The 128957-nt window shown below is 47.0% G+C and overlaps 2 protein-coding genes and 1 non-coding gene across 3 annotated transcripts in view; all 3 read right to left on the minus strand.

The window, feature by feature from the left end:
- Positions 1–37815: 37815 nt before the first annotated feature.
- Positions 37816–83090, minus strand: LOC122542118 (ras-related protein R-Ras2-like). Its single transcript, XM_043679506.2, has 6 exons — positions 82891–83090; positions 47108–47195; positions 45369–45471; positions 43170–43278; positions 42880–42998; positions 37816–41728 (listed from the first exon to the last, which is right to left on the minus strand). The coding sequence occupies exons 1-6, from the start codon at positions 82987–82989 to the stop codon at positions 41644–41646; spliced, it is 603 nt and encodes a 200-aa protein (XP_043535441.1). The 5' UTR covers positions 82990–83090; the 3' UTR covers positions 37816–41643.
- A 14135-nt stretch (positions 83091–97225) lies between these two features.
- trnak-cuu (transfer RNA lysine (anticodon CUU)) lies at positions 97226–97298 on the minus strand. The gene has a single exon. It is a non-coding gene; the product is annotated as a tRNA-Lys (tRNA).
- Positions 97299–115903: 18605 nt separating this feature from the next.
- Positions 115904–128957, minus strand: part of LOC122542119 (ATP-sensitive inward rectifier potassium channel 11-like) — a 13469-nt gene continuing 415 nt past the window's right edge. The window contains exon 2 of the mRNA XM_043679507.2: positions 115904–120557. Coding sequence (XP_043535442.1) covers positions 119302–120546 — 1245 coding nt within the window. The 5' untranslated portion in view covers positions 120547–120557 and the 3' untranslated portion in view covers positions 115904–119301. The remainder of the gene's footprint in view (positions 120558–128957) is intronic.

The following is a 128957-nucleotide window of genomic DNA, read 5'->3' on the forward strand; positions in this document are numbered from 1 at the left end:
TGATCTTTGTCCTTTATTAATCTTGCTATGGTCAGCCTCTCAGTTTAATTTTGTGCTCTATCCGTTCTGTCTCCACCTCCTCCTCTTGCTGCCTGCTTCTTTTGTCCTCATTGCCCCCTGACTGTTCGAGCTGCCTGTTTTAACCCTTTCCTCTCCGCTGTCTTGTGGCAGGTTGCTCCAGTTCCACAAGCAGAAACGTTCCTGTAACGTGGCCACCTGTGTGATACACCGCCTGGCTGACTTTCTGAGCCGTTCTGGGGCTCTCAGCAGCATCTTCATTCCCACTGACGTCGGACCGAAGGCTTTCGGGAGAAAGCGGCGAGAGATCCTCATGTAGGAAGCTCCGTGACCTTATACAGGTATGGCACACCCTGAATGAGACAGAGGGCATGGTAAGGAGGGGGGTAAGACTCCTGCACCAGTACCTCATGCCAGCCACCACCCTGTGTGAGACTCAGCAGTGACTGTCAGCATAGAATTGTGGGGGGGGGGGGGCGCGCAGTGGGGGGGCGGGGGGGGGTCACTGAAATACAGTTCAGGCTGTTTCATTCCAGCTTCTCAAATGTCAATATCTAGATAGTCACATCTGGGCTGTAATACCAGATGGTAACATCTGGGGGATAACATCTGGGCTCCAATGTCAGATTATAACACACAGTGTGTAACATCTGGACTGTAATGTCAGATTGTAGCACCGTGTGTAACATCTGGAATATAATATTAGATTATAACACCCAGTGTGTAACATCTAGACTGTAATGTCAGATTATAACATACAGTGTGTAACATCTGGACTGTAACGTCAGATTGTAACATCTAGTCTGTAACAAAGTCCCATCACACCCTGGTAATGATCTCCTCTAAACTCTTCCATCAGGGAGAAGATACAGAAGCTTGAACACACGCACCAACAGGTTCAGGAACAGCTTCTTCCCTGCTGTTATCAGACTGATGAATGGACTCTCTAACTTCAAATAATGTTGATCTTGCTAATGTTGATCCTGCCTAGTGCACACCCTGTGCGATGTAATTTGTATGTCTCTGTCCATTGTTCACTCAATGATCTGTCTGTCCTTGTTTACTATGAGTTGCCTGTACAAACAAAGCTTCTCACTGTACTTAGGTACACATGACAATAAACCAAATCAAATCAAATCAAATCTGGACTATAATGTTAGATTATTACACCCGGTGTGTAGCACCTAGATTAAAATGTTGAATTATAACATCCGGTGTCTGGACTGTAATGTCAGGATTCTGACATATAGATTTTAACAGCTGTACGATAAAGCCTGAATTGTGTCACTGAGATTAAAACTTCTGGATGATTGCATAAGCACTGACAATCAACAGCTGCTTAATAGTTGGGTTTATCCAACACACTTTCTGTGATATCACACAGTCAGTGTATGATGACTAACATTAAAGGAGCTCTGCCAATCCATAATCCTCAATAAAAGCAACTTCGTTTTGACACGTGGATCCTGGTTAATCTGATTCAGAAGTTGTATGTTACACTATTGAGATCAAATATGATGTTAGATAAGAAACTATAACAGCAAGTGCTGAAGAAACTCAGTAAGTCAGGCAGAGAGAAACAGAGTTCACCTTTAGAGTCTGATGTTTTCTCTCCACAGGTGCTGCCTGACCTGCTGAGTTCTTGAACTGTCAATGATTCAAAATCCATAATAATCTGTTTTTTCTCCCTCCTGCTCAGCTCCATTTGAAACCCACTGGTCAAACTTTCCAACTGGGATGATACCTGGAATTAAGTGACTCTGCTAGAAACACAACCCACCTGATCATTATTTCTCCCAATCCCAACATCACTGGATTTCTGTCATGTGACCAAGATTTTGAACAGAAGGGGCCATAAGTTATCTCATTCGGTGCAATATCACTCACTGTCACTATACAGCTCTCAGTTATAACACTCTGTCTGTCACACACACAGCCTCACTGTGAGACTCTCCATTATAACACTCTCTGTCATATTGTTCCTCACTGTGAGACTCTCAGATTTAACACTCTGTCTGTCACACACACACCCTCACTGTGAGACTCTCCATTATAACACTCTCTGTCATATTGTCCCTCACTGTGAGACTGTCAGATTTAACACTCTGTCTGTTACCCTGACCCTCGCTGTGAGACTGTCCATTATAACATTCCCTGTCCCTGTCACACTGACTCAGTTGTAGTGCTCTCTGTTACACTGATTCTCAGTTTATGACCTTCCATTATAACAATCGCCCCGTTATACCCCACCTTGAGACCCCCAGTTATAAACACTCTATGTTACCTCCCCACCCTCAGTCTGACCCTCTCAGTTCAATTGTCTCTCATTAATTGAGAGAGATGCCCTCAGTCCTTTGTGAACTGCGGCTAATTACTTTCTTTTACCACTTCTCTATCACATGGCCCACCCTTAGTGTAAGACTCTCAGTTATCTCTCTCTCTCTCTTTCTCAATTACCCACCACTTGCTCTCTCTTTCTCTCTCAGTTACCCGCCACCTCTCCCTCTGTATCTCTCTCTCTCTCTCAGTTACCCGCCACCTCTCTCTATCTCTCTCTCTCTCTCAGTTACCCGCCACCTCTCTCTATCTCTCTCTCTCTCTCAGTTACCCACCACCTCTCTCTATCTCTCTCTCTCTCTCAGTTACCCGCCACCTCTCCCTCTGTATCTCTCTCTCTCAGTTACCCGCCACCTCTCTCTATCTCTCTCTCTCAGTTACCCGCCACCTCTCTCTATCTCTCTCTCTCTCTCAGTTACCCACCACCTCTCTCTATCTCTCTCTCTCTCTCTCTCAGTTACCCGCCACCTCTCTCTCTGTATCTCTCTCTCTCTCAGTTACCCGCCACCTCTCTCTATCTCTCTCTCTCTCAGTTACCCGCCACCTCTCTCTATCTCTCTCTCTCTCAGTTACCCGCCACCTCTCTCTATCTCTCTCTCTCAGTTACCCACCACCTCTCTCTATCTCTCTCTCTCTCAGTTACCCGCCACCTCTTTCTATCTCTCTCTCAGTTACCCGCCACCTCTCTCTATCTCTCTCTCTCTCAGTTACACCCACCTCTCTCTCTCTCTATCTCTCTCTCTCTCTGTTACCTGCCACCTCTTTGTATCTCTCTCTCTCTCAGTTACCTGCCACCTCTCTCTCTATCTCTTTCTCTCTCAGTTACCCACCACCCTCACAATTAGACCTTCAGTGACTTTTCATTCTTTCCTGGTGAGTATTTATTATCCAGCCTTAATTTCCCAAGAAGGTGGGAACAGCCTTTATTCTGGACCCATGTGAGAGGTTTTATAAACATTGGTTTTCAGGAAAGAAAGGAAGATTTGTGAAGTCCATCCTCCTATGCTGCTGCTTATCATCTATCCAAGGTTTTGTGTGTGAAAATGCTTAAATGACTCATCAATGTGTGTTCCATGTGAAAATCAAAGCAGTAAAGAGACATTAATAAATATTTTCAACCATTATAGTGCCTGCTCTGGTCTGTTTATTGAACCTGACACATTCAGGCAGACTGGGGTTGGATGAGAGAGAATTGCACTCTGATAGCACCTTTTGCAAAGTACTTCACAATTGATGAAGTTCATTAAAGTGTGTCAGCAAGGGTGCCAATTGGGGGCAAAGTCAATTCTGGTTGGCTGAGGTGTTTACCAAATTGATTCCTGGGATGGCAGGACTGACAAATGAGGAGAAAGGGAATCATTTTGGATTGTCTTTGGTTTAGAAGAATGGGGAGGGGGAGGGAGAGGGGAGCGGTTCTCATGGAATCCTACAGAACTGGCTCAAAGGTAGAAAACAGAAGGTGGTGGTGGAGGGTTGTTTTTCAGACTCGAGGCCTGTGACCAGTGGAGTGCCACAAGGATCGGTGCAGGGCCCTCTACTTTTCGTCATTTATATAAATGATTTGGATGCGAGCATAAGAGGTACAGTTAGTGAGTTTGCAGATGACACCAAAATTGGAGGTGTAGTGGACAGCGAAGACGGTTACCTCAGATTACAACAGGATCTGGACCAGATGGGCCAATGGGCTGAGGAGTGGCAGATGGAGTTTAATTCAGATAAATGTGAGGTGCTCATTTTGGGAAAGCAAATCTTAGCAGGACTTATACACTTAATGGTAAGGTCCTGGGGAGTGTTGCTGAACAAAGAGACCTTGGAGTGCAGGTTCATAGCTCCTTGAAAATGGAATTGCAGGTAGATAGGATAGTGAAGAAGGCGTTTGGTATGCTTTCCTTTATTGGTCAGAGTATTGAGTACAGGAGTTGGGAGGTCATGTTGCAGCTGTACAGGACATTGGTTAGGACACTGTTAGAATATTGCATGCAATTCTGGTCTCCTTTTCTTTTCCTTGGGGTCGGGTAGTGCAGAACTAGAGGGCATAGGTTTAGGGTGAGAGGGGAAAGATATGAAAGAGACCTAAGGGGCAATGTTTTCACACAGAGGGTGGTACGTGTATGGAATGAGCTGCCAGAGGAAGTGGTAGAGGCTGGTACAATTGCAACATTTAAGAGGCATTTGTATGGGTATATGAATAGGAAGCGTTTGGAGGGATATGGACCGGGTGCTGGCAGGTGGGACTAGATTGGGTTAGGATATCTGGTCAGCATGGACGGGTTGGACTGAAGGGTCTGTTTCCGTACTGTACATCTCTGTGACTCTATGACTAGACAGGATAGACACAGGAAGAATGCTTCCTGGTTCTATTCTAGCTCTATTTCCGATAACAGGGGAGTCCAGAAACGGGGTCACACTTAAGGATAAGGAGTTATGACTGAGATGAGGAGAAATGTCTTCACCCAGAGAGTGGGAGCCTGTGGAATTCTCTGCCACAGAAAGTGGTTGAGGCTAAAATATTTAATGTTTTCAAGAAATAGTTAGATATAGCTAAAGGGATCAAAGAGTATGGGGGAGGCCAGGATTGAGCTTAATGCTCAGCTCTGATCATACTGAATGGGACAGCAGGGTCGATGGGCCAAATGGTCTACTCCTGCTCCTCCTGTCCATGTTTGCCATGGAGAAAGCAACTGATACATCACTAAAAGCTCCTCACTCCCCAGCACCTTCATATTTCTGTTGCTTTTCTTATTCAGTGATGGGATGAGGGTGTCTCTGACTAGACCAACATTTATTGCCCATCCATAAGTAACCAGGGGGCAGTTGAGAGTCAACCCCATTGCTGTTGGTCTGGCGTCACATGTAGGCCAGACCAGGTAAGGACAGTAGTCTCCTTCCCTAAAAGGCATTAGTGAACCAGATGGGGTTTTCCAACAATCCTCAATGGCTAATCATCATTCGACCTTAATTCCAGTTTTTTTTTAACTGAATTCAAATCCCTCCATCCGTGGTGTTAAGATTTGAAGCCGCGTCCCCAGACCATTCCCTGGGTCTCTGGATCAATAGTTCCAGTGAGAATAACAGTAGGTTATCACCGCCCCATGTTGTGAATCTTTAAAAGTTTGGCATTCTTGCATGTGTCCTGACGAGAACAAGAGAAATAAACCTGGGCAACACATCAATCTTTTCAGCAAGATCCCAGTTCACTGGCACCAAACAATGGAATAAAGTAAGCAATGAGGAAGAAAGATGATTGACAGGAGCACTTTCAGAGGTGCAGGGGTTGAGTTAATTTGGAGGTTTAAAACGGTTCTGAATCCACAACTGTTTACAACAACAACTTATATCTCCGTAACACCTTTAAAGTGATCAAATGTCTCCAAGGTGCATTGTAGAAGCGATTATAAAACAAAGCAAGACATTATGAGCTACAAGAGGTATGTCATTGATGGGGCTTTAAGGAGTGCAGTAGAGAAAGGAAGCTCACAGGAAACATGGAACAGAATTCCAGCGTCTAGGCACTAGGGAAATGAAGGCATGGGTGTTAATGCTGGAACAATTTAAATTAGGGAGCCAGAATTCATTGGAATCTCAGGTGTCAGAGTCAAGGATATCATAAAACAGCTGCAGAGTTTCCAAAAGTTGGATGGTGAACAGCAAAGGTCATGATCCATTTTGGAACCAATGACACAGGAAGAAAGTGAGGTAACATCCCGTGAGCAGACTTTAGTGAGGTCATTGGGAAATTGAAAAGCAGGACTTCAAAAGCAATAACGTCCAGCTTAATTCCTATGCCACACCATAGTGAGTAGGGGAATAAAAGGATAGGGCAGGTGAACACATGACTGGAGACACAGTGCAAAAGAGAGAGCTTTAGCTTCCTGAGGCACTAGGAATCTTGGACAGGTTACATCTGAATAGGAATGGGACCACCGTTCCCACTGGGAAGGTTACTAATGCAGCTGGGGTGGATTGTAACTGGATTGGCGGAGGAACGGGATCCTGACAAGTTGCTCGGGCGAAGAGAAAGGGAGATGGCATTGGAATTGCAAAACGTTAATAAGTGAGTGTCGAAGGCAGCAGAAACATAGTGTAGCCACGAAAGTAGAAAGTTTAGCGACACTAAATAGAATATATTTGAATGCAAGTTGCCTGAGGAATAAGATAGATAATATGAGGGCACATGGCATGCAGTTATGGTGAGGGGGGAAGTTCAAAGGAGATGTGAGGGGCAAGTGTTTTACACAGAGAGTGGTAGGAGTGTGGAATGTGCAGCCAGGGGTGGGAGTGGAGGCAGATACAATAGGGGCGTTTAAGAGACCTTTAGATGAGCACATGGATATGCAAGGAATGGACGGAGATGGACCAAGGGCAGGCAGAAAAGATTAATTTAATTTGGTGTCACGTTCGGCACAATATCAAGGGCGAAAGGGCCCATTCCTGCGCTGTACAATTCTATGTTCTATGTTCAATATCAAAGCTATGACTGAGACTTGACAGAAAGATGGGCAGCTCAATATTTTGGGTTATTGGGCGTTCTGAGATATGACATCGGGGTGGGGGATAGTTGCAATATTGATCTAGTAATTAATTGTAGCAGTGAGGAGAAATGTTATAGAGTTATTGAGTCATACACCATGGAAACAGGCCCTTCGGTCCAACTAGTCCGTGCTGACCATAATCCCAAACTAAACTAGTCCCACCTGCCTGCTCCTGGCCCATATCCCTCCAAACCCTTTCCTATTCATGTACTTATCCAAATGTTTTTTAAACATTGCAACTGTACCCATATTCACCCAGGAAGTTTGTTCCTCACACAGACCACCCTCTGTGTAAAAACATTGCCCCTCGTGTCGTTTTTAAATCTCTCTCCTCTCACCATAAAAAAGTACCCCCAAGTCTTGAAATCCCCCACCCTAGGGAAAAGACAACTTCCATTAACTCTATCTATGCCCCTCCTTCCTTTATAAACAACTATAAGGTCATGCTTCAGCCTCCTACACTCCAATGAGAAAAGTCCCAACCCAGCTGTGGATGGCTGGGTGGCTCAGTAGTTAGCACTGCTGCCTCACAGCGTCAGGGACCCGGGTTCAATTCCAGCCTTGGGTGACTGTGTGGAGTTTGCACATTCTCCCTGTGTCTGTGTGGGTTTCCTCCGGGTGCTCCGGTTTCCTCCCACAGTCCAAAGATGTGCAGGTCAGGTGAATTGGCCATAGTGCAAGGTGCTTTAGTCAGAGGGAAATGGATCTGGGTGGGTTACTCTTCGGAGGATTGGTGTGGACTTGTTGGGTCAAAATGGCCTGTTTCCACACAGTAGGGAATCTAATCTATCCAGCATTTCTTTACAACTCAATCCCTCCATTCCCAGCAACATCCTGGGAAATCTCTTCAGAAACCTCTCCAGCTTAATAATATCCTTCCTATCTTGGGACGATCATCAAATGACTAAACAGAAAAGGGATAATCATGTTGCTGTAATGTGTATTATAAGGCCCCAAAAGAACAGTCAGGGAGAGGGAGACAGAGAGCATCTAAAACAGAATCACATTTCAGAGAGGTGGGAGATTACTAAAGCAGTAATCGTAGGGGATTTTACCGACCCCAATATTAACAATGATGATTATGATGTGCAAGATGGAGAGGGAAAACATCCTATACCACATCCAGGAGAATATTTTAGTAAGCATGCAGCATGCCCAACCAGGGAGGGGGGGGATGGTATTGTGGATCTACTGTTTGGAAATGAGCCTGGGCAGGTGGAAAGCCATAAGGTGTGGAACGGAAGTAGGCCATTCGGCCCATTGACTCTGCTGCACCATTCAATGGGTTCATCTCTGGTCAAATAATCCTCAACATGATTTTCCTACCGTTTTCTCATAACTCTCGACTGTCCTTACTGATTAAACATAGACAAGCAGGAGGCTGGAAGAACACAGGAAGCCACTTCTCTGTAGCTCCCCTTACACCCACCCCCCAGTCCAGAAGAAGGGTTATACCTGAAACATTGACTTCTCCACCTCCTGATGCTGCCTGGCTTGCTGTGTTCTTCCAGCCTCCTGCCTGTCAGTCCTGATTCAATGGCCCAGTTATCACATTTATTTTGGACTGCAGTCTTGTGTTAAACTCCAAGTGTCTGTACACATAGTCCATGTATCTGAGGAGGACAGAGTACGTAGAAGGTCTCAGGTGTACAGAGAACAAAGGGGTTGACTGCCAATTCCTCCCATTGACCAACCAGGTCGTACCCTCTACCTGTCTTCACCTATCCCCACCTCACCACACTGCCCCCACCACCCCCTTTATCAGCAGCTCCCCCCACCCCACCCCAGTCCTGAAAGAGGGTGACATCCGAAAAAGTTGATTTCTGCACCTCCTGATGCTGCCTGGCTTGCTGTGTTCTTCCAGCCTCCTGCCTGTCTGCTATGGATTCCAGCATTTGCAGGTTTTTTTCTGTCTGTTACTGATTAAAACCCTATCACAGCTGTGATTGTAGTCAATGGCCCAGTCTTGTTTACCCTCACTAGCAGCATTTCTGGTTGAATTCCATTCGCATTGCTCTGCTCAGCTGATCACCTGTTTACATTCTCCTGCAGCTTATGGCTACCATCTTCACTATTTACTACATTTGGCGGCACGGTGGCTCAGTGCTTCACAGCACCAGGGTCCCAGGTCCAATTCTATCCTCAGGTCAGGTGAATTAGCGTGGCCAATTCACCTGACCTGCACATCTTTGGACTGTGGGAGGAAACCGGAGCACCTGGAGGAAACCCACGCAGACACGGGGAGAACATGCAAACTCCACACAGTCAGTCGCCTGAGGCGGGAATCGAACCCAGGTCTCTGGCGCTGTGAGGCAGCAGTGCTAACCACTGTGCCACTGTGCCGCCCACAGCACCTCCTGCTCTCAACCTGATTCAGATCCAATGTTGTCAAACAAGACCCTCCCTTAACTAACTCTGGGGAAGGGTCACTCGATCTGAAACATTAACTCTGATTTCTCTCCACAGATGCTGCCAGACCTGCTGAGCTTTTCCAGCAATTTCTATTTTTGTCCCTGCCCTAGGAGAGTTTGATAGGGGACAGTGTAGAGGGACTAAGCAAAAGTGAGGACTGCAGATGCTGGAAACCAGAGTCTAGATCAGAGTGGTGCTGGAAAAGCACAGCAGGTCAGACAGGATCCAAAGAGCAGGAAAATCAGCGTTTCGGGCAAAAGCCCTTCATCAGGAATACTGCTCCTTGGATGCTGTCTGACCTGCTGTGCTTTTCCAGAACCACTCTGATCTAGACAGTATAGAGGAGTTTTACTCTGTATCCAACCCCATGCTGTCCCTTTCCTGAGACGGTTTGATGGGGGACAGTATAGAGGCAACTTTACTCTGTGTCTAATCCATCCCTGTCCTGAGAGTGTTTGATGTGGGATAATGTAGGGGGAGTTTTATTCTGTATCTAACCCCATGTTGTACCTTTCCTGAGAGTGTTTGATGGGAGGCAGTGTAGAGTGAGCTTTACTCTGTGTCTAACCCTGTGCTGGAAGTGTTTAATGGGGGACAGTGTAGAGAAAGCTTTACTCTTTATCTAACCCCATGCTGTCCCTGTGCAGGAGTGTTTAATGGTGACTCTAAGTTGGAACATCTTCGTTTCTAAGCAGTTAGATCCCTTTCGGTGCTGGGCACAAAACTTGTGGAAAACACCAGCAGAGCTGAACTCTCGACTATGGAACATTCCTGCTTTCTGTCATCAACGGAACAACTTGGAAATGTTTGATCCGTGGTAAAGGTGTTGAACAGCTATTAAAACAACCCAGAGAGCAGCTTAAAATATACCTGCGTGTGACCAGAAATAGAGTCTTTCTAAATCTGTCACACTCATCAGGCAGCCCTCGGGCAACCAGTACAAACAATGAGAGAACAATCAACTCTATTCAAAGGCCCATTTGCTCTATCAATAATTTGGGTTTGCAGTTTAAATTGCAGCTGATCTGAGGTGAGTGGGTGAGGAGCCCTCACCTGGCAGGTTCAGAACCTTAGATGCAATAACATCCGAGAGAGAATGAAAAAAAAATAAAAAATACAGAATATTAAAGCAATCCGTGTTGGGTGAGATTACTAGCAGATAGAGTCAAAGAGTCACACAGCACGGAAACCCTTCAGCACAACTCATCCATGCTGACCAGTTCCTAAACTGAATTTGTGTCATTTGCCTGTAGCAAGGGAGAGCGCACTGACCCCACTGTGTCTGTATCACTGACCCTGGGGAGAGCGCACTGACCCCACTGTGTGTATATCACTGACCCTGGGGAGAGCGCACTGACCCCACTGTGTCTGTATCACTGACCCTGGGGAGAGCGCACTGACCCCACTGTGTGTATATCACTGACCCTGGGGAGAGCACACTGACCCCACTGTGTCTGTATCACTGACCCTGGGGAGAGCACACTGACCCCACTGTGTCTGCATCACTGACCCTGGGGAGCGCATACTGACCCCACTGTGTCTGCATCACTGACCCTGGGGAGAGCAGACTGACCCCACTGTGTCTGTATCACTGACCCTGGGGAGAGCAGACTGACCCCACTGTGTGTATATCACTGACCCTGGGGAGACCAGACTGACCCCACTGTGTGTGTATCACTGAAGCCTGGGAGAACAGACTGACCCCACTGTGTGTATATCACTGACCCTGGGGAGCGCACACTGACCCCACTGTGTCTGAATCACTGACCCTGGGGAGAACAGACTGACCCCACTGTGTCTGCATCACTGATCCTGGGGAGAGCAGACTGACCTCACTGTGTCTGTATCACTGACCCTGGGGAGAGCAGACTGACCCCACTGTGTGTGTATCACTGACCCTGGGGAGAGCAGACTGACCCCACTGTGTCTGCATCACTGACCCCTGGGAGAACAGACTGACCCCACTGTGTGTATATCACTGACCATGGGGAGCGCACACTGACCCCACTGTGTATGTATCCCTGACCCTTGGGAGAGCAGACTGACCCCACTGTGTCTGTATCACTGACCCTGGGGAGAGCAGACTGACCCCACTGTGTGTGCATCACTGACCCTGGGGAGAGCAGACTGACCCCACTATGTGTGCATCACTGACCCTGGGGAGAGCAGACTGACCTCACTGTGTATGGATCCCTGACCCTTGGGAGAGCAGATTAACCCCACTGTGTCTGTATCACTGACCCTGGGGAGAGCAGACTGACCCCACTGTGTCTGTATCACTGACCCTGGGGAGAGCAGACTGACCCCACTGTGTCTGCATCACTGACCCTGGGGAGAGCAGACTGACCCCACTGTGTCTGCATCACTGATCCTGGGGAGAGCAGACTGACCCCACTGTGTCTGTATCACTGACCCTGGGGAGAGCAGACTGACCCCACTGTGTGTATATCACTGACCCTGGGGAGCGCACACTGACCCCACTGTGTCTGTATCACTGACCCTGGGGAGAACAGACTGACCCCACTGTGTGTGTATCACTGACCCTGGGGAGAGCAGACTGACCCCACTGTGTCTGCATCACTGACCCCTGGGGAGAGCAGACTGACCCCACCGTGTGTAAATCACTGACCATGGGGAGCGCACACTGACCCCACTGTGTATGTATCCCTGACCCTGGGGAGAGCAGACTGACCCCACTGTGTGTGTATCACTGACCCTGGGGAGAGCAGACTGACCCCACTGTGTGTGTATCACTGACCCTGGGGAGAGCAGACTGACCTCACTGTGTATGGATCCCTGACCCTTGGGAGAGCAGACTTACCCCACTGTGTGTGTATCACTGACCCTGGGGAGAGCAGACTGACCCCACTGTGTGTGTATCACTGACCCTGGGGAGAGCAGACTGACCTCACTGTGTATGGATCCCTGACCCTTGGGAGAGCAGACTAACCCCACTGTGTCTGTATCACTGACCCTGGGGAGAGCAGACTGACCTCACTGTGTGTGTATCACTGACCCTTGGGGAGAGCAGACTGACCCCACTGTGTCTGTATCACTGACCCTGGGGAGAGCAGACTGACCCCACTGTGTCTGCATCACTGACACTGGGGAGAGCAGACTGACCCCACTGTGCCTGTATCACTGACCCTGCGGAGAGCAGACTGACCCCACTGTGTGTATTTCACTGACCCTGGGGAGACCAGACTGACCCCACTGTGTGTGTATCACTGACGCCTGGGAGAACAGACTGACCCCACTGTGTGTATATCACTGACCCTGGGGAGCGCACACTGACCCCACTGTGTCTGTATCACTGACCCTGGGGAGAACAGACTGACCCCACTGTGTCTGCATCACTGGTCCTGGGGAGAGCAGACTGAACCCACTGTGTCTGTATCACTGACCCTGGGGACGCACACTGACCCTGGGGAGCGCACACTGACCCCACTGTGTCTGTATCACTGACCTTGGGGAGAACAGACTGACCCCACTGTGTGTGTATCACTGACCCTGGGGAGAGCAGACTGACCCCACTGTGTCTGCATCACTGACCCCTGGGGAGAGCAGATTGACCCCACTGTGTGTGTATATCACTGACCATGGGGAGCGCACACTGACCCCACTGTGTCTGTATCACTGACCCTTGGGAGAGCAGACTGACCCCACTGTGTGTGTATCACTGACCCTGGGGAGAGCAAACTGACCCCACTGTGTGTGTATCACTGATCCTGGGGAGAGCAGACTGACCCCACTATGTGTGTATCACAGAACCTGGGGAGAGCAGACTGACCTCACTGTGTATGGATCCCTGACATTTGGGAGAGCAGACTTACCCCACTGTGTCTGTATCACTGACCCTGGGGAGAGCAGACTGACCCCACTGTGTGTGTATCACTGACCCTGGGGAGAACAGACTGACCCCACTGTGTCTGTATCACTGACCCTTGGGAGAACAGACTGACCCCACTGTGTGTGTATCACTGACCCTGGGGAGAGCAGACTGACCTCACTGTGTCTGTATCACTGACCCTGGGGAGAGCAGACTGACCCCACTGTGTGTGTATCACTGACCCTTGGGAGAGCAGACTAACCCCACTGTGTCTGTATCACTGACCCTGGGGAGAGCAGACTGACCCCACTGTGTGTGTATATCACTGACCCTGGGGAGAACAGACTGACCCCACTGTGTCTGTATCACTGACCCTTGGGAGAACAGACTGACCCCACTGTGTGTGCATCACTGACCCTGGGGAGAGCAGACTGACCCCACTGTGTCTGTATCACTGACCCTGGGGAGAGCAGACTGACCCCACTGTGTGTGTATCACTGACCCTTGGGGAGAGCAGACTGACCCCACTGTGTGTGTATCACTGACCCTGGGGAGAGCAGACTGACCCCACTGTGTCTGCATCACTGACCCTGGGGAGAGCAGACTGACCCCACTGTGCCTGTATCACTGACCCTGCGGAGAACAGACTGACCCCACTGTGTGTATTTCACTGACCCTGGGGAGACCAGACTGACCCCACTGTGTCTGTATCACTGACCCTGGGGAGAGCAAACTGACCTCACTGTGTGTGTATCACTGACCCTGGGGAGAGCAGACTGACCCCACTGTGTCTGTATCACTGACCCTGGGGAGAACAGACTGACCCCACTGTGTCTGCATCACTGGTCCTGGGGAGAGCAGACTGAACCCACTGTGTCTGTATCACTGACCCTGGGGAGAGCAGACTGACCCCACTGTGTCTGTATCACTGACCCTGGGGAGAGCAGACTGACCCCACTGTGTCTGTATCACTGGTCCTGGGGAGAGCAGACTGAACCCACTGTGTCTGTATCACTGACCCTGGGGAGCGCACACTGACCCTGGGGAGCGCACACTGACCCCACTGTGTCTGTATCACTGACCCTGGGGAGAACAGACTGACCCCACTGTGTGTGTATCACTGACCCTGGGGAGAGCAGACTGACCCCACTGTGTCTGCATCACTGATCCCTGGGGAGAGCAGACTGAACCCACTGTGTGTGTATATCACTGACCATGGGGAGCGCACACTGACCCCACTGTGTATGTATCACTGACCCTGGGGAGAGCAGACTGACCCCATTGTGTCTGTATCACTGACCCTTGGGAGAGCAGACCGACCCCACTGTGTGTATATCACTGACCATGGGGAGCGCACACTGACCCCACTGTGTATGTATCCCTGACCCTTGGGAGAGCAGACTGACCCCATTGTGTCTGTATCACTGACCCTTGGGAGAGCAGACTGACCCCACTGTGTGTGTATCACTGACCCTGGGGAGAGCAAACTGACCCCACTGTGTGTGTATCACTGACCCTGGGGAGAGCAGACTGACCCCACTGTGTGTGTATCACTGACCCTGGGGAGAGCAGACTGACCTCACTGTGTATGGATCCCTGACCCTTGGGAGAGCAGACTAACCCCACTGTGTCTGTATCACTGACCCTGGGGAGAGCAGACTGACCCCACTGTGTGTGTATATCACTGACCCTGGGGAGAACAGACTGACCCCACTGTGTCTGTATCACTGACCCTTGGGAGAACAGACTGACCCCACTGTGTGTGCATCACTGACCCTGGGGAGAGCAGACTGACCCCACTGTGTCTGTATCACTGACCCTGGGGAGAACAGACCGACCCCACTGTGTCTGTATCACTGACCCTGGGGAGAACAAACTGACCTCACTGTGTGTGTATCACTGACCCTGGGGAGAACAGACTGACCCCACTCTGTCTGTATCACTGACCCCGGGGAGAACAGACTCACCCCACTCTGTCTGTATCACTGACCCTGGGGAGAACAGACTGACCCCACTGTGTCTGCATCACTGACCCTGGGGAGAGCAGACTGACCCCACTGTGTCTGTATCACTGACCCTGCGGAGAGCAGACTGACCCCACTGTGTGTATATCACTGACCCTGGGGAGACCAGACTGACCCCACTATGTGTGTATCACTGAAGCCTGGGAGAACAGACTGACCCCACTGTGTGTATATCACTGACCCTGGGGAGCGCACACTGACCCCACTGTGTCTGTATCACTGACCCTGGGGAGAACAGACTGACCTCACTGTGTCTGCATCAATGATCCTGGGGAGAGCAGACTGAACCCACTGTGTCTGTATCACTGACCCTGGGGAGAGCAGACTGAACCCACTGTGTCAGTATCACTGACCCTGGGGAGCGCACACTGACCCCACTGTGTCTGTATCACTGACCCTGGGGAGAACAGACTGACCCCACTGTGTGTGTATCACTGACCCTGGGGAGAGCAAACTGACCTCACCGTGTGTGTATCACTGACCCTGGGGAGAGCAGACTGACCCCACTATGTGTGTATCACTGACCCTGGGGAGAGCAGACTGACCTCACTGTGTATGGATCCCTGACATTTGGGAGAGCAGACTTACCCCACTGTGTCTGTATCACTGACCCTGGGGAGAGCAGACTGACCCCACTGTGTGTGTATCACTGACCCTGGGGAGAGCAGACTGACCTCACTGTGTATGGATCCCTGACCCTTGGGAGAGCAGACTAACCCCACTGTGTCTGTATCACTGACCCTGGGGAGAGCAGACTGACCCCACTGTGTGTGTATCACTGACCCTGGGGAGAACAGACTGACCCCACTGTGTGTGCATCACTGACCCTGGGGAGAGCAGACTGACTCCACTGTGTCTGTATCACTGACCCTGGGGAGAACGACCGACCCCACTGTGTCTGTATCACTGACCCTGGGGAGAGCAAACTGACCTCACTGTGTGTGTATCACTGACCCTGGGGAGAACAGACTGACCCCACTCTGTCTGTATCACTGACCCCGGGGAGTGCTCACTGACCCCACTGTGTGTGCATCACTGACCTTGGGGAGGGCACACTGACCCCACTGTGTGTGTATCACTGACCCCAGGGTGAGCAGACTGACCTCACTGTGTGTGTATCACTGACCCTGGGGAGCGCAGATTGACCCCACTGTGTGGGTATCACTGACCCTGGGGACAGCAGACTGACCCCACTGTGTGTGTATCACTGACCCTGGGAGAGCCGACTGACCCCACTGTGTGTGTATCACTGACCCTGGGAGAGCCGACTGACCCCACTGTGTGTGTATCACTGACCCCTGGGGGAACAGACTGACCCCACTGTGTGTGTATCACTGACCCCTGGGGGAACAGACTGACCCCACTGTGTGTGTGTATATCACTGACCCTGGGGAGGGCACACTGACCCCACTGTGTGAGTATCACTGACCCTGGGGAGTGCAGACTGACACCGCTGTGTGTGTATTACTGACCCCGGGGAGAACAGACTGACCCCACTGACTACCCTGTGTGTGAAACACCTGCCCCTTAAGTCCCTTTTAAATCTTTCCCCTCTCAGCTTAAACTGATGCACTCTAGTTCTGCACTCCCCTACTCTGGGAAAAGATTTTGGCTGTCCCCCCAATCCATGCTTAATTGTATAAACCTCTATAAGGTCACTCCCTCAGCCTCTGACGCTCCATGGAAAAACATCCCCATCAGCCTGTCCTTATAACTCCAAACCGCCCCCCCCCCCCTGTCCCAGTAACATTGTTTTAAATCTTTTCTGCACCATTTCCAGTTTAATAACATCCTTCTGATAGTGGGCGACCAGAATTGTAGACAGTGTTCTGAAAGTGGTCTCACCAATGCCCTGTACAACTGCAACGTAACGTCCCAACTCCGAGAGTCAATGCTCTGACCAATAAAAGCAAGCATACCAAACACTGTCTTCACCACCCTGTCTGGACATGACGCCATTTTCAATGTACTCTGTAACAGGGAGCGCTAGAAACACAGAATGGCTTGTGGGATACACCACGGACACAAACAGACGGGGATCCAAATAAGGGATTAGACCAGGCTGTGTCCAAATCCTTGGAATTCCCTCCCTGAGGGCATTGTGGGTCTACTTACACCATGTGGACTGCAAAGGTTCAAGAAGGCAATTCTCAAGGGGCAATCAGAGACAAGCATTGGCCATGCCCTGTCAGTAAGTAAAATCTTTTTAAAAACATGTATAAAAAGTCTGCATTTCAGTGCTTTCTACTTGCTGTCTTAATACTCACTCACTTAACACCTAGCTGCATGCTCATTTTACCCTTGCCTGGCCTTGCTGTGGCAATTAGTGCAGTCACACTCCCCAGGCAGCTCCGCCTAATGGTCAGCTGCCCTCAGTCTGGGGCAGGGGGTGGGGCGTGCTGGCAGTGTGCTACATTAATCTCACACCTTCCTCCACCTGCCTGCAGCAAAAACACTCCGTGTGTGGCAAATCCCAAGTCCACGGCGGGGGGTTTTCCTGTCAGTCAGGTGTTTCCATCACAGCATGTCAAAGATGGCCTCCAATACCAGTCCAGGGAATTGGCCATGGCTTGGGGGGGGTGCTGTCTGCAGGGGCTCTGTGCCTCTACATCCCAGGGCAAGGGTGGGTTACAGTCAGTGCCGGGGGAGAGGGTTAACATGGTTAGGAAGATAGGAACAGGAGAAGGTCCTTCAGCCCATCCAGCCAGTCCATCCAGAGTGGGAGAAAGTGAGGACTGCAGATCAGAGTTGAGACTGTGGTGCTGGAAAAGCACAGCAGGTCAGGCAGCATCCGAGGAGCAGGAGAATCGATACTTTGGGCTAAAGCTCTTTGTCAGGACATTCCTGATGAAGGGCTTATACCCAAAATGTCGATTTTTCCCTTTCCTCTGAGTGCTCTGGTTTCCTCCCAGAGTCCAAAGATATACAGGTTAGAAGGATTGGCCATGGGGAAATTGCCCATAGTGTCCAGGGATGTACAGGCTAGGTAGATTAGCCATGGGAAATATGGGGTGGGTTTGGGTGGATGCTCTTTGGAGGGTCAGTGTGGAACTTGATTGATTGAATGTCCTGCTTCAACACCAGAGATTTGAACACATCAATGACTTTTACCCACACCATCCTCACAATCCTGTACAGTCCTAGTGATCAGAAACCTAACCATCTCCAGCATCAGCATCAATCAGCACCTGTGTGGTAGACCATTCCAAAGGTTCACAACTCTCTGATTGAAACAATTTCTCCACATTCCAGACCTAAGTAATATCCTCCCTATTTTTAAATTTCTCCCTCTGATTGTAGACTCCCAAACCAGGGGAAATAACTTACTTCCATCTACGTGGTGGCTCAGTGATTAGCACTGCTGCCTCACAGCACCAGGGACCTGGGTTCGATTCCCCCATTGGGTGACTATCTGTGTGGAGTTTGCAGATTCTCCCCGTGTCTGTGTGGGTTTCCTCCCACAATCTGAAGATGTGTAGGCCAGATGAATTGGCCATGCTAAATTGCCCATCATGTTAGGTGTATTAGTCAGGGCTAAGTATAGGGTAGGGGGGTGGGTTACGCTTTGGAGGGTTGGTATGGACTTGTTGGGCCAAAGGGCCTGTTTCCATCTAATTAGCTACACTGTCTGTCCTTTAAGCATTTTGTAGGGTTCAATTAGCTCATTCTTCAAACCTCAGGAGAATATAGACTCAATCTCGCTTTCCTGGACAGTCTGGCCATCCTAGGGACAAGTCTGGGGAACCGTCATTGCATTATCTTGATGGCGATAAGATCGTTCCGAAGACAAGGAGATCAAATCTCCACACAGTGCGATCATCCAAGCTCCTATACAATTGAAACAGGATTTCATTACTGCAGTCCCGAGATTCGGGAGAGGGTTCAGAAAAGCTGAAGCAGGATGTTGTCAGGAATGGAAGGTTTGAGTTATCAAAATAAACTGGAAAACCTGTGACTCTTTCAACCTTCCAGCATAGGCGGCTGAGGGGTGACCTTATAGAGGTTTATAAAATCATGAGGGGCATAAAATCTTTTCCCAGGTGGTGGAGTTTAAACCGAGGGTGAGAGGAGTTTTCAGGTGAGAGGAGAAAAATTTAAGTGGCCTTGGAGAGACCATTCCCTCCGCGACTCCCTTGTCAGGTCCACGCTTCCCTCCCCCCACCACCGCCACCAGATTTAAAAAGGGGCAATTTTTTTTTACACAGAGAGTGGTTCATGTGTGGAATGAACTGCCAGAGAAAGTGATGGACGCAGGTGCAGTCACAATATTTAAAAGATATTTAGTTAAGTGCGTGAATAAGAAATGCTTAGGGTGAAATAGGCCAAGCACAGGCAGGTGGGACTAGTTTAGTTTGGGATTATGGTTGGCATGGACTGGTTGGGCCAAAGGGTCTGTTTCTGTGCTGTATGACAATGATTCTGTGATAGCTAACATTCCATAACCTTCCTTATAGCTTGCTGCAGCTGCATGTTAATATTCAGTTACTTGTTCACAAGGATACTTAAGGCTTTCTGCAAATCTACACTTTCCACCCTTACCATTTAAGAAATACTGGGCACATTATTTTTTTATTTATTTTTGGGGTGTGGGCATCTCTGGCTGGGCCCAGCATTTATTGCCCGTCCCTAGTTGCCCCTTGAGAAGATGGGGGTGAGCTGCCTTCTTGAACTGCTGCAGTCCATGTGCTGTGGGTAGACCCACAATATCCTTAGGGAGAGAATTCCAGGATTCTGACCCAGTGACAGTGAAGGAATGGTGATATATTCCCAAGTCAGGATGGTGAGTGACTCAGAGGGGAGCTTGCAGGGGGTGGTGTTCCTATTAATCTGCTGCCCTTGTCCTTCTAGATGGAAGTGGTCGTGGGTTTGGAAGGTGCTGTCTGAGGATCTTGGGTGAATTTCTGCAGTGCATCTTGTAGATGGTACACACTGCTGTTACTGAGTGTCAGTGTGGAGGGAGTGGGTGTTTGTGGGTGTGGTGCCAATCAAGGGGGGGGCTGCTTTGTCCTGGATGGTGTCAAGCTTCTTGAGTGTTGTTGGAGCTGCCCCCATCCAGGCTAGTGGGGGGTATTCCATCACACTCCTGACTTGTGCCATGTAGATGGTGGACAGGCTTTGGGGAATCAGGAGGTGGGTTACTCACCACAGCATTCCCAGGCTCTAACCTGCTCTTGCAGTCCCTGTGTTTATGTGGTGAGTCCAGTTTCTGGGTCAATGGTAACGCTCAATATTTTGATGCTGGGGGATTCAGTGATGGTAATACCATTGAATGCCAAGGGACAGTGGTTAGATAGTCTCTTATTGATGATGGTCATAACCTGGCATTTGTGTGGCATGAATGTTACTTACCATCTGTCCATCTAAACTTGAATATTGTCATGATCCTGGGTATTGGAACATGAATTTCTTCAGTATCTGAAAAGTCGCCCCTAAGAGTTAGATCCAACATGATGGCCTTCCTTAATTAACTTGCATTTAACAGGGGTTAAACTGATCTGTTACTGCCATAGAATCATAGAATTATACAGGACAGAAAAGACCGTTGAGCCCATCAAATCTTCACTGATTAAAACTACCCAAAATCTACACTAATCCCACTCCATAAATGGACATTAGGCTTGAAATTTATCGTCTGTAAAAAACAATTCATTTAAAATATATATATATATATATATATATACAATGATGAAAAAACAAGCAAACAGGTTATTAGCTGGTCTTTGAAGAGATGTTTGTAAGTGGAATGTTCAGTGTTTCTGTTCACCTTCCTGCGGAACCTTCCCGGAGTAATTAACTGGTCTGTGATGATCCCTAGCTGTCATCACACACTGACACTCATTAAACATTCAGCCACATGCCCATCACAGGGAGTTACAGATCTCTCAATGCCCTCCACTCCTTCACTGACAGCAGGTTTATCAATCAGGTTAAAATTAGCTCCGTCAATATTTGGATTGCTGGCGTAAGAGCCTTTGAGAGGCAATTTTGAGCCACTTGTTTTTAAATGGTGTCAGAACTGCCTTATTTGGCGGTAGTCTTGTGACTGGGTCAGGAGGTCATGGGTTCAAGATACCCTTCTGGAGAATTTATATATAAAATCCAAGGAAGGGTTAAGGGAGGTTTTCCCTCGTGAGATGTTAAATTGGAAACTTTTCTGTCTTGTCATGAGGATACAAAAGACCTCAAGGTCAATGTCCTGGGCATTTGTTTCCACTCCAGTAAGTAACACCATAAGGCCATATGAAATCGGAACAAGAGTAGGCCATTCAGCCCCTCGAGCCTGCTCCACCATTCAATAGCATCATGGGTGATCCGACACTCCTCATGTCCACCTTCCTGCCCTTTCCCAGTAACCCTTGATTCCCCGACTGACCAAGAATCTATCGCTCTCAGTCTTAAATATCCACTAGAACTCTGCTCGCCCACAGCCCTCTGCGGCAATGAGTTCCACAGATTCCCCACCCTGTAGCTGAAAAAATTTCTCCTCATCTCAGTTCGAAAGGGTCGCCCCATTCACTCTGAGGCTGTGCCCTCAGGTCCTGGTCTCTCCTCTTAGTGAAAACATCTTCTCCATGTCCACTCTATTCGAGCCTCTCAGTAGTCTCTAAATCTCAGTCAGATCCCCCTTCATCCTTCTAAACTCCATTGAGTACAGACCCAAAATCCCCAAAGCTCCTCATACGACAAGTCCTTCCTCCCCAGGATCATTCATATAAACACCAACACATCCTTCCTTAGATACAGGGCTCAAAACTGCTCACAATATTCCAAATGTGGTCTGACCAGAGCCTTACACAGCCTCAGCAATACATCCCTGCTCTGGTATTCCAGCCCTCTTGAAATAAATGCTAACATTGCATTTGCCTTCCTAACTGTCAACTGAACCTGCACATTAACCTGAAGAGAATCCTGAACTAGGATTCCCAACTCCTTTTGTGCTTCTGATTTCCAAAGCCTTTCCCTGTCTAGAAAATAGTTTATGCCTCTATCCTTCCTGTCAAAGTGTACAACCTCACACTTTCCCACATTGTATTCCATCTTCCACTTCTTTGCCCACTCTCCCAGCCTGTCCAAGACCTTCTGCAGCTTCCCCGTATCCTCAAAAGTACCTGTCCATCCACCTATCTTTGTGTCATCTGCCAACATAGCAACAATGTCCTCAGTTCCTTCATTCAGCTCGTTAATGTATAACGTGAATACCTATGGTCCCAACACGGACCCCTTACGGAACCCTACTAGTCACTGGCTGCCATTTTGAAAAAGACCCCTTTATCCCCACTCTCTGCCTTCTGCCAGTCGGCCAATCCTCAATCCATGCCAGTACCATACCCCTAACACCATGGGCTCTTATCTTATTAGCAGCTTCCTGTGCGTCACCTTGTCAAACACCTACTGGAAATCTAAATAGATCCTGTCCATTGGCTCTCCTTAATCTAAATTGCTCATTACCTCCTCAAAGAATTCTAACAGAATTGTCAGGCATGACCACCCCTGATGAGGCCATGCTGACTCAGCCCTACATTACCATGGACTTCCAAATACTCCACAGTCTTATCCTTAATAATGGACTCTAAAATCTTACCATTGACCCAGGTCAGGCTAACTGCTCCCAACCTGTTTAACAAGTTGCTCATGAGACAATCCCTCCAAAGTGCGGAACATCCCAGTGAACCTTCTTTGAACTGTCTCCAATAAAACAATATGTTTTCTTAAATAAGGGACCAAAACTGCTCACAGAAATCAAGTCGTGGTCTCACCAGCACCTTGTAGAGTTGCAGTAAGACGTCCCTACTCTGAAGAGAATACCGCAGACGCTGGAAATCTGAAACAAACTCAGAGACTGCTGGAGAAACTCAGGGGGTCTGGCAACATTTGCAGAGAGAGAAACAGAGTTAACATTTCGAACCTGATACAAATCTGATGGAACTGTTCATGGAGCACTATTCAGTTCTGAAGAAGAAATACTTGGACTTAAAATGTTAACTCGGTTTCTCTCCCCCCAAGACTGGCTGAGTTTCTCCAGCATTTGTACGAAAGCACGGCAATGCCTCTATGTCCTCAGGAGGCTATGGGAAGTTTGGCGTGTCCACAATCACTCTTACTAATTTTTATAGATGTACCATTGAAAGCATCCTTTTGGGATGCATCACGACTTGCTCTGCCCAGGACAGTAAGAAATTACAGAAAGTTGTGAACACAGCCCAGTCCATCACACAAAACCAATCTTCCATCCATTGACTCCATCTACACCTCCCACTGACCCGGGAAGTCAGCCAACATCATCACTTACCCCTCGCACCCTGTCAGGAGGAAGATACAAAAGTTTAAAAACGTGTTCCAACAGACTCAAGATCAGCTTCTTCCCTGCTGTTACCAAACTAGTGAACAGACTTCTCATATATTAGAGTTGATCTCTCTCTGCACCTTCTCTGCAGCTGTAACACTACATTCTGTAATCTGTTCTCTTACCCTGCTGTCCTTATGTTGGCTATGATTTGTCCTGTTAGCACACAAAACAGTACTTTTCACTGTATTTTGGTTCATGTGACAATAATAAATCAAATCAAGTCCTGTGTTTGTGCCAGTCGAGAGTGATACAGCACGGAAACAGACCCTTCAGTCCAACCAGTCCATGCCGAACATAATCCCAAACTAAACTAGTCCCACCTGCCTGCTCTGACAGTTACCCTCTGGTGAAGACCGATCAGAATTGGTCATTATCTCACTGCTGCTGGTGGAACCTTTGTGTCTGTTTTAGATGTCACAATAGAGCTAAACTTCACTATCAGTTTGTTTGAAATGCTTTGGTACAGCTTGAAGAGGCAAAGGACAAGTAGGGATGAGTGCTGTTTCTTCGTGGGAGGGTCTCTGCTTAGTTTCTTCCCTGGGACACATCCTGAAACCTGCAGTCTCTCAGTAAAAGGGTCCGTAACTTATGGATCACAGTGCGAGAGGGTGTTGTTCAGACATTAATGACCTTGCTCACTTCGGCCAACAGTAAGGATAGGCTGCCCTCTGCTGGCTAGGGGAATACTACAGCTGCTGCCGCATTCCAACCCATTCATTCGCCCATCTACCGACACCCCAAACTCACAACCTTGTTTCAAAGGATCCCTACACTGTTGTAGCAGGCCATTCAGCTCATCAAGTCCACACTGCCCCTTGCAAACTTGCACTTCCATGGTCAATCCACCCAACTTGCACATCTGCCTCACAGCGCCAGAGACCTGGGTTCAATTCCCGCCTCAGGTAACAGTCTGTGTGGAGTTTGCACATTCTCCCAGTGTCTGTGTGGGCTTCCTCCGGGTGCTCCAGTTTCCTCCCACAGTCCAAAGATGTGCAGGTCAGGTGAATTGGCCGTGCTAAATTGTTAGGTGTAGGGGAATGGGTCTGGGTGGGTTGCTCTTCGGAGGGTCAGTGTGGACTTGTTGGGCTGAAGGGCCTGTTTCCACATTGTAAATAATCTAATCTAATCCCTACTCTTTGGACTGTGGGAGGAAACCCACGCAGAGACTCCACACAGACAGTCACCCAGGGGTCCCTGGTACTGTGAGGCAGCACTGTTAACCGCTGAGCCACCATCCTACCTTTGACCAGTAGCACCTTGTCAATTTCACAAAAACGGGACAATTGAAGGTGAATAATTATCTCTTTTATCCTGAAAGCAAATTCCTAGTAGCTTGACATTTGCCTCTGTAGTCAGTGTGCCAATGTCCGAGGGAGAGGTGGAGATAATGTATATATTCAACTTCCCAGGGTATTTCTCCCCCATTAGCAAGACCCTGAACATCATCCTCCCTCAGGCTCCCACTGCCTCCTCCATTCTCAAACCCACACAGTGTTGCAAAGCTGTGGTGAATTGCTTTCTCTTTCTCTCACCTCTCGGAGTTGTTTCCCATGTTAACTGGCTCTACACCAACAATATTTAGCTGAGAGTGCGATAGATAGATGGAGGTGGGGGTAATGGTGGTAGGTCGGAGAGGAGGGTGGAACGGATAGGTGGGAAGGAAGATGGACAGGTAGGACGGGTCATGAGGGTGGTGCCACGTTGGAAGGTTGGAACTGGGTTAAGGTGGGGGGAGGAGAAATCGGAAAACTGGTGAAATCCACATTGATCCCATGTGGTTGGAAGGTCCCGAGGCAGAAGATGAGGTGTTCTTCCTCCAGGCATCGGGTGGTTAGGGTTTGGCGATGGATGCGGCCCAGGACCTGCATGTCCTTTGTGGAGTGGGAGGGGGAGTTAGTGTTCAGCCACAGGGCGGTGGGGTTGGTTGGTGCAGGTGACCTAGAGATGTTCTCTGAAATGATGCACAAGGTGGTGTCCTACCTCCCCAATGTAGAGGAGACCACATCGAGAGCAACGGATAGAGAAGATGATGTATGTGGAAGTGCAGGTAAAACTCTCACAGACGTGGAAGGATCCTTTGGGGCCTTGGATGGAGGTGAGGGGGGAGGTGTGGGTGCAGGTTTTGCACTTCTTGCAACGGCAGGGAAAGATACCAGGCAGGGAGCATGGATTGGTGGTGGGGGTGCGTGGACCTAACAAGGGAGTCGCAGAGGGAATGGTCTCTCCGAGACCACTTAAACTCCCTCTCCCACTCCACTAAGGACATGCAAGTCCTGGGCCTCCCCCATTACCAAACCCTAACCACACGATGCCTGGAGGACGAACGCCTCATATTCCGCCTTGGGACCCTCCAACGACAAAGGATCAACATCGATTTCAACAGATTCCTCATCTCTCCTCCCCCCCACCTTATCCCAGTCCTAACCTTCCAACTCAGCACCGCCCTCATGACCTGTCCTACCTGTCCATCATCCTTCCCACCTATCCGTTCCACCCTCCTCTCTGACCTATCACCATAACCCCCCACCCCCCTCACACCTATTGCAGTCTCAGCTACCTTCCCCCCAGCCCCACCCCCCCTCCCATTTATCTCCCCGTCCCCTCAGCTCACAAGTCTCATTCCTGATGAAGGGCTTATGCTCGAAACGTCGATTCTCCTACTCCTCAGATGCTGCCTGACCTGCTGTGCTTTTCCAGCGCCACTCTCTTCGGTTCCTGTCAATCAGCCAATTACATGTCTGCGTTGCTATCGTCCTCCCCACTCCTTGAGCAGTCAAACCTCAGCTTGCGGGCAAAATGGCTGGAATATTCATGAGTTCAAGAGGAGTGCTCACTCAAGGAAGTATGAGGTTTTTTTGTGAAACAGTGTGAGACACTGCACCTTGGCAAAGTGGCATTCAGTGCATGCAGGATGTTGAGAAACTTGACCCATCTTGCAGAAGGGAGATGGTCGAATTGTGGTAATTGTGGCCCCTTGACTGAGAATCAAGTGTTGTGACCATGGTTCAAATCCCACCTCCACAGCCAGCGGATTTTAAATTCTGGGAATGAATCTGGAAAATAAAGCTATTTGATTTATTGGTTTATAAATTGACATAAAACTGGTCTCAGTAAGAGATCGTATTATCCAGATTAGACAGGCAGTATCTAATCCCCATATGGCTCACTAATGTGCTTTAAGGATGGCAGATCTCCTTCTCTCTCAGTCTGAGTGTGACCCCATAGTAACATGATTGACTCTTAACTGCCCTCTGAGGCTGACCAGTCAGTCATTCACCTCAAAAACAACTGGGGATAGGCAACGCCCACAACCCAATCCATGAAATAATTCAAATAAATCTTCAGTGACAACTTCAGACTGGTCCAATATCCATGGGAACTAAAGCAGGCCAGCATGGATTCCATCCTATTCCCTGGATCCATGGCTCCCTGATGCAGACCTTCTCCAGGACCTTACAGCTCAGGCAACAGGGAAAAGCAGCAATCCATCAGGAACCTTACAGCCGCATGGGGAATGGCCGAATCGGCAAGACTGTGCCAACAATGCGGAGAAATAGACAGCGTTACATGACCTTACCAAGCACAAAGGGAGTTGGGAGCCCTTGTTTCAGATTCTCTTCAGGTTATTATGGAGATTCAGCTGGCAGTTAGGAAGGCAAATGCATTCATTTCAAGATGACTAGAATACAAGAGCTGAGGCTGCATAAGGCTCTGATCAGACCGCATTTGGAATATTGTGAGCGGTTTTGGGCCCCGTATCTAAGGAAGGATGTCCTGCTGTGAGAACGGTCTAGAGGAGGCTTTTACAAGAATAACTCATGGGTGAAGGGCTTGTCATATAAGGAATGGTTGAATACCCTGGGTCTGTACTCAATGGAGTTTAGAAGGACGAGGGAGGGATCTGATTGAAACTTACAGAATACTGAGAGGCCTGGACAGAGTGGCCGTGGAGAAGATGTTCCTACTTTTAGGAGACACTGGGATCTGAGGGCACAGCCTCGGGGTGAAGGGACGACCCTTTCGAACTGAAATGAGGAGGAGTTTCTTCAGCCAGAGGGTGGGGAATCTGTGGAACTCATTGCCACAGGGGACTGTGGAGGGCAAGTCATTGACTGAGATGGACATGTTCTTGATTAATAAGGAGAATCAAGGGTTACTGGGAGAAGGCAGGAGAATGGGATTGAGAAACATATCAGCCATGATCTAATGGCAGAGTAGAAGCGGAGCACCAAATGGTCTAATTCTGCTGCTATATGTTACGGTTTATTTCAGGTAGGTTTCCTCATCCCAAATCCACACATAACTTCAGTTTGTCTCCAAGGAGCAACAGGTAATGATCTACTTTGAAGATCTGACAATGGTGACCCATCACTTACATGCGAGATCACCAGCAGCATCTTTGTTAACTTCTGATCCACTGGCTCTCTTTCACACAGCAGAGAGCTCGATCAGTGGTTTGTTCTGTCGGACCCTGAAACTGACATGTTGGAATAATGTCCCTCAATCGTCTTCAATAGAGAGGAACCTCCTCTGGGACAGTCTGGCGTCAACCATCCAACAGGGCAAGTGTCACAAGGTGAAGCCTCCATCATGGCCCCAGGAAAGCTGGTCTGGTTTAGAACCTCACCATGCAGCAGGCCACTCAGCCCTTTGTGAAGCATCTATCCAATTCCATATTACAGTTGAATCAACTTGCATCAGACCATTCCAGATCACAACAATTCACTTGATAAAAACAATTCTGATCCTTTTCACTTTTAACTGGTGGCTCAGTGGTTAGCACTGCTGCCTCACAATGCCAGGGACCTGGGTTCAATTCCAGACTAGGGTGACTGTCTGTGTGGAGTTTGCATGTTCTCCCTGTGTCTGTGTTGGTTTCCTCCGGGTGCTCCAGTTTCCTCCCACAGTCCAAAGATGTGCAGGTTAGGTGAATTGGCCGTGCTAAATTGGCCGTGCTAAATTGTTAGGTGTAGGGGAATGGTCTGGGTGGGTTGCTCTTCGGAGGGTCGGTGTGGACTGGTTGGGCTGAATGGCCTGTTTCCCATACTGTAGGGAATCTAATCTAATCTAAAAGCCAAATTATCTGAATTCTTGAGTGCTCTGGTTACTGATCCTCCCCATAAATGAGAACAGTTGATCAGATCACAATCCCTTGCAATATCAAATTCCTCCAATAAATCTACCGTTCACCCTTCCTGCCCGAAGCCAGTGGTTTTCATAAACATGAAGCAATGGTAGTCTAAAAATAGTATGCAACTCTAAAGCCAAGACCCACGGGGAAGGTGATGACCTGGCGGGTGGTATCGGCAATCAAGACACCCAGGTTAAGGTTCTAGGGACGCAGGTCCAAATCCCACCACGGCAGATGATGGAATTTAAATTCAGTTCCAGATTAAGAGTCTAATGACGACTAAGGAACCATTATTGGATGACAAGAGATATTGAGGCTTTGACCAGAAAAAAACGTGTGGCTCAGGTACAGGCAGATGGGACCAAGGGAATCCCAGGAGCTATACAGGGTATACAGGAGTTAAGAAAGAAATCAGGAGGACAAAAAGGGGGTACGAGATAGATTCAGGTGAAGAAGATTCAGGTGAATCTGAATATGTTCTTTAAGTATATTAAAGGAGAAAGATTAATTAGAGAGAGAATAGGGGTCCTCAAAGACCAAAGTGGACACGTATGTGTAGAACTGCAGGAGATGGGCGAGGTCCTCAATGAATATTTCTACTCTGTGTTTACCGTGGAGAAAGACACGAACTCTTGGGAACTTGAGGAAGTTAGTGATCATATATTGGTGACAGTCCAAATCACAGTCGGAGAGGTGTCAGATGTGTTAGAATGTATGAAGGTGGATATATCCAAGAACACTGCAAGAGGCTAGAGAAGAAATTGCAGGGACCCTGGCTGATATTTTTGCATCATCATTAGCCAAGGGTAAGGTGCCAGAAGACTGGAGGGGAGTGAATGTTGTGCCTTTATTCAAGAGGGACTGCAAAGAAAATCCGGGGAACTGTAGGCCAGTAAGATGAACATCTGTGGTGAGTAAATTACTTGAGAAGGTTCTGAGAGATAAGATAGACATACATAGAACATAGAAGAATACAGCGCAGTACAGGCCCTTTGGCCCTCGATGTTGCGCCGATCCAAGCCCACCTAACCTATACTAACCCACTATCCTCCATATACCTATCCAATGCCCGCTTAAATGCCCATAAAGAGGGAGAGTCCACCACTGCTACTGGCAGGGCATTCCATGAACTTACGACTCGCTGAGTGAAGAACCTACCCCTAACTTCAGTCCTATATCTACCCCCCCTTAATTTAAAGCTATGCCCCCTTGTAATACCCGACTCCATACGCGGGAAAAGGTTCACACTGTCAACCCTATCTAACCCCCTAATCATCTTGTACACCTCAATCAAGTCACCCCTAAACCTTCTTTTCTCTAATGAAAACAGCCCCAAGTGTCTCAGTCTTTCCTCATACGATCTTCCTTCCATACCAGGCAACATCCTGGTAAACCTCCTCTGCACCCGTTCCAGTGCCTCCACGTCCTTCCTATAGTATGGCGACCAAAACTGCACACAATATTCCAGATGCGGCCGCACCAGAGTCTTATACAACTGCATCATGACCTCAGGACTCCGGAACTCAATTCCTCTACCAATAAAAGCCAGTACGCCATATGCCTTCCTCACCGCACTATTTACCTGGGTGGCAACTTTCAGAGATCTGTGTACATGGACACCAAGATCCCTCTGCTCATCCACACTACCAAGTATCCGACCATTAGCCCAGTACCCCATCTTTTTATTACTCTTACCAAAGTGAATCACCTCACACTTAGCTACATTGAATTCCATTTGCCACCTTTCTGCCCAGCTCTGCAGCTTCTCTATATCCTGCTGTAACCTGCCACATCCTTCCTCACTGTCAACAACTCCTCCGACTTTCGTATCATCCGCAAACTTGCTCACCCAACCTTCTAACCCCTCTTCCAGGTCATTTATAAAAATGACAAACAGCAATGGTCCCAAAACAGATCCTTGCGGAACACCGCTAGTGACGGCACTCCATGAAGAAACTTTGCCATCAACTACTACCCTCTGTCTTCTTCCATCCAGCCAATTCCTAATCCAAACCTCCAACTCACCCTCAATGCCATATCTCCGTATTTTCTGCAGTAGCCTACCATGGGGAACCTTATCAAACGCCTTACTAAAATCCATATATATCACATCTACCGCTTTCCCCTCATCAACCTCCTTCGTCACCTTTTCAAAGAATTCAATAAGGTTTGTGAGGCACGACCTGCCCTTCACAAAACCATGCTGACTATCCTTGATCACATTATTCCTATCCAGATGTGCATAAATCCTATCCCTTACAATTCTCTCTAAGACTTTGCCCACAACAGAAGTGAGACTCTCCGGCCTATAGTTACTAGGGTTATCCCTACTCCCCTTTTTGAACAAGGGAACCACATTTGCTATCCTCCAGTCTTCTGGCACTACTCCTGTAGACAAAGAGGACATAAAAATCAAGGCCAATGGCTCTGCAATCTCCTCCCTTGCTTCCCAGAGAATCCTAGGATAAATGCCATCAGGCCCAGGGGACTAATCTATTTTCACCTTTTCCAGGATTTCCCACACCTCTTCTCTACATACCTCAAAGCCATCCATTCTACTTATTTGTGTCTCAGTATTCACATCAACGACAATGCCCTGTTCCTGAGTAAATACTGAAGAAAAGTATTCATTCAGTGTCTCCCCAATCTCTTCCGCCTCCACACGCAACTTCCCACTACTATCCTTGACTGGACCTATTCCTACCCTAGTCATTCTTTTATTCCTAACATACCTATAGAAAGCCTTAGGGTTTTCCCTAATCCTACCGACTAAGGACCTTTCATGTCCCCTCCTTGCTGCTCTTAGCTCTCTCTTCAGGTCCTTCCTGGCTACCCTATAACTCTCAATCGCCCCAATTGAACCTTCACGTCTCATCTTAAGATAGGCCACCCTCTTACATTTAACAAGGGATTCCAATTCCTTATTAAACCACGGCTCCCTCGCACGACCCTTTCCTCCCTGCCTGACAGGTACATAATTATCAAGGACACTCAATAGTTGCTCCTTGAACAAGCTCCACATATCATTTACACTCTTGCCTTGGAGTCTACTTTTCCAAGCCACACATCCTAAGTCATGCCTCACCGCATCATAATTTCCCTGACCCCAGCTATAACTCTTGCCCTGTAGTACACACTTATCCCTCTCCATCACGAGAGTAAAAATCACCGAATTATGGTCACTATCCCCAAAGTGCTCACCTACCTCTAATTCTAACACCTGGCCTGGTTCGTTACCCAGAACCAAATCCAGTATGGCCTCACCTCTTGTTGGCCTGTCTACATATTGTGTCAGGAAACTCTCCTGCACACATTGAACAAACACTGACCCATCTAACGAACTTGAGCTATAGCTTTCCCAATCAATATCAGGAAAGTTAAAGTCCCCCATAACAACCACCCTATTACTGTCACTCATCTCCTGAATCACCTTCCCTATCCTTTCTTCAATGATTCTAGGACTATTAGGAGGCCTGTAAAAGACTCCTAACAGGGTGACCTCACCTTTCCTATTTCTAACCTCAGCCCAAACTACCTCAGATGGCAAGTCCTCATCCATCGTCCTTTCCACCACTGTAATACTATCTTTGACAAGCAATGCCACACCTCCCCCTCTTTTACCCACACCTCTGACCCTACTAAAACATTTAAATCCTGGAACCTGCAACAGCCAATCCTGTTCCTGTTCTAGCCATGTCTCTGTAATAGCCACAACATCGAAGTCCCAGGTACCAACCCACGCTGCAAGTTCACCTACCTTATTTCGTATACTTCTTGCATTGAAGTATACACACTTCAAGCCACTTTCCTGTTTACAGGCACCCTCCTTGGAAATTGATGCCATGTTCCTAACCTCCCTACACTCCAGGCCCTGCACCCTGAAGCTACAATCTGGGTTCCCATGCCCCTGCAGAGTTAGTTTAAACCCCCCCCAAGAGCACTAGCAAACCTCCCCCCAAGGATACTGGTGCCCCTCAGGTTCAGGTGTAGACCATCCTGTTTATAGAGGTCCCACCGTCCCCAGAAAGAACCCCAGTTATCCAAAAACCGGAATCCCTCCCTCCTGCACCATCCCTGTAGCCACGCATTTAAGTGTTCTCTTTCCCTATTCCTCGAATCTCTATCACGTGGCACGGGTAACAAACCAGAGACAACAACTCTGTTCGTTCTAACTCTGAGCTTCCAACCTAGCTCCCTGAAAGCCTGTCTAACATCCTCGGCACTCCTCCTACCTATGTCGTTGGTGCCAATATGGACCACGACTTCGGGCTGCTCCCCCTCCCCCTCCAGGACCCGGAAAACACGATCAGAGACATCACGTACCCTTGCACCTGGGAGGCAACATACCAAACGTGAGTCTCTCTCGTTCCCACAAAACCGCCTATCTGTGCCCCGAACTATCGAGTCCCCAATTACTACTGCTCTGCTCTTCTTCACCCTTCCCTTCTGAGTAACGGGGGCAGGCTCCGTGCCAGATACATTTGGAAAGACAAGGTTTGATTAGGAGTAGTCAGCATGGCTTGGTGCGTGGGAGATCATGCCTCACAAAGTTGTTAGAGTTCTTTGATGAAATGACCAGGAAGGTTGATGAGGGCAAGGCAGTATTTGTAGTCTAAATGGATTTCATTAAGGCCTTTGATAAGGTTCCACATGGTGGGCTGCTCTGGAAGGTTAGATCACATGGAATCCAGGGCCAGCTGGCAAATTGGCTCCACAATTGGCTTGATGGTAGGAGGCAGAGGGTAATAGTGGAAGGATGCTTGTCAGACTGGAGGCCTGTGACTAGTGGAGTGCCTCAGGGGTGGCTGCTGGGCCCATTGCTGTTTGTTCAAATATCAATGATTTGGATGAGACTATACAAGGCATAATTAGCAAGTTTGCAGATGACACTAAAATAGGCAGTATCCTGGACAGTGAGGAAGGTTATCAGAAATTGCAGCAGGACCTTGATCAGCTGGGGAAGTGGGCCGAGAAATGGCAAATGGAGTTTAACATCGATAAGTGTGAGGTCTTGTGTTCTGGAAAGTCAAATCAATGTAGGAGTTTCATGGTGAATGGTGGGGCCTTAAGGAGTGGAGTGGAACAGAGAGACCTTGGAGTTCAGATGCACATTTCTCTGAAGGTGTGGTCCCAGGTAGACAGGGCAGAGAAGGCAGCATTTAGCACACTGGCCTTCATCAGTCAGGGCATTGAGTATAGAATCTGAGAAGTTATGCTGCAGTTAGAACGTAGAACATAGAACATTACAGCGCAGAACAGGCCCTTTGGCCCTCAATATTGCGCCGATCTGTGGAACCAATCTGAAGCCCATCTAACCTATTCCATTCTCATCCACATGACTATCCAATGACCATTTAAATGCCCTTAAAGTTGGCAAGTCTACAACTGTTCCATGCTCTTACTACTCTGAGTAAAGAAACTACCTCTGACATCTGTCCTATATCTATCATCCCTCAATTTAAAGCTATGTCTCCTCATGCTAGCCATCACCATCCGAGGAAAAAGGCTCTTACTGTCCACCCTATCTAACACTTTGATTATCTTCTATGTCTCAGCTAAGTCACCTCTCAACCACCTTCTCTCTAATGAAAACATCAAGTCCCTCAGCCTTTCCTCGTAAGACCTCCCATGCATACCAGGCAACATCCTAGGAAATCTCCTCTGAACCCTTTCCAAAGCTTCCACATCCTTCCTATAATGTGGTGACCAGAACTGTACGCAATACTCCAAGTGCGGCCACACCAGAGTTTTGTACAGCTGCAGCATGATCTCATGGTTCCGAAACTCAATCCCTCTACCAATAAAAGCTGATACACCATATGCCTTCTTAACAACTCTATCAACCTGGGTGGCAACTTTCAAGGATCTATGTACGTGGACACCGAGATCTCTCTGCTCATCTATACTACCAAGAATCTTACCATTAGCCCAGTACTCTGCATTCCTGTTGCTCCTTCCAAAGGAATCCCTCACACTTTTCCACATTAAACTCCATTTGCCACCTCCCAGCCCAGCTCTGTAGCTTATCCATATCCCTCTGTAACTTACAACATCCTTTTGCACTATCCACAACTCTACTAACCTTAGTGTCATCCGCAAATTTACAAACCCATCCTTCTACACCCTCATCCAGATCATTTATAAAAATGACAAAAAACAGTGGACCCAAAACAGATCCTTCCAGTACCCTACAAGTAACTGAATTCCAGGACGAATATTTCCCATCAACCAAAACCCTCTGTCTTCTTTCAGCTAGCCAATTTCTGATCTAAACCGCTAAATCACCCTCAATCCCATGCCTCCATATTTTCTGCAATAGCCTACCGTGAGTCACATTATCAAATGCCTTACTGACATCCATATACACCACATCAACCACTTTACCCTCATCCACCTGTTTGGTCACCTTCTCAAAGAACTCAGTAAGGTTTGTGAGGCATGACCTACTCTTCACAAAATTGTGTTGACTATTTCTAATCAACTTATTCCTTTCTAGAGTATTATAAATCCTATCTCTTATAACCCTTTCCAACACTTTTGCCATAATCGAAGTAAGGCTCACTGGTCTATAATTTCCAGGGCTGCCTCTCCTCTTCTTGAACAAGGAAACATTTGCTATCCTTCATTCTTCTTACACTTTTCCTGTAGATAATGACAACATAAGGATCAAAGCCAAAGGCTCTGCAATCTCCTCCCACCTTCCCAGAGAATCTTAGGATAAATCCCATCTGGCCCTGGGGACTTATCTTTATGGTTTCCAGAATTGCTAACACCTTGTGAACCCCAATCCAATCTGGTCTAGTAGCCTGTATCACAGTATTCTCCTCAACCACATTGTCTGTTTCTAGTGTGAATTCTGATGAAAAATATTCATTTAGCACTTCCCCATCTCCTCGGACTCCACGCACAACTTCCCACTATCCTCGATTCACCCTAAATCTTATTCTACTCATTCTTTTATTCCTGATATACCTACAGAAAGCTTTAGGGTTTTCCTTGATCCTATCAGTCAATGATTTCTCATGTCCCCTCCTGGCTCTTCTTTTCTCTCTCTCTTTAGGTCTTTCCTGGCTAACTTGTAACTCCCAAGCACCCTAAGCCTTCACATCTCATCCTAACATAAGCCTTTTTCTTCCTCTTGACAAGAGATTCAACTTCCTTAGTAAACCACGGTTCCCACCCTCGACAACTTCCTCCCTGGCTGACCAGTACATACTTAGTAACTGTACCTGGTCCTTGAATAAACTCCACATTTCAATTGTGACCATCCTCTACAGTTTCCTTCCCCAGCCTATGCATCCTAAATCTTGCCAAATCGCATCATAATTGCCTTTCCCCCAGCTATAACTCCTGTTCTGTGCTATATACCTTTCCATCACTAAATTAAACATAATTGAGTTGTGATGTACTGGATTTTGTGTTCGGTTTTGGTCACTTTGCTATTGGAAGAATGTTATTAAACTGGAAAAAGTGAAGAAGAAATTTCCAGGGATATTGCCAGGATTCAATGGTCTGAGTTATAGGAAGGGGTTGGACAAGCTAGGACTTTTTTTTAATATACGTGTAGGAGACTGAGGGAAGATCTTGTAGAAAAGTGTACACGATCATGACAGGCATGGATAGGGGGAGTGGACTGCATCTTTTTCCCAGGGTTGGGGAAATCGAGGACTAAATAGTTTAAGGTTAGAGGGGAAAGAATAAACGGGAACCTGAGGGGCAACATTTTTACACAGAGGGTGGTACGCATATGGAATAAGCTGCTAGCAGAAATGGTTGAGGAGAGTCCATTAACAACAGTTAAAAGGCATTTGGACAAATACATGGATAGGACAGGTTTAGAAGGATATAGGCCAATTGCAGGGATAGTGTGGATGGATAGTTTGGTTGGCATGGACCAGTTTGGGCCAAAGGGCCGGTCTATGTGCTGTCGGACTCTATAACCCATCTGATTCCCTAATGCCCTGGCTTCAGGGAAGGAAATTTGGCCTACATGTGACTCCAGGCCCACATCGACGTGGTTGAATGCCTTCTGAAACAGCCGAGCAAGCTGCTCAGTTATAACTTTCAGTTCAAGTCACAAATGGTTGGCATAGCTCACCATTACCTTTTCCAGGAGATGGGCATGACTTAGCCAGCGATGCCTACATTCGGCAAGTGAATATTTCAAAAAAGTGAAAATGGAACAGACTGCTGAGAGCTCTCCCTGTCTCCAACACTGCATTATTGTTACACAATTACAGCATCCACACAACCTAAACGACCCTAAGCAGCAATGAGACAGTTTTATAAAGACCATTTAAATGTCCCCAATCATGCTGCTTAATACTGAAGCAAACATTTGTCTCTCTAATCCACTCAGGTCCTTCAAACAATTGGACTGTAGCATTAATTTTATAATTTTTACACTTTTGCTTTGGCTGAACAATTCACCGATATTTGGTTTTAAAAAAGGTGCTAAATGCTCACATTTAGAATTGGAAAAGCAGCAAAATATAGCCAGGGTCTTTTACCCGGGGTGGGGGGGGGGGGGGGGGGGGGGGGGAGTCCAAAACTGGAGGGCATAGGTTTAAGGTGAGGAGGGCAAAATTTAAAAGGGACCCAAGGGGACAACTATTTCACTCAGAAGATGGTGTGTGTATGGAATGAGCTGCCAGAGGAAGTGGTGGAGGCTGGTACAATTACAGCATTTAAAAGGCAACTAGATGGGTATGTGAATAGGAAAGGTTTAGAGGGATACGGGCCAAGTGCTGGCAAATGGGACTAGATTAGGTTAGGATATCTGGTCAGCACAGACAAGTTGGGCCGAAAGGTCGGTTTCCGTGCTATGCAGCTCAGAGTGAAACTCCGATGGGTTTTATTTTGCAAATGTGGAGTGGAAGCTGCTGGTGTGGAATCAGTGGATGGTCTCTGGGCTTCTTAAACCCTAGTGTTACTTCAGGTAACTTCACCAGACTCCCTCATCCTACATCGGCAAACCTCTGAGGTGACCCGACATCCATCTTAAAAAGCAAGGAGCTAAAGCGACAGCAAAAGGAAAGGTGCAGTCAGACTGAGGTGACGAGTCAGCCCAAAGAGATTGCAACTCACTAATCCCTAAAATTAATACACTCGAAAGATGAACTTCAATGTCAACCAGAGATGTCAGTTAGCCATCCCTACACAGTTGCATGAAACCAGACAGGAAGTTTATTAAAAATGTACTTTTAATTATTCTGATTGACATTTACAGTGAGGGGGATACACCCCAGCCAGTAAAACACATTGTACCTCTAACTGTACATTAAAAGCCAGTATCTAACAATCGTTAAAGGCAAATTATTCAAATTATACAGACAGCAGCCAACGCCATTTACAGTCACTGTGCATGAGTACACTGCTGTAGGAACAGACAGACAGTGGAGTTGTATCTCCAAGGTGAGGGTGTTCCTGGGTGTGGAGTGACTTACAGAAGACTGTTTCTCCCCATCACACAGATGGAGACATTCCCTCTTGTCACCTTCCTCTCTTGTACATGAGCAAGCCTGGGTTAATCTCAGAGCTGGAGACTGGCAGATTCTCGCCCCTCAAGCCTTCACAATTCTTCTGCCACCTCCTACCACTGGAGTGGCCTCACCTTTGAGCAGAAAACAACCATTGTTGTCCTGCAGGAGGAGACCAGGGCGCTGGTTTTTAAAGGGGAGGGGGTGGGGTGAAAGGGGGGGGCAAGGGGAGAGGTTGGAGGTTGGGCGTGTGCGAGTAGTTGGTAAGGCTATGATGAACCCACTTCTAATTTCTTGCATTGGGAAAAATGAACCAGTAGTTCTTCACTATTCCTAAAATTCCAAAATTTTGTTCTTTAAAAGACAAACAAAAATCCCCTCCCACTTGACGCCAAATGATCCCAGTTATCAACGGGCTTTTGCCCGAAATGTCGATTTTGCTGCTCCTTGGATGCTGCCTGAACTGCTGTGCTCTTCCAGCGCCACTAATCCAGAATCCATTTATCAACTGCCAGCTCAAGTGAGGAGTGATACGTCACCCATGACAGCGATAGCTCTCCATACAACTACCAGAAGTATCATAGTCTCTAGGGCACGGGACTGAACATCGTTCCAGACACACAGAGGCCCAGATAGAGACAGACACACATAAAAGCAGAGACCCAGATACAGACACACACACACAAAAGCAGAGACCCAGACAGAGAGAGACACACACACACTGAGAACCAGATAGATAGACAGACGCACACACAAGCTGAGACCCAAACAAATACACACACTCACCCAGATAAACACACACACAGACAGAGACAAGACAAATATGTACACAGACCGATAAACATACACACAGACAAAGACACACACAAGCCAAGATTCAGACACACATACAGAGACAGAGACACATGAACTGACACAATCTCTCTGGAGGTGATGGTTTCCCTGGCTGTCTAGTGGAGAGTGAGCAGATGGCAGCCTTTCTACAAAGGAGCATTAAGTGACCAATTGATTGCCGTGCTGCCAAGAGACTGTGCAGAGATTGTCACAGAACCCCCCACTCCACAGAGGGTCTCAACCCAGACTTGTCAAATAGAGAGAGACAAAGAAAGTCTTCCTCACGGAAGACGGGAAAAGTGTGTTTATGTTTAATCTCTCTCACCATGCAGCAACACTCTCACCCTGAGGGACACTGCAGCTGCACAGCCCCCGACCATCAAACACATCCAAACAGGTGTGTGTGTGTGTGTGTGTGTGTGTGTGTGTGTGTGTGTGTGTGTGTGTGTGGGGGGGGGGGGGGGGGTGAATAGTGTATACTATGCACGGACACCTCGAGCTCACATAGACTGCACTCCTCCTTCTATTTACAAATCTATGGATAACAGGGTTAGACAACACCTCAAATCGGAGCAAATTCAGGGGAGTATGGCCCCAGGGACTGAAATACAGCCAATGCTCAGAGGCCCCGTCATTCACCTTAAAAGAAGCTGTTACAAAAACATTCTGAGAATGTCAGGAATTTGAACTGGGATACTCCTCAATCTCCATGCTGCTGACTGACTGATTCCACTGCCTCTGTCTGGATTGTTTCCCCTAGCAGAGAGAAACATGAAGGAAAACTGCTCACTTTTGGCCAAGCAGAGATCACAGCTGATTCCAAACAGGCTGGAGGTCAAAATTCAGGTAAACTGCATTGGGGCAGACAGGTGAGGGGCAAGGAGGTGGGGGCAGACGGCTGGAGACAGGGACTTGGGGGGTGGTTGGGAGAAGGGAGGTGTGAGGAGGGGGTGTTTGGTTGGGAGTTGGGGTAGGGGAGATACAGAGGGTGAATATTGGAAAGCGAGTGCAGGAAAGCTGACACATGAACACACCCAGTGGGTGTACAGGACACTGCCACTGGTTGGGTGAGGGGTGAGGGGATAGACATGACTGACAACTTGTCTCTCCAATCAGGGAGAAACATCACGTTGCTGCACGCCACGAGGACAAACCACAGCCGGGAGCTCGGGAAAAAGTAACCCCGGCCAGTTTGGACCAACTCCCGTGGTCCTGACCTCAAACGTGCATCCCCCTCCCCGTGCATCCCCCCCACCCCAGCTGGGAAAACCAGGTTGACAGACACATGGCTCACAGGACATGGGAAAGCTCAGGCAATTCCTCAACTCCAATTCCCTACCCGGATAACCAAACCAAAGGCCACTTAAGGATGGCACGGTGGCTCAGTGGTTAGCACTGCTGCCTCACAGCACCAGGGACCCAGGTTTAATGCCACCCTTGGGGAACTGTCTGTGCGGAGTTTGCACATTCTCCCCGTGTCTGCGTGGGTTTCCTCTGGGTGCTCTGGTTTCCTCCCACAGTCCAAACATGTGCAGGTTAGGGTGAATTGGCCTTGGGAAATTGCCACATGGTGCCCAGGGATGTGTAAGTTAGGTGGATTAACCGTGGGAAATGCAGAGTTACAGAGATGGGGTGGGATGTTCTTCAGAGGGTCGGTGTGGACTTGATGGGCTGAATGGCCTACTTCCACATTGTAGGGATTCAATGCTTCTATGTACACGTCCACTGTGATCCCCCTCTTTAGATAGAAGATCGCACGCACACACACACGCACGCACACACACGCACGCACACACCTGGTGCCTGTAAAGTCTTAAAAAGAAACAGAAGAGGAAAATGCTGATTGCAGAGACTGGAATACTTTCAGACACCCATGTGGTACAATGGGCACAGAGTAAAGCTCTCTCACTGCTCTGTGCCAGTATCATGCCACAACCTCATGGCAGCCCCAGTGCCCCCACTTTACACATGGTAGCTCCTAGGGTGACCCAGAGGTCAGGTCGTGATTCAGAAACCGTTTTGCACCCTGGGTCAGTATTGATTAGGAACTGATCTGGAATCAGTCTCTGATTGGTCTTTCACCATCAGTTCCTGGCACAATCCATCCCCCACCAAAGTCCAGCCCATCCAGTGACCATGGCCCTTCCAGGAAGAGAATGAAAGATTGGGACACCCCCACCCCCCCCACCGTACCCGAAGACAAATTAGAAACGCGATGAACATGTACACCCGTAGTGTCAATTCCAGTGGGACATCAACCCCAGCAGGCACCTCCTCCCTCTACCCCAATCCTCCACACCCTCAACACAGTTGGTGCTTAAATGTCTACCCTCTCCTGCCTGGATGGTACCCATTCCTCACCAGGGCTCTGCAGCGTTGCACCACAAAAAGAAAAGGAAAATCAAACAGGCATTTTCCCTCCCCTACCACCCACCCCCCCCACCCAGAGATAGAAATTCGTGAAAGGTTTAAGGAAGACAATAAACTAACTCCAGCAACAAGTTCTTCAGTTCCTTGACGGAGCGGCAGCCATCTGACGAGGTGGTGGTGAAGGTGCGGATGGCAAAGTCTTCATGGTGGTTCCACAGTGGTCAGGAAAGGAGAGGGGCAAGTGAAGTCAGTTATGTTGTGGAGGGAGGGAGGGAGGGGACCAGATTCAGAGGGAACCCAACTCCCGGCGAAGACAGAGGAGGGGGAACGTCACAGGAGAGTACAGGGACAGCCGTTGGACTCTTTCGAGGGCTTGGGTTGTGGGCTAGGTGGACCCTCCAACTCCTGAAATTTCCTGTTGGGAAGGATACAGAAAGGAGTTAACATACTCAACTGACATCATCATCAAACTCGGAGGGTGGGGGGGGGGGGTGTCGCCAGAGAGACTAGAGAAAGCATGTGAGGCAATGACTCTGTGCTATTATGCTAATCCAAAGACTCAGGTAAGTTCTGAGGTCCCAGGTTCAAATCCCACCACAGCAGATGGTGGAGTTTGAGTTCAATTAAAAATAAAATCTGGAATTAAGAGTCTAAAGATGACTGTGAAACTATTGCCTTGGGGTGGCATGGTGGCTCAGTGGTTAGCACTGCTGCCTCAGTGCCAGGGATTCCAGCTTTGGGCAGCTGCCTGTGTGGAGATTGCACATTCTCCCTGTGTCTGCGAGGGTTTTCTCCGGATGCACCGGTTTCCTCCCACAATTCAAAGATGTGCAGGTTAGGTTAATTGGCCATGCTAAGTTGACCATAGTGTTCCAGGATGTGCAGGTTAGGGGCATTAGGCAAGGGTAAATAAAGGATAATAGGGAAATAGGTCTGGGTGGGTTACTCTTCAGAGGATCGGTGTGGACTTGTTGGGCCAAAAGGCCTGTATCCACACTGTCGGGATTCTCTATGAAGAGGAAAAGTCCCATCTGGGGCTCTAATATCCTTTAGGGAAGAAAACTGCCATCCTTACCTGGTCTGGCCAACACGTGACTCCAGACCCAGAGCAGAGCAATGTAGTCGACTCTGGAGTGCCCCCTGGGCAATAAATGTTGTACAACTCGATGGCACCCTTGGCCCAGGCCAAACCAGCAAAACAGACCATCCCACATTCAATCTTGGCAGCAGAAACAGCACCCAAGGTGTTTTTAGCTGTAGTGGGGACAAAATTCTGGAAGCGGGGGCAAGGGATTCAAAACCCCAGCAACAGCTGAAAGCTAAAACTAAAAATCCTGGTCCCGCCCGTTCATGCTGCTTCTATTGTTGTTTCTTCTGCACTGCAATGACTATAAAATGGACTCCCTTGGCCAAGGTTTTGGTCAACTCTCCCAATGTCTCAGATTTGGTACACATCGGAGGCTGTTTGATGACACTAAAGGCACTAATGCAACTTCATGATAGATGCCACACATCTAACCGAGCGAGAGTATAGCTTGTTCCTGAGTGAGTGCCGAAGGAGCTCACCGTATGGCCCGCACCAGGCTGTGAAACGCGTTGTCTACATTCAATCGGATTTTTGCAGAGGCCTCCAGGTAGGTTACCTTCAGCTGCCTTGCAAGACTCTCAGCCTCCTCTTTCGTGACCTATCATCCGAGCACAGGACAGAGGGTTATCCACTAATCCACTCCTCGCCTCGCTCCCCTGACCCCAATTTCACCTCGACCCCTTCTCTCCCACCACCCGCTCCACCTCACTCCCCTCCACCCGCCCCCCCATCTTCGCCTCAACCACACCCCCCCTCCGCCCCCACCCACCTGTCGCTGATGCTCAAGGTCAGCTTTGTTCCCGATGAGAATCATGGGAAATTCATCCCGATCCTTGACGCGGAGAATCTGACGGTGAAACTTACTGATTTCATCAAAACTGGGGGGAGAAAAGAGGAAGAGTTTTAGTTTTGAATCTCATTCTGGAAAAGTATGAGCACCACTGAAGGGTGGGCAGTGACCACTGACTGGGCACCGACCAACTGGGCACCAATCAGGCACTGATGGGTGAGATCGCTCAACAAGCCCAACCCTCTCCCTGTCTAACATCACACACAGGCATGAGGCTGGGGTATTCCCTAGACCCCAGGGAGAGGGGAACAAGGGCTGTCAACTCTTCAGAACAAAGTCTACAGTCTAGAGGACTTTGGAGATTCACTTCCTGGACAGCTCCTAATCAGCAAAACCCTTGGGAGAAACATCAGCTGATCATTAAGGGAAAAAAAAAACAACTTTGTATTTCCCCCTCTCCTTTGTTACCAGCCCTAATATTGATTGATTATTGAGAGTGTGGTGCTGCAAGCGCACAGCAGGTCAGGCAGCATTCAAGGAGCAGGAGAGTTGACTTTTCAGGCATAAGCCCTTCATCAGGAAAAGGGCTTATGCCCGAAACGTAGACTCTCCTGCTCCTCAGATGCTGCCTGACCTGCTGTGCTTTTCCAGCACCACACTCTCAACTCAGATTCCCCAGCATCTGCAGTCCTCACTTTCCCTCCTGATGGATTTATTGTCGCATGTATAGAAGTACAGGAACAGCTTTGTTTATGAGCAGTACAGGGAGACCATAGTAAGCAAGTTTTGAGAAGATTTGTAGAGATTCCTTGAGAGAACCCAAGGAAACTCAAACATATAAACTGAAAGCAGGCTACACCACCAGTGCTTTATCTGGAGGCTCACTGAAGATGTTACCGAGTATGGTGACGAAATGTCTGAAATAGAACCTTCCAGCTCAGCGAGCAAACCTACATCCAGATCATAGTAAGCAAGGATGCACAGATAGATCAGAGAAACTTAGATATTGTACAGGGTGTTACACTGCACGGAGTGCTACACTAGGCAAGAGCGATGTAAGCAAGGCCAGCATTATTTAAGGCTCGAGAGTCCATTAATCAGTCTAATGGAAGCTGAGAGAAAGCTGTTCCTTACCCCGCTGGTGCGGTTTCTGTACCTTCTGACTGACTGACCATTGAGAGTTAGCAAAAGGCCTCTTGACTGAATCAAGAACTATTCCATTGGATGTATCTTGACAATGAGTAGGAGATGGCAAGCGAATGGATGGCCAGTAGCAAGGGGATGGGGCAGGGCAATTGGAGGCTTGCAGTCATGTGATGACACCTCCAGGAATGCTGTTGGCCAGATTTGGAAACCTATATCGGAAGTTCCAACTGGTTTTATGACATCGAAAGCACAGGCTGTGGCCATTTTGTCAGTGAGCAGTCAACCCAACACCTAGTATTTTTGTTCAGCCAATTCAGTTCCTCATCCTTGGGTTCTCGTCTAACACCATTTCGGAGCTATTTTTGAAGTCAAACTCCTGCACCTTTTCACACAGTGTATCAGGCCCAGACATCTCCAGCAAAAATACAGGAAGCTCCAAAACCATCTCCCTCTGCCCAATAAAACCAGCAGGAGGCTGGGCAAATGGACAAATGTTATGGGTACAGTCCAGTAAGCAACATAATGACCAGCCAGGACTTTGTCAAATCCTCCTTGTAGTGCTGTTACAAAGAGGGCTTGAGTTATAAGGAGCGGTTGGGACCCTTTTTTCCCCCTGGAGCATAGGTGGCTGAGGGGTGACCTTATTGAGGTTTATAGGGGATCATCCCTATAATCATGAGGGGGTGGATAAGGTGAATATCAAAGGTCTTTTCCCCAAAAGGTGGGGGAGTCCAAAACTAGAGGGCACAGGTTTAAGGTGAGAGGGGAAAGATTTAAAAAGGGACCCGAGGGGTAACGTTTTCACACAGAAAATGGCTTGTATGTGGAATGGACTGCCAGAGGAAGTGGCTGATGCAGATACAGTTCCAACATTTGAGATATTTGGACAGGTACATGGATAGGAAAGGTTTAGAGGGATATGGGCCAAACACAGGCAAGTAGGACTGGTTCAGTTTGGGCAAACCTGGTCAGCATGGACAAGTTGGACCGAAGGGTCTGTTTCTGTGCTATAGGGCGCTATGAATACCTTACCTTCCCCGATCATTGATGGCAAAGACAAGGAGAAAGCCTTCACCCGAACGCATATACTGTTCCCTCATTGCTCCAAATTCTTCTTGGCCAGCCGTGTCCAAAACTTAAAGATAAAAAGAGAGCGAGCAGGAAGGAGAGGGAGGGAGGGAGGGAGAGAGGGGGATGAGGACAGACATTAGTAATTAATGAGGTGAGCATAGAGAGATACTTTCTCATTAGAAAACTATTTAATACATGTAAGTCTGCAGGGTCCTTTTCACAAGTTTGCACAGCGTGTGCCAGCACAGGCAAGTTTCAGTCAGAGTTCCTATGGTAACCAACTAAGGAAGTTACCCCATACTGACAGAATTAAAATTCTTTCATGGTTAAGCTATGCACTGTGTGAGGAGGCACTAGGACCACACCAGAATCTCCCCGATGACTAACAGCCTGTTGCTCCGTGGGGCCTATTGTCAAGTTTGAGCCTGACCCTCCGTTCGGTCCTAACCCTGGCTCTTCCCCACCCTGCTGCCGCCTTTAATCCTTTCCCCCACACTCTCTCGGCCTCCCAAACGTCAGCTGGAGGGGGGGGTGTAGGGGCCAGAGAGAGGGGGGGGGGGGGGGCGGAAAAGAAAGGGGGGGGAAGAGAGAGAGAGAGAGAGAGAGAGAGAGAGAGAGAGAGAGAGAGAGAGAGAGAGAGAGAGAGAGAGAGAGAGAGAGAGAGAGAGAGAGAGAGAGAGAGAGAATGAATGAGTGTAAGTGGGATGGAAAAGGGTCAAGAGACAGAAAAAAAGAGAGAATTAGATTTCTGTTTTAAAAGGAGGGAAGGTCGAGTTCCCTGTCATTCTTTTTTTTTCCAGCTGAGGATAGTTAACTGTTGGAGGAATACAGACCCTGCGGGCCCAGGGGCACTCTGGTGTCCCCTGTGAGTGGTCATCCATCTCAAACAAGCCTAGACAGGAACATGCTCATGGATTAGCAGGAAAGACTGGCTGCGAGCAAAAGATCTCCTTCAGAATCCACCTCGGATTCAGGCTTTTGGAGAATTATGTATCTTTAAAAGGAAAGAAATCTAGTTTATGGTCGAAATACGCCCCTGACATTTATACCAGGACCACAAGACCACTTTCCTTCCATTGGCAAAGATGAAATTGATTAACTAAGTGCGCTGTGAAGTTTCAGAATGTGTTCAAATCCCTCCAAGGCCACAGCCCTCCCTAACGCTAACCTTAGCATTCCTCCAATTTTGCCCCCTTTCCCATCATGCACTTCCTTTGTCCCATCAGATGTAGAGACCCCAAAATCCGGAATTTCCTCCTAAACCCTCTCCATGCCTCACTGTCCACACCACCCTCCCATGTGTGTAGCCTGCCCGTTTGATCAAGCTTAAAACAGGCCATTCCCCCTCAGTTGGCCCAACGTAGGGTGACACCAACAGCACAGGTTCAATTCCTTCCAGACCAGGAGACCCGGGTTTAGATCCCAATTGCTCCAGAGGCGTGTCATACCAACTCTGAACAGAGTAGAAAAATATTTATCACAAGCGATAACCTTCTGGCGCCAAACTCTATTTTGTGACACTCCCCCGAAAGGCCTGGGGGATGTTTTGCAATCAATGCCAACTTTTATTGGCATGGGTCTAGCAAGCCCCCAACATCAAATGATACTTGAGCAGTTTGAGACGGGCAGTCAGCTGGAGAGGGCTACCTTCTCCGCGCAGACTGAGAAAGGGATGCTGCTTCACAATACGGGTGACTTACTGTCCAGTCTCGCTGCCCGGTCATCAATGACACATTGCTTGGTGTAGGAATCCTCAATGGTTGGGTCATAATCGGATACAAAATAAGACTGAAATCAAAGAGAGCAAGAGATCCATAGTTAAGCAATAAATGAATAAAGCCGTATTAACAAAAGATAAATAAAGCTTGTAACAAGAGAGAAAAATCTCAAAGATACTAAATTCTATCCACACCCTTTGGGACTTCCTGGAAGAAGGGTTACAATCGAAACGACGACTTCTCCCCCTCCTGATGCTGCCTGGCTTGCTGTGTTCTTCCAGCCTCCTGCTGGTCTACCTTGGATTCCAGCAACTGCAGTTTTTTTCTCTCATAGAAATTTACAAAGTAAATTCAAGAGTAAGCCATTCGGCCCTTCTCATCTGCACCACCATTGCACGATCAGCAATGATCATATTGAATCTCAGTATCCCATTCCTGCCTTTCACCCCATAGCCCTTGATCACTTTAGCTGTAAGGGCCATGCCCCGCTCCCTCATGAATATATCTAATGAACTGTCCCCAACGGCTTCCTATGGGAGAGAAATCCACGGGTTCACAACTCTGAGTGAGTAAATTCTTCCTCATCTCACTCCTGAAATGGCTTACCCCTTATTCTTAGACTGTAACCCCTTGTTCTGGACTTCCCCAACATCGGGAACACTCTTCCCACATCTAGCCTGTCCAGTCTTATCAGGACTTTGCATGTTCCCCTGAGAAACCCCCTCCCTCATTCTTCAAAAACAGACAACGAGTAGAATTCCACAAAAGTGATAGCGACTTTCAAAGGTCAGTGCTGCGTTAAAAATGAAATACGAGAGATTGAAGACACAGAGGTACTCAAAATTGCAAGAGGAAAAGAATCTGGAAGAAAATGGCCAGGTGTTCAGCCATTTGATCAGAGTGGGAAAACGACAGAGATCTCTTCACGGGGGCAAAGTGGAGGGACAGCCAAACAGGGGCAGGGTGTCGCTGTGATCTAGTCAAGGCAGATGATGGACGTGGTGGTTGCAGACACATGACCGTTAGTGTTGTGGGGGGGGGGGGGGGGGTGCCAACTGGGCAAGACAAATATGTGCAGGTCAGGTGGATTGGCTAAATTGCCCCTGGTATTCAGAGATGTTTGGTTGGGTGCATTAGTCAGGGGTAAATGTCAAGTAATAGGGTTGGGGAATGGGTCTGGGTGGGATATTCTTTGAAAGTTTGGTGCGGGCAGGTTGATGGCCTGCTTCTGCACTGTAGAAATTCTATGATGAAAACAAAGTTCTCTTTCTATGATAAAAACAATGAGATATCATCTGAAAGCAACAGATGAGGAATTAAACCCATTTCTTTCTTATTGCACCTTTAAGGGAATCAATCAATCACTTACCCTGGAACACTCAGCTCAACACTGACACACCAATATTGTGCCACGCTAACAGGCATTCCAAATGTTAAAAGAGATTAATTCTTGCTCCAATGATTCTGCTGTCCCAGACAAGATCTCATTAATGCTGATCTCTCTTAAACACAATTATTTTTTGAGATAGTTTCAATCAACTTGTTCTGATGTATTTTGACAAACATCTGAAGCAGGTGGGACTTGAACCAGAGGCAGGGACATTACCACAAGAGCCCTCCACAATCATTTTTATAATCTATTCTTTCATAGGATTTGAGGATTGCTGGTTGGGCCAGCATTTATTCCCCCTCTCTGACAGCCCAGAGGGGAGTTAAGAGGCAACCATGTCACTCTGGGTCTGGAGTCACATGTGGGCCAGACCAGATAAAAGACGGCAGATTTCCTTTCCTAATGAACATTTCACCATCTGCCATAGTGAGATTCAAACCTTTTTAATTCACTCAGGACATGGATTTCACAGGCTGGACCAGAATGTATTGCCCATCCCTAGCTGCCCTTGAGAAAGTAGGGGTGAGCTGCCATCTTGAACCACTGCAGTCCATGTGCTGTGGGTTGATCCACAATGCCCTTAGGGAGGGAATTCCAGGATTTTGACCCAGTGACAGTGAAGGAACGGCGATATATTTCCAAGTCAGGGTGGGGAGTGGCTCAGAGAGTAACTTGCTGGGGGTGGTGTTCCAGTGTATCTGCTGCTCTTGTCCTTCCAGATGGAAGCACACATTGGTTTGGAAGGTGCTGTCTGAGGAGTCTTGGACAATTGATGTCCCCAGAATACTGTAGGTTATTATTCAGTGACATCACCACTACAGCACCACCTCCCCTGAACAGCCCAGGGAGGTCAGTTAAGAGCCAGTCACATTGCAGCTGCTGGGGTGGGATTCGAACCAGTGGCCACCAGAACGTTTGCCTGGCCCTTTGGATTACGAGCCCATTGACGCTGCCATTGCAGTAAAATACACAAGAGGCTGCAGGATAACAAGGGCCTTATAATTTTACCATAGCTTCAGAGCTCAGGTTGTCCCAGAGAGCTTTACAACCTCCAATGAACTATGCGTGAACATAAGAACGTAAGAGATAGGAGGAGAAGGCCATTTGGTCCATCGAGCCTCCTCCTCCATTCAATAAGATCATGGCTGATTGGTATCGTGGACTCAGCTCCACTTGCCTGCCTGGTCACCATAACCCTCAATTCCTTTGCTGTTCAAAAAGAAAATCGATCTTTTCCGTAACAACAGTCAACAAGTTGGTCTCAACTGCTTCACTGGGCAGGGAATTCCACAGATTCCCAACCCTCGGTGAAGAATTTCCTCCACAACTCAGTCTGCTACCCCCTCATTTTCAGGCTATCCCCCCTAGTCCTAGTTTCACCCGACAGTGGAAACAATCTATTCCCTTCAGAATTTTATACACTCGAAGGTTCTTCTAAATTCTAAAGAGTATAGCCCCAATCTACTCAGTCTCTCCTCATTAGGCAACCCTGTCAACTGTGGGGCAGGGGAGTATACAGTGCACAGTGAGATCCCACAAACAACACCATGAGAAGGGCTGGTTATCTATTTATTCAATAAAAGATGAAGGAACTTTTGCCCGTTTCTCACCACAGATGCTATCAGACCTTCCAAGTTTTTCCAGCATCTTCACTTATATTTGAGATTTACACAATATTTAATGTTGTGTTTTCAAAAAGTGCCTTGTGTGGATAGATAAAATGCACCAGGGAGGAGAACAGGGTTTGGTGCCCTGTGCTGTTTACCCAAAATGCAGCACCTCTGACAGTGCAGCACTCCATCAGGACCGCACCAGAAAACCAGGCCGAGAATGTGTGCCGCAGCATGGAGCTCAAACTCCTGACCTTTGGGACTCCGAGGGGGCAGGGTTGACCCCTGAATCTGCAGCTGATGTGCAGTTTGTAAGTGACACATCTCTCACTAGCCCACGCAGAAACCCGTGTACAAATGAGACCAACTGAGAGCAAGGCTTTCGTAAGTGTTTAATGACAGCTAAATGAGCAGGCATTCCTGACACAGCCTTGCTGTTAACTAAGTGACTATTAATAATACTGTGAGAACCTAAATATCACTTTCACATTTTCCAATCACAGCCCTTTTTTGCTGACTCATTTCCTGGTGGTGGCTCAATGCCAGGGTGGGGGAAGTGGGAGGCTATTTCCCTTCATGGGCAGTAAGCTGATGCCCAGTGTCGTCCCCAAACAACTTATCCTCCCACATTTCAGCATGGATCAGGACTATCGTCACCGCCCATCCCAGCAACAATTAACAATAAGATCCTAACACTTAGGAACCTGCTCCAAGAAAAGGGAAAGCTGTTTCCATTATCCAAATGGCATGGAGCGAGAGGCAGAGCTTTTCAACAGGAGCTAGGCCCCTCATCATATCATGACAATGCCAGCTATAAAGCATCCATCTATTCTAAGCCCGTTTTCCAGCATTTGGCCCATAGCCTTGTATGCTACAGTTATTTCATGATTTGGAGGTGCCAGTGTTGGACTGGGATGTACAAAGTTAAAAATCACAACACCAGGTTATAGTCAAACAGGTATATTTGGAAGCACTAACTTTCAGAGCGCTGCTCCTTCATCAGATGGTTGTGGAGCAGGATCACAAGACACAGAACTTAGAGCAAAAGATCAGTGTCATGCAACTGAAACAATAACCTTTTGTGTCTTATGATCCTGCTCCACATCTACATGACGAAGGAGCAAAGCTCCGAAAGCTAGTGCTTCCAAATAAACCTGTTGGACTATAACCTGGTGTTGAAATAATTGTTAAAAATCACACAAGTGTTTATCAAAAAATGGTTCTTAGGATGTCTTGAGGGTTCCCACTTCTATCAGTTTTTCACCTCTGGGTGAATTAATTTCTCCACAAATCCTACTGATTACCCAGAGACTGTACCCACTGGTTACTGACTCCTCTGCAAAGTGGAACATTTCTCCCTGTCTATGCAGAAGTGTGCACGCCCCAGACTCTAAGGGACAATAGTCTATCTAGTTTCACTTCATCGCAGAGTCACTCCGGACCAGGCTAAAAACTGGTGCTGCCACTAAGGCAATCTTTTTCATAGAATCCTTACAGTTTGGAAACAGGCCATTTGGCCCAACACCGACTCTCTGCAGAGTAACCCACCAATTCCCATTCCCCCTACCCTATATATACACCCCATTCCTGATGAAGGGCTTATGCTTGAAACATCAACTCTCCTGCTCCTCGGATGCTGCCTGATCTGCTGTGCTTTTCCAGCGCCACATTCTCGACTCTGATCTCCAGCATCTGCAGTCCTCACGTTCTCCTATATTTACCCCTGACTAATGCACCTAACCTACACATCCCTGAATACGATGGGCAATTTAGCGCCGCCAATCCACGTAATATGCATGTCTTTGGACCGTGGGAGGAAACTGGAGCACCCGGAGGAAACCCACACAGACACGGGGAGAATGTGCAAACTGCACACAGCCAGTCGCCAGAGGCTGGAATCGAACCTGGGTACCTGGCGCGGTGAGGCAGCAGTGCTAACCACTGAGCCACCAGTGAACTCAGGAACCCTTCAGAGGGCATGGCGTTATTTTCTTAGTTGGATGCACTGCAGACCGGACCAAGTAAGGATGATAGATTTCCTTCCTTACCTCTGGGTCTTGAGCCAGGTAGGTTTTTAACAAAGGTTCATGGTTACCATTACTGAGATAAGTTTTAGGATTTGGAGCTGAGCTCACCCTGGTGGATAGGCTTTAGGGAGGCAGGAAAGGAGTTATTCTCTGCAGGATTCCCAGCCGCTGGCCTACTCTTGCAGCCCCAGTGGGTCCAGTCTAGTTTCTGGTCAATGGTAACCTCCCTGTTGTTGATAATAGGGGATTCAGTGATGGTAATGTGTAAGAGGCGCATGGTACATTAATTTTTTTTGTTTAAGAGCTTGAACTTAAAACCAGTGGCACGTAGGTATCGATCTATCTTTGTGAAGAAATTTAATAAATAACTGGATGAATTGTCTTGGAACCATGATTTTAAACCAGTACATGGCCCCTGGAGTGTTAATGCAAGTTTGTTTACATTGTGGGGATTGACAACAGGACAGGGAAAACATTGACAGACAGAGCTTGCTTTCAGGTTTAGAATAATCAAGGATTGATTCTTAACTTTGAAAGAAGAGTAGTTGGAAAGAAATGTGACTGAAGACAGATATTGGTATAATCTCTCTTAAGAAGTAAATCACTCCGAGCAATGGAGGGAATAGTTTACCTCAGGGAGTGGTTTAGTTTGTGAACCTTTCATATCAGAGGTTTTTGAATAACCGATGCAGATTTCTAACTAAAGCCGAGTGTGTGTAAGAATTTAGTTGTGTTAGGATTCAAGAGACAGGTGAGCTGTCAGGGCAGGAACACAGGAGGGAACAGTTAAGTTAAACCTACAAAGTTTAATTGGGAAGGGAAATTTCTCTGGGTGTTGACTAACTGAGAGAGTGACGGCTTTAGAGTGTAGATGTGTATTTTCTGATCTTTCAAAATGTGCTATATTTAAATAACTTGATGAGCTTTATTTTATTTTTATTTCTTTTGTGCAACCAACTTCTGCTTCATGTTAAAACCCAAATCTGCAGCATGGCTTGCTTATCTGTCAGTGAGAAACAGCCAGGTTAGATTGAAAAAAAAATTATCCATCCCCTGGCATGGCTCAGTGGTTAGCACTGCTGCCTCACTGCACCAGGAACCAGAGCTCAACTCCAGCCTCAGGGGTGGAGCTTGCACATTCTGTGTCTACATGGGTTTCCTCTCTCATTCCAAAGATGTGCAGGTTTGGTGGACTGGCCATGGGAATTGCAGGGTTATAGCGAAAGGGTAGAGGATTGGGTCTAGATGGGAAACTCTTTCGTAGGGTTAGTGTGGGGCCAAATGGCCTGCTTCCACACTGTGGGGATTCGAATTCTGGTTCGAAGCCAGATTTCATTCTGGGATCTGGCTTGTCCAGTATTAACATTACCTGGGATCAGAACAGTAAGGCCATGGATCATCAAGGGGTGATGGTTAGATTCTGTCTTGTTGGAGATGATTTGGCTCTGCCTGGGACAAATGTGATCTACTACTTATTACTCAAGGCCTGGATATTGTCCAAATCTTTCTGCATTTGAACATTGACTGCTTCAGTATCTGAGGAGTCATGATTGGAGCTGAACTTTGCATAGTGAACATCCCGACTTCTGACCTTGTGACAGAGGGAAGGTCATTGATGAAGCAGCTGATGATGGTTGGGCCTAGGACACTCCCCTGAGGAAATCCTGCAGAGGTGTCCTGGAGATGAGGTGTCTGACCTCCATCAACCTCAACTTTTTTCCGATGTGCCAGGTATGTCTCCAATCAGCAGACTATTTTCCTCTCAATACCCACTGCCTCCAGTTTTGCTAGGGCTCCTTGAAGCCACAATTGGTCAATACAGCCTTGATGTCAAGGGTGGTCACTCTCACCCCACCTACGGAATTCTGTTTTGTCCATGCCCGAACCAAAGCTGTAATGACGTCAGGAGCTGAAGGACCTTGGCAGAACCTAAACTGACCATCAGTGACTTCACTTGCTTGATTTTCTGTGAACCTCTGGACATCAAGAGATTACATACAGCACTATACAAATGCAAGCCATAGAATTATAGAGATGCATAGCATGGAAACAGACCCTTCAGTCCAACCCGTCCATGCCAACCAGATATCCCAACCCAATCTAGTCCCACCTGCTAACACCTGGCCCATATCCCTCCAAACCCTTCCTATTCATGTACCCATTCAGATGCCTTTTAAAATGTTACATTGTACCAGCCTCCACCACTTCCCCTGGAGGTTCATTCCGTACACACACCACCCGCTGTGTGAAAAAGTTACCCCTTAGGTCTCTTTTTATATCTCTCCCTTCTCACAAGTGTCTATCAAATAATTTACTGCATATAAACGATTCAAATCATTGGAGACAAACAACTTGTATTTATATAGCACATGACAATAAAGGGTTTTCATAACAGGACATTAATCTAACAGTATTTGACATTAGGCTGAAGCAGGAAAGATAAGTGAGTGTTTGGTCAAAAAAATAGGTTGCAAACAGCATCTTAGAATCATAGAATCCCCACAGTGTGGAAGCAGGCCATTTGGTCTAATGAGTCCACACTGCCCCACCAAAGAGCATCTCACCCAGACTCACCCTACCTATGCTATTCTTGTAACCCGCATTTCCCATTGCCAATCCACCTAGCCTACACAGCTTTGCACCATGGGAGGAAATCCACGCAGACACGGGGAGAATGTGCAAACTCCACACAGAGTCGCCCGAGGGTGGAATCGAACCCAGGTCCCTGCTGCTGTGAGGCAGCAGCGCCCCCTTTCTTCAAAAAGGGAAAGCTGGTGAGAATTCCAAAATCAGAATTCTGAAGTTTCAGCTTCTGGGCAGTGAATAGTTTGGAGTGGAATTGTCACAGTGGAAACAGGAAGAGACTGGGAGATGCACAGGAGGGGTGAATCGGAGGTCTAGCAATCTCAGGGACTGTAGGGGCTGGAGATTGTTCAGTTTTTCTTTCTTGGTCCTGTGGAACTTCAGCCATAAACCTTGAAACATGAAAAATAGGAACAGGAAAAGGGCCATTCAGCCCATCAAGCCTGCGCCACCATTCAATGGCTGATCATCCAATTCAGCACCTTGTCCATTTTCTCCCCATACTCTTTGATATGTTTAAAATCTAAAAAATTCTATTGAACTCCTTCCTGAAAACTTTCAATGTATTGACCTCAAGAATGCTCAAAAATTTTAAGGGTTACTGGTAAATCAGCTGGTATCATGGGGAGGGCTGAGAGGTTTAGAAAATCATGAGGAACATGGATAGGGTTAACAAACAAAGTCTCTTCCCTGGGGTGGGGGAGTCCAGAACTAGAGGGCATCGGTTCAGGGTGAGAGGGGTAGAGATATAAAAGAGACTTAAGGGGCAACATTTTCACATAAAGGTTGGTGCGTGTATGGAATGAGCTGCCAGAGGAAGTGGTGGAGGCTGGTACAATTACAACATTTAAAAAGCACCTGGATGGGGATATGATTAGGAAGGGTTTTGAGGGATACGCTCCAAGTGCTGGCAATTGGGACTAGATTAGTTTTAGGATATCTGGCTGGCATGGACGAATTGGACTGAAGGGTCTGTTTCCATGCTGTACATCTTGGTGTGTGGATGGCTGGAGTTTGGGACGTTTCTCCCCCCCCCAAAGAAAAAAAACCAAACCTGGGTTTCTTTCTCAGTTTTCCTGAGTCCATGAAAAGAGGGTACAATTTATTTCACAGAAATTCGATAAAATGTGCATTTGCTACAAGTCAGAGTTTCTGTTTCCTGTTAAGATTCATTGGTTGCTCCTGATCTGAGGTTTATAGTTGGCTTTAGTACACACTGACACACGCTGTTTCACAACAGGACAGGGTGGGGAGTTTACAGAAAAGCACCTTTTCCTGCCTGCGTCGTATAGCAAGCCCCAACAGGTTAGACTCCAAAGTCCTTGCAAACAGGCCCAGTCTGTGCCTACAGGGCCTTTATTAGACAAAGCACAGTAAAGAACAGAGAGAGCTAAAATACGCGCAGCCAGCTCAGTAACACGCCAACCCTACCAAACATTAGCAGCCATGTTTCAACGGGCAGCACGCTCAACATTTTTAAGAATACATTCACAGGATGAAAACATCGCTGACTAGGTCAGCATTTCCTGCCCATTCCTAATGGCCCCGAGGAGAAAGTGAGCCCTGCAGATGCTGGAGAGTCAGAGTCGAGATTAGAGTGTTGTTGGAAAAGCACAGCAGGTCAGGCAGCATCTGAGGAGCAGGAAAAATCAATGTTTCGAACATAAGCCCTTTATCAGGAATGTTTTCCCAATGCCACACTTTAAACTGCCCTCTAGGCAATTAGTGTCAAAGAGTCAACCACTTTATGGTGGGTCTGGAGTCACATGTAGTCCAGACCAGGTGAGGGTGACAGTTTCTTTCACAAAGGTCCTTTAGTGAATCAGATGGGATTTTCCAACACTCAGCAATGGATTCACAGTCAGCTAGAGACTCTTAATTCCACATTTTTATTAAATTCAAACTCCATCTCCCATAGTAGGATTCAAACCCAAGCCCTCATTAGCTGAGTCTCTGGATTAATAGCCTATTGGTGTGATCACTGGACTATGACCTCCCTGAGGTGGATTCTGGGTTCATCATAACAACAAAAGAAACAGGAGCAGGAATAGGCCATTTGGCCCGTCGAGCCTGCTCCAGCATTCAATAAGATCATGGCTGATCATTTCAGGGACTCAGCTCCACTTACCCACCTGCTCACAACCCTTAATTCCTTTATTATTACTCTCCCTGTCTTAAAAACATTCAACAAGTTGGTCTCAACTGCTTCACTGGGCAGGGAATTCCACAGATTCACAACCCCTTGGATGAAGTCCCACTCCATCACCCAGGCTGACAACACGGCCCTGTACCGAGAGAGAGTGTGATTCTGTCAAACGCAGAGTTAAACACAGGTCCTGTCCACCCCCTCAGACAAACAACCCCGCATCATGTTTCAAAACAGGTAAGGGACAAAAACTGCAGATGCTGGAATCCAAAAGTAGACAGGCAGGAAGCTGGGAGAACACGGCAAACCAGGCAGCATCAGGAAGTGGAGAAGTCAATGTTTCGGGTGTAACCTTTCTTCAAGTCCCAGAAGAAGGGTTATATCTGAAACGGTGACCTCTCCACCTCCTGATGCTGCCTGGCTTGCTGTGTTGTCCCAGCCTCCCGCTGGTCTACCTTGGATTCAAAACAGAGCACCCAGCACCCCCAAGCCAATCCTTGTGCCTCAAGACACCATCACGCCTCTCAATTGCTCGCCTCACTTTCTGTGGGATCTTGCTGTGTACAAATTGCCCTTTCCTTTCATTGAGCCAGTGACCTCACTGCAAAAAAGTACATCATTGGCTGCAAAGCATTATGGGAAGCCCAGAGGATGGAAGAGACGCTGTAGAAATGACAGTACAGTCTTCCATGCAGAAAGTGGATGGGAGCTTCCCAGGAAACAATTCTGACAGGGTGGGGCCTGTCGGTAACTGGAAATAAGATGGGAATGGGAAGGAATTAAAGTCAGTTCCTATTCGCTGTTCAATCACAACATCACAAAGTGACAAAATGACATGAGAAATGAATCAACATTACCCTGTAACTACCAGCAGCTTCTCTGGAATTACCCTGACAAAGAAACTAGAAGCAGGAGGCCATTCAGCCCTTTGAGCCTGCTCCACCATTCAGTATGATCACAGCTGATGCACTATTTTCAATGCCACATTCAATGTCTTTAAAATCTAAACGTTTACAAATCTCAGCTTTGAATATAGTCAGTGACCTGGCCTCCACAGTCCTTTGGGGGTGTGGGGGTTAGAGAAATTCCACACTTTCACTACCCTCTGAGTGAAGAAATGTTCCTCCATCTCAGTCCTAATGGTCTGCCCCATTTCCTGAGACTGTGTCCCCTGGTTCCAGACTCCCCCACCCAGGGGAAATATCCTTCTAGCATCTAGCCACTCCAGCCCTTTCGAATTTTATACATTTCAATCAGTTTCCCGCGCTCCCAATCCTTCTGGACCTCCCACACTTGGTGCTAGGGTGTGTGTGGGGGGGGGGGGGGGGGGGGGGGGGGCAGGGAATTCTGCATAATAAGTGCTCCCAACCCCACATCACAGTCCCAACGTGCATTGAGATCCCAATACTGGTCCTCAAAGTTCGTCAATACCCCACCCACCCCCCCCTTTCTCCATTGGTCATTCAACATGTCCGTCAATACAGCACTTGGCCTGAAGACCAATTGGAAACTCGTACCACCCGCTTGGTGATGTCAGTCAAACAGCCTGTTTATTCAAGATTCTTTTCTCTCGATAAAATAAAGCCCAACCTCAGCTTAAAACATCGACAGGTTCAAAGGGGGACCTCATGCCTGAGGTGTCTAACCTGAGATATCACCTCTTGTACACTAATGACGCCTTTCGTTATAAAAGGGACAAAGACTTCAGATGCATCTGGATTTTGCATTTTAAATCAGCAGTCTACCTCCTACCTGACGAAAGGATTCAACAAGGGCAGAAAGTTTTAAAGTTGTTAACTTTTTGTTTATAAATACTGTGTCTTATACCTCCCTATCATACCATGTCTGAGGAAGGAGCTGAGCAGTGAAAGCTTGTGATTTCAAATAAACTTGAACTATAAACTGATGTTGAGTCATTTTTGACCCTATTCTATCTCCAATATAGAAATGATCCCCAATTTACAGACACTTGTATTCCTGAATGTGATCCCATACAGGTGTAATGTTAAAGACCCATGCTGGATGGCATGCTGACTCTGAGAATTACAATATATAAATAAGTAATAAATATGAATATTTGAACCCTCAAAACATTAAAACAGGCTTCGATTGAGTAGTCAGAGTAGACAGTCAGAGACTTTTTCCCTGGGTACAACAGAGTGTTACAAGGGGACATAAATTTAAGGTGAAGGGTGGAAGGTGTAGGGGGGGGGGGGGGGGGGGGATGTCTGGGGTAGGTTCTTTACCCAGTGAGGGCATGGAATGCATTGCCTATGGGAGTGGCAGAGTCAGAATCATTGGTGACCTTTAAGCGGCAATTGGATAGGTACATGGATAGGTGCTTAAGCTAGGACAAATGTTCGGCACAACATTGTGGGCCGAAGGGCCTGTTCTGTGCTGTATTGTTCTATGTTCTATGTTCTCTCAGCACCAAGGACCCAGATTCGATTCCAGCCTCGGGCTACTGTCTGTGTGGAGGTTGCACATTCTCCCCGTGTCTGCGTGGGCTTCCTTCCACAGTCCAAAGGATGTGCAGGTTAGGTGAATTGGCCATGCTAAATTGTCCGTAGTGTTCAGGGATGTGTAGATGATAGAATAGGGGAATGAGATACTCTTCAGAGGGTTGGTGTGGACTTGTTGTGCCGAAGGGCCTGTTTGCACACGGTCAGGGTTCTAACACTTCTAAAACAAACAATACTTACAAACAGCGTCTTGATTAGATTAGATTATTTATTGGATTCCCTACAGTGTGTAAACAGGCCCTTCAGCCCAACCAGTCCACACTGACCCTCTGAAGAGTAACCCACCAAGACCCATTTCCTTCTGACTAATGCACCTAACACTACGGGGCAATTTAGCATGGCCAATCCATCTAACCTGCACATCTTTGGACTGTGGGAGGAAACCGGAGCACCCAGAGGAAACCCACACAGACACGGGGAGAATGTGCAAACTCCACACAGACAGTTGCCTGAGGGGGGAATCGAACCTGGGCCCCTGGCGCTGTGAGGCAGCAGTGCTAACCACTGTGCCACCGTGCTGCCAAAAGAACTGCAGAACCTGGAAATCAGAAGCACAAACACAAGTGAACGCTTTTGCCAACAATTTTAGTTTTCAAATCCTTCATGTCATCCTGCATTGGGTATATAGAATAAAAAAAAAACCATTCTTCAGTGTGGAAGCAGGCCATTCAACCCATTGAGTCCAGACTAACCCTCCAAAAAGCATGAGGAGAAAGTGAGGTCTGTAGATGTTGGAGATCTGAGCTGAAAATGCGTTGCTGGAAAAGCGCAGCAGGTCAGGCAGCATCCAGGGAACAGGAGAATCGACGTTTTGGGCATAAGCCCTTCTTCAGGAATTGCCTGACCTGCTGCGCTTTTCCAGCAACACATTTTCACCTCCAAAAAGCATCCCAACCTGACCTACCAACACCCCACATCCCGGTAACCCTGCATTATCCCTTGGCCAGCCCATCCATCTTGTACATCCCTGATCACTTCGTGCAATTTCCCATGGTTAATCCACCCAACCTGCACATCTTTGGATTTTGGGAGCAAACAGGAGCACCCAGTGGAAACCAACACAGACGCGGGGAGAATGTACAAATTCCACACAGACAGTCACTGGAGGGTGGAATTGAACATAGATCCCTGGCGCTGTAAGGCAGCAGTGCTAACCACTGAGCCACTGTGCTGCCCATGTTCTGACTTGTGTACAAATTGGCTTTTGAACGGTTTCCAGAATGGAACGGATTCTCAACCTGGAGACTGCCCGAACTTACAGCTAATTAAAATTAAGAAACAGCTAAGTGAAATGCAATATTATCCTTGATCTTTCTAAAGTTTCCTCATGCGTCTGGAATCTCAAATTCCAGGGAAATCATGGAGACTGGGTAACCTCGTTTCTGATAGTTTTCTAGTGAGCTCTTTGTCCCTTGCTATGGGGTCACATTAAAATTAAGTGCATTAACAATTGACTATTGCATCCATACTCCACAACTACCTTCAAGACAGTAGAATAATAGACCCACAAAGGATTCATGTCAGGACTGACCAAGCCCTTGTACAGGTCATCTCATGAGGAAACATTGAGCAGGTTGGGCCTAAACCCATTGGGGTTTTAGAAGAATGAGGCGCGACGTTATTGAAATGGCAGAAACGGAGGGGTTTTGACAGACCAATGCTGATAGGGAGCATTCCCTCTTCTGGGAGAAATCTAGAATTGAATGACACGGTTTAAAAACAAGCAGTGGGGTCTTCAGTATAAGACAGCTCAGAATAAACTCCTTCTGAAAACCCAGTGTGTTCAGAATTTCTCCCTCAATGATTGGTGCAGGCTGGGTCACTGAATATATTCCAGACAGTGTTAGATCGCTGATTGACAATGCAGGCACTGGTTGTGGAGGACTATTGGAAGGACATTGCGAAACTTGAAAGGGTTCAGAAAGGATTTATAAAAGGGTGTTGCTAGGGTTAGAGGGTTGGAGCCATAGGGAGAGGCTGAATAGGCTGGGGCTGTTTTCCCTGGAGCATTGGAGGCTGAGGGGTGACCTTATACAGGTTTAGAAAATCAGGAGGGGCATGGATAGGACAAATAGACAAGATCTTTTCCCCTGGGTAAGGGAGTCCAGAAATGGAGGATAAGGGTGAGAAGGGAAAGATTTAAACAGGGACCTAAGGAGCAACTTTTTTTACGCAGAGGGCGGCGCACGTGTGGAATGAGCTGCCCGAGGAAGTGATGGAGGCTGGTACAATTGCAACATTTAAAAGGCATCTGTATGGGTACATGAATAGGAAGGGTTTGGAGGGATATGGGCCAAGTGCTGGCAAATGGGACTAGATTAATTTAGGATATCTGGTTGGCAAGGACAAGTTGGACCAAAGGGTCTGCTTCCATGCTGTACATCTCTGACAGACAGAGAAAGTCAGGCAAAATTCAGATCTTATTGTATAGAAGAGCTGGCTCAATGGGCCGAATGGCCTGTTTCTTACACTCAGTGACGCCTCAGATTCTCGGAAAGAGGTTTTGGATGTGTTGCTCAATGGCATCAAGATCTCCATCACCAACTCCAGCTGAAAGGATTTGGCAAGAAGAGCTTCTGAAGGGAGTGAACCTTTCCAAATACAACACGACTTTATTTATCCACCACAAAGGCAACTCAGCAGTGCACGAGTGAAAAAAGACTACACACCCACGTCATATCATCTTTAAAATCAGACACAGCTTGACTTTTGCCAGTAAGGGACTTATGGTCCTGCGTTGCCATCACCTCGACAGATGACCGAAACCATGTTCAGTGTCAACTACGTCACCTGAGGTGACAGGGGACTGGGTGAGGGAGGCTTCAGGGCACTAGTGAGGGCTGACAAATGCAGGACCCACCACCTTTGCACAACGGTCTCACCCAAGGGCAGAACGCCCACAGGATGGCTAATTCAGAGACTGAATCCAAATCCCACCATGACCATCTCACTTTGCAACAAGAAGAAAAATTGAAACTGGACGTAGGTTTGCTCGCTGAGCTGGAAGGTTCTTTCCAGACGTTTTGTCACCCTACTAGGTAACATCTTCTGCGGGCCTCTGGGCGAAGCACTGCTGATAATTCCTGCTTTCTATGTTTGAGTTTCTTTGGGTCAGTGATGTCATTTCCTATGGTGACATCATTTCCTGTGATGTCATTTCTTATTCTTTTTCTCTGTTGGGGGTGGGGGGAGGAGGTGGTAGATGGGGTCTAACTCAATGTGTTAGAACCTCAACCTGAGCTACAAATCTTCTCAAAACTCGCTAAGAAAAATTGGAAATAAAGACCCTGGGTACCAATAAAATTGCTCATTCAGCTTCCAAATATTTTTTGTAATCTTCGTAATAAAGATCAGACTGGTACATTAATGCCTTTTTTAGGGAAATAAATCTGCCGTTCGTGCCTGGTCCATGCCCTCACTTACAAAACAGATAATACTTAGAATCAGGTACACGCCATTCAACCCCTTAAGCCTACACTACATTGTAGATCATAGTTGATCATCCCCTTAATGCAATTTTCCCAAATTGCCCTCAATCCACTTGGGAGGGGAAAACAGTTTATGCTGGGAAATTGGGAAGGAACATGGATGCACGAGTAAAGAGTAGGCAAGGAACAATGGACGAAATGGTATCCTCCTGTGCCATATCATTCTATGATTGAATGGCATTAGAATAGATACATGTACAATGCAAGTGGAACGCAAGAGCCTTCTGATGTAGTCTTACAAGAAACTAACGGGTATTAAACTGTTACAAGGCAGAGAGAGTCCATGGTACCCTCAGGGCCATTGGGTGTCTCACCAGTGATGCCCTCAACCAGAGAGGAAGAAAGGGAAAGGGTGGGAAATGTCTTTGTTGTAGCCATCGGTCATAACACACACACAAACAGCACACCCTTGCAGACTGTCCTTCACTGACATCATACATACAAATGTGATGCAGCAGATGAGAAACTGTTTGGAATCAAACTGGGAGCCATCAAAAGAGTCACAGAGATTTACAATAAGGAAACAGACCCTTCAGTCTAACTCATCCATGCTGACCAGATATCCTAAACTAATCTAGCCCCATTTGCTAGCAGTTCACCCATATCCCTCTAAACCCTTCCTATTCATATGCCTTTCAAATGTTGTAATTGTACCAGCCTCTACCACTTCCTCTGGCAACTCTTTCCACACACACACCACCCTGAGTGAAAAGGTGCTCCTTTTAAATCTTTCCCCTCTCCCCTTAAACCTGTCCTCTAGTTCTGGACTCCCCCACCCCAGGGAAAAGACCTTGACTATTTACCCTATGTCCCTCATGATTTTATAAACCTCTACAAGGTCACCCCTCAGCCTCTGATGCTCCATGGAAAATAGCCCCAGCCTGTTCAGCTTCCCCCTATAACTCAAATCCTCCAACCCTGGCAACGTCCTTGTAAATCATTTCACAACAACATCATTCCTATAGCAGGGAGACCAGAACTGAACACAGTATTCCAAAAGTGGTCGAACCAACATTGTGGCTACACAGGACGTGACCTCCCAACTCCTACAGTCAATGCACTGACCAATAAAGGCAAGTGTAACAAATACCTTCTTCACCATCATGTCTACCTGTCCACCTGAGACCAGTGAGCCTGACGTCGGTGGTGGGCAAGTTGTTGGAGGGAATCCTGAGGGCAAGTATTTACACGTATTTGGAAAGGCAAGGACTGATTAGGGATAGTCAAATGGCTTTGTGCATAGGAAATCATATTTCACAAACTCGATTGAGTTTTTTGAAAAGTAACAAAGAGGATTGATGAGGGCGGAGTGGTGGACGTGACCTATTTGAACTTCAGTAAGGCGTTCGACAAGGTTACCTATGGGAGAATGGTGAGCAAGGTTAGATCTCACAGAATACAGGGAGAACTAGCCATTTGGATACAGAACTGGCTCGCAGGTAGAAGACAGAGGGTGGTGGTGGAGGGTTGTTTTTCAGACTCGAGGCCTGTGACCAGTGGAGTGCCACAAGGATCGGTGCTGGGCCCTCTACATTTCATCATTTACATAAATGATTTGGACGTGAGCATAAGAGGTATAGTTAGTAAGTTTGCAGATGACACCAAAATTGGAGGTGTAGTGGACAGCAAAGAAGGTTACCTCAGATTACAACAGGATCTTGATCAGATGGGCCAATGGGCTGAGAAGTGGCAGATGGAGTTTAATTCAGATAAATGCGAGGTACTGCATTTTGGGAAAGCAAATTTTAGCAGGACTTATACACTTAATGGTAAGGTCCTAGGGAGTGTTGCTGAACAAAGAGACCTTGGAGTGCAGGTTCATAGCTCCTTAAAAGTAGAGTCAAAGGTAGTTGGGATAGTGAAGGCGGCGTTTGGTGTGCTTTCCTTTATTGGTCAGAGTATTGAGTACAGGAGTTGGGAGGTCATGTTGCGGCTGTACAGGACATTATTTAGACCACTTTTGGAATATTGCGTGCAATTCTGGTCTCCTTCCTATGGGAAGGATGTTATGAAACTTGAAAGGGTTTAGAAAAGATTTACGAGGATGTTGCCAGGGTTGGAGGATTTCAGCTATAGGGAGAGGCTGGACAGGCTGGGGCTGTTTTCCCTGTTGCGTCGGAGGCTGAGGGGTGACCTTATAGAAGTTTATAAAATTATGAGGGGCATGGATAGGATAAATAGACAAAGTCTTTTCCCTGGGGGAGGGGGGCGGGGGGGGGGGGGGGGGAAAGAGAGAAAGAGTCCAGAACTAGAGGGCATAGGTTTAGGGTGAAAAGGGAAAAGATATAAAAAGGGACCTAAGGGGCAACTTTGTCCACGCGGTTGGGAGGGGGGGGGGGAAAGAGACCACTCCTCAGCCCATTGGCCCATCTGATCAAGATCCCGTTGTAATCGGAGGTAACCTTCTTTGCTGTCCACTACACCTCCAATCTTACTAACTATACCTCTTATGCTTGAAATGTGTGAATAAAATTTCAGATCACATAAAAACATAGAAAATAGTAGCAGGCCATTCAGCCCTTCTTGCCTGCTCCACGATTTGATGTATTCATCCAACTGTCTATCCACCATACCCTTTGATCCCTTTAGCCCAAAGAGCGAGACCTAACTCCTTCTTGAAGGATGTGTTGTGGCCTCATCCGCTTTCTGTGGCAGAGAATTCCACAGGCTCCCCACTCTCTGGGTGAAGACCTTTCCCTTTATCTCAGCCCTAATCCCTCAGCAAAGGACCGATTGTCAATACAAGCAAGAGCAGAAACAACACTCACACATTGGAATCTCAGCACCAAGTTTCACAAATTTCAAGGGCTTTTGATGTGACATTAAATTGTATAAAAAGATCCTACGGTGCTATTGTGAGGAAATGGGAGCAGAGCTCTCTCTGACCAGCACAACGTCACATTTGGTAAATGACTTAGTTATTGTCACATGGTTTGTGCGAGTTTACTGAATACAAACTGTTCAGTGATTACATCACAGCCAAATACTTTTAATCAGAGCTCAGGTGCTCAATGTCAAGTTGCCATTGTCTTACCAGACCAACAGGGCCTGCTCTCTCCTTGGAGAGACATGACTGGTGATGGTTTAGCCTGAGGTTCACCAAGCCTCAGGTGAGGGGGGGGGGGGAAATGAGGAGAGTCCTTAAATTGTAACATCAGCTGGTGATGAGAATTGAACTGACGCTGTTGGCATCACACTGCTTCACAAATCAGCCAACCAGCCAACTGTACGTTGGTAGTGTCCCTACTTCTGAGCCAAGAGGCCCAGGATCAAGTCGCACCTATGCCAGAGGTATGTAATCACACCGCTGAGCAGGTTGGTCACAAAATTCATTAAAAACAATAAGTTCTTTTGTAAAGCATTTTGGGATGATTTGAAGTCACCAGAGGTGCAGCAGAAATAAGTTTATTTCGTTTGAAGAAAAGGACACTGGGATAAGAATTGGGAAGAGAATGAGGATTTCGGAGAAGTTTCACTGTTAAACATGAGGTTAAAGGAGACGCAATGGATCTTGCCACCCCTTGAATCAGATCTTACACAATGTACAGCTCCATGGTCCCCATTTCTGTTGTGCCCTTGAACAGTCTAAAAATCCTCCAACCTCAGCCTTCAATACCCAGAGCAAAAGGAGAACGTAAAAACCTCTGGTGTAGGGAATCCAAAAGATTTACACCTGTCTGAGTAAATAAATTGCTCATCGTATCCAAACATTACTGGCACCTTTTCCAGAGACTGTGCCCTCATTTTCAGGATTGACTACCATTGTATCTATCCCTTCAATCCCCTTCAGCATCTTGCCTGTTTCACTGGGATCAACTCACTTTTCAGAACTGCAGACGGGACAGTCACAACATCTCATCACAGGGTAACCCCCTCAACCTCATTGCAGGTCACATATTAACATGGACAGAGGGTCGGCTAGGTAATAGAAGGTAGGAGAGTTGGGATTCGAGTGAGGCATGTTCAGGATGGCAGCCTGTAACTAGTGGAGTCCCACAGGGATCAGTGCTGGGGCAACAATTATTTACAAAATACATTCATGACTTGGGTGAGTGAAGTGAATGCACTATTCCCAAGTTTGCAGATGATACAAAAATAGGTGGTTAGCAAAGTGCCGTGGATGGCATCAGAAGTCTACAGAGGGATATAGACGGGTAAGGCGAGTGGGCAAAAACATGACAGATAGAATATAACGTGGGCAAACATGAAGTTATGCACTTTTGACAGGAGGAATAGAGGAGCTGAATATTATTTAAAATAAAGAAAGGCTACAGAAGGAGGATTTGGAACTCTTGTGCATTATTCACAAAAAGTTCACACCCCATTCAGTGGAAAAGCAAATGGAACGATGGTCTTTATTTCAAAGGGAAGAGAGCATAAAAATAGAGAGGCTTTGCTAAAAGTATAAACCATTTGCTAAATCACACCTAGAATATTGGATAAGGGGACCAAAACTGCTCTCAATGAAAGATACACTGACATTTGGAGGTGGCCCAGGGAAAGATTCACTGGGTATGGAAGGAGTGTCTTATGAAGAGAGGTTGAGTACGTTATCTTTGAACTCATTGGAGTTTAGAAGAATGAGAGGAATCCTTATTGAAACATAGAGTATTCTAGGGGATTTGGCAGGATAGATGCAACGGTCGTTTGCCCAAGTGAGAGACACTAGGACCAGAGGCATCATCTCAGATGAAGTTTGGACAAAAAAAAACGAGGAGGAATTTCTTCTGAGGTTCGTAAATTTATGGAATTCTTTTCTGACTATGGCTGTTGAGGCTGGATCATTAATTATATTCAAGGCTGAGATAGATTTTTAAATCAATAAGAGAATCAAGGATTATGGATAAAATGCGCAGGAAAGTGGAGCTGAGGTATATCAGATCAGTCATGATCTCATTCAATGATGGGCTGAATGGTCCATAAGATGTAGGAGCCCATCTAGTGAATCTTTGCTGTTCTGCCTCAACGTAAAGGTCTTCTGCTTCAGCCAGGGAGAACTGAACTGAACTGAACCGAATGTAGTCCCTGGTGTGGTCTCACCAAAACCCAACGGAACCATAGCAAGACTTCTTCACAGTACTGGAAGACCAAGGTGGGGTCATCTTCCTGAAGAAGGGCTTATGCCCGAAACGTCGATTCTCCTGTTTCCTGGATGCTGCCTGACCTGCTGCGCTTTTCCAGCAACACATTTCCAGCTCATCTACCCAACTGAAGGGCTTGAGGCTGACACTGGGCATCAGAAATGGATAACGTCCTTGCACCAAACCCCTTTACTATCGAAGAGCAGAAATACACAAATGAAAGAACAACATGCTGTCCGAAAGGGCATTGGAAATAGATTTATTTGTAACTTTCAAAAGGGAATTGAACAAATACTGTAAAGAGGAAACGGATACAATTTCAAACAGCTTTCCCCAATGGTCCAGCACAGGCACAAGGCCAAATGGCCTCCCCCTGTACTGTGTCTTTCTTCAGGCATTCATTGAGGCACTTGTGGGGAAATGGCCTGTACATATTAAAACTGCAACATTCCATATATTTCACATGCCACAAGCGGGGAATGTTAGATTCACAGAAATCTCTAACTGAAAATGGGAAAGAAAATTCAACAAACAGCACCTGAGAAAAACCTTTGAGAAGGGGAAGGATATAAAAGAGACCCAAGGGACAGCTTTTACATGTAGAGGGTGGTGTCTGAATGGAACAAGCTGCCAGAGGAAGTGGTGGAGGCTGGTACAATTACAACCTTTAAAAGGCATCTGAGGTACATGTAGTTTTAGAGTCATAGAAATGTACAGCATGGAAACAGACCTTTCAGTCCAACTCGTCCATGCCAACCAGATATCCCAACCCAATCTAGTCCCACCTGCCAGCACCCGGCCCATATCCCTCCAAACCCTTCCTATTCATATACCCATCCAGGTGCCTTTCAAATGTTGTAATTGTACCAGCCTCCACCACGTCCTCTGGCAGCTCATTTCATACACGCACCACCCTCTGCATGAAAAAATTGACCCTTAGGTCTCTTTCCCCTCTAACCCTAAACCTTCTATAACGCAATAGTTGCGTCCTTATGCAACCCCGCGTTATGGAAAATCGCACATTAAGCACTATTTCTAAAGTGCTGGTGTTGTAATCGTGTTACAGCCAACACATATTTTTAAAGTTTGTTTTAGAAACAATGTCCCCAGTTCAGCAATCGTGACCAGTGTATGAATAGGAAGGGTTTAGAGGGATAGGGACCAAATGCTGGCAAAAAGGACTAGATTAATTTAGGATATGTGGTCAGCATGGACGAGCGTGTCCGAAGAGTCTGTTTCCGTGCTGTACATCTCTATGACTCTACAGAGTGACAAACAAACAATGATGCGTGCCTTCTAGTCAAAATGGGTTGAGAACATTCATTGATTGGAATTGCTGGGGGCCAGGGGGGAAAAAAAAAAAAGGTGATGATGATGAGTGGACTCACTTATAACTCCAGAGTGGCCATCACAAGACACTAATTGCTGACCCAGAGCACTCTGTCACTCCTTTTTACCAGAACATATGTTCCCCATCTCAAAGAATTAATGAGTGCCCGGTACCAAGAGGGGCTACGTAAAAACCTCTAGATGGATTACAGGAGAAAATAGTAGTAGGGATTACAGATAGGTACTGGGCTGAAAATGTGTTGCTGGAAAAGCGCAGCAGGTCAGGCAGCATCCAGGGAACAGGAGAATCGACGTTTCGGGCATAAGCCCTTCTTCAGGAATCATTCCTATGCCCGAAACGTCGATTCTCCTGTTCCCTGGATGCTGCCTGACCTGCTGTGCTTTTCCAGCAACACATTTTCAGCTCTGATCTCCAGCATCTGCAGACCTCACTTTCTCCTCATTACAGATAGGTACATCCAGTGGAGAAGCTGCCAATGAAAAACTGAAAAAAAAAAAAGATTTGTTGGGTAAGAACTAGGAGCAGGAGTAGGCCATTCAGCCCCTCAAGCCTGCTACCCCATTCCACAGATTCACAACCTTTTGGGAGAAGTAATTCCACCTCATTTGCCACTATTTGTTGTAAAACTGTGACTTTCCGTTCCAGATAGCCCCACAGAAGGAAACATCCTCTCTGCAGCTCCTGTGACAATTCCCTTTAGCATCTTATCGGCCTCAATTAGATTTTCTCTTGTTCTTCTGAACACTAATGGCGTCCTAAACTGCTCAATCTTTCCTCATACGACAAGCCCCTCCCCTCTGGATCTAATCTAGTGACTGTTTTGAAATGCCTCCAATGTAATTACATTAAGGAAGGGAACCCAAACTGCCCGCAGTACCCCAGGCGTGGTCTCACCAATGGATAAAGTGAGGACTGCAGGTGCTGGAGGTCAGAGTTGAGAGTGTGGTGCCAGAAAATCATTCCTTCCTGATGAAGGGCTCTTGCTTGAAACATCCAATCTCCTGCTCCTCGGATACAGCCTGGCCTGCTGTGCTTTTCCAGCACCACACTCTCGACTGTGGTCTCACCAATGCCTTGTACAGTTCCTATATTTGTACTCTTTTCCTTTAGCAATAAATGCCAAAATTTCTGTGTTCAAATTCACCAAAGGACTAGGCAGGTCATTGCATGCTCTGCTCGGAGATAGGTTAGTGACTTTTGGCTGATATTTCGTCCCCGGCTGATGTTTGGGACAGTTCTTTCCCTCACAGATGGCTCTGTCGCTGTCTTCAACTCTCAGGGACTTGGGGACATCACAGCTGGAAATGGAATTGAACCTGTCAACGTTATTCTGAATGAAATGCTAGCCATTTAGCCAACTGTAAAAACCTGGTCTAACAGCAAATTCCCACAGATGCTAGAATCTGTACAAAAAAAACAAATAAAATTGCTGAAAATCACAGCAGGTCAGGTGACATCTGTAGAGACAGAGCAAGCTAACATTGAGTGTAGATGACTCTTCAGAGCAGATCCGAGCCACCTGAACTCTATACATTAGCTTGCTTTGTCTCTACGGGTGTCGTTAAAATCACATAACATCACACTATATGGCTGTTGCCTGACCCCACTGTGATTTCCAGCCTTTTTTTTGTTTTCAATGTAAATACCTGACCCTCATTTGAGTGTAAATGGAGTTCCCCATGACCAAAGGCTCAATGGCCAGACGGTACGGACTTTTAAAAAAGATAACCAGGAGGTGTGCAATTGAGGAAATACAATTTTATATAATAATAAATGGTTAGGACCTGCCTGAGATACAAATTCAACCTTTGAATTCAAATAGGCATTGGATAAATATTTTTAAAAAGGAAAAATGTTGCAGAGAAAGGTTTTCAAAAGCACTGCAGATTCTAATGAAGGGGCACTGCCCTTCCCTGGTGTCTTGTCCCTTAGCCTAGAAGCCCATGTCATGCTTGTAGCATCCATGCATCTCACTGTCTCGGTGGAGAGGCGACACTAAAAGACCGGGCTGTCTGGACTGAGACTCAAAACCATCTCCTTCCAACTTAGGCAGGATTGCTTCAATGAGTCAAAGCTCACTCTCACCTGGAGAACTCCACATGCCGCCAATTAACAGACCCAACATAAATGCAAGGTCTAGGAGGAGGCCATTCAGCCCCTCAAGTCTGTTCTACTATTCAATAAAATTATTGCTGATCCCATTACAGCCTTAACTTCATTTTCCGACCTACACCAACCCCCGTATCCCTCAAGTCCTTCGTAACTCAAATCTGTTCAGCTCAAATGATTCCATCTCCACTGCTGTCAATGGTAGAATATTCTGGATATTCATGACCCTCCAAAAAGAGGGTCATGCTTATTGTATGTGCTTACAGATCCATCGACCTGGACCCAATATACCGACCACTGCAGTGGACAGCTGGAACTGACAACCGGAAGCAGCAGATTCAAACCACTACAAATGCCAGAGGAAAGATCACAGAAGTGCTTCACAGGAGGCTCCAAGCACGAAGGATGTCACCTAGACAGGGGACGAAACGTCTGCAACACAAATTCCCAGCTCGACGACCAGAACCACAACAACGAGCACCCCAACTACAAATCTTCTCACAGACTTTGATACATCACTTCATCTGTCAAACCCCACTCAAACCTTATGCAAGTACACTTCTCACTCAAATGCTCATGAATTTAGGTCCGAATGTTCCTCAAGTCTCTCATACATCTAGAATCTCTGTGTCAACTCTTGTATGAATCAATCCCAAAGTCCACAACCCTACCTTCCCAATCAATGGTTTTTCACACTCCAGTTCATAAACACATAGTAAAGTGTAACATTCACAAACTTCCAGGTTTTCAGAAATAAATATTAAATAAAAAGGCCCATATTTGTGGATACTATTTCTTCTTTCATACACGGGATTCATAACACTGGGAACTAATGAAACCCGTTCACAAGCAGGCATCCTGAGAGACACAGACACTGAGAAATCAAACAGTTGCCCTGCAAACATCTTCAATATGGGAGCTTCCCTAAAGATTGACCCTAAACAATAGACCATGTCTCACTGCAGTATAACCTGTCACTTTCCAATCTAAGCGCTCTGGAGCGCAGTCAGTTCCTAAACCTCGAGCTGGAGATTGGCATGAGGCAATGATGCCCATTTAACAAGCCAGCACAGGCGTAATGAGCTGAGTGACCTCTTTCCACACCAATAAACCTCCATCACCTGGACAGCAATAAACGCACCCCCCACCCTTGCGTGGACAGTCACAAACGAGACAGCGAGAGCCAATTCCCACATTCAGTAAACAGATGCTCAACATTCAGGAATCTCCCAACAATTAATATTCCCAAGGGCAGGAATGGGCTTCCAAACAAAGAGGTACTCAAGCAGACTGTCTGCATCATTACCATCAAATACTTCAAGTTGACAAATAAGAAGAGATGAGTGAGAGGGTGAGAGAGAAGAAGTGAGTGAGAAAAAAGTGAATGAGAGAGAGCACGAGTGAGTGAGTGACTGAGAAACTTTGGCCACAGTGTTTGAAGTCTCCATTCTGACTAACTATTTGTTTACATCATACATCTAAAAATAAAGCTCATCTCAGGCTCAGAGAGGGAGATAAACAGCTCAGTCAAAAGGCTCCACAATTTATCGCAACCTCCCGACTGGGAGAATTCTGCTGACTTTACGCACACCCACCCACTTCCCAAACAAGGAAACAAAAGGGGAATCATTTTCAAAATACAGGAAATAGTTGAATTCTCCCATCACTGGGCACAGCGTTACAGACTGATACACTTAGTGGGTCTGAAGTATGGACAGCTGCAAATATAGGAAGGTAACAGCTTCATTGGGTTACAGGCCCAACTGGGTATCAGAGGAAGTGAGTGTTGAACTCTGGTCAAGTAGAGACCCGTGAGGAGTGGTACCAAATCGTTCTGAACTACAGTCACTATCCACAGCATTGTAACTATCAGCTACTGCTGCACCTTCAGACAGTGAGAACAAAAGGTCAACAAGATCCCAGATTAAAACTGCATTTAAAACAAAAAAAATCAGAGCACAAAGAGTCAGCTCAACCCAAGATGACATCTCTTACCAGAGGGACAACACCATTGCAGCCCCAGTGATTAACTGTCAGGATGTGGGCAACATTGACAAGACTGGCATTAATCACACATCCCTAACTGCCCTGCGAAACATTCATCTTCCACCAAACATTCATACAAATTCTTAAAAACGTGTTGCTGGAAAAGCGCAGCAGGTCAGGCAGCATCAAAGGAGAAGGAGAATCGACGTTTCGGGCAGGAGCCCTTCTTCAGGAATGAGGAGGCCAAGCAGGTTAAGATAAAAGGTAGGGAGGAGGGACTTGGGGGAGGGGCGTTGGGAATGCGATAGGTGGAAGGAGGTTAAGGTGAGGGTGATAGGCTGGAGAGGGGGTGGGGGCGGAGAGGTCGGGAAGAAGATTTCAAGTCAAGAAGGCGGTGCTGAGTCTGAGGGTTGGGACTGAGATAAGGTGGGGGGGGGGGAGGGGAAATGAGAAAGCTGGAGAAATCTGAGTTCATCCCTTGAGGTTGGAGGGTTCCTAGGCGGAAGATGAGGTGCTCTTCCTCCAGGCGTTGTGTTGCCATGGTCTGGCGATGGAGGAGGCCAAGGACCTGCATGACCTTGGCGGAGTGGGAGGGGGGAGTTAAACTGTTTAGCCATGGGGCGGTTGGGTTGGTTGGTGCGGGTGTCCCAGAGGTGTTCTCTGAAACGTTCCGCAAGTAGGCGGCCTGTCTCCCCAATGTATAGGAAGCCACATCGGGTTCAGTGGATGCAGTAAATGATGTGTGTGGAGGTGCAGGTGAATTTCTGATGGATATGGAAGAATCCCTTGGCCTTGGAGGGAAGTGAGGGGGGAGGTGTGGGCGTAAGTTTTGCATTTTTTGCGGTTGCAGGGAAAGGTGGCAGGAGTGGAGGTTGGGTTGGTGGGGGGTGTGGATCTGACAAGGGAGTCGCGGAGGGAGTGGTCTTTCTGGAACCCTGATAGGGGTGGGGAGGGAAATATATCCTTGGTGGTGGGGTCCGTTTGGAGGTGGCGGAAATTACGAAAGATGAACTACTGTCACTATCCACAGCATTGTAACTATCAGCCTCCTATACATTGGGGAGACAGGCCTCCTACTTGCGGAACGTTTCAGAGAACACCTCTGGGACACCCGCACCAACCAACCCAACCGCCCCATGGCTGAACACTTCAACTCCCCCTCCCACTCCGCCAAGGACATGCAGGTCCTTGGCCTCCTCCATCGCCAGACCATGGCAACACGACGCCTGGAGGAAGAGCACCTCATCTTCCGCCTAGGAACCCTCCAACCACAAGGGATGAATGCAGATTTCTCCAGCTTCATTTCCCCTCCCCCACCTTTTCTCAGTCCCAACCCTCAGACTCAGCACCGCCTTCTTGACCTGCAATCTTCTTCCCGACCTCTCCGCCCCCACCCCCTCTCCGGCCTATCACCCTCACCTTAACCTCCTTCCACCTATCGCATTCCCAACGCCCCTCCTCCCTACCTTTTATCTTAGCCTGCTTGGCACACCCTCCTTATTCCTGAAGGGTTTATGCTCGAAACGTCCAATCTCCTGTTCCTTTGATGCTGCCTGACCTGCTGCGCTTTTCCAGCAACACATTTTTAAGCTCTGATCCCCAGCATCTGCAGTCCTCACTTTCTTCATTCGTTCTAATTCAACTGATTGAGCTCCTGCTAGAGGATAGTTGGGAGTCAATCAGGTTGGTGTGGGACTGGAGTCACATATAGGCCCAGAACCAGGCTTCCCTCTTTCCAAATAAAAATAAACAGCATTACTGTTGACAGGTTCAGGATGGATAGGCAAGGTTTAGAAGAACATGGGACAAGTGCAAGGAAATAGGGTTAGTGTGAATGGACATTTTGACCAGCATGGACCAGTTTGGGCCAAAGGGCCTGTCTCCGTGCTGTAGCACTCTATACTGGATGCCCAGGTTTGTTTCATAAATGTGAAAAAACAAATTATTTCCAAATTTTGGAAACTCAACTGAAATTCAAACCCAACACGAGCAATGTTCTCATTTCCTGTCAATCACCAGATTGTTGCTCACCAGTTTCCTAGGCAACGGCCCCCAAAGCTTCAGATTAGCATCGCTCTGCTCCAAACTGCCCACAGTAGGGGTCGGAGGTGACCTGGTATACGCTGACCACATCTTCCTGAGCCAAGACGTCAGGACTCTCACTCCCCCATTGGCCACTTCTGCTACCTATCGTACACACCAGATGTCCAGCCAAGAACAAGGCCAACCATGACTCAGCAAACAGCTCGCTGACTTTGGAGTCAGAGGAGTTAGGAGTTCAAACCCCCAATCCTGGACAGGAGCACAAAACGCAGTGCCAGTACTATCTTCCAGATAGGACTTTGAGCCGTGGCTGGATCTGCCCTCTCAAGTAGCACAACAGATCCCACAGCCACTGCTTTGAAAGGGGAGGCACGGTGGCTCAGTGGTTAGCACTGCTGGCACCAGGGTCCCAGGTTCAATTCCAGCCTGAGGCAACTGTCTGTGTGGAGTTTGCACATTCTCCCAGTGTCTGCGTGGGTTTTCTCCAGGTGCTCCGGTTTCCTCCCACAATCCAAAAATGTGCAGGTCGGGTGAATTGGCCATGCTAAATTGCCCATAGTGTTAGGTACATTAGTTAGAGGGAAATGGGACTGGGTGGGTTACTCTTCGGAGGGTTGGTGTGGACTTGTTGGGCTGAAGGGCCTGTTTCCACACTGTAGGGAATCTAATCTAAACCCAACATCATTAAAAGCAAATCATAAAAAACATAGAACATTCCAGCGGAGTACAGGCCCTTCAGCCCCCGATGGTGCACTGACCTGTGAAACCAATCTGAAGCCCATCTAACCTACACTACTCCATTCTCGTCCATATGCCAATCCAATAACCATTTAAATGCCTGTAAAGTTGGCAAGTCCACAACTGTTGCAGGCAGTGCATTCCACGTCCCTACTACTCGGAGTAAAGAACCTCTGACATCTGCCCTATACCTATCACCCCTAAATTTGAAGCTAGCCATCACCATCAGAGGGAAAAGGATCACACCGTCCAACCAATCTAACCCTTTGATTATCTTATATGTCTCAATTAAGTCACCTCTCAAACTTCTAACGAAAACAGCCTCAAGTCCCTCAGCCTTTCCTCGTAAGACCTTCCCTCCATACTAGGCAACATCCTAGTAAATCTCCTCTGCATCCTTTCCAAAGCTTTCACATCCTTCCTACGATGTGGTGACCAGAACTGCATACAATACTCAAAAAAGGTCTTAGCGGGTTTTGAGAAGATTTCTAGCTCAGGTTGAGGTTCTGGATGTAGGTTTGCTCGCTGAGCTGGAAGGCTCATTTCCAGACGTTTCGTCACTTTACTAGGTAACACCTTTGGTAGGTCTTAGGGCAAAGCACTGCTGATGATTCCTGCTTTCTATTTATGTGTTTGGGTTTCTTTGGGTTAGTGATGTCAAAACAACACGACCTCTCTGACTAGTATCCTTACATACAGATAAGGAAGGATACCACTTCGTGGGGACAACACATCCATCCTAGGACAAGCCAAACAGAGACAAGCACGAGAATTCCTAGAAGCATGGCATTCCAACCGGAACTCTATCAAATAACACATGGGGTTAGACCCCATCTACCACCGCGAGAAAAGAACCGGCACAGACATCACCACAGGAAATGACATCCACAGACCCAAAGAAACCCAAACATATAAATAGGAAACAGGAATCATCAGCATTGCTTTGCCCAGAGGCCCACTGAAGGTGTTACCTAGTAGGGTAACGAAATGACTGGAAATGAGCCTTACAGCTCAGCAAGCAACCCTACATCCACAATACTCAAAGGTGCAGGCACATGGCTCCTGTTAGCTGCTTGTGGTGCTCCCTGTGCCCACAAACCAGATGCTGGGTTTTCTACATCACACATCAATAGAGGGTTCCCCATTGGCAGGGAACCACTTGGGACTCACCCAGGGTGGGAAGAGGTGCTACGGAAATATAAATTCTTTCTTGACAGACTGACGATTTCTACAGACAGATAGCAGTCTAACAACTGGGCAAAGCAACCTTATACCCCACCACATATTCCTCCCACAAAAAGTGAATTGAAAACAGGAATCGGTAGTTACAATCGACTATTGGCACACATTATGGCACAAGTCTAGGACTGGTGGGATTTGAAAACCTGGAACTTCTAGGTCAGAGGCAGGACACTTCCAGAGATAAGAGACCCTTGAACTGAGGGAGTGAACCTGGAATAACAGACAGGAGAAGATCAGCTCGGGACCAGGCAAAGAACAGCTGAAGCACTGTGGTAAAAGCAAATACTGCAGATGCTGGAAATCTGCAATAAACAGAGAGTGTGTTGGAGAAACTTGGCAAATCTGGCAGCACATGTGGAGACAGAAAGAAAACAGGGTCCATGTTAAGTTTGGTATGACTTGTCTGCCGACTCAGCTCTGTGGGAATGAAGGAAAGTCATACCAAACTGGAAAATTAACTGTTTCTCTCTCTGCAGACTGACTTTCTCCAGCAATTTCTCTCTTTTGTAAACACTTCTGTATTTGGGGTTGTCTTAAACTCAGGTTGGTTGTCCTGTGAACTCTTGACACAAACACCTCAGAGGTCTAATCCCACAGATTACTTTCGCTCCCCTCCCCCCAGCCTGCACATCCCTGGACACTATGGGGAATTTAATGTGGCCAATCCACCACAACCAGCACATCTTTGGACTGTGGGAGGAAACAGGAGCACCTGGAGGAAACCCACACAGACACGGGGAGATTATGCAAAATCCACACAGATAGTCGCCCAGAGGGTGGAATCGAACCTGGGTCCCTAAGCAACTGCAGCGCCCAAAGTATCAACAGGATTGCCTGACTAGGAGGGATCACAATGATAGAGAAGCACATGGATGGATTTTGCAACAAGTTGAAAGTTTAAGAATGCATTCAGTCCAGGAGTAACATCAGTCTGCAAACCAGCGGCTGAGAAATTAAGCAGATTTGATCCATGTTAACCCTGCTCTTTATGCATCCACAAGATGAGGGCATCGCTGCCTATCCTAATTGCCCAGAGGGCAGTTAAGAGTCAACCCCATTGCTGTAGATCTGGAGTTCATATGTAGGCCAGACCAAGTAAGGACGGCAGTTTCCTTCCCTGTAGGACATTAGTGAAGCAGATGGGGTTTCCAACAATTGAGAACAGTAGTAGAATCATCGATAGACTCTTAACTCCAGATTTATTTTCATTGAATTCAAATTCCACTATCTGTTGTGGTGGGATTTGAACCTGGGTCACTGGTGCATTATTAATCCAGAGGGCCGAGTGGTCTCAAGATAAAACCATTAGGCTATTAACTCCCATCATCTTTGGGGAAGGCATCTCCAGCCCCAATTGTTGTAATCACAACATTAGTAGGGAGAGCGCATTGGGGAGAGGGGTGAGTATATGGTGGGGGTGGGAAAAGGAGGGGAAGAAAAAGAGAGAAAGGGAGGGTGGTGCTGGGGATGGGAGAGGGGGGAGGGGGAAGCAGCAGTGCCAAATCCTGCTATCACTATTTTTCAGTTTAAAAAAAAAAATCACTCAACACCAGATTATAGTCCAACTGGTTTATTTGGAAACACTAGCTTTCGGAGTGCTGCTCTTTCATCACTTAGATGTGGAGCAGGATCACAAGACACAGAATTTATAACAAAAGTTTATCATTTCAGTTGCATGACACGGATCTTTTGCTGTAAATTCTGCATCTTGTGATCCTGCTCCACAGCTACCTGATGAAGGGGCAGCGCTCCGAAAGCTAGTGCTTCCAAATAAACCTGCTGGACTACAACCTGTGATTTTAAAACTTTGTACACCCCAGTCTAACACTGGCTCCTCCACATCATAGCTACCATTTTTCAGATAATCACTTCAATGACCGGTCTGTAATATCTCAGACCTTCATGCCCAGAGCTGTAGAGATTAAAAGTGCCTGTTACATTGTGCCAGACGAGCCTACACTGAGTTCGAGAGCAGCACCACCATTTCCCTGAGCAACTTGTTCCACCACAGAGCAGCTCCCGGTGATCATCTGCTCGGTGTTCCAGCTCCAGGTTTGTTTGGAAACTACCAGCGAATCCCCACCCAAGCCTGACCTCCGAACCCAGTCCCTGGAATTTTACCAACTGTGACGGGATTTAGGCCGAGATCCTGAATGGGTCAAGGGTCGCAGCAAGGCTGACCCCACTCTGTGTGTACACACACACACACTTTATCATTCAAAAATAACAAAAAAAAAAGCCACGCAGCAAAAACAGGAAATGTGCAGCGGTTCTGAAAGTGAGGCAAGGGCTGGCCGGGCGGAGACAGTCCCCTCGGAGCGATTCTCAGTTTTCAAGAGGTTTTCTGCAACTTGAACTGGAGATAATCACCGCTTCAGAAACACGAAAACAAGGGGGAAGAGAAAGAGAGAGAGAGAGAAAAACAAAAAAAAACTTTACATCCCTGGCTCCCCACCCAAAGAATGTGAAACCTGCCGGTTCTCGCTTTAATTGCTCCACAACATCCTGTGTTGCCAGACGTCATAACAGATCACTTAGTCTGCCCTGGTCTCACCTACATTCCTGCACTCAGTTCCATGGATAACAGAGCTCGTGTATTAGTTGGGAGACAGTGAAATCAAACTAGAATTAAAAAATCACCCACCACCAGGTTATAGTCCAAAGGGTTTATTTGGAAGCACTAGATTAGATTAGATTAGATTACTTACAGTGTGGAAACAGGCCCTTCGGCCCAACAAGTCCACACCGCCCCTCCGAAGCGCAACCCACCCATACATTTACCCCTTACCTAACACTACAGGCAATTTAGCATGGCCAATTCACCTGACCCCTGCACATTTTTGGACTGTGGGAGGAAACCGGAGCACCCGGAGGAAACCCACGCAGACACGGGGAGAACGTGCAAACTCCACACAGTCAGTCGCCTGAGGCGGGAATTGAACCCGGGTCTCTGGCGCTGTGAGGCAGCAGTGCTAACCACTGTGCCACCGTGCCACCCACTAGCTTTCAGAGCACTGCTCCTTCATCAGGTAGATGTGGAACAGGATCATGAGAGATAGCAAAAGATGATCATTTCAGTTGCACGACACTATGATCATTTGCTGTAAACTCTGTCTCATGATCCTGCTCCACAATCACCTGAAGGAGCAGCGTTTCCGAAAGCTAGTGCTTCCAAATCAAGCACTATAACCTGGTGTTGAGAGATTTTAAATTTTGCTCACCCCAGTCCAACACCTCGTCAAACTAGAATTGATTTAGCAGCCCCTCAGGCAACAACAACTTGCATTTATTTAGCACCTCCAGCTGAGAAAAGAAAACGCTGGGGAGGGAAGTGTTTCAATCATCAAACAAAATTTGACATCATCTTACCAGACTCGAGGTCAGGACAGATGACTAAAAGCTCTGAAGGAGGAACACCGGACTCGAAACGTTAACTCCGCTTTCTCTCTCCACAGACACTGCCAGGCCTGCTGAGTTTCTCCAGCACTCTCTGGTTTTGTTTCAGATTTCCTGTGCTTGGTTTGGTGACCAAAAGCTCAGTCAGGTCATAGGGAGGTTTTGAAGGGGAGAGACAGACAGACAGACAGACAGAGAGACAGACAGACAGACAGACAGACAGACAGAGAGACAGACAGAGAGACAGACAGACAGAGAGACAGAGAGACAGACAGAGAGACAGACAGAGAGACAGACAGAGAGACAGACAGAGAGACAGACAGAGAGACAGACACAGACAGACACAGACAGACAGACAGACAGACAGACAGACAGACAGACAGACAGACAGACAGACAGAGAGACAGAGAGACAGAGAGACAGAGAGACAGACAGACAGACAGACAGACAGACAGACAGACAGGTTGTGCAAGAGAGCTGAAGGTGGTGCCTCCCACACCTTTACCCATCCTCAAGCTATTTCTAAGCATAGCTGCTACCCTGACAGACTGGGCGGGCAGGGGGGTGGGGGGTGTTGTCAGAGTGGGCTCAAATCTATTGTAACTCAGATAGATCTCCATGGCTTATATTGAGATCAGCGAGCAGCAACAGCCCCACACACTTGGCAGTCTCGACCCCCACTACTTTGGGAAACCCTGGCTTAAAATAAAATCACCATTTCAGAAACGTAGAAGATAGGAATAGGCCATTCAGCCCCCTCAAGCCTGCTAACCCACTCAACATGATCACCGCTGACCATCGAGCTCAATACCCTAATCCTGTCCTCTCCCTTCAGTCACAAGTGCTATATCTATCTTCCTGCTGAAATCACATTACAGTTTGGCCTCAACTGCTTTCTGTGGGAGAGAATTCCCCAGGCTCCCCACTCTCTGGGTGAAGACATTCCTCCTCATCCCAGTCCCAAATGGTTTGCCTCTTATCCTCTGGTTCTGAACTCCCCAGTCATCAGGAACACCCTTCCTGTGTTTACCCGGTCTACTCCAGGTAGAATTTTCTAGGTTTTGATGAGATCCTCCACCACCATCCCCACCTCAATCCTTCTCAACTCCAGTGAATAGAATCCTAACTGACTCTCTCTCTCTCTCCCCTGAACAGTCAGTCCTGCCACCCTCAAGAATCAACTTGGTAAACCTTTGTTGTACTCCCTCTATAGCAAGAACATTCTTCCTGAGTTAAGGACGACAAAACTGCACACAACATTACGAACCGATGAAGAAAAAAAAACAGGGATCCACAAGAGACCAGAACTGGAGGGACACAGGAGAGCGATAAAGTTGGAAAAGGTTACAGAGACAGTTTTACATCTCCAACTCTGGGCCACTGAATGCCAGCTAGAATATGATGGTACACCACCCAGTCAAATCCCCACATAACATCAGGAACCGCTCACTGCGACAGTTTGAGTTAAATTACCAAATATACTCTTTCTTTAATAAAAAAACAAGTTTGCACAGGGCATCCAGAAAGTAGAGAACAGCGTTGTCAAACACACACACAGAACAATTCAAACCACTAACCTCACTAAATCATCCTCCTGCTCCTTCACAAACCAATCTGACCACAGTTAAAATAATTTTTTAAAACGTCACTTTGTCACCCTGAATCAGAGAACGAATCCTAAATTAAAGATCAAAACTCACCTCCCACTTGCAGAGGGACGAAAAATAATTGGATTTTTTTTTGCTGGTTTTAAAAACCCTCAGAGCCCACAAGAGGAGCTGGAACCCTTCAGAGAAAATGTAAATCCCCATCCCAGATAGTCAAGATCATTAACTTCATCAGTAATAAGCTGAATTATATAGATTTGTTCGTTTGTTTTTAAGAAAGTGAGTCTGGACCAGCTGAGGCATGACACTGTAGATCAGGAGTACTCAGAACACGGGCGGGTCTCTTTCCTCCGGCGCTAGTGAACTTATGTGAAAGTTTTCTAAAAAGTTTGTCCAAACTTTTTTTTCCTTGGTGTCTGTCTGCGCTCGGCGCGGCGCCCAGTTACCTGGATGAACTGAATAGTGAGAGCACTCTTGCCGACCCCACCGCCTCCCACTACGACCAGCTTGTATTTTTCCTGAGGACTGCTGTCTTTACCGCTCATCCTGCCGGCTGTTACAGCGAGAACTGCAAATGAGGAACCGAGCAAGCGAGCCGGCTGCTTACACTGGGGCTGGACTCAGCCTCGAATTCCGGCGTCCTCCCCTGACTAATCGCTGTTAATCTAGGCACATCCTAGTCTATGAATATTTATTGAGTTTTAGCTCCAGTCACTTCCCTTATTTGGTGAGCTTCTCAGTGACAAGGCCAAAAGGTTCTTTCTGGGTCCTAAAGAACCCAACTGTAGCTAAACCAGAAACCAAAACAGTGGAGACTCACCCAGACTCCAAACTTTAGCTTGCTCTCTATGTCTCGAATTCAGGAAAAAAGGAGGGGAACACGCCCCCCTCTACATCAAAGGAGCTGTGGTTGAGGTCCTCAAAGTCCTCAGGAGTGATGATAGCCTGTTCTGGACTTCCCACATAGACGTGACTGTCAGGAAGGCACAACAATGCCTCTTCTTCCTCAAGAGGCTCAAAAAATCCAACATGTCCATAAAGACCCTCACAAACTTCCACAGATACACCATTGAGAGCATACTGCCTGAGTGTATCACGGCCTAATACAGCAACTGCTCTGCCCAAGACCGTAAGAAACTACAGAAGGTGGTGTGCCCAGCCCAGGACCATCACAGAAGCCAACCTCCCATCCATGGACTCCATTTACACTTCTCACTGCTGTGGAAAGGCAATCAACATCATCAAAGACCCCTCCCACCCCGGTAATGATCTCCTACAACCTCTTCCATAAAGCAGAAGATATAGAAGCCTGAACACACACACAAACAGGTTCAGGAACAGCTTCTTCCCTGCTGTTATTAAACTGATGAATGGACTCTCTACATTAGAGTGATGCACTTATTAATGTTGATCTTGCCTAGCACACATCCTTTGTAGTGTAAGATAAGATTCCCTACAGTGTGGAAACAGGCCCTTCGGCCCAATAAGTCCACACCGACCCGCAGGAGTTGCAAAACCTGTGCCCACACCTCCTCCCTCACCTCCATCCAAGGCCCTAAAGGAGCCTTCCACATCCATCAATAAATCAAATCAATCTATCTCCGTGGTTGCTACTTGAACCAAAGAGCAAAACAGAAGTCACGAGACACCAAGTTATAGTCCAATAGGTTTATTTGAAACCACAAGCTTTTGGAGCATTGCCCCTTCACCAGATGAAATCACTTCAGCTGACAAAGGAGCAGCGCTCTGAAAGCTTGTGATTTCAAATAAATCTGTTGGACTATAACCTGGCGTCATGTGACTTCTGACTTTGCCCACCCTCAGTCCAACACCGGCACCTCCACAGTGAATGAACAAAATGGCGTTCACATCAGGAGTTCTGTGAGCCACTTTAGCTCCCCTGTTTCATGTTACAAGTTGCGGCTTCTTTGTACTGATTCTACAGAAAGAGCAGCCTCCTCAAAGGGGTCTACAGGATTACCTGTGTGCATTGGTGTGTGAATGAAAAGTGACCCATTGACAATTCTGCTCCTGTTTCTCCAATCCTGGAGTCACACAGTATTGAGTCACACATTTTGTCAATGTATGTGACTTGGAAAAGAGACACGGTGGCTGAGTGGTTAGCACTGCTGCCTCACCGCACCGGGGAACCAGGTTTGATTCTAGCCTCAGGTGACTGTAAGGAGTTTGCACATTCTCCCTGTGTCTGCGTGGGTTTCCTCCGGGTGCTCCGGTTTCCTCCCATAACCAAAGATTTGCAGGTTAGGGTGGATTGGCCGTGCTAAATTGCCCATAGTGTGCAGGGATGGGTAGATTAGGTGAATCAGTCAGGGGTAAATGTAGTGGAATGGGTCTGAGTGGGTTACTCTTCAAACGGTTGGTGTGGGCTTCTGGGGCTGAAGGGCCTGTTTCCACACTATAGGGATTGTTGGAATTTTATTGCTTTTATATAATGTCTTTCACAAGTTCAAGACACACGGGCGTCCTGCCAATGAAACTCTTCAGAAACGTATAATACCTGGGAAACCTGGCATCCAATTTGTGCACAGCAAGATCCCACTAACAGCAGTAATGGAAGGGTTTAAAATACTTGCGAAGTCTTCGGGTAAAAGTCACATACAAAACGATTACACTATACAAAGGAAAAAATGAATGAACCACCGATGCTGGAAATCTGAAACGAAAACACAAATTGCTGGAGAAACTCAGTAGGCCATCCAGCATTATTGGAGAGAGAAACAGAGTTAACGTTTCAGGTCCGATGACTCTTCTTCAGAACCAGTACACTGTATGTTGTTACTCAGTCTCTCTCTCTCTCTCTCTTCCTTCATTTATAGAGTCATAGAGATGTACAACACAGAAACAGACCCTTTGGTCCAACCCGTCCACGCCGACCAGATATCCCAACCCAATCTAGTCCCACCTGCCAGCACTTGGCCCATATCCTTCTAAACACTTCCTATTTGTATACCCATCCATTCCCATGCACAAAGCCATGTTGACTATCTCTAATTTGTTAGGTAAAAACAATGACTGCAGATGCTGGAAACCAGATTCTGGATTAGTGGTGCTGGAAGAGCACAGCAATTCAGGCAGCATCCGAGGACAGGCAAAATCGATGTTTCGGGCAAAAGCCCTTCATCAGGAATAAAGGCCATGTTATTAACCTCTTTCGCAGTTCATTCATTCTGTGTGTTTCGTTCCCCTATTCCTGTGCTGCTATTGCTGGAGAGCACTAAGACCCTGAGGGCAGCTGCATGTCTAGGGAGGTGCTGCATTGTTGGCATTCCTGCGGTATATGGATGAGGAAGTGATTCATTGCCCTTTCTGCCAATCAACCCCTTGTTTAATACAGTAACTTGAACACTCTGCCGCTTGGGTGGCTGAGGGGTTGAAGGAGTGGTGGTCAGGAGAGGCTGTGAGCTTATTATCTTCCTCAGTCACATGGTGGGGGAGTGGTCTGGGCACCAGTCAACAGCCTGCGAGTTTGGACAGGCCTGGCCTTAAACGGACGGAAGGATCAGAGGTTCAGAAAGTCTCTTAAAGCTGCACTGTGTTAGCCGTAACTCAGTGGCTAAAGCTCTCTTTGGCGAATCACAACCAGTGGGTCATGGGCCTGGAGTTCCACTCCACAGATAGGACCCCCGCATGCGAAATAGTGCAGGGACAGGGCTGCGAGGGGGCTGCACTTTTGGAGGTGCCTTCCCCCTGCCTGAGAAATTAAACTGAAGCCGAGTCTTCCTTCTTGGGAAGCTCCAAGGTGCTATTTGGAACACAGCAGGGATATTCTCCAAAGTTTTCCATCAACTAATGTCACCGAAATGTGACATCTGGGCATTAGAACTTGTTGGTTATGGGAGCTTGCTGTGCACAATAAGTATAAAAATCACACAACACCAGGTTATAGTCTATCAGGTTTAATTGGAAGCACACTAGCTTTCGGAGCGACGCTCCTTCATCAGGTGATTGTGGAGGGCTCGATCGTAACACAGAATTTATAGCAAAAAAGTAGCACAATAAGTGGCACCTGATCGCACGAGGAAAATCCCTAACCTAAGTACAACATGTAAACTGAATCAACTTCTGAAGCCCAGTGCCACACTTTGGGCAACAGCCTGGCCTCATTTGTGCACAGTGAGATCCCATAGACAGCAAATGAGATGGACGACTGGCCAAGTCTGTTTTTGATAAGGGAGATGATCCATTTAAAAAACATATGGCCCCTGATTGAAAGCTAACATGTTCACTTCTGTGTAATTGGAACCTGGCCCCAATGAATCACGAAATGTGGATTCTTCATGGTACTGAATCACACAGGAAGGTGCTGTCAGTAATCCCTGTGTTAACATTACTGATCCACGCCAAGTTGCAAAAACAGCACTACAATGTCCTATGTTAGAGAGAGAGAGAGAGAGAGGGAATAGTCTGACTCAGTCCCTACCTCCAAGTCAACCTCTAGAATGGCTTCAATCGATAGTATTTCAAAACAAGCACAATCACATTGAATTACAGAATAAACTGAAAGGGTTGAATGGCCTTTTCCTGTTCCTATGAGTAAAGGGAAAGTTTTCTCCAATCTATTTAGCCTTTGTTGACCAGCTCCTGGGTGACCATAGACTATGTAGTTCTTCCTGTTTCACAGTCCTCCTTTAAGATGCTCTTTAGAACTTACCTCTTTGACCCAACAGATTACCTACCCTAATATCTCCTTATCAGGTTTGGTAACAAGTTATGTCTGATTAGATTTCCGTCAAATAACTTGTAACATTTCACTGTGTTCAAGGTGCTACAGAATTACAGAATTGTTATGGCACTAAAGGTGGCCATTCAGCCCATCATGCCTGCCAGCCCTGGGTACCAGTATAACCGGCCCAGCTCCACTGTTGCCCCATTGACCTCTGCATTCGCCCAGTTAACTATTTTTACTCTGGATTGCCCTGTGCCTTTTTCCTCCATTTATCTTAACTCTTATACTATAATGACCCACTTTTCCCTAAACAGTCCCCTGCTCTCATGTGCCATGCTTAATCTACCCTGTTCCCAAGAACTGAGTCAGCAGAGTCTCCTCTGTTGTTGAACTGAGCACATATTGATGTACGTACACTGTTTTCCTCAACACCATCCAGGCATGCCCATCTCTTGCTGCTCTTTACAGCTATCTCAGCCTGAATTATGTAATTAAAGTCCCTCATTACAACTAATTTATAATGTTTGCAACTCTCTGTAATTTCTTTGCAAATGTTTGTTTTCATTCACTTGTGGAATGTGACTGTCACTGGCTGGGTCAGCATTTATTGCCCGTCCCTAGTTGCCCCTTGAGAAGATGGGGGCGAGCTGCCTTCTTGACCCGCTGCAGTCCATGTGCTGTGGGTAGACCCACAATGCCCTTAGGGAGGAATTTCCAGGATTTTGACCCAGTGACACTGAAGGAACGGTGATGTATTTCCAAGTCAGGATGGTGAGTAGCTCAGAGGAGAGCTTGCACATGGTGATGTTTCTGCATGGGGTGTTTGATTTTGAGTTTATTGTCACGTGCACTCAAGTACAGTGTATAATGAAAAGTGTATATTGTCACCACACAAGGAGTCATCATAGGTACAAGTACCTGGGTACAGAATCATAAGGACCAAGTAAAAAGAATAAAGTTAAACATTGCAGTAATTATAGTACAACGTAAAACATACAAAGTAAGTTTAAATGTTGCACATTATTTTCTAATTAAACCTAAGAAGGTCTGTAAAGAAATAAAGCTGGATGTTCAAGTCGTTCTTAACCAGCGGGACCACACTTCAAGGAATCACCTTGAGGTCGGAAGTCCATGCTGAAGCCACCCTGGGCCAAGAGACCGCCCATCCCAGGCCGAGAGATTGCCTCACCGGGTCAAATGACCACCCACACTGGGCAAAGAGACCGCTACACCGGGCCGAGAGTTTGGTTCACTGGGTCTGTGCCGAGTACATGGCCACGAGTCCGTGGCTGGGAAAAGAAAGAAGAGACAAGAAAGAAAAGAAACCCCAAAAGAGAAGAAATAAACGAGAGGAAACAGACTCAGCAGATGAGCTCTATATTCTGGATTAGTGGTGCTGGAAGAGCACAGCAGTTCAGGCAGCATCCAAGGAGCTTCGAAATCGACGTTTCGGGCAAAAGCCCTTCATCAGGAATAAAGGCAGTGAGCCTGGAGCGTGGAGAGATAAGCTAGAGGAGAGTGGGGGTGGGGAGAAAGTAGCATAGAGTACAATGGGTGAGTGGGGGAGGAGATGAAGGTGATAGGTCGGGGGGAGAGGGTGGAGTGGATAGGTGGAAAAGGAGATAGGCAGGTAGGACAAGTCCGGACGAGTCATGGGGACAGTGCTGAGCTGGAAGTTTAGAACCAGGGTGAGGTGGGGGAAGGGGAAATGAGGAAACTGTTGAAGTCCACATTGATGCCCTGGGGTTGAAGTGTTCGGAGGCAGAAGATGAGGCGTTCTTCCTCCAGGCGTCTGGTGGTGAGGGAGCGGTGGTGAAGGAGGCCCAGGACCTCCATGTCCTCGGCAGAGTGGGAGGGGGAGTTGAAATGTTGGGCCACGGGGTGGTGTGGTTGATTGGTGCGGGTGTCCCGGAGATGTTCCCTAAAGCGCTCTGCTGGGAGGCGCCCAGTCTCCCCAATGTAGAGGAGACCGCATCGGGAGCAACGGATACAATAAATGATATTAGTGGATGTGCAAGTAAAACTTTGATGGATGTGGAAGGCTCCTTTAGGGCCTTGGATAGAGGTGAGGGAGGAGGTGTGGGCGCAAGTTTTACAGTTCCTGCGGTGGCAGGGGAAAGTGCCAGGATGGGAGGGTGGGTTGTAGGGGGGCGTGGACCTGACCAGGTAGTCACTGAGGGAACGGTCTTTGCGGAAGGCGGAAAGGGGTGGGGAGGGAAATATATCCATGGTGGTGGGGTCTGTTTGGAGGTGGCGGAAATGTCGGCGGATGATTTGGTTTATGCAAAGGTTGGTAGGGTGGAAGGTGAGCACCAGAGGCGTTCTGTCCTTGTGGGGTGGGGTCTGAGGGCGGAGGTGCGGGATGTAGACGAGATGCGTTGGACGGCATCTTTAACCACGTGGGAAGGGAAATTGCGGTCTCTAAAGAAGGAGGCCATCTGGTGTGTTCTGTGGTGGAACTGGTCCTCATGGGAGCAGATCTGGTGGAGGCGGAGGAATTGGGAATACGGGATGGCATTTTTGCAAGAGGTAGGGTGGGAAGAGGTGTAATCCAGGTAGCTGTGGGAGTCGGTGGGTTTGTAAAAAATGTCAGTGTCAAGTCGGTCATCATTAATGGAGATGGAGAGGTCCAGGAAGGGGAGGGAAGTGTCAGAGATGGTCCAGGTAAATTTAAGGTCAGGGTGGAATGTGTTGCTGAAGTTGATGAATTGCTCAACCTCCTCGCGGAAGCATGAGGTGGCGCCAATGCAGTTATCAATGTAGCGGAGGAAGAGGTGGGGAGTGGTGCTGGTGTAACTACGGAAGATCAACTGCTCTACGTAGCCAACAAAGAGACAGGCATAGCTGGGGCCCATACGTGTGCCCATGGCTACCCCTTTGGTCTGGTGGAAGTGGGAGGATTCAAAGGAGAAATTGTTAAGGGTGAGGACCAGTTCGGCCAAACGAATGAGAGTGTCGGTGGAAGGGTTCTGTTGGGGACGTCTGGAGAGGAAAAAACAGAGGGCTTGGAGGCCCTGGTCATAGCAGATGGAGGTGTAGAGGGATTGGATATCCATGGTGAAGATGAGGCGTTGGGGGCCGGGGAAACGGAAGTCTTGGAGGAGGTGGAGGGCGTGGGTGGTGTCTCGAACGTATGTGGGGAGTTCCTGGACTAGGGGGGATAGGACAGTGTCGAGGTAGGTAGAGATGAGTTCAGTGGGGCAGGAGCATGCTGAGACAATGGGTCGGCCAGGGTGGTCAGGCTTGTGGATCTTGGGAAGGAGGTAGAACCGGGCAGTGTGGGGTTCCCGGACTATGAGGTTGGAAGCTGTGGGTGGGAGATCTCCTGAGGTGATGAGGTTCTGTATGGTCTGGCAGATGATGGTTTGGTGATGGCGGGTGGGGTCATGGTCGAGGGGACAGTAGGAAGAGGTGTCCTCAAGTTGATGTTTGGCTTCAGCGGTGTAGAGGTCAGTGCGCCAGACTACCACTGCGCCCCCTTTATCTGCTGGCTTGATGGTGAGGTTGGGATTGGAGCAGAGGGATTGGAGGGCTGCGCATTGTGAGGGTGAGAGGTTGGAGTGGGGGAGGGGGGTAGACAGGTTGAGGCAGTTAATGTCCCGGCGGCAGTTGGAAATGAAGAGGTCAAGGCCAGGTAATAGGCCAACGTGGGGTTATATGATGTGTCCTACTTCGCCGCCATTTTGAATTGACCTGCCCTTGTCCTTCTGAATAGAAGTGGTCATGGGTTTAGAAGGTCTTGTCTGAGGAGCTATAGTGAGTTTTTTTTAATTTCAAAAGTATACTTTATTCATAAAATTATTTTGATATCTATACAATTGGTGATGCCATTTCATATGTGAACATTGCATTTCTTTACATACAGAAAGCATTCGTATATACAAGTCTATGCTATTCAGCTCTTCTGCTGAGGCATCAGCGGAGCCCAATTACTGAATGGGCCCCCTGTTCTTTTTAGGCAGGCAGATGGTACACAGTGGTCTTTCCCCACCGCGCCTTGGCGACAGCTGCCCCAAGCTTCAGCTCGTCCCTCAACACGTAGACCTGGACCTTGGAATGTGCCAGTCTGCAACACTCAGTCGGGGTCAACTCCTTCAGCTGGAAGACCAACAGATTTCGGGAAGACCAAAGAGCATCTTTCATTGAGTTGATGATCCTCCAGGCACAGTTAATGTTCGTCTCGGTGTGCGTCCCGGGGAACAGGACGTAGAGCATGGAGTCCCACGTCACGGCGCTGCTTGGGACGAACCTCGACAAACACCACTGCATTCCTCTCCAGACTTCCTCTGCATAGGCACATTCCAGAAGGAGGTGTGTGACAGTCTCGTCCCCCCCGCAGCCGCTTCGAGGGCAGCGTGCGGTGCGGCAGAGAGTCCGGGCGTGCATAAAGGATCTCACAGGCAGAGCCCTTCTCACCACCAGCCAAGCCATGTCTTGGTGCTTGTTGGAAAGCTCTGGCGATGAGGCATTCTGCCAAATGGCTTTGACAGTCTGCTCAGGGAACCGCTCGACAAGATCAGCCCTCTCCTTTTCCCGAAGGGTCTCAAGGACACTACGTGCTGACCACTTCCTGATGGACTTGTGGTCAAAGGTGTTTTTCTTCATAAACTTCTCCACGAAGGACAGGTGATACGGAACGGTCCAACTACTCGGAGCGTTCCGCGGCAGCGAGGCCAGGCCCATCCTTCGCAACACCGGGGACAGGCAGAACCTCAGTACGTAGTGACACTTGGTGTTTGCGTACCGGGGATCCACGCACAGCTTGAGTTGTGCCATCAGGATGAGGGTGGCATTGGACGTGCTTTTTTCCCCGTTGCCCAGATCTTTGTACATTCTGCCCCTTCGGACCCGGTCCATCTTTGATCTCCATATAAAATGGAAGATGCCTGGGTGACTGCGGTGGCACAGGTTCTGGGAAGATGCTAGACCCATGCCACATATAACAACACTCACACCTGATGACCAGATTTTTTCCCGCGATGGAGAGCGACCGTTGCTCCCATCTGCCCAGTTTCTGCCTCACTTTGCTGATACGCTCCTCCCAAGACTTGGCGCACGCCCCAGCCCCTCTGAACCAAATACCCAGCACCTTCAGGTGGTCAGTCCTGACGGTGAAGGGGATCGAGGATTGGTCGGCCCAGTTCCCGAAGAGCATGGCCTCGCTCTTGCCTCGGTTGACCTTGGCCCCTGAGGCCCGTTTGAACTGGTCACATATGCGCATGAGTCTGCGCACGGACAGCGGATCCGAGCAGAAAACGGCGACGTCATCCATGTACAGAGAGGCCTTAACCTGCAGGCCCCCACTGCCAGGAATAGTCACCCCTCTCAGGCTCACATTCTTCCTGATGGACTCGGCAAATGGCTCTATGCAACACGCAAACAAGGCAGGAGAGAGAGGGTAGCCCTGCCTGACTCCAGATCTGACTGGGAAGCTATCTGATTCCCACCCGTTGATTGAGACTGCACTGACAATGTTGGTGTAGAGCAGTCTGATCCAATTGCAGATTCCCTCCCCAAAGCCCATTTTTGAGAGAACATCTCTCATATATGTTTGTGATAATCTGTCAAAGGCTTCCTCCTGGTCCAGGCTGATCAGGCAGGTGTCCAACCCTCTGTCCTGCACGTAGGCGATCATATCCCTGAGGAGTGAGAGACTCTCAGCGATCTTCCTGCCCGGCACAGCACAGGTTTGGTCAGGGTGAATCACCGACCCCAGAGCAGACCTGACCCAGTTGGCGATAACCTTTGACAACATTTTATAATCTACGTTTAATAGTGAGATTGTTCTCCAATTTCTAATTTCCTCCCTCTCCCCCTTCCGCTTGTAGATGAGGGTGATGATGCCTTTCCTCATGGATTCACTCATGGTACCTGCCCGAAGCATACTGACATACACATCCAACAGGTCCCGGCCAATCAAGTCCCACAGAGCGGAATAGAGTTCGACCGGTAAGTTGTCGCTTCCGGGAGTTTTATTCTTTTCGAAGGACTCGAGGGCCTTGGTCAGCTCGTCCAGAGATAGCGACTGGTCCAGCCTCTCCCGTGTTCTGTCGTCTAAGACCTCCGTGATAGAGGACAGGAACGACTGGGAGGCCGCGCTGTCGGTCGGTTTCACGTCATACAGACTGGCATAGAAGGATTTACTGATCCTCATGGAGTCAGCCTGAGCTGACATTACCGAGCCATCTTCTTCCTTCAAGCTGCTGAGCACGGAGCTCTCTTTGTGCACCTTCTGGAAGAAGAAACGTGAGCACGTCTCGTCCTGCTCCACGGAGCGGACCCTGGACCGGAAGATTATCTTGAAGGCTTCCGAGGCAAAGAGCGAGGCTTGCTGGCCCTTCACCTCCTTGAGGTCCTCCGTGACATCGACCCCCATCATCTGCAGCAGGAGCAGGTTCTGCATACTTTCCTGGAGCTGGGACAGTTTTCCCCGCCTCTCTCTCGCCTCCTGAACACCTTTGAGGATGAAGACCTCTTGATGTTCCCTTTTACTGTTTCCCACCAGTCCGCTGGAGACTCAAAGAGGGGCTTCACGGTTCTCCAACCTGTGTAATCCCTCTTGAGCTCCTCAATGTTTCCCAGGGTCAACAGCTTTGTGTTCAGCTTCCACGTTCCCTTACCAGCCCGCTGCTCATCCTGTAGGTGACAGTCGGCCAGCAGGAGGCAGTGGTCAGAGAAGAACACCGGCTTGACGACACACTGCTGCTGCTGAGCATTGGTGGTGGAGGGAGTCGGTGTTTGTTCTGCCACATCCTTCCCATTTCTACACCAAACAATGTAATTGCACCCTTTTGGTTCCTCAACTTCAACTAAATTGACTCTGTCATTGAACCCTCTGGAATATCCTGTTTCTGCAGAAAATCTCACAGGCACGAACAGTGCCCAGTAAGACAATTGATCACTTTCAGAAACAGTGCAGAAGTAGGACATGGTCAGGCAAATATGTTAATGGGATAGAACAGCCTACAATGTGACAAAAGCTCAAGGTATCTCTGGGGAATCCATTTAATCCAAATTCTGACAAGAAGACAATTATGTCAATGACACCTCACTAATTTAAAAGTTGATGCAGGGGCGAGTGTATATTATCAGATAGTGCACCGTGAAGGGGACTAATATACTGGCAGGGAGATTTGCTAGAGCTGCTCGGGAGGATTTAAACTCAAAGTTTGTGCGAAGATTTGTAGCTCGGGTGCTCGTTGTTGTGGTTCTGTTTGCCGAGCTGGAAGTTTTTGTTGCAAACGTTTCATCCCCTGGCTAGGCGACATCATCAGTGCTTGGGAGCCTCCTGCGAAGCACTTTTTTGATGTTTCTTCCGGTGTTTATAGTGGTCTGTCCCTGCCGCTTCCGGTTGTCAGTTTCAGCTGTCCGCTGTAGTGGTTGGTATATTGGGTCCAGGTCGATGTGTTTGTTGATGGAGTTTGTGGATGAATGCCATGCCTCTAGGAATTCCCTGGCTGTTCTCTGTCTGGCTTGCCCTATGATAGTAGTGTTGTCCCAGTCGAATTCATGTTGCTTGTTGTCTGCGTGTGTGGCTACTAAGGATAGCTGGTCGTGTCGTTTCGTGGCTAGTTGATGTTCATGTATGTGGATTGTTAGCTGTCTTCCTGTTTGTCCTATATAGTGTTTTCTGCACAAAACACTATATAGGACAAACAGGAAGACAGCTAACAATCCGCATACATGAACATCAACTAGCCACAAAACGACACGACCAGCTATCCTTAGTAGCCACACACGCAGACAACAAGCAACATGAATTCGACTGGGACAACACCACTATCATAGGGCAAGCCAGACAGAGAACAGCCAGGGAATTCCTAGAGGCATGGCATTCATCCACAAACTCCATCAACAAACACATCGACCTGGACCCAATATACCAACCACTACAGCGGACAGCTGAAACTGACAACCGGAAGCGGCAGGGACAGACCACTATAAACACCGGAGGAAACATCAAAGAAGTGCTTCGCAGGAGGATCCCAAGCACTGATGATGTCGCCTAGCCAGGGGACGAAACGTTTGCAACAAAAACTTCCAGCTCGGCGAACAGAACACAACAGGATTTAAACTCATAAGGTTGGGGGGGTAGGGGTGCAGGGGAATGGATGTGGTACCCAGGGGTACAGTGAGGAAAGAGATCAATCTGAGACTGGTACAGTTGAGAACAGAAGCGAATCAAACAGTCAGGGCAGGCAGGGACAAAGCAGAGAACAAGGTAGGACTGAAAAATTTAACAGCATTTACTTCAATGCAAAGGGCCTAACAGGGAAGGCAGATGAACTCAGGGCATGGTTAGGAACATGGGACTGAGATATCATAGCAATTACAGAAACATGGCTCAGAGATGGACAGGACAGGAAGCTTAATGCTCCAGGATACAAATGCTACAGGAATGATAGAAAGGGAGGCGAGAGAGGAGGGGGAGTGGCGTTTTTGATAAGGGATAGCATTACAGCTGTACTGAGGGACGATATTCCCGGAAATACATCCAGGGAAGTTAATTAGGACGAACTGAGAAATAAGAAAGGAATGATCACCTTATGAGGATTGTATTGTAGACGCCTAATAGTCAGCGGGAAATTGAGAAACAAATTTGTAAGGAGATCTCAGTTATCTGTAAGAGTAATAGGGTGGTCATGTTAGGGAATTTTAACTTTCCAAACATAGATGGGATTGCCATAGTGTTAAGAGTTTAGATGGAGAGGAATTTGTTAAGTGGGTACAAGAAAATTTTCTGATTTTCTTTGTGGATGCACCTATTAGAGCAGGTGCAAAACTTGACCTACTCTTAGGAAATAAGGCAGGGCAGGTGACTGGGGTGTCAGTGGGGGAGCACTTTGGGGCCAGCGACCAAAATTCTATTAGATTTAAAATAGTGATGGAAAAGGATAGACCAGATCTAAAAGTTGAAGTTCTAAATTGGAGAAAGGCTAATTTTGACGGTATTAGGTAAGAACTTCCAAAAGCTGATTGGGGGGCAGATGTTCGCAAGTAAAGAGACGGCTGAAAAATGGGAAGCCTTCAGAAATGAGATAATGAGAATCCAGAGACAGTATATTCTTGTTAGGGTGAAAGGAAAGGCTGGTAGGTATAGGGAATGCTGGATGACTAAAGAAATTGAGGGTTTGGTTAAGAAAAAGAAGGAAGCATAAGTCAGGTATAGACAGGATAGATCGAGTGAATCCTTAGAAGAGTATAAAGGAAATAGGAGTATACTTAAGAGGGAAATCAGGAGGGCAAAAAGGGGACATGAAATAGCTTTGGCAAATAGTGTTAAGGAGAATCCAAAAGGTTTTTACAAATACATTAAGGATAAATGGGTAACTAAGGAGAGAATAGGGCCCCTCAAAGGTCAGCAAGGCAGCCTTTGTGTGGAGCTACAGGAGATGGGGGAGGTACTAAACGAGTATTTTGCATCAGTATTTACTGTGGAAAAGGGAATGGAAGATATAGAATGTAGGGAAATAGTTGGTGACATCTTGAAAAATGTCAATATTACGGAGGAGGAATTGTTTGATGTCTTGAAATGCATAAAAGTGGATAAATCCCCAGAACCTGATCAGGTGTACCCTAGAACTCTGTGGGAAGCTAGGGAAGTGATTGCTGGGCCTCTTGCTGAGATATTTGTATCATCGATAGTCACAGATGTGGGGTGCCAGAAGACTGGAGGTTGGCAAACGTGGTTCCACTGTTTAAGAAGGGTGATAAGGACAAGCCAGGAAACTATAGACCAGTGAGCCTGACATCGGTGGTGCGCAAGTTAGATTAGATTCCCCACAGTGTGGAGACAGGCCCTTTGGCCCAACTAGTCCACACCGACCCTCCAAAGAGAAACCCACCCAGACCCCACTCCCCCTGACTAATGCACCTACTTCTATGGGCAATTTAGCATGACCAATTCACCTAACCTGCACATCTTTGAACTATAGGAGTAAACTGAAGCACCCGGAGGAAACGCAGACACGGGGAGAACGTGCAAACTCTACACAGACAGTCACCCGAGGCTGGAATCGAACCTGGGTCCCTGGGGCTGTGAGGCAGCAGTGCAAACCACTGAGTCACCAAGCCGTCCCAAAAACTTAGGACATCGCACAACGTGGGGCTCAAACCCACGACCCTGAGATTAAGAGTCTCATGCTCTACCGACTGAGCTAGCTGGGCACCACATAAAGTTGTTGGAGAGAATCCTGAGAGACAGAATGTACATGTATTTGAAAAGGCAAGGACTGATTAGGGATAGTCAACACGGCTTTGTGCGTGGGAAATCATGTCTCATAAACTTGATTGAGTTTTTTGAAAAAGTAACAAAAAGAGGATTGATGAGGGCAGAGTAGTAGATGTGATCTATATGGACTTCAGTAAGGCATTCAACAAGGTTTCCCATGGGAGACTGGTGAGCAAGGTTAGATCCCATGGAATATAGGGAGAATGAGCCATTTGGATACAGAACTGGCTCAAATTAGATTTCTGAATGGACTCTCAAATTTTCAATTTAATGTTATGATTTGCAGGTGCCAGTGTTGGACTGGGGTGTACAAAGTTAAAAATCACACAACACCAGGTTATAGTCCAACAGGCGTATTTGGAAGCACTAGCTTTCGGAGCGCTGCTCCTTCACCAGTAGTTCTGGACATAACGATCTGATGAAGGAGCAGCGCTCCAAAAGCCAATGCTTCCAATTTAATGTTGACCTCGCTCTTTGCGCATGTTCTCTGCAGCCGTAACATTGTGTTCCTCACTCTTATTACCCTAATGTATCTTTGTATGGTGTGATCTGCTTATACTGCATTCAAGACAAAACGTTTCACAGTACCTAGGTACATGGGACAATAATAAATCAAATCAAGCCTTCAGAGTTAAGTTATACAAATTAGATCTGTTTTCTTTAGAATTTAGAAGGTTAAAGGATGATCTGATTGAAGTCTTCAAGGTATTAATAAGAAAAGACAATGATGATAAAGAGAAACTATTTCCACTGGTTGGGACTTCTAGAACTAGGGAGCTTGGGGTCAGACAGAAGAGATGTTCGGAAGAACTTCTGCACACACTTGGTGGTAGATATTTGGAACTCTCTCCCAAAAATGGCAATGGATGCTGGATCAGTTGTTAATTTTAAATGTTTGAGATAGATACTGTTTTCATTAATCAAATGTACTATGGGATATGGGCCAAATGCAAGTTTATGGAGTTAAGCAACAGATCAGCCACAATCTCATTGAATGGCAGACCGGGCTTGAGGGGCTGAATGGCCTCCTCCAGGTCTTATGTTCCTGCTGTTGGCTGCCTCAGTCTGTCAGAGCAGATTTTTTTATTCTCAATCTGCTGCCAAATCTGTGTTACAGTGCGTAGACTCATTGTTTCAGCTTGGGTTTTGATGCTTTCATTTTCCCACAATCATTGCATTATTGGTTAAACCAACAAGATTACTTCCTCAAAATATACAACTTGTCAATTGCCTCTTGCCTGGCATGATCTCTGGTGCTGATACTGACAATACTTCCTGAAAAAAAAACAAGAACAAAATATTCTGCTCGAACTTGCGTCTTCTCAGATTCTGATGTCAGGTTTGAGTCTGTCATCAAGTTGTATTGAATTCTGAATCACATTGATTGAGAATTCATCAATGAACACAAGTTGCGTTTGCTTCTCATATGCTCCCTCATTATCACCAGCATTGCCTTGTAAACTTTGCATAGTGAAAAATCTTCAGTGCTGATCAGAGTGGAAGCCATCTTTGCCAATCTTGTAGTGGCATCTTGCTCACAGTATGAGACAAATTTCTTTTGCCAATATAATTAACCTCAATCTCTGGACTGTGTCTTTTGTTTGGATTTTCATAGAATCCCTAGAGTGTGTAGAGCAGGCTATTCAACCCATCAAGTCCATACTGACCCTCTGAAGAGCATCCCAATCAGACCCACACCCACACCCTAATCCTGTAATCCCACCTTTCTCATGGCTAATCCATCTCGCCAGCATATCCCTGGACACTATGGGCAATTTAGCATGGATAATCCACCTTAACCTGCACATCTTTGGACTGTGGGAGGAAACCGGAGCACCTGGAGGAAACACAGACACACAGACATGCATGAGCACAGACAGACACACACAGAATGAGCAAACTCCACACAGCCACCCGGGTCCCTGGCACAGTGAGGCAGCAGTGTTAACCACTGAGTCACGTGCTGCCCATTTATTATGAATCTAGAAAGCCCTTTGAAATCTTTTACCGGTTAACCCATGACCAGATGTTCAGGAACTGAAATTTATTTGACCATTCCCCCCAGGATTGCCTGCTGCTGAAGCACTGTTATTCCAATATCACAAGAGGAATCAGGTCAATACAGATATTCATGCTCATTAGTGAGTATTCTTGTCCAAGAAGAATGTATACGTTCTCTATATCTGATATGCCTTGTGTAGTAGAATATTTTTTTGCATATCTTTAAAATCTTAAATGATATATTTCCCAGCCCATGTAGATGCACTGCATTAGAATGTAAACTGTACTTATTGAGTCATAGAGATGTACAGCACGGAAACAGATCCTTTGGTCCAACTTGTCCACGCCGACCAGATATCCCAACCCAATCTAGTCCCACCTGCCAGCACCCAGCCCATATTTCTCTAAACCCTTCCTATTCATATACCCATCCAGATGCCTTTTAAATGTTGTAATTGTACCAGCCTCCACCACGTCCTCTGGCAGCTCATTCCATACACGTACCATCCTCTGCATGAAAAAGTTGCCCCTTAGGTCTCTTTTAAATCTTTCCCCTCTCACCCTAAACCTATGCCCTCTAGTTCTGGACTCCCTCATCCCATGGAAAAGCCTTTGCCTATTAGAAACCTCTATGAGGTCACCCCTCAGCCTCTGACACTCCAGGGAAAACAGCCCCAGCCTGTTCAGCCTCTCCCTATAGCTCAGATCCTCCAACCCTGGCAACATCCTTGTAAAGCTTTTCTGAACCCTTTCAAGTTTCACAACATCCTTCCGATAGGAAGGAGACCAGAATTGCACACAATGTTCCAAAAGTGGCCTAACCAATGTCCTGACATGACCTTCCAACTCCTCTACTCAATACTCTGACCAATAAAGGAAAGCATATCAAACGCCTTCTTCACTATCGTATCTACCTGCGACTCCACTTTCAAGGAGCTATGAACCTGCACTCCAAGGTCTCTTTTTTCAGCAACACTCCCTAGGACCTTATCATTAAGTGTACAAACCCTGCTAAGATTTGCTTTTCCAAAATGCAGCACCTCACATTTACCTGAATTAAACTCCATCTGCCACTGTTCAGCCCATTGGCCCATCTGATCAAGATCCTGTTGTAATCTGAGGTAACCTTTGTTGCTGTCCACCACACCTCCAATTTTGGTGTCACCTACAAACTTGCTAATTATACCTCCTATGTTCAAATCCAAATCATTTATATAAATGACAAAAAGTAGTGGACCCAGAACCGATCCTTGTGGCACTCCACTGGTCACAGGCCTCCAGTCTGAAAAACAACCCTCCACCACCACCCTCTGTCTTCTACCTTTGAGCCAGTATCTGTATCCAAATGGGCTAGTTCTCCCTGTATTCCATGAGATCTAACTTTGCTCACCAGTGTCCCATGGGGAACCTTGGCGAACACCTTACTGAAGTCCATCTAGATCACATCCACTGCTCTGCCCTCATCAGTCCTCTGTTACTTCTTGAAAAAACTCAATCAAGTTTATGAGACACACACAAAGCCATGCTGACTGTCCCTAAACAGTCCTCGCCTTTCCAAATACATGTACATCCTGTCCCTCAGGATTCCCTCCAATAACTTGCGCACCACCTACGTCAGGCTCACTGGTCTATAGTTCCCTGGCTGTTCCTTACCACCCTTCTTAAACAGTGGAACCACGTTTGCCAACCTCCAGTCTTCCGGCACCTCACCTTGACTATCGATGATACAAATATCCCAGCAAGAGGCCCAGCAATCACTTCCCTAGCTTCCCACAGAGTTCTTGGGTACACCTGATCAGGTCCTGGGGATTTATCCACTTTTATGCATTTCAAGACATCCAGCACTTCCTCCTCCGTAATATGGACATTTTTCAAGATGTCACCATCTATTTCCCTACATTCTATATCTTCCATGTCCTTTTCCACAGTAAATACTGATGCAAAATACTCGTTTAGTATCTCCCCCAATTCCTGCGGCTCCACACAAAGGCCGCCTTGCTGATCTTTGAGGGGCCCTATTCTCACCCTAGTTACCCATTTGTCCTTAATGTATTTGTAAAAACCCTTTGGATTTTCCTTAACTCTATTTGTCAAAGCTATTTCATGTCCCCTTTTTGCCCTCCTGATTTCCCTCTTAAGTATACTCCTACTGTGTTTATACTCTTCTAAGGATTCACTCGATCTATCCTGTCTATACCTGACTTATGCTTCCTTCTTTTTCTTAACCAAACCCTCAATTTCTTTAGTCATCCAGAATTCCCTATACCTACCAGCCTTTCCTTTCACCCGAACAAGAATATATTGTCTCTGGATTCTCATTATCTCATTTCTGAAGGCTTCCCATTTTCCAGCCGTCCCTTTACCTGCGAACATCTGCTCCCAATCAGCTTTTGAAGGTTCTTGCCTAATACCGTCAAAATTGGCCTTACTCCAATTTAGAACTTCAACTTTTAGATCTGGTCTATCCTTTTCCATCACTATTTTAAAACTAATAGAATTATGGTCACTGGCCCCAAAGTGCTCCCTCACTGACACCTCAGTCACCTACCCTGCCTTATTTCCCAAGAGTAGGTCAAGTTTTGCACCTTCTCTGGTAGGTGCATCCACATACTGAATCAGAAAATTTTCTTGTACACACTTAACAAATTCCTTTCGATCTAAACCTTAACACTATGGCAGTCCCAGTCTATGTTTGGAAAGTTAAAATCCCCTACCATAATCACCCTATTATCCTTACAGATACCTGTAACTGAGATCTCCTTACAAATTTGTTTCTCAATTTCCCGCTGTCTATTAGGGAATCTATAATACAATCCCAACAAGGTAATCATGCATTTCTTATTTGTCAGTTCCACCTAAATAACTTCCCTGCATGTATTTCTGGGAATATCCTCCCTCAGTACAGCTGTAATGCTTATCAAAAACGCCACTCCCCCTCCTCTCTTGCCTCCCTTTCTATCCTTCCAATGGCATTTGTATCCTGGAACATTAAGCTGCCAGTCCTGTCCATCCCTGAGCCATGTTTCTGTAATTGCTATGATATACCAGACCCATGTTCCTAACCATGATCTGATTTCATCTGCCTTGCCTGTTAGGCCTCTTGCTTTGAAGTAAATGCTGTTTAATCTATCAGTCCTACCTTGTTCTCTGCGTTGTCCCTGCCTGCCCTGACTGTTTGACTCACTCCCATTCCCAACTGTACCAGTCTCAGATTGATCTCTTTTCTCACCATCTCCCTGGGTCCCCCCACCACCCCCCCCCCCCCCCCCACCTTACTAGTTTAAATCCTCCCGAACAGCTCTAGCAAATCTCCCTGCCAGTATATTAGTTCCCATCCAATTCAGATGCAATCCATCCTTCTTGTACAGGTCACGTCTACCCCAGAAGAGATTCCAATGATCCAAAAATGTGAATCCTTCTCCCATGCATCAGCTCCTCAACCATGCATTCATCTGCTCTAACCTCCTAGTCCTATCCTCACTAGCTCGTAGCACCGGGAGTAATCCAGATATTACTACTCTCGAGGACCTCCTTTTAAATTCCGGCCGAACTCTCCATATTCTCCCTTCAGAATCTCAACCTTTTCCCTTCCTATGTCATTGGTTCCAATGTGCACAAAGACCTCCTGTTGGCCCCTCTCCCATTTGAGAACATTCTGCACCCTCTCTGAGACATTCTTGATCCTGGCACCAGGGAGGCAACACACCATTCTGATTTTTCGCTGCTGGCCCAAGAAAAGTCTGTCTGTGTCTCTGACTAGACAGTCCCCTATCACAATCGATTGTTTGGAACCTGACATACCCCTCATTACATTAGAGCCAGTCTCAATACCAGAAACTTGGCTGTTCATGCTACATTCCCCTGAGAGTCCATCACTGCCTACATTTTCCAAAACAGTATACTTGTTTGAAATGGGGATAGCCACAGGAGACTCCTGCACTACTGGCCTCCTTCTCCTAACGTTCCTGGAGTTAAGCCATTTATGTGACTGTATCTGCAGCTTTTCTTCCTTCCTATAACTGCCATACATCACACCCCCTGGCTCTTGTGAATTCATTATTGCCTCTAACTGTCACTCCAACCAATCCATGCGATCTGACAGGATTCGCAACCAAAGACACTTCCTGCAGACATAATCATCAGTAACATGGAAACTCTCCTTAAACTCCCCTATCCAACAGGAAGAGCATATCACTCTACTAAAGACCATCTTTGCTCCTTCACAATCTACAGATCCAGAAAATAGCAATGTCTTTTTGCTCCACAAAACAGTGCTCCAGGCTAACTTAGTACTTATGGCTTAAATTTTTAAAATTTAAACGAGACAGATTTCAATAAAACACATAATCAAGAACAAACCCACTCTACTCACTACAGTAGACTTGAGCAAGTTACACATTAAAAACTATGCACTTATCTGTTCCTGTGCTGTCAGCTCCCCCACACAGATTCCTCCAGGGTCAGCTGTGAATTTTGCTGTTTGTTAATTTTTCCTAGATGCACTCCAATGTCCAGAGATGCATGAATTCAAACAGCAAAGGCAGTAACTGTGCAGATTCACTGCTGTGTCAGTTAGAAATGTGGGTTTCTTTCTCTCCCCCTCTCTCTCCTTCACTGACCATGTGCTGCCTATTGTCTGCTCTTCTCCCTTTTAAAAGTGCTGTTGTTTTGATCTTTTTCCCCCAAAGTTCCAAAACATTTCAACAGCCCATAAAACAATAATTGCTGCTCCTGGAATTTGAGGAAATCACCTCCATCACGTAAAACATCTCAAATAAAAGATTGTGAATCTGTGGAATTAGCTACCTCAAAGTGCAATGGATGCTGGAAGAGTGAGTAAATTTAAGGAGGAGTTAGACAGAGTTTTAATTGGTAATGGGTTGAAGGGATATGGAGCAGAGACAGGAAAATGGGGGTGAGGAGCATATCAGCCTTGATTGAATGGTGGAGCAGACTGGAGGGGTCGAATGGCCTAATTCATCTCATGTATCTTAATAACTTCTGAACTTGTGCTCAAATTCCTGACCAATAAAGGCAAGCATGCCATACACCTTCTTTACTACTTTATTGTCCATCCCAGGGGACAGCTAAGAGTCAAATCATTGCTATGGGTCTGGAGCCACATGTAGGCCAGACCAGGTAAGGATGGCAGTTTCCTTCCCTAAAGGACATTAGTGATCCAGATGTTTTTTTCCTGATAATTAACAATGGAGTCATGGTCATCATTAGACTCGTAATTCCAGATTTTTATTGAATTTAAATTCTAACATCAGGCATGTCAAGATTCAAATCAAGTCCCCAGAATATTATCTGGGTCTCTAGGTTACTTGAGTCATAGAATCCCTACAGGGTGGAAACAGACCCTTCGGCCCAACAAGTCCACACCAACCCTCCGAAGAGTAACCCATCCAGACCCATTCCCCTGTCCTATTACTCTACATTTCCCCCAACTAATGCGCCTAACCAACACATTCCTGAATACAATGGGCAATTTAGCAAGGCCCATCTGTCCTAACCTGCATACCTTTGGACTGTGGGAGGAAACTGGAGCACATGGAGGAAACCCACACAGACACGGGGAGAATGTGCAAACTCCACACAGTCTCCTGAGGCTGGAATCGAACCCGGGTCCCTGATGCTGTGAGGCAGCAGTGCTAACCACTGAGCCACCATGCCGCCCTATGATAATACCTCCAGGCCATTGCCTCCCCTAAAGAGGACATTTTATGTACTGGATTGCTGATGATGAGTTTCCCAAAAGAACAGGAAATTCCTCTGTTAGAATATTAATCCCATGAATTTTCTACACAAAATAAGATGAGAATTTGTCTTCCATCCAGACTTGGAAATAAACTTCCTTCACTGTCACTGGGTCAAAATCCTGGAATTCCCTCCCTAAGTGCATTGTTGGTCCACCTACAGCACATGGACTGCAGCGGTTCAAGAAGGTAGCTCACCCCCACCTTCTCAAGGGGCAACTAGGGACGGGCAATAGACACTGGTCTTGTTAGTGGTGTCCACGTCCTGGGAATGAATTTCAATAAGTGTCAGCAAAGGTTGAAATTAAATGATAGAAATTTAGACTCATACATTATGGAACAGGCCCTGTGGCCTCCTCTACATTGGGGAGACAGGCCACCTACTTGCGGAACGTTTCAGGGATTTCCCCCCCGACGTGGTCGATGATGCTCTCCACTGCATCTCCTCCACTTCCCGCACCTCTGCCCTTGAACCCCGCCCCTCCAATTGCCACCAGGACAGAACCCCACTGGTCCTCACCTTCCACCCCACCAACCTCCAGATACATCGTATCATCCTCCGTCATTTCCGCCACCTCCAAACAGACCCCACCATCAGGGATATATTTCCCTCTCCACACCTATCAGTGTTCCTGAGAGACCACTCCCTCCGCGACTCCCTCGTCAGGTCCACACCCCCATCAACCCAACCTCCACTCCCGGCACCTTCCCCTGCAACCGCAAGAAGTGCAAAACGTGCGCCCACACCTCCCCCCTCACCTCCCTCCAAGGCCCCAATGGTTCCTTCCATATCCGTCGCAAATTCACCTGCACTTCCACACACATCATTTACTGCATCCGCTGCACCCGATGTGGTCTCCTATACATTGGGGAGACAGGCCGCCTACTTGCAGCACGTTTCAGGGAACACCTCTGGGACACCCGCACCAACCAACCCAACCGCCCCGTGGCTGAACACTTTAACTTCCCCTCCCACTCCGCCAAGGACATGCAGGTCCTTGGCCTCCTCCATCGCCAGACCATAGCAACACGACGGCTGGAGGAAGAGCGCCTCATCTTCCGCCTAGGAACCCTCCAACCATACGGGATGAATGTAGATTTCTCCAGCTTCCTCATTTCCCCTCCCCCCACCTTATCTCAGTCTCAACCCCCAGATTCAGCACCGCCCTCTTGACCTGCAATCTTCTTCCCGACCTCTCCGCTCCCACCCCCTCTCCGGCCTATCACTCTCACCCTCACCTCCTTCCACCTATCGTATTCTCAGCGCCCCTCCCCCAAATTCCCTCACTCCTACCTTTTATCTCAGCCGCTTGGCACAGCAGCCTCATTCCTGAAGAAGGGCTTATGCCTGAAACGTCAATTCTCCTGCTCCTCGGATGCTGCCTGGCCTATTGTGTTTTTCCAGCACATTTTCCAACTCTGGTCTCCAGCATCTGCAGTCCTCACTTTCTCCTGCTACTAATACGAGTCCCACTTTGTCACATTTGAATGTTATGACACTTCAAGTGCTCATCCAAACGCTGTTTAAAGATCATGAGGTTTCCTGCCTCTCCCTGGGTGAACAACATATCCCCTCTAAAACTCCTTCCTTTCACTTTAAAATTATGCCTCTCATTATTGCATTTGATAAGGTTCCCCACAGGTAGGCTATTGCACAAAATACAGTGGCGTGGGATTGAGGGTGATTTCATGGTGTGGATTGGAAATTGGCTAGCTGAAAGAAGACAGAGGGTGGTGGTTGATGGGAAATGTTCATCCTGGATTTCAGTTACGAGTGGTGTACTGCAAGGATCTGTTTTGGGGCCACTGCTGTTTGTCATTTTTATCAGTGAGTCAGGCAGCATCCAAGGAACAGGAGAATCGACGTTTCGGGCATAAGCCCTTCTTCAGGCTTATGCCCGAAACGTCGATTCTCTTGTTCCTTGGATGCTGCCTGACCTGCTGCGCTTTTCCAGCAACGCATTTTCAGCTCTGATCTCCAGCATCTCCAGCATCTGCAGCCCTCACTTTCTCTCAAAGATTTTTATCAGTGACCCAATTGAGGGCGTAGAAGGATGGGTTAGTAAATTTGCGGGTTTTATGTAGGCAGATAGCGGTGGATAGCGGTGAAAGATATTGCAATTATAGAGGGACATAGATAAGCTGCAGAGCTGGGCTGAGAGGAGGCAAATGGAGTTTAATGCAGAAAAGTGTGAGGTGATTCACTCTGGAAGGAGAAACAGGAATGCAGACTACTGGGCTAATGGTAAGGTTCTTGGTAGTGTAGATGAGCAGGGAGATCTCTGTGTCCAGGTACATAGACTCCTGAAAGTTGCCACCCAGGTTGATAGGGTTGTTAAGAAGGCATACGGTATGTTAGCTTTTATTGGCAGAGGGATGGTCATGCTGTAGCCGTAGAAAACTCTGGTGCTGCTATACTTGGAGTATTGCATATGGTCACCGCATTATAGGAAGGATGTGGAAGCTATGGGAAGGCTTCAGAGGAGATTTACCAGGATGTTGCCTGATATGGAGGGAAGGTCTTACAAGGAAAGGCTGAGGGACTGGAGGCTGTTTTCATTTGAGAGGAGAAGGTTGAGAGATGACTTAATTGAGACATATAAGATAATCAGAGGGTTAGATCATGTGGACAGTGAGAGCCTTTCTCCTCGGATGGTAATGGCTAGCACGAAGAGACATAGCTTTAAACTGAGGGGTGATAGATATAGGACCAATGTCAGAGGTAGTTTCTTTACTCAGAGAGGAGTAAGGATGTGGAACACACTGCCTGCAACACTAGTTGACTCGCCGGCTTTAAGGGCATTTAAATGGTCATTGGACAGATATATGGATGAGAATGGAATAGTGTAGGTTAGATGGGCTTCAGATTGGTATCACAGGTCGATGCAACATTGAGGGCTGAAGGGCTGTAACGTTCTGCATTTTATTGACCCTTTGATTAAGGGCAACTACTGTTTTCCCTTCACCCTGTCTATGCCCCTTATAATCTTATATACCTCAATCGGAATCCCCCCCTCAGCCTTCGCTGCTCTAAAGAAAACTATCTGAGCATATCCAATCTGTGTTCATGCCTGAAGTGTTCCATCCCAGGCAACACCCTGGTCAACCTCCTTTGCAACCCCTCCAGCACAAGAAAAAGGGTTAACGTTCAAGACCCTTCCCCAGAAAACAATGAGGGGGCAACACCAGAGTAAAAACCTTCAGGCTATTTGTTTCCGAAAACATTGAAATATAAGGTGCACGTGAATGAAATCTGCATTGCAAACTGAGTTGGGTATCATTGGATGCCATATACTGTGTTTAACCAAAGATCCATTTTACTGTCATTAGTGAATTTTGGAAGTTTAGGAATGATGCATATTTTTCTGAAACAAGTGTGGAAATCCCAGCTGCTCCTTGTTCTGACCATACACATCACACTCAAGCTGCAGTGTCAGTAAGGAACTGTGAGGAGATCTCTCACCCTAGCCCAACATCTTTGGTTGCAATTAGCATAGTGCGAGGATCATGCCTTTAATCTGTCCAACCTTGTTAAACACTGACCTCAGTGAGGAATACAATATAAACTCCACAGCCTCCAGGCTCTACGTAATTCTTTTGTTCCTTATCTATACAGGAAACAATTCAATCTCTGCCCATTGGTGAGCACTCTGGGCTCGTCAATTGTGAAACCAATGTACAAACAAAGTTAGTCAGTGTTGTGAGTAGTTCCTGTTGTGTGATGTTTCACCGTCAGCATGTTTATAAGAGACAGGCAGATTATATCACAACTTCATTATAATATGTGACGTGAGGGTATAAAGATCACAGTCATCTTACCTCAATGATCATTTAAGGCTTAAAAATCACACACCACCAGGTTATAGTCCAACACTACCACCTGATGAAAGAGCGTCGCTCCGAAAGCTAGTGTGCTTCCAATTAAACCTGTTGGACTATAACCTGGTGTTGTGTGATTTTTAACTTTGTACACCCCAATCCAACACCGGCATCTCCAAATCATTTAAGGCTTGACACTCTATAGGAGACCGAAAGTGAACTTAGAGAATGGTCCACTGAGCATCTCAGCCGGGCCCACAGGAGCCAACCAGACCTCCCAGTCACCACCCATTTCAATTCCCCTTCCCACTCCTTTTCCAGCATGACCATCTTTGGCCTCCTCCATTGACTCAGTGAATCAGACCGCAAGTTGGAGGAGCAACACCTCACCTTACACCTGGGCAGTCTACAGTCGGGAGGACTCAACATTGAGTTCTCCAATTTCAAATAACCTCCCTCCCCATCCCCCGACTCCCTTCCCAGCCCCTCCCCCTCCCTTCCATTGGTCCCAGCCACCAACCAGATTCATTCCTCCCATTGACCAACTAGGTCGTACCCTCTGCCTGTCTTCACCTATTCCCACCTCACCACCCTGTCCCCACCACCCCCTTTATCTGCAACTCCCCCCACACCCACCCCCAGTCCTGAAGAAGAGTTACACCCAAAACATTGACTTCTCCACATCCTGATGCTGCCTGGCTTATTGTGTTCTTCTAGACTCCTGCGTGTCTACTTTGGATTCCAGTATCTGCACCAGAGTATGACTATTGAGGCTTGCAGCAAGGCCATGGCTAGTGTGGTCAGCCTGCTAGCCATTGTCGCTGCTGCCCAAATATACGGGAAGGCTGGATTTTTGCAGAGGACTGAGCAGGTGGTCCATCTGACTGTGGACAAGGGGCTCACTGTGGGCAGGACACATCTACCCATCGATCCATTGGAGGTCATGATCTCTAATGTCCCACCATTCATTTCCAGTGAGCTCCTTCTCCCCCATCTCAACACCTCAGGGGAAATCCGGTCAGGTGTCCAACTGCTCCTGCTCGGTCTAAAGGGCCCTGCCCTCTATCACGTATACTTCTTCTGTTGCCAGCTGTTCATTTGCCTGGCCCGGGAGGACGTCACCGAGAGCTCTTTCACCCTCCCCCACGAGTGCACAGCCTACAGCGTCTTCTGGACGGTGGACGGTGCGGTGCCACCTGTGCTGCGAGGTGAGGCGCATAAGGAAGAACTGCCCCATCCATATGGCTGCCCAGCCCACACCAATGGCTGAGGGTGGTGCCGCCGCACCCACTCCCCCTCCCCCGAAGCAACACCACAAGCCATGCCAGCGGGGGGCTAAGCCAGGGGCTTCCAGTTCCTCGGACTCTGGCATGGAGGGGGGTGAGCGCTGGATGGACATAAGGCATGGAAGATGACCCAAAATGCCAAGCATGCCCCATGGATGGAATCCCATGCCCCCCTCAAAATCAGACCCTCACCCTGCCCCACCCTGGCGCAACAATGCCCTTGTGGCTGCACCAGCATCACCCTGGCACAGGAGCCCTGACCCCCCAGCCCCCCGGTTCCATGCCTCCTGACCCCATGCCCAACCTTGCCCCATTACGGCAACCCCTGGGGCACCAATGCCTGGTCCTTGCCCAACAATACCTGGCCCAAAGGTTCCTGAGCCCAAGCCCTGCCCACCTCAGTCAGACCCCTGCACCAATCTTGGGGAACCAACTGCTGACCCTCATCCTGCAGCTGTATTCCCGGTGCGTGGAGCCTTTCCTGCGCCTCTTGCGGAGGAGGTTGTCGGGGCTGGTTCTGTGCGGCGTGGGCACGGGGGTGGTCCTCTCGGCCTGACCCGACTGACCTGGGGAGGATGCACGAGTGCCAGGCCGTGTACTCGGCAGCGACTTCCACCAGGATCAACTGGGCCAAATGTTCCAGACTACTGGTCGGTCCGTGGCGGGTGGACTCTCTGCCGGAGGAGTTACGGGGGTTCAGCTGGAGTACCACCCATCTCCTCTACCTGGGGGTCTACCTCAGCCCGGCTGAGGAATCCTGGCCGGCCAACTGGCAGGAGCTGGAGGCCAAAGTCTCGGCTCGCCTCGGCTGCTGGACAGGACTGCTCCGAGTGCTATCTTACAGGAGTCGAGTGCTGGTCATAAGCCAGCTGGTGGCCGCCATGCTGTGGTACCAGCTGGTCACTTTGGTCCCTCCTCCTGGCTTTGTCGCTGACATCCAGAGAACGTTGGTCGACTTCTTCTGGGACAAAAAGATGCACTGGGTCGCCGCGCAGGTTCTGAGTCTCCCTATTGAGGAGGGTGGTCAGTCGCTGGGGTGCGTCCGCACCCAGGTCGCGACGTTCCGCCTTCAGACCTTGCAGCGATACCTTTACGTCGAGCCTCCTCCTCGGTGGTGCGCCCTGGCGATGTATTTTTTCCGCCAGGTGCGTAAACTCAACTACGACACGCAGCTCCTGTTCGTCGACCGTGACGGTTTGGAGGTCGCCCTCAAGACGCTGCCTGTCTTTTACCAGGACCTGATCACTGTCTGGAACATGGTCGAATCGCGTCGCCCCTACCCTCCGGCTGGAGTAGCGGCTGTCGTCAGGGAGCCGTTGCTCAGGAATCCGCACCTCCGTACTCGCGGGTTCGAGTGGCTGTCGGAGGGGAGGGCCGCGGCGGCGAGGGTGACCAGGGTCGGGGACGTGCTGGGTGCCGGGGGCCTGGGCTGGACGCTGCCGCAGGACATAGCAGGCAGGGCAGCGGTAGACGTCCAGTACGTGGCCACCGCCATCCGACGCCTCAAAACGGCGGTGCTCGGACCCGACGTAGTGCACCAGTTGGAGGACGCTCAGGTGTGCGGTGGGATCCCGTCCGCGCTCACCCCAGCCCGGACGGAATTTCACATTGGCCCCAAGGTCCCGTACTTCCCGCGGGAGCCTGTGCCCCATAACCTGAGCTGCCTCTGGAATTTTTGTTTTGCCCCTTTTAGGAACATAAAAAGGCGGGCCCTGTACAGACCACTGCTGCACATTGTCCACCTCTTCTCCCTCATCCACCGCCCAGACACATATAAGTTTGTGGGGTGAATTTGTACTTGCAGACTTACATTGTATTTTGCTCAAAAACTGTAAGATCCTGTTAATTCATTTTTTTAGATGAGAATCAGCCTAAACATTATGGCACAGACAGCAGCACACGGGGGCTAACACCGTTAACACATTATCTGGGCTGACACCAATTGTTAAAGTTCACCTGAGAATGTAACTTTTAAAAAAAGTTTTGTGATTTACATATGAAAGCAGTGAAACTATCATGGTCATTCTAACAGATGAGAGACTTAACAAACAATCAAGGTATTTTTCAATGTATAATTTCAGTTACATCACTCTGTAAACGTTTGCTATAAATTCTGTGTCTCATGATCTTATACTCCACCTGATGAAGGAATGGCGCTCCGAAAGCTAGTGCTTCCAAATAAACCTGTTGGCCTCTAACCTGGTGTTGTGTGAATTTTAACTCCCTAAGTCCGTAAACTCTGCCATCACTAAATCCTTCAATATCTTCCAAATTTGGCTTCTTCTCTACCTTTGTTGCTCATCTCCCTCTGCTGTTGGAAGCCATGCTTTTGTGGAAGATGCTCCTTGAAACCTAATTCTTCCAGCGATCTTTCCATCCTTGAGTTGGGTATCTCTTTATGTGGCTCGGGATGGCAACATCTTGTTTGGTTACCACTCCTGTGAGGCACCTTGAAACTTTCCAGATGCTTATAAAAGTTGAAAAATGGTGCTCAGCATTAGGATGACTGACAGTAAACTAGGATTTGTCTTTTATTTATTCATGGGATGAACGCATCGCTGGCTAGGCAGCCATCCATTTATTGCCCATCCCTAATTGGCCATAGGGCAGTTCAGTGTCAACCCCATTGCTGTGGGTGCTGAAGAAGATGTTTGGTATGCTTGCCTTCATTGGGCAGAACATTGAGAATAGGAGTTGTGGGGTCATGTCCCAATACAGGACATTGGTTAGGCCACTTTTAGAATGTTACATACAATTCTGGTCGCCCTGCTATAGAAAGGATGTTGTTAAACTTGAAAGGGTTCAGAAAAGGTTTACAAGAATGTTGATAGGACTGGAGGGTTTAAGGTATAGGGAGAGACTGAATAGGGTGGGGCTACATACCCCATTGAGATGTCTTTTAAATGTTGTCATTGTACCAGCCTCTACCACCCTCTCTGGCACATCATTCCATACAGACACCATGTTGCCCCTTAGGTCCCATTTAAATCTTTCCCCTCTCGCTTTATACCTTAGCCCTCTAGTTTTGGACTCCACTATCCTGGAGAAAAGACCTTGTCTATTTACCATACCCATACCCCTCACGATGTTATAAACCTCTATAAGCTCACCCCTCAACCTCCAATTCTGGGATAACTGTTACGACATAGAAATCAAACCCCTCTGTCAATTAAACCAAACATGCAGAAAAACTCGCCTCATGTCATAACCTGTTAAAATAGAGTGACAGAGAACTCCTAAATTCCACTATTGAAAGAAAAATAACAATTTATTTTCTTAACTCTAATAGTGAACACTAAGTAACAACAATTCACAATCCCAAGTTTCCCTTTTCCTAACGACTATCTTACCCCAACTCTATAAAAAATATGCTGTTCCAATAACACACTTATTAAACATTACACTAACTCAATCTCAAGACCACACAGTCGCTGTCCTCTTCGCTGCCTTCAATCTTCCAACTGCTCATCTGCCTGGGTTGCTTTCTTTTATTTTTACTATGTGTAGGTTTAATATGAAAAGGGAACCGTTGATAGAGTGTACTTTCTAATTTCTTTGAGAGCAAGATATTAGATGAACATTTACGTCCTTGACTCTATGTCAGTTGCTCTCTGTTTGATGGTAGTTGCTCTTTGACCAATTTTCAAGATGTCTGTGTTTTTTACAACTCCACACGATACATTAAATCCTTATAATTTGATTGGTTTTCAGGTGTCAAAACAATAAAATTCAAATTCCATTGGGTTTTAGCATCCTGGGTCTAATTTAAACTGGTTAAATTCAAAGCATTGTCAAAACAGCAGTCAACACTCAGGTATCCATTTAACAGCCATTTGCTGTATGTATCTATTTTCGAACAGCTCATCTTCCAGTCTTTCCACTTGGGGAGCTGAGCCTGCACTTTACTTCAAAATTCAGAAAACACTTCCTACTTTAAAGTGAATATACATGCTTCTGACTTTAAAACATATCTAAATTAAAGTCCTTCTGCCTCTCCTCAGTCCATTGGCCCATCTGATCAAGGTCCCATTGTAATCTGAGGTAACTTTTTTCACTATCCACTACACCTTGAATTTTGGTGTCATCTGCAAACTTTCTAACCATACCTCCTCTGTTCACATCCAAATCATTTATATAAAAGCTGTGGACCCAACACCGATCCTTATGGCACACCGCTGGCCCTACTCTTAGAGGTAAAACACCTTATTTTCTGCCTTGGGGCTCTTCAACCCCAGGGCACTAGTGTAGATTTCACAAGTTTCCTCATTTCCCCTCTTCCCCAACCTTATCCCAGATCCAACCTCCCAACTCAGCACTGGCCTCATGACCCGTCCTACCTGTCCATCTTCCTTCCCACCTATCCACTCCACCCTCCTCTCTGACCTACCACCATTACTCCCACCTCAATCCACCTATCACACTTTCAATTACCCTCCCCCCGGTCCCACCCTCCTCCCATTTATCTCTCCACCCCCTTGGCTCACAAGCCTCATTCCTGTTGAAGGGCTTTTGCCCAAAACGTCGATTCTCCTGCTCCTTGGATACTGCCTGACCTGCTGTGCTTTTCCAGCATCACACTCCCAATGCTGGTCACAGGCCTCCAGTCTGAAAAGCAACCCTCCACCACCACCCTCTGGTCTGTTTCCATGCTGTATGACTCTATGACTGTAACAGGGTTTGCTTGTAAATATTCAATTGGCCATAAGGGTGTTTTCCTGGTGGAACAGTAAAAAAATAATAAAGTCTATTCACAACAGTGTCTCCTATACCTTTCTGTCTCACTACATAACGAAAGAAATAGGAGCAGGAGTTGACCATAAGGCTGTTTGAATTTGTTTTGTTATGCAATAAGATTATGGTTAATTTTCGACACTTGACTCCACTTTCTTGCCCTCACTCCCTTGATTCCTTCAATGCCCAAAACTATGATCTTGAAATATTTTGGGCAACCTGCAGCCCTCTTGGGCAGGGAGTTGCAAAGAGTCACAACCCTGAGTGATGAGATGTCTCCTTCCCAGCTCAGTCCTGACTGGCAGAACCTTTCTCCCATAGTTCTAGACTCACCAGGAGAAATAACTGACAGGAAAGTTCCTGATCAAGCTCTCTTCATATTTTAGATATTGCAATAAAATTGTCTCTCATTCTTCTATGAACCAGAACTAAAAAGTCCACCTTGGCAGCACTGTGGCTCACTTGTGGAGAAAGAAAGTTACCCTTTTGGATGTCCAGTGACTCTCTACCTAATTGGATAACATTAAATGTTAGAAATTTATTTTCACCAAGACACTAGTAACAGTTGATCGTAAATCACCAGGTTATTACTTAGTTGCAGGCAACACGGTGGCTCAGTGGTTAGCACTGCTGCCTCACAGCAGCAGGGATCCCGGTTCAATTCCAGCCTCGGGCAACTATCTGTGTTGAGTTTGCACGTTCTCCCCATATCTGTGTGGGTTTTCTCCAGGTGCTCTGGTTTCCTCTCACACTGCAAAGATGTGTGGGTTAGGGCAGATCGGCCGGGGGAAATGTGGGGTTATGGGGGAATAGTTTTGGCCAGAGTGTTGTCCTCTAGGTAGGATGCTCTTCAAAGAGTTGGTGCAGACTCAATGGGCTGAATGACCTCTCTCTGCACTGTTGGGATTCTGTGTTTGGTTTGAAAATTGAGCAATGCCATACCAATGATACCTGTGACTGTGTCTAATACGTGAGTCAAAACTAAACTATCATTATCTGTCCATGAGATGCTTTGTCTTACAGTCTTAAGAATTGTAATAAGTAAACCCAATAGACAATCGTGTGTACCTTTCATAACTTACATGTAATTGACAGATCCATTCAATTTTGAAAGGGACATTTTGATCTTCCTCTGTCTTACTTCAAGACAAAGAGGGAGTCGCCAGTACCCCCTGATGAAGGCTTCTTTTAAACATACTGTCAATTCCACCAGCTAACTATGAAGCTGTGGTTGATTGGACACTCCCCAAATATCTGACTTCACGTGTGACAGTTGCCTCATAGATCGAAGTAAAACTTTAACAGAACAGAGTACAGTACAAACAACACTAGACTTCATTGTTTGGAATCAGGAAATGCACAAGTGAAGTTCTAATCAGACCTGTTGCATTTCTTCTTGCTTCTGCATAGTTTTATTTCTAAATAAACCAGATTTGTACCTGTAGCCTGAGAATTACTACATGTCAGAGAAATATGTATCCTTCAGTCAGTGAGGTTTGATGTTGCTGCTTCCGACAGACACGCCATATAAGTTAAATATAAGCCAAGAGGACACCACCTGCCAGATTACTTTATGCATCAGACATGCTTTGGTTCATAGCAATTTCCAGGTGTTCCTTTGTAAAAAGGCATGATAAATTCATATTGTAGCACATGAAAAATTGTAATACCCAACACCGATAATACATGTTATAGTGCAACCTTCCAACAACATGGTCTAACAAACCATAAAACAGAAATGAAGACTTGCTCATATTTTGAGCCTCACTTTGGTATGTGATGAGTGCTGGTTTAATTAAAACATTAGCAATTTTAATCACATATGTTCCAACGTCCTGGTGAGAAGATGAATGCATCTTGGTGGCTGGTTGGTTGATGGAATGTTGAAGTCCTGGTTTGCACCATGGGGAATCTTTGCCATCACCAGAAGTGCAGACAAGACAATGATTCATTCTAAGATTTATTAATAAATGCAGAACTTGGTCGTAATGTGCTGGAGGATCAGCTTCAATCACACTTCAGATCTCGGAGTGAGTGTTGAACCCTGAATCTCTGGCTCTGCAGAAGAGATTGATATGGACTCACCAAATCAGGGCAAACGTAGAGCAGCGAGGAAGAAAGAGAGACTTGCACTTATATACCACTTTTCACAAATTCCAAAGTAAATCACATGAGATTCTTAATATCTCCTGGACCTCAATGAAAGGTGACAAATCATTATATAGAACACAAATGGATTTGTTGGAACCTCCATTAAACAATATTATCACAACAATAATGATAAAATGTGACGTGCTCAGTCCTGAGATGTAGAAGAGCAGAATGAATTATGGAATAGGCCAGTACAGCATAGAAGCCATTCAGCTCATATCTTCTCTGTAGCAGCATTTGTCTTCATATAAATGATCAAGTCCAACTCTACTGAATATTCTTTTAAATAACCATAATGCTCTTTTAAAACAGATGATGGATTCATTCTCAACATGAGTTTGTCTTTAGAGGTTTTACACTTATCAGCCTTTCTGTCAAACGATTATTTTTTCTTACCTTCCCCATTAGATCTTTTGAAGACCGTCTGAAGTTTGTGCCTCCTTGTTGTGGTATTACAAAGCTGTAGAAGTAAATGTGTCTTCTTCAATAAGACCAATCTCTGCTTCTGTGTCTCATTGGATCTTCAGACTGGAGAAGGACATATGCCTTAACTAAAAAAAAAAGCAAGATCTAACAGCATGGTCCCTGGACCGTGCTCTTCCAGTTAATAAATGGCTGATCTTCTACCTTAACTGCACCACCCTCCCTCAGATTTTCCTACAAGGCTCAACCATTTGATCACCCAAAGATATATTGCTGCCTTGTCTTGAATTTATGAATGACTTAGCACCCACTGCTCACTGGAGTAGTCAATCTCAAAGATCCACAACCTTGAGTGAAGACATCTCCCCTTATGTCAGTTGTCTCCTTATTCCTGAGACTGTGAACTTGTGTTCTAGACTCTACGGCCAAGAGGAAAACAGTCTTTCAGTATCTATCTGCCAAACCCTCCAATAACTATTTTTGTTTCAATGACATTTGCCACCTTTCTAAAATGAAGAGACCCTCACGATCAATTTTCCTCTCATTGCCTCTCCCCATAGTCATGTTGTCCATAAGACATAAGAACAGAAGTAGACCATTCAGCCCATTCATACTGTTTTGCCTTTTATTGCTTCCTACTTCCTTTGCCATCTCTTAATTGGACAATCCCATCAGGTCAAGGGTAATATCAAATGAGCTCCTTCCCATACCTCACCCCACCTCAAAACAGGTCAACCAGTGACATAGGAAGGTGACACGGTCATGTCACATTAGGACATTGCAGACAATAGCAGTTGCTTTGTGCTTCTCACGTAGCATTTGTGCTTTATTCCAATCATCAGGAATCCATGTGCTTCCAGTTTTGGTCTATTAAAATGTCGTTCCAAATCTTGTGCTTCTTGTGAGGAATGCAATGTTGGGGAAATGGAACACATTTCAACAACTCACATCATGACCAAACACACACATTAACCTTCTACACGGCTCCAACAATTAGGTTCAGTGCAGCCCGTGTGTGTGGCCGTGATCCTTTCCAAATCCCATCCATTTGTTGATCACCCAATGATTTGTTCAAGGATGTGTAGGAGAGAGCCCATCTCATTTTACAAAGGGGTCTTAGTTTGTGGCATTGGATGTTATCAGTGTGACCAGTGTCTAAGTTGCTCTATCACTTGGTTTTTACTTTTAAAGAAAGGCAGACAAACTAAGGATCAAAGGCCCATTGTAGCATTGTTACTACTCCTCCAAGTCTTGGCAAAGATAAAAGTATGTTGGGAAAAGAGTATCTACTGTAGACTATAAAAAGAATGGGAAGACTGAAGAAGTGACTTTATTGATCTCAATCTGGAGAGTAAATTTCAGCCCAGGATTCCTGCTCTGATTGCCATGTCAGTGGCTATTGCTACAGAAGATTTCTATAGATGTGTCAAGATAGCAAGACTAGTTTTGATGGACCTGCAAATGGTCAGAGCAAACGGGGAAAGCTTGGGATCTCAGGATTAGTTAGACAGCTCTTTCAAATGAGCCAGCCCAGGGTGATAGAATGAAAGGCCATTCGACCAAAGTCGGCTTTACACATGAAGGGGAGATTCACAGTTTCAAAACAAAAATGCCTGAAAAAAATAACTCAACTAACCCCATATCTCCTACTGCCTTCAGCTTTCAAAGGAGTGAATGGTGGCAGTTGGACTGATTAGTCTTGATGGTAATATCATGAGGATGTGATTGAGTAGGAGGGAATAATGAATTTTGCAATGAAAGAAGGGAACTCAGAGGAGCAATGACCTTGACTCAACTCCCTCTTGTGACTCTAAATCTGGCAAAGAATCCAGGGACTGAAAACGCACAGATGATTTCAGGCGTGTTCCAGGGAAACTGATGGACTTGGAGAAATACCTTTCCCTGAGGGCACTCATTGGCAGGTTGGGGCCATTGTGCATTTGGTTTTGACTTCTCTCCTGTGCTTCGAGTTCTCTGGCACTGCACAGTGGCGTTTTGGACCTTGTGGTGTTGCCAAACTTGGAATAATCAACTGAGTACCTTCCCTCTTCTTCCGTCACAATCGGCACAAATCTGTGGCCCCAAAGTATCTCCTCCGGCAAATAGGATGTCCTCGCCTGGGTGGTGATGCCTGTGGTCTCCACCACCCCTTCAAGGATGACCACTACCTCAAGGTCCTCTTGTTGGAGGCCAGCTGCTGTTAAGTCATAAAGCGGGCTCTTCTTATCAATGGTGTGACTAATGATGAGGGGAGAAACCAAGAAGATCGCATTGATACCAACTGGGTTCTCCACTTGGATGTCAATCTGCGAGATGGGGATAACCTCACCTTCCTGAGTGGTGGTCTTCTTGACCAGTTGCATTTGGATAGTGGCACTAATGATCATACTCTTTCTCAAGTCCCCCACCCGGAACATAAAGCACAATTTCTTATTTCTCTGAGCGATTACTGCATACTTGCTGAAAATGATGGTTTCCGCTCTTCGGTTGGCCTGTGCAGTCTTCATGAAGATGCAGCCCAGCATGACTGCATTGACAATGAGGCCCGAGATGTTCTGGATGATCAGAACTGTGATAGCCAAGGGGCATTCCTCGGTCACCATTCTGCCTCCAAACCCAATGGTCACCTGGACCTCGATGGAGAAGAGGAAGGCGGATGCGAATGACGAGATGCTGGTGATGCAGGGAACAATATTGTCCTGATGGGTGTCCAGGTCACCATGGGCGAAGGCAATGAGCCACCAAAGCATCGCGAAAAGCATCCAACTGCATAAGAAGGACATTGTGAAGATCACAAGCGTGTAAGGCCACTTGAGGTCCACCAAAGTGGTGAAGACATCTTGAAGGAAGCGACCTTGCTCACGGATGTTCTTGTGAGCCACATTGCAGCCTCCATTCTTGGTGATAAAGCGAGCTTTCCTGGACTTGGTTTGGTAGTGAGGCTGAGAGAGGTCATCTTCCACCAGCCTGGTCAATAAATACTCTTCTGGAATGATTCCCTTTCTTGCCAACATTGTCCTTGTGTCTGTGGGACCATAACAAACATAAACAAGAGTTAATATCTTCACTGCCTTAATGCAAATTGAGATCTAGTCATTGGGCTATTTTGTCTACGGCCACTTTTGTCTCGCCATGTTGTAGAAATGTGTGTGCCAAGCAGCCGTACATTTTTATTTCTCTTGTAATTTCCTCCTCTGCCCCATCAATTGTCTCTTCCCCAAGCTGAAATGGTGTCCAGTGTCTCACTGAGGATGGCAAAGACCACATGGTGCTAAGCTATTTCAAAATGAGACCATCATGACTATTGCAATCAGCTAATGTCATGGATGACCATCCAGTTGATTCTCCTGCACTCTTTTCACCTCGGACCCTTCAGATTTAGAGAATTCTATCATTGCCACCCCATTGCAATCAACACTTCCTGAATGACAGATGAAGCCAGAGACCAAAAACTAAGCTTGCATTTTTTTTCCTTTTTTTCACTCAAGAGCCAGCTCTCAGAGTGAACAGAACCTCAGAACAGTCCTGTTTATTTTTTTTCCTTTTTCTTCAGGATGTCTGACACTCCTTTTAAGCTTGCATTTTTATAGCACCTTCCCAAATCTCAAATGAACCAAAATGCTTCATTGCCAATTAACTACCTCTGACTGTGGTCTCTGTTGCAACGTAGGAAGCATGGCAGTCAATTTATGCAGAGGAAGATCCCAAAATAGCAGAGATAAATGTCCAGTTCATTCTGATAAAACTCTCTTGACACGGGATTAGTGTGGAGGAGAGCTTTTCAAATCTTTCAGGTACTCGGAAGCAATAATGAACTGCGAGGTAGAGGGAGGGATCTCAAGAGGAAGCAGACAAGTTGGCTGTAATGGGCAGACAACTAGGCATGAAACAGAAAGAGCAAAGTGTGAAGAGATTCACTTTGGGGAGAAAAATGAAGAGAGAACAAAGCAAAAATAAAGGGAAATATTTAAAAAGGAGTCACAGAAGTAGAGTGATTTATATGCACACAAGTCACTGAAGGTGGAGCACAGGTTGAGAGAAAGTGATGAAGAAAGCCCACCTTCAAAATGGAGGCATGAAATAGGAAAACAACGGAATATGACAAACCTTTTCCGAATCCTGGTTTAACCACAACTGGAAGATCGTGTACATTGCTGGTCATCACACTTAAAGGAAGGATATAAAGTCTTTATAGAGAGTTCATAAAAAATTCACAAGGTGGGTCATGGACGTGAGGATAGAAGCTGGGACTGTTCGACTTGGAGAACAGACGTTTGAGCGATTTAGTAGATCTGCTGAAAACCGTGAAGGGGCTGGATGGGATTGTTAGGGAGAAACTGTTGCCATTAGCACAGGGCTGATACCAATTTAAAGGGTGACTGGCAAAAGAAACAAGTGACATAAGGAAAAAGGTTTAAACACGTTGGGTATTTAGGGTCTGGAATGCACTGGATGTGTGGTGAAGGCAAGGTCACAGGGGATTGTGGGATTGGTGAAACTAGATGCTTGATGGGGCGAATGTCCTCCTGCTGTGCTTCAATCATTTTACACAAATGAGGAGAAGAGATTGGCCATTCGACAAGATCATGGCTAATCGAAATATTGTCTTTATTTTTCTGTCTACCCCCAAGCCATTAGTCAAGACATTATCCAACTCAGCCTTAAAGATATTTGATGGTTCCACCTCCAGCACTTTCTAAGGAAGAGAATTCCACTAATCACAATCCTCAGAGAAAGAATGTCTCCACCCCTTGGTCTCAAATAGGAGATCTCATTACTCCATGATAAACTGTTTCCATAATACTGACTGAAGGATAAATATTGGCCAAGACCCTGGAGAGAGTTCACCTTCAACTCTTCAGTTGTGGCTATTGGGGCTTTTGTATCCACCTGCCAAGATAGTGTATATCTCATCCAAAAGTTCACATTTCCAACAACGCTGCACACCCTCAACACTGTGTCAATGTTTAGATTTTGTAATCATGTCTCTGTCATGGGACTTTAATGTCTAACACAGAAACAAGAGAGAGTGCTACCACCAGTGGTTCAGGAAAACTCCAACAAATTTATTAGAGTTCAACCAATTTATTGGCATTATTTGAATAATTAACATGTACTGTGGATAAAGGGGAGCTAGTAGATGTAATATACTTAGACTCCCATATCACCATGTGATGAAATATGATTAAGAGCTAACATTGACATGGATTGGACATTGGCAAGTTAGCAGGCAACACTATGCATAGGGCTAGTTTTTTTTGCGGAATCAAACAGAAATAACTGGAGAAACTCTGTAGGTCAGCACGGTGGTTCAGTAGTTAGCACTGCTACCTCATAGCACCAAGCACCCAGGCTCGATCCCACCCTCGGGCGACTTTCTGTGTGGAGTTTGCACATTCTCCCTGTATCTGTGTGGCTTTCCTCAGGCTAATCTGCTTTCCTCCCACAGTCCAAAGCAGTGCAGGTTAGGGTGAATTAGCCATGCTAAATTGCCTACAGTGTCCAAGGATGTGTAGGCTAGGTGGGTTAGCCTTGGGAAATGCAGTGTTACAAGGATAAGGTAGAGATTGGGTCTGGCTGGGATGCACTTCAGAGGGTTGGTGGTGGACTCAATGGGCTGAAGGGACTGCTTCCACAATATACGGTCATTCCCTGTACCCACAGGGGTTACGTTCCAAGACCTACTGCAGAAGCCTGAAACAGCAACTAGAAGTGAACCCATTTATTCAAATGGGATCATTTGCAGCCCCCTAGTCCCTGGTTCCGGAATGTTCCATATAATATGTTCGGGCCGCGGTAAATTGGGGGTAACTGAAACCACGGAAACCAACTCCAGCGATAGGCAGTCGCTCTGTATTCTAAGACTGACAGCATTGATGGAGAGAAAAACAGAATTAATGTTTCTCTACTGATGCTGCCAGACCTTATGAGTTTCTCCAGCAATTTCCATCTTTGTTTCAGATCTCCAGCATCTGCAATTCTTTGTATCATTTTTGGGTATTTTTCTAGTTGGCCAGATGTAATAAATGGTGTGCCATAGGGATGAGTGCTTTTTACGGTTTATACAAGTTACTTGAAAGAACCAAAGGTGTAATTGCTAAATTTGCTGATGACACAAAAATGGGGAGGCAAACAAGTTGTGAGGAGGATATTGGAGGTTATAAGAATTTAGAGGTAGGTTAAGTGTGTGGGCAACGATCTGGCAAATGGAGTATAGTGTAGGAAAATTTCTCAGTTTGGCACGACGAATTCAAACGTTCATTATCCAAATGGTGATAGATTGCAGAGTCTGGGATGGAGAGAAATGTGAGCTATAGGGAGAGGCTGAACAGGCTAGGGCTAATTCCCCCCCACAGGGACAGAGGCTGAGGGGTGACCTTATAGAGGTTTATAAAATCATGAGGGGCATCGATAGGGCAAATATACAAGGTATTTTCCCGGGGGTGGGAGAGTCCAGAACTAGAGGGCATATGTGAAAGGGGAAAGATTTAAAAGGGACCTAAGGGGCAACTTTTTCACGCAGAGGGTGGTGAGTGTATGCCAGAGGAAATGGTGGAGTCTGGTACAATTACAACATTTAATCAGCATCTGGATAGGTATATGAATAGGTAGGGTTTAGAGGGATATGGGCCAGATGCTGGCAAATGGGACTACGTTAATTTAGGAATGGACGAGTTGAACTGAAGGGTCTGTTTCTGTGCTATGACTAATGCTTGAACATCAAAAGCACAGCAAGTGCAGAGTGTTATTGTTTCATTGGGAGGAGACTGGATTACAAAACTATGCTTCATTTATACGAGGCACTGATGAAATTCCATTTTGACTCCTATGTACATGATTAGTCTCCCGGTAAAGAAGGATATAAATGCATTGGTAGTAGTTCAGAGAAGGTATGGCAGACTCACCCCTGGAATGGACAAATAGTCTTTTAGGAAAGATTGTACAGGTCAGGCTAGTAACTACTGCAGAATAAGATTGATGCATACAAGATCCTGAGAGGTCTTGACAGATGGATGCCGAAAAGACGTTTGTCTTGTGGGAGAATCTAAAACTAGGGGTCACCAATTAAAAATAACAGTAACTAACAAGCTCTGCTGTGTATGTCCAAAATTTTTCTTACGTTTTAATTAAGATAATGTCTTCAATTCCTGAATTTTGTTTTTACTATGAATTATAGAAGGGCCATAATGTATCAGGAAATTCCACAAGGACTCTTACCAATTTTTATAGGTGCACCATAGAAAGCATCTTATTGATACATCACAACGTGGTCTGGCAACTTCTCTTCCCAAGACTGCAAAAGCTACAGAGAGTTGTGAGCACAGCCCAGTCCATCACACAAACCAGCCTCCCATCCATTAACTCCATCTACACTTCCCGCTTCCTCAGGAAGGCAGCCAACATCAAAGACCCCTCCCCACCCCAGTTATACCTTCAGTCAGACAAAATATATAACAGTTTGAATACATGTACACGAACAGATTCAAGAACAGCTTCTTCCCTGCTGCTATTAGACTTCTGAACAGATCTCTCAAATGTTAACTCTGATTGCCCTCTCTCTGCACCATCTGTGTGGCTGTAACACTGTATTTTGTGCTCTGCTACCCCCTGCACTTTGTATGGTACAATTTGCCTTTATTGTACACAAAACAACATTTTTCACAGTATCTCAGTACAGGTGACAAGCAAATAAATACATAAAAGAGTTGATGTTCCACTTTGATTTAGCTTAGTGTATCAACAGGAATAAATAGAAAGTGTGGCTTAAGTCTTAGAGATATCTCGGGATATTGGGATAGAGGAGGGAAAGGGACACAAAGTGCGAGATCAGCCATGAACTGTAGAATAGTTGAGCAGACTCAAGGGGCTGAATAGCCTGCTACCACCCCTACTCCTAATTCATCTGTTTAAGTGGGTCACCAGTTTTTTATTCAATAGCAAGAAGAGGCATGATACAACTTTGGGCTTTTGACCAGGTGATCTGACAGGTATTACTTCCCAATGACACACACATCTGAAAATAATGCTAATTTGATGACCTAGGCCAGGACCTCTCGAGTGTCAAAGAAGACAGCATCAGATTTCAGCAATGGGTTAGTTCTGGTCAATCCCGTGATGCAGAGTTTGAGACTCACCTGCCACACTGCAGGAGTCCCACAGCCACATCTGGAATTGAATTGTTCTTAAAATGAGTTACCAAACAAAAATCTACTCAAACCTACCAAAACCAACAGAAAAAGTGGAAACAAAGAGGGAAGTTGGTCAATGTGAGAAATATACACCGGAGACAGATGTGAAAACAATCAGACTGTAGGTAAGCCAAGAGACAAGCTAAATTATTTATGCCACACTATATAAAAAAAACAATAATTACAAAGTCTGGAGGCAGATGCAGAGGTTTGTGTCAAAGTTCATCCCAAGCAGCCCTCCATGACATGGGACTCTGTGCTCTACGGTCTGTTCCCTGGGACACACATCGAGATAAACGTTAACTGCGTCTGGAGGACTCACTGAAGAGGACTTCCATCAACTCGGTGAAAGATGCTCACTGGTTTTCTTGAGTTTTTTTGGTCTTCCAGGGCAAGGAGTTGACCCTGACTGAGTGTTGCAGACCGGCATATTCCAAGGTCCAGGACTATGTGCTGAGGGGTGCACTAAAGCCTGGGGCAGCTGCCACCAAGGCACAATGGGGAAAGACCACTGTCTGAGGTCCTTCTGCTGAATGGGAGTCACATTCTCCCAGTGTCTGCATGGGTTTCCTCCAACAGTCCTGTGCAGGTTAGGTGGATTGGCCATGGTACATTGCCCCATATTATGCAGGCTAGCCATGGTAAGTACACTGTTACAGGGACAGGGTGGAGGCTGGGTCTAGGTCTAGGAGGGCTGGTGCAGACTCAATGGGCCAAATGGCCTCTTTCTGCAGGGTAGGTATCCTGTGATTCTAAGGTGGTGGGTGAGCTGCCTTCCAAAACCACAGTCTTTGCATTGTAGTACACCCACAATGCCCTTAGGGAGGGAGTTCCAGGATTTTGACCCTGCGCATTGAAGGAACGGTGATGTATTTCGAAGTCAGGATGGTGAGTAGCTTGGAGAGGAACTTGCAGGGGGGTGGTGTTCCTATGTATTTGCTGTCCTTGACCTTCTAGATGGAAGTGGTCTTGGGTTTGGAAAGGATTGCCAAAGGAGCTTTGTTGAGATATTGAAGTGCATTCTATAGATGGTCAACTGTGCATCTACAGTTGTGGTGGAGGGAATTAGATACATGCTAATCAAGTAAATTTCTTTGTCCTCAACGGTGTTGAGTTTCTTTATTATAATGGATATTGGATGAATGCCTTGGCCAGTGTAAGACTCGTCAGTGTGTGTTGAGCTCCCTTTATAATACAAGTGCCCTTGACTGGCAGAGTGTCAAATCTGCCTGTACACGCACTGTCAGACATTTTCCAGCTACTGCCCAACAGAAAGCACAGGGAGACATCAGGTGAAAACAGGATTGAGACAGCCAGCAACGACCTTCATAGTTGAATAGCCCACAACCCAATGGCCGCAGTTCACACTGAAGGAGTAGGCATTTGAAGGAGCAGGTCTGGAGGTGGCCTGAATCACAAAAGGCTAACAAAAAATTGCAACAGCTAATTGGGAAGGAAAGTGGGATGTTAGCCATTAATTCAAAGGGAATGGAGTATTTAAAAAAAAAGTCCGGCGACTTGCTTTCCAGGAAAGAAAAAGATGGAGAAAAATAGATATTGAGACCACTGTCACATAACAATGTAAAATACCACATGCAGGGCTCACGCTTACTAACAGACAGTGTCTCCACTAAACAATCCTGAAATCTCCACATACCACGATAAAGGGAAACAAACATTCTCACTACGTTGAGGAGATGGGGAGAAAATTCAGTCCTCGACATCAGAACTTACAAACCGTGAACAGGTGAAGGCTGAAAAAACGTCCTTGTTGGGGATTGAGAAACTATGATGGTGGCAGTGGGGGCTGAGGGGGATTAAAAAAAAAAAAGAGGGGAGCTTAATGGCAGGTGGGCCCAGGACAGAAGGTAACACCCAGCTGCTGTAAACCGCCACACCTTTGCCTGTAAGACAGAAGGTTGTAGATATCAGCACTCCACAGCAAAGCTCCGAACACAACATCAATACTGACACTCCAGCGCAGAGGTGAAGGAGCCCTGTTCTGCTGTAGATGCTGTTTTTCAAATGAGTAAAGTCACTATTGTCATAGAGTCAGACTCATGGAGTCATACAGCACAGGAACAGATGCTTCAGTCCAACTCATCCACACCAACCAAGCTTTCCCAAACTAATTTAGTCCCATTTGCCTGCATTTGGCCCATATTCCTCAAACCCCTTCTTATTCATGTACCTGTCCAAATGTCTTCTAACTGTACCTGCATCTAACACTTCCACTGGCAGCTCATTCCACGTACAACCACCCTCTGTGCGAAAAAATTGCCCCGCAGATCCCTTTTAATACTTTCTCCTCTCATCTTAAAAATATGCCCTCCAGTTTTCAACTCTCCCCACCCTAGGGAAAAGGCCTTTGCTATTCACTTTATCCATGCCCCTCGTGATTTTATGAACCTTGACCTCCTACACTGCTCTCTCTTTACAGAGAGTGACAACTGGTGATGCTTTAACCCAAGGGTCACAGTGCCTCAGGCGAGGGGAGGGGTTGAGAAGGTGGGACCTTTATGGTGACCTCAGCCAGCAGCAGAACTGAAGCCACTCTGTTACTGTTTGTCTGTATTGCAAACCAGCCATCCAGGCAACTGAGCTAACTGAGGAACCATTTACAATATAGACAGGGGGGGAGGAGACAGGGGACACAAACAGAAATTGCTGGAAAAGCTTAGCAGGTCTGGCAGCCTCTGTGGAGAGAATTCAGAGTTAACGTTTCAAACGTGTCCTCTGCAGATTCTGCCAGACCTACTGAGCTTTTCCAGCTATTTCTGTTTTTGTTTCTGATTTACAGCATCCACAGTTCTTTTCCTGTGGATGGGGGGGGGGGGGGGAGATCCTGCCCAGCGCAAACACAGATTATCACAATGCTGTATGTGGGAGCTTGCTCTGCACACATAGGCTGCCCCATTTCCTGTATGATAACACTTGCTATAGCACTTAGAGTCATAGAGATGTACAGCTCAGAAACAGACCCTTCAGTCCAACACGTCCACCCAATCAAGTCCCATTTGCCAAACCCTTCCTATTCATGTACCCATCCAGATGCCTTTTAAATGTTGCAATTGTACCAGCCTCAACCACTTCCTCTGGCAGCTCATTCCACACACGTACCACCCTCTGAGTGAAAAAGTTTCCCGTTAGGTCCCTTGTAAATCTTTCCCCTCTCACCCTAAACCTATAACCTCTAATTCTGGACTCCCCCATTGAGATGTGGTGAAAGGGCGCAG

Source organism: Chiloscyllium plagiosum, unplaced genomic scaffold, assembly GCF_037043375.1.
Source record: "Chiloscyllium plagiosum isolate Xiang-an unplaced genomic scaffold, Cpla_swu_hap1 HiC_scaffold_33, whole genome shotgun sequence".
In the NCBI taxonomy this organism is placed as follows: Eukaryota; Metazoa; Chordata; class Chondrichthyes; order Orectolobiformes; family Hemiscylliidae; genus Chiloscyllium; species Chiloscyllium plagiosum.

Bases quoted from the DNA above. Each gene is read 5' to 3' on its own strand.
- LOC122542118 (XM_043679506.2), bottom strand. From the start codon at position 82,989: ATGAGCGGTAAAGACAGCAGTCCTCAGGAAAAATACAAGCTGGTCGTA. The intron at 43,279-45,368 runs GTAAGGTATTCA...TTCTCCCCCCAG, and splicing joins GCCATCAATGATCGGGGAAG to TTTTGATGAAATCAGTAAGT. The intron at 41,729-42,879 runs GTGAGCTCCTTC...CCTTCCCAACAG, and splicing joins AGCCTGGTGCGGGCCATACG to GAAATTTCAGGAGTTGGAGG.